The sequence below is a fragment of the Tamandua tetradactyla genome, chromosome 26, assembly GCF_023851605.1.
Source record: "Tamandua tetradactyla isolate mTamTet1 chromosome 26, mTamTet1.pri, whole genome shotgun sequence".
Classification (NCBI taxonomy): domain Eukaryota; kingdom Metazoa; phylum Chordata; class Mammalia; order Pilosa; family Myrmecophagidae; genus Tamandua; species Tamandua tetradactyla.
In genome coordinates this window covers 16103214-16247392 of record NC_135352.1, presented here as the reverse complement: position 1 = coordinate 16247392, position 144179 = coordinate 16103214, and the positions used below count along the sequence as shown (strand labels likewise).

General features: G+C 42.7%; 1 protein-coding gene and 1 non-coding gene across 2 annotated transcripts; both read right to left on the bottom strand.

Annotated features, from left to right (window-relative positions):
• Positions 1-2518: 2518 nt before the first annotated feature.
• Positions 2519-2625, bottom strand: LOC143670088 (U6 spliceosomal RNA). The gene has a single exon (XR_013169269.1). It is a non-coding gene; the product is annotated as a U6 spliceosomal RNA (small nuclear RNA).
• Positions 2626-79545: 76920 nt separating this feature from the next.
• On the bottom strand, positions 79546-140748 carry PRAG1 (PEAK1 related, kinase-activating pseudokinase 1). The gene is made up of 6 exons (XM_077144730.1): positions 140690-140748; positions 135960-136370; positions 132320-134157; positions 106478-106635; positions 88209-88963; positions 79546-80871 (listed from the first exon to the last, which is right to left on the bottom strand). The coding sequence occupies exons 2-6, from the start codon at positions 136287-136289 to the stop codon at positions 79675-79677; spliced, it is 4278 nt and encodes a 1425-aa protein (XP_077000845.1). The 5' UTR covers positions 136290-136370; positions 140690-140748; the 3' UTR covers positions 79546-79674.
• Between the last annotated feature and the right edge of the window lie 3431 nt (positions 140749-144179).

Genomic DNA, 144179 nt, shown 5'->3' with positions numbered 1-144179 from the left:
GGTTTCCGATCCAATTCTCTCAGTTGGTCCGGGGGCTGCGCGTGGTGTGGGCGCCAGTCGCCCCGGTTTCAGGGGACCACCTCTCCAATTCTCCCAGCCGGCCCGGGAAGGGGGAAGGGAGTAACTCCGGCCGCTTGCCACCCCGCCCGGTAAGGCCCGCGCGCTTCGGCGATCTCACCCGAGCTGCTTCTCTCAGCCAGCCAGCCATTCCAGGATGGGGTACGCTGTCTTTTTTATCTCTGTTGTGGCTTTGGGCGCTTTCTGTATCGTTTCTACTCCCCTAGTAGGTGTCCTGGAGAAGAAACTAAGATCCGCGCGTCTTACTAAGCCGCCATCATCCAGGAAGTCCTAGTCTCACAAATTTATTTTTCACTGTTCTGGTAAAAGTTGCCTCCTCTGGACATTCCTGGAGTGTAAGAACAGGCTTTCCATGATAAATACACTCTAGCATTCCAGTCTCTCTAAGCCTTTGGATCCCTTCATCTACATTATACCGGGGCAGTTCTGGCATTTCAACCTCAGGTAATGTTAGCCACCTTTTGATCCATGTTTCAACCCACCATTCAAACAAACTGTTAATATCTTTTCTAACCCCTTGAGCTCTAACATTGGATGCAGAATCTCTAACTAGTGGGCCCATATCAATAAATTCAGCCTGATTCAGCCTTATATGCCTCCCACCATTATCCCACACCCTTAAAATCCATTGCCACACACATTCCCCTGATTTCTGTCTATATAAATTGGAAAACTCTCACAGTTCTTTTGGAGTATAACATACCTCCTCATGAGTGATACTTTGTATCTCACCTTTAGGGGCCTGTTGGGACTTTAGTTTAGTTATTGGTCTGAAAGAAATGAGGGGTGGTGGGGGTGGGTCATGAAAGGAATTAAAAGTCTCTTCCAAACCATTTGCTTCAGGGCATTCATGATTGCCACTGACATCATTATCCATCCATATGTCACCATCCCATTTTTCAAGGTTCCACTCCTTTTCAATCAATGCCCTCACTTTAAAGGCAGACACCATCCAAGATTGAAATTTCAATTTACATTGTAAAGTTGCTACTCTAACAATAACATCCTGAGTTTGATTTTCAGAGATCTCAAGTCTATGGCTACAGGAAATAAGGTTTTCCTTCAGGACACTCAGAGAAATGTCTACATCAGTCAGATGGCACTTAAGCTTCTCATTTGAAGCCTTAAGTGCATCCCTTTCGCTCAATAATGTATACAGTGTATCGTATCTACCAACAACCAGCCAACATCTCTATACTTCCTATTCCACAAAAGTCCTTAAAGGTGTCAAAAACATTATCCCCCAGAGCCTGGTTTTGTACAAGCGAAACATAAGAAGAATCAAATGGTGATATTTTGACTATCTCTTTTGCCAACTCACTCCATGGATTGGCAATGTCATTCTGATTGTGGGAATCAGAGTCCTTAGTGCCTTTGAGTCCAGTCAGAGTAGAAAACCATTCATAAAAACCCATTTTTAAGATTCTGTTTCTTAAGAACCACTCCACATACCAAGTTGTATTAATTAGGGTTCTCTAGAGAAACAAAATCAACAGGAAATATTCGTAAATATAAAATTTATAAAAGTGTCTCATGTAACTGTGGAAACATAGAATCCAAAATCTGTAGGACAGGCTGTGAAACTGATGATTCCAATGGAGGATCTGGACGAACTTCACAGGAGAGGCTCACTGGCTGAAGCAGGAAGAAAGCCTGTCTCTTCTGAATCCTCCTTAAAAGGCTTCCAGTGATTAGATTAAGCATCACTCATTAAAGAAGACACTTCCCTTGGCTGATTACAAATAGAATCAGCTGTGGATGTAGCCAACGCGATCATGACTTAATTCTGTGAAATGTCCTAATAGCAAAAGACAGGCCAGCACTTGCCCCACCAGACAAACAGGTACAACCACTTGACCAAGTTGACACATGAACCCGGCCATGACAGTTTGTTAATGTGGCATGTTTATATTAATTGATTTTCTTGTGTTGAACCACTCTTGCATACTTGAGGTAAAACCCACTAGATCATGGTGTATAATTCTTTTAATGTGTTGTTATATTCAGTTTGCTAGTATTTTATTGAGGATTTTTGCCTCTAGATTAATTAGAGAAATTGATCTGTAATTTTCTTTTTTTGTAGTATCTTTTTCTGGCTTTGGTATTAGGGTGATGTTGGCTTCATAGAATGAATTAGAAAGTGTTCCCTCCTCTTCAATTTTTTGGTTGATTTTGGGCGGGATTAGTATTAATTTTTCTTGGAATGATTGGTAAAAATCACCTGTGAAACCTTCAGGTCCTGAGCTTTTCTTTGTTGCGAGATTTTTGATCACTGATTCAATTTCTTTACTTGTAATTGGTCTGTTGAAGACTTCTATTTGTTCTAGGGTTAGTGTAGGTTTTTCCTTCATTTCTAGGAATTTTTCCATTTCATCTAAGTCGTCTAATTTGTTGGCATACAGTTGTTCATAATATCCTCTTATAATCCCTTTTCCTTCTGAAAAATATGGAACACTTCACAAATTTGCATGCCATTCTTCCACAGGGACCATGCTAATCTTCTCTGAATCATTCTGATTTTGGTATATATGCTGCCAAAGCAAGCATGCCATCATGCATATAACAGGTTTTTTTCTATTTTAGAAAAAAAAATCACCAAATTAGAAGGGGACACGTTTTAGAACCTCAAAGATGAATGAATACTCTTACCAATATTGTTAGTTGTGAAATCTCAGACTGGTTATCTTTTCCAAATCTCAGTTCTCTCAATTAAAATACGGTGAAAATATCACTGTATCTCACATTTTGTTGGAGTTAAGTATTTAGGACATATCTCACAGGGGCATTTATTTGGTGCACCAAAAAAATAAAATAAAATAAAAAGAGAGAGAATAAGTTGTTAACAATTGTCATGGGTAGGGACAGGTGTCAACTTGGCCAAGTTGTGGTACCTGTTCATCTGATTGGGCAAGTGCTGGCCTGTCTGTTGCAATGAGGACATTTCATAGGATTAGGTCATGATCTACAGCTATGTACAGCTATGTCAGCTACATCCACAGCTGATTCCATTTGTAATCAGCCAAAGGGGAGTGTCTTCTGCAATTAGTGATGCTAAATGAAATCATGGGAGGCCTTTTAAGGAGGACTCAGAGGAGACAGGTTCCATTCCTGCTTTGGCTGGTGAGCCTCTCCTGTGGAGTTCATCCAGGCCATCCATCGGAGTCATCGGCTTCACAGACTGCCCTGTGGATTTTGGACTCTGCGTTCTTACGGTCATGTGAGACACTTTCATAAATTTTATATTTGCAAGTGTTCCCTATTGATTCTGTTTCTCTAGAGAACCCTAACTAATACATCTTGGTACCAGGAGTGGTTCTTAAGGAACAGAATCTTAAAAATGGGTTTTTATGAATGGTTTTCTACTCTGACTGGGCTCAGAGACACTAAGGACTCTGATTCCCGTAATCAGAATGACACTCCCAATCCATGGACTGAGTTGGCAAAGGAGATAGTCAAAATATCATCATTCGATTCTCCTAATGCTTCGCTTGTACGAAGCCAGACCCTGGGGGATAATGTTTTTGACACCTTTACAGAGTTTTGTAGGAATAAGAGTTATAGAGATGTTGGTTGGTTGTTGTTAGATACACTGTCTACATTAAAGGGTGAAAGGGATGGGCTTAAGGCTTCAAACGAGAAGCTTAAGCGCTGTCTGAAAGATGTAGAGGTTTCTATGAGTATCCTGAAGGAAAATCTTATTTCCTGTAGCCGTAGACTTGAGATCTCTGAAAATCAGACTCAGAATCTTATTGTTAGAGTAGCAACTTTACAATGTAAACTGAAATCTCAGTCTTGCATGGTGTCTGCCGTTAAAGTGAGGGCATTGATTGGAAAGGAGTGGGACACTGAAAAATGGGATGGTGACATATGGATTGATAATGATGTTGGGGGTGAGGTTGAAACCCTAGACCACGCTGAGCCTTCTTTAGATAACCCTGTAATAGTCTGCCCTGAGAACATAGCCGCCCCACCTCCAGCCTGCCTTGAGGAATTGGCCACCCAACCTCCTCCTGAAGGGATTAGCCCTAGAGTTATTAATTCTGTTTCACCAGATGAAACTGCAAATGAAAGCCCTGAAGCAAATGGCTTGGATGATATTTCTAATTCTTTTCATGACCCACCCCCACCACCCCTCATTTCTTCTAGACCTATAACTAGACTAAAGTCCCAACAGGCCCCTAAAGGTGAGGTACAAAGTATCACACATGAGGAGGTACATTATACTCCAAAAGAACTGTGTGAGTTTTCCAATTTATATAGACAGAAATCAGGGGAATATGTGTGGCAATGGATTTTTTTTTTTTTTTTTTTTTTTAAAGGAAAGACAGAGAGAAGGAAGGAAGGATAGAAGGAAGGAAGGAAGGAAGAAAGGGAAACATTTTTAAACATTTTCTTGTTTTATTGTATTCTGTTTCTCCGTTTTTGTTACATGGGCTGGGGCCGGGAATCGAACCGAGGTCCTCCGGCATAGCAGGCAAGCACTTTGCCCGCTGAGCCACCGCGGCCCGCCATGGCAATGGATTTTAAGAGTGTGGGATAATGGTGGGAGGAATATAAGGCTGGATCAGGCTGAATTTATTGATATGGGCCCACTAAGCAGAGATTCTGCATTCAATGTTATAGCTAGAGCAGTTAGAAAAGGTGTTAACAGCTTGTTTGGGTGGTTGGTTGAAACATGGATCAAAAGGTGACCAACATTACCTGAGGTTGAAATGCCAGAACTGCCCTGGTATAACATAGATGACGGGATCTAGAGGCTTAGAGAGATTGGGATGTTAGAGTGGATTTATCATGCAAAGCCTGCTCTTACACCCCAGGAATGTCCAGAGGATGCACCTTTTACCAGAACAGTGAGAAATAAATTTGTGAGACTAGCACCATCATCCCTCAAGAGCTCTGTGGTTGCACTTCTCTGTAGGTCAGATATTACTGTAGGAACTGCTGTCACTGAGCTGGAATCCTTAAACACAATGGGGATGACAGGATCTCGAGTTGGCAGAAGCCAGGTGGCAGCACTTAATCACCAAAGACAGGGTAGACGCGGCTATTATAATAGACAACAAACTTAAAGGAGGCATCAAAATTATATGACACGCAGAGATTTGTGGCATTGGCTAGTAAATCATGGGGTGCCTAGAAATACAATAGAAGGGCAGTCTACTAAATTCTTGTTGGAGCTGTATAAACAAAAGAGTTCTAGGTCAAGGGAACAGAAGTCGAACCTGAATTACAAAACACAGAGTCACGGCCCCTTAATCAATTTCCAGACTTGAAACAGTTTACAGACCCTGAGCCCCTTGAATGAAGGGAGGCCAGGTCCCTATGGGGGAGAAACCTGTTACACTGCCACAAATTTATACTGTTAACCTTTCTCTAAGTCTTCCCCAAGGAGACCGACAACCTTTTACCAGGGTAACTGTGCATTGGGGAAAAGGAAATGATCAGATATTTCGGGGATTATTAGACACTGGTTCAGAAGTGACATTAATTCCAGGGGACCCAAAACGTCACTCTGGACCACCAGTCAGAGTGGGGGCTTATGGAGGCCAGGTGATCAATGGAGTTTTTTTTTTTTTTTTTTTTTTTTTTTTTTTTTTTTTTTTTTAAAGGAAAGACAGAGAGAAGGAAGGAAGGAAGGAAGAAAGGGAAACATTTTTAAACATTTTCTTGTTTTATTGTATTCTGTTTCTCCGTTTTTGTTACATGGGCTGGGGCCGGGAATCGAACCGAGGTCCTCCGGCATAGCAGGCAAGCACTTTGCCCGCTGAGCCACCGCGGCCCGCCCGATCAATGGAGTTTTAACACAGGTCCGTCTCACAGTGGGTCCAGTGGGTCCACAGTGGCCCCTGGACCCATCCTGTAGTTATTTCCCCAGTTCTGGAATGTATAATTGGCATAGACATACTGAGCAACTGGCAGAATCCCCACATTGGTTCTCTAACTCGTGCAGTGAGGGCTATTATGGTGGGAAAGGCCAAGTGGAAGCCACTAGAACTGCCCCTCCAAGCAAAATAGTAAATCAAAAGCAATACCATATTCTTGGAGGGATTGCAGAGATTACTGCCACTCTTAAGGACTTGAAAGATGCAGGGGTGGTGATTCTCACTACTTCCCCATTCAGTTCTCCTATTTGGCCTGTGCAGAAAACAGATGGGTCTTGGAGAATGACAGTGGATTACTGTAAACTCAACCAGGTGGTAACTCCAATTGCAGTTGCTGTTCCAGATGTAGTATCATTGCTTGAGCAAATCAATACATCCCCTGGTACCTGGTATGCAGCTATTGATCTGGCAAATGCTTTTTTCTCAATAGCTATTAGTAAGGACCAACAGAAACAGTTTGCTTTCAGCTGGCAAGGCCAGCAATATACTTTCACTGTCCTACCTCAGGGGTATATCAACTCTCCAGCCCTATGTCATAATCTTGTTTGCAGAGAACTTGATCGTCACTCCCTACCACAAGACATCGCACTGGTCCATTATATTGATGATATCATGTTGATTGGACCTAGTGAGCAAGAAGTAGCAACTACTCTAGATTTACTGGTAAGGCATTTGCGTGTCAGAGGATGGGAGATAAATCCAACAAAAATACAGGGGCCTTCCACCTAAGTAAAATTTCTAGGTGTCCAATGGTGTGGGACATGTTGAGATATCCTTTCTAAGGTGAAGGATAAATTGCTGCATCTGGCCCCTCCCACAACCAAAAAAGAGGCACAACGCCTAGTTGGTCTTTTTGGATTTTGGCGACAACATATTCCTCATTTGGGTGTGTTACTCTGGCCCATTTATCGAGTGACCAGAAAAGCTGCTAATTTTGAGTAGGGACCTGAACAAGAGGAGGCTCTACGACAGGTCCAGGCTGCTGTGCAAGCTGCTCTGCCACTTGGGCCGTATGATCCAGCAGATCCAATGGTGCTGGAAATGTCAGTGGCAAATAGAGATGCTGTCTGGAGCCTTTGGCAGGCCCCTATAGGAGAATCACAACACAGACCCTTAGGATTTTGGAGCAAAGCCTTACCATCTGCTGCAGATAACTACTCTCCTTTTGAGAAACAGCTTTTGGCCTGCTACTGGGCCTTAGTAGACACTAAATGCTTAACCTTGGGCCACCAAGTTACCATGAGACATGAGTGGCCTATCATGGGCTGGGTGTTGTCTGACCCACCAAGCCATAAAGTCGGGCGTGCACAGCAGCACTCTATTGTAAAGTGGAAATGGTATATACGAGATAGAGCCAGAGCAGGTCCTGAAGGCACAAGTAAGTTCCATGAAGAAGTGGCACAAATGCCCATGGTTTCCACTCCTGCTGCCACATTACCTTCTCTTTCCCAGACCAGAGCTATGGCCTCTTGGGGAGTTCCTTACAGTGAATTGACTGAGGAAGAGAAAACTCGGGCCTGGTTTATAGATGGTTCAGCATGATATGCAGGTACCACCCGAAAGTGGACAGCTGCAGCATTACAACCCCTTTCTGGGGTGTCCTTGAAGGACAGTGGTGAGGGGAAATCCTCCCAGTGGGCAGAACTTCGAGCAGTGCACCTGGTTGTTCATTTTGCTTGGAAGGAAAACTGGCCAGAGGTGCATTTGTATACTGACTCATGGGCTGTTGCTAATGGTTTGGCTGGATGGTCAGGGACTTGGAAAGACCATAATTGGAAAATTGGCGACAAAGAGGTCTGGGGAAGAAGTATGTGGATAGACCTTTCTGAGTGGGCTAAAAACATGAAGATATTTGTGTCCCATGTGAATGCACATCAGAGGGTGACTTCAGCAGAGGAAGATTTTAATAATCAAGTGGATAAGATGACCCGTTCTATGGATACCAGTCAGCCTCTTTCCCCAAGAACTCCTGTCATTGCCCAATGGGCTCATGAACAAAGTGGTCATGGTGGTAGGAATGGAGGTTATGCATGGGCTCAGCAACATGGACTTCCACTCACCAAGGCTGACCTGGCTACAGTCACTGCTGAGTGCCCAATCTGCCAGCAGCAGAGACCCACACTCAGCCCCCGATATGGCACCATTCCCTGAGGTGACCAGCCAACTACATGGTGGCAGGTTGATTACATTGGACCACTCCCTGCATGGAAGGGGCAGCGATTTGTTCTAACTGGAATAGACACATACTCTGGATATGGGTTTGCTTTCCCTGCACGCAATGCTTCTGCCAAAACTACTATCCATGGGCTTACAGAATGCCTTATCCATCGTCATGGTATTCCACATAGCATTGCTTCAGATCAAGGAACACACTTCACAGCAAATGAAGTGTGGGAATGGGCACATGCTCATGGAATTCTCTGGTCTTACCATGTTCCCCATCATCCAGAAGCAGCTGGATTGATAGAACGGTGGAATGGCCTTTTGAAAACTCAATTACGGTGCCAACTAGGTGGCAAAAACTTGAAAGGCTGGGGTAATGTTCTCCAGGAAGCTGTGTATGCTCTGAATCAACGTCCGCTGTATGGTGCTGTTTCTCCCATAGCCAGGATCCATGGGTCCAGGAACCAAAGGGTGGAAATGGGTGTGGTGCCACTCACTATTACTCCTAGTGATCCACTAGGAAAATTTTTGCTTTCTGTCCCTGCTACCCTGAGTTCTGCTGGTCTACAGGTTTTAGTTCCAAAACGGGGTGTGCTTTCTCCAGGAGAAACAACAGTGATACCACTGAACTGGAAGTTAAGTTTGCCACCTGGTCACTTTGGGCTACTTATGCCTCTGGATCAACACACCGAGAAGGGGATTACATTATTGTCTGGGGTAATTGGCCCTGACTATCAGAAGGAAGTAGGACTGCAACTACATAATGGAGGTAAAGAAGAGTTTTCTTGGAATATAGGAGATCCCCTGGGGCGTCTGTTAGTACTACCATGCCCTGTGATTAAAATCAATGGAAAACTGCAACAACACAATCCAGGCAGGACCACTAATGGCTCTGAGACTTCAGGAATGAAGGTTTGGGTCACCCCACCAGGCAAAAAACCACGGCCAGCTGAAGTGCTTGCTGAAGGGAAAGGGAACATGGAATGGGTAGTGGAAGAAGGTAGTGATAAATATGAACTTCGACCATGTGATCAGTTACAGAAACGAGGACTGTAATGCTGTTTTGTTTGTGTTATACTATTTAAATTGTAAGACAGCAAGTTTAAGAATGAATGTTGCCCAAGGATTTGCACCCTATTCTGGAGAGATTAATGTGTTTCCAGTTATATGCAGGACAGTTGAGGTATTGTCAGGTAAAAGAAAAAATGTGTGCTTATTTGTTTTCATTTGGAAATTAAGTATGGTCTAAGGTTTTATATATATATAGGTGCCAAGTTGACAAGGGGTGGACTGTCATGGTTAGGGACAGGTGTCAACTTGGCCAAGTTGTGGTGCCTGTTCATCTGATTGGGCAAGCGCTGGCCTGTCTGTTGCAGTGAGGACATTTCATAAGATTAGGTCATGATCACGTCAGCTACATCCACAGCTGATTCCATTTGTAATCAGCCAAAGGGGAGTGTCTTCTGCAATCAGTGATGCTAAATGCAATCATGGGAAGCCTTTTAAGGAGGACTCAGAGGAGACAGGTTCCATTCCTGCTTTGGCTGGTGAGCCTCTCCTGTGGAGAGCCTCTCCTGTGGAGTTCATCCAGGCCATCCATAGGAGTCGTCAGCTTTGCAGCCTGCCCTGTGGATTTTGGACTCTGCGTTCTTACGGTCACATGAGACACTTTCATAAATTTTATATTTGCAAGTGTTCCTTGTTGATTCTGTTTCTCTAGAGAACCCTAACTAATACAACAATTGTTAGAATAAATATTAGACTTTTGAGATGGTTGCCTTAAAAGTCAGTATAACTTCTGGCATCATTAGTTTAAAAATTAAGTATTTCTTCTTAGTCACATCCACATTCCACTCCAGAATTTTTCAAGTGGAACAATGACTGTGTTTTTTAAAAATCTGAAAATGGTTGTATGTAAAAGGGCTCTGTATGCTGTGAAGCATTCTGTAGTCAACAACGCAGCTGAACTTTCATGTCTTTGTGGAATGGGACCAGATCTTGTTCTCTCAGCAGTTCACACCATTTCTGGAGGTTTCCTGGCCAGTTCACACTGATTTCCTCTTCTGTGGAAACTGTCTGTGATTCTCAGGAATTATGCACCCAGAAACTGCAGTTTTTACTCCGACACAGTACCCCATGGCCTGGCTATCAAATTTTCTTGAGTTCCATAAGAAACCACAGTATCCTTGCAGTAAATCCTTCAACCTGCCTACCTCAGTTTGATTTAGATTCTATTCCTTAAGACCAAAGGAACCTTAACCAATGCATGAGATGAAATAATAAATTATTTTAAGAAGACCAGAATTTCTTTATGGGAGGGAACTGTTTTCACCTGAGCTAAATGCTTTGAAATGTTGCTTAGGACTTTTTGGCAAAAATCCCTAAAGCCTAACTTGGCAGGAGTTGGCTGAATGACTACAAAGGAAATGAGTAGGAATTTCAAGGTGGGAAGGAGCAGTGCAGTTTGTGTGTTTGTGTAGCTGGTTTGCAAATCAGCATCAGGGTGAGGCTAAGGGTAGTATGTGGGATGCAGATAATACAGAGGAACAGAAGGTGACGAAACTTCTGTAAACCAGGCTTTTTTGCCCAAATCTTGTGAGAATAGAAGGGACTCAGAGCTATTAATACCAGTGACACAGATTTAAACGAGTTTCAATTTGATTTCAAAGGCAAGGCAAGCTTAGCTGACAATGGAATTGCACTACTAGGGTAAATGTTATGAATTATTTTTTGCTTAAAATCACTTTACATTATTGTCACTTGTACAATAATGTACATTATTGTCACTTCTTATACAAGGAATAACAACTTCATCACAATTACTATTTTTCTCAAAACATGCTACTCTGATTGGCTTCTCTTAAAATAAAAAACAAATTTTTTTTCAAGAACTTGCTATTGATTTTAGAATGAATGAGACTTTCCTTGTAAAACTTTCCATTTTGCCCAATTTCCCTCCAAATGTCTCACTTCAATTTACTTCCTTAGCGATTATCTCAATGATCCATCGAATTGATCAAACCAAATACATTCATTCAACACGTGTTGAATTCTAGGCACTGAATTTGCCGAGTTGAACATTGCCTGTGTTCGTGGGTCTTTATGTCTAGCTGCAGAGACAGACCATCCACTGTAATAGCAGTAAGTAATTATAAGTTGTAACAACTACTATAAAATAATCAAATAGGATGTGGATATAAAGTGTAACAGGGCTGGGTGGCTTATTTAGTTAGGATGGCCGAAGGAAAACATTTTTAAAAAACTCTTTTTATTGTGATAACATAAATGCAACTCAAAATTTCCCATTTAACTACTTCTAAGGGTACAGTTCTGTGGTGTAAATTACATTTGCTATGGTGTGCTACAAACACCATCATCTATTACCCAAACTTTTTCATCACTTCAAACAAAACTCTTCCCTTCCCCCTGCCCCCCGCCCCAGTGTGGGCCATGGTGGCTCAGTGACACAGTTCTCGTCTGCCATGCTGGAGACTCGGGTTCGATTCCCAGTGCCTGCCCATGCAAAAACAAAAAAATAAACAAGCCAACAAAAACCCAACTCTGCACCCTTTAAGAAGCAGCCAGACATAGGGGGAGTGTTTCAGGTGAAAAGATGGTATGGATGAAAGTTCTGAGGTGGGACCTTCTAGTCTCTCCGAGAGGTTGCCTTTGGGAAATGCAGTTCTGTTGAGTGAGAGGGAGCATGTGTTCTGGTGAGCAGTTGGAAAGGAAGCCCTTTCCAGTTCAATGAGTCATTAGATCACCCCTCCAGCTATGAGGATGGACATATTTCCTATTTCAAACACCGTCTGTACGAGTCATCAATGCTTGCTCTAGACATTATGTACTCCCTAGGCTTCCTATAATATGGCAAGGGTATAGCTTAAAAAGTTAACTTCACACAGAATTTGATATTTATGCTTTGCATCAAGTGGGCTTATATTAGAATCTGTAGTGAAATGCATAGGAAGCTGCTACCACAAAACTGCACGTGCTTATCGTACTGAGGCTACTAGAGATAAAATAAAATGTGTTACAACACGTCTTCTCTGATTAAGAAGCCAGATGTGAAAACTGACCTCATTGTGTTTGAGGCATACCTCATAGCTAATGGAAGCCCTAAACATAAGAATAACCACAGCGTGGGCAGAACAGCTACCACGGAACTCTTTTCATTTCCCATGAGAAAGGGAAGGACTATAGGAGACAAAGGCCAAGTGAAGGCAACACAGGAGAAGTTAAAGGGAAACTCTGAGTAAGACAATAGCTCATTGATGGAAAGGATATTATTTGCCTTTTAGAGCAATTCCATAACAGTTGGCTTGCAGAAAACTAATGATATTAAAATTCTCAAGTTACTAAAAGGGAATCTTATTCTTCATGTGGGAATGTAATCACACTTCCTCAATGCTTTACTGGGATTTTGATTATATGATATATGGTAGGGGAAAAAGAGTTTTAGTTGGTAATCAAGAAATATGGATCTTATCCAAGAAATGTGATCTTGAGCAAATTTTCATTTTTTCTGAGCCTCATTTTCCCCATCCATAAAATTAAGGGCTCAAGTTAAATGTTTTCTAATGTCTTCAACAGTTCTGAGTTCAATGATATTGTAGAAAAGATGAGTGAAGTAGTAAATAGATGGTCGAGATTCAACTCATCAGAGCTGAATGTAAGTTTGGCTTTATCACTTAATAGTTTGCCTTTGAGAAAAATTCTTAACCTTTCTAGTTGCAGTTTCCCTGTAAATAAAGGTATATTAAAAATAATATACAACTTAATTATATCTAGTTGATGTTCAATGAGATGACATATATGAGAACTTTGTAAACTTTATATAGCTCAGCATAACTAAATACTGTAATTATAGTTATGACAATATAAGTTCACATACCAAAGAACAGGTGTGTATTATTCTAAAGACTGTGTATGTGTGGTAACTCAGTCTTCATAGCAACCCTATGGGACTGTACAATAACTGTCACCATTTCCTAGACCAGGAAACAGAGCCAGAGATTAAATGACACATGCAAAGGTCCACACAACTGGTCCGTGGCAGAGCCGGGCAGTGTAAACCAGGCCATGATTTCTTGATTGAGTCAAATCTTAAAACACCTGATACGAAGGGACATCATAGACTGAGTTTGACCACAAATGGTGTTTAGTTCTACTCCTATACCTTTTTCAATTCTATCCTAAATCGAAAAGCATATTTTTGGGGGTCAAATTATTCCAAATGACTCATGTTTTCATAATCTTGCAACAAAATGTATGGTTTTTAAAATTTCCTTTAAACAATACATGCTAAAAGAAATCAGGATAACTACCAAATAGAGTTCCTGTGGGAAGAGACATTCTGGAAGGGAAATGTAGCTGGCTCCAAAATTTAGGGAAACCAAGAAAAATGCAAACCTAGTGTCTCTGTTTCAGCTTCTGTAGGTGCACCCTTAAGAACTCTGTGATGGGTCCCTCTTCCATCAAGTTCTCCCTGGGGAAGCATTTATGAAAAACACCTGTGTTGTGTCCTTCACTCCAGGCCCCCAGCACAAAGGCTGTACTGATGACTGCCATGATTGGATGGCAGAATTTCAAAAGCAGCAGGCAACACTTTAATTAGCTCTAAGTCAATAAATCTCTATGAACCTCAGCACGTCAGTAAACCATAAGCCTCACTAGCAATTATCAGCAAAGATGATTCATGTAGAACTTTTGATGCCTAACATTTGGCAATACCGACAGTGGAATACAGATAATTTTCTGTGCATGACTAACAGTCATGAATGGCATTAACATATACCAGAATTAATTCTGTTAAATTTTTGGATTGAGAGAGAGCTTGCGCAATTGAATAAAAAGCACAGGAAAAGTTCAATTGATAAACGGTCCGAGGATAGACAATTGACTATTTCCACAGGTACTTTGTGAAGTTTTTCTCAAACAGGCGACTGCATGAATATTTTATGTAGAAAAATGTTAATTCTGGTAGGAGTAGGTCACACTGGTGTTACCCATATATGTATTATGTATAAGGACTCATCTTTTGATTCCCTCACTTGAATAATTCTTTGCATTAAGCTACCCTTGGAATCTAAACCCAAATCCCATGTATGATACTAGACCATGCTTCGGGTTAAGAGGTGATTTTAAGCTGATGGGAGAGGTCTGACTTGAAAGTTTGTGAAAATTTGGGTGAAGAACCTGGAATACTGAATCTTATTGGATAGTCATTTTATTCTGCTCTATTATCCTATATGATTCTGAAAAAGAAAACAATAGACATAAAGGAAACTCCTTTCTATTTTCTGATGGACTGAATTTTTGATATTCATTTCTTCACGTTAAAGTATACATTTATATTATACTTAATTTGCATTATATTACTATAGTTCATATATATTAATATGCATCTTTAAAGATGTGATCATAAGTCTACTTAACTGTACATTTGATTTTCATTTGCAATTTTCCCTTCTGTGTTATAAATGTGAGAACTAGCAATATTACAGGCAGGTGAATAAATCCCATTTATAATTCCATAATTAATTTATGAAATGGTATGCTGCTCCTCTGGCAGGAGCTGGGAAGAGAGAAAGAAATCAAGGCAGAAACACCCGCCTCATCCCACGGAGTCTCAGGGTCCCACACCCTACCTGGGAGGGTGAAGCCTCTGGCCTGAATTCCAACATGTGAGCCCAAGAAGGAACGCTGAGGTGAAACCTGGAAAAGTAAGTCCAGCAAGTTGCTTATGAAGGTGACCAGGAGGAAAACAGGAGCTGGGGTTCAAAATAAGTCTTAGGAGATGGTGAGGAGACTACTGGGGCCAAGAATGAGGAGCAGTGGGCATGGATGGTGAAGACAAGACCTATTCTAGAGACGTCAATGCACCAGTGCATTATGGGTCCATTTTCAAGTATAGTAGACTAGTAGAATGTTGTAATAGAATTATAGTAACTGCTAAAACGTCTCTACTAGTTATATCATCTGTATCATTTTTGGTTTGGTTTTTTGTTGAATTGCGTTTTCTCCTCATTGTGGGTCCGTGGGATGAGGCGGGTGCTTCTGTCTTGATTTCTTTCTCTCTTTCCAGCTCTTGTCAGAGGAGTGGCATACTAATTCGCAAGTTAATTTGGGAATTATAAATGATATTTAATCACTTGCCTGTAATATTGCTAGTTCTCACATTTATAACACAGAAGGGAAAATTACAAATCGAAATCAAATGTATAGTTAAGTAGACTTATGATCATATCTTTAAATACGCATATCAATATATTTGAAATATAATAATATAATACAAATTAAATATAATGCAAATTAATGTAGATATGCACTTTAACGTGAAGTAATGAATACCAAAAATACAGTCCAGTAGAAAACAAAAAGAATCTCCTTTATGTCTATTGTTTTCTTTTTCATAATCATATAGGATAATATGGCAGAATAAAGTGAATATCCAATAAGATTCTATATTCCAGATTCTTGACTTTTAATATATGATTTATGTACAAATGTATATCCCGGAGACTGAGGAATATAGACAAAACTATGTTTTATAACGCCACAAGAAAGACTAAGCAAAACGAAGCCACATTAGAGTAAATTGCTCTTATGAAATAGCCACACAAAAAGAGAGTCAGGACTTAGCAGCACAGTCCATTGTTCTAAATCCAAAGACAAATGATTACAAGCTGTTTCCCACATTACAAACAGTGCGCTCTGACGGTATGTCCTTAAATCAGTTTTCTGGGACTCAGAACACATTTCTCATAGAAACAATATTACAACAATTTACACGTTTGTCTTCAAATCCTTTAGTCCACTATGTAGCTGAAAGGCACGATATTGACAAAGAATGTAGTATGAAAACTATTACTGTGTGACCAGGAATTCTTAAAAAACTAAAATGAAAGAAATCATTGAGGAAGCAACTTTTTAAAAATTATTGTTATAAACAACAAGCAAACATACAAACATTCTTGACATACAAACGTTCTTGACATGGTTACAATCAGTGGCTCACAATATCATCACATAGCTGCGTATTCATCACCATGATCATTTTTTGAACATTTGCATCACTCCAGCAAAGGGAAGAAAGAAGAAAAGACTCATACATTTTTAAATATGGAACTGTCGTGATTGAAGCAGGGCGGTTTCCTCTCTGAACACTGAGGAGATAGATGAAGGCTCTTATGAGACTCTAAAAGGCATTTTGTGTTCGAAAGATATTTTTTGACATATAATTTCATGTGAAAATACATGGAGTTTTCTTATCATAGTTGCTATTCTTTTATTCTCCATATGATTCAAGGCTTTTTGTTTGTTTGTTTGTTCGTTTTTACCTCAGAAGTGTAATGAGAAAAGTAAGGGTGAAAATGGAGGGAGGTTTTTTGTACTGAAGAGAGTGGAATAAAACAAAGTAAGGCTAAGAACTAGGGACAGGAACGTCTTAAAGAGAATTGACAGGGCCAAGTCAGTAAAACTAAGGAAGATGTGAGCTTCTGAAGGAAATAGGAAGAAGGAAGGGTTTGGCTGAACAGATTTGTGCTGACGGTACCTCAAGCCCAGGAAAGTGGTGGTTACCAGAAGTGTGGGGAGGGGGAGAGAGGAGCCTCAGAGTGCATAACTAAGGGTCATGGCTTATAACCTAAAGAGAGGGGCCCTAGAGTTTTATGAATATCTAGCTTTTAGTAACTGCATCAAACAGAAAAATAATGTGCAAGTGTATGTGTTTTCAAAGACAAAAAAGAAGCCAGCAAGGAAACATCACAAAACTTCAAAAGAAAAAAGCATGTAATGAGTCACAGCTAAACATTAATATATACAACTTTTAGGAGCTCTTCTCTTACCTTTAGGGTTTAAAATGCATCAGTATTAAGGATGCATTCCTACTTTCACTCTGAAGACTCACTGTTTTTAAAAAACGAACAAATATGGATCAAAGTGCAATCTAAAGAGCTCTGTTGGCAGATACTTTTAGCAAACGTCTCTTTTCTATCCACCAATCTAGGGACAGGGTTAAAAACACATGCCCGTTTGAAAGTTTTATGTACCCCAGAAAAGTCATGTTTTAGTCCTAATCTAATCTTGTGGGAACAATCATTTCTTTGATTCTTGATTCAATACTGTAGGATGGAATCTTGATTAGATCATATCCATGGATATGTGACACATCCAATTGTGAGTATTAAGTTTTGATTAGATGGAGATGTGACTCTACCCATTCCAGGTAAGTCTTGATTAGTTTACTGGGATCGTTTAAAAGAGGAAACATTTTGGAGAGAGACAGAAATGACAGAAGCCACAGAGCTAACAGGCAGAGAACAGAGACGGGAATGTTTAGAGATGCTTGGAACCTAGCAGACATTGCCATGAGATGTTAAGCAAGCCAGAACCCGGAGAGAGTTAAGGGAAGCCAAGAGGTGAAAGCCAGCTCTGGAGAAGCAAAGTGAGGAACCCCCACAGGAGAAAAGGCTGAAATCAATGGATCCCAGAAGCAAAGGACCAGCAAATGCCGGCCACATGACTACCCAACTGACAGAGGTGTTCCTGACTCATCTGCCTTTCTTGGGCGAAGGTAACCTCTTGGTGCCTTAATTTGGATGCTTTCAAACTCCCTTAGAACTGTAAACTTATAACTTATTAAATTCTTCTCTTTAAAAGCCATTCCAGTTCTGGTGTATTGCATTATGGCAGCTAGCAAACTAACACAACATCCAATATAGAGTTCCCTTTCTCAAAGAGCTCACTGTGTATTTGAGAACACAGACACATAACCTTATGGTTACCACACAGAATGAGAAATGGCATTAAAAAAGCAATGTAGGGGTGGTGTGACTGTGGTTCAGTGGCTGAATTCTTGCCTGCCATGCTGGAGACCTGGGTTTGATTCCTGGTGCCTGCCCATGTGAAAAAAAAAAAGCAATGTAGGCCTTGCTATGAGAACAGAGGAGAACAGAACAGCTGACAAAGCAGATGATTCCAGAAAACCTCCATGATAATTGAAATTTTGACTTGACTCAAAAGTACCTCCTCTTAGCAATCCCCTGAGAGTCATCATGCTCTGGGTCTCTAACTCTTTCAATTTCTTCAGTCCCTTTACCCAATGACTACTTCTGCCACCTTAGCTGTGGCAAGTGGCAGGGAAAAGGGGTGAAAACATTTCCATCAGTGGAGCCATTTTATATCACAAGTTCCTGCAGATGTAGACAGGACAACCTTGGCAAAAATAGCTTAAGAAGCTCAAAATATCAAGCCAGCTAAAGTGGCCCCAACCTAATGTAATACCCACACCTGTTTCAGTTAAAACCTGAAACCAAGTACAACATATGAAATCTGCAACCTCCATTTGTGAACCACACTGCTTTCCTTCCACAAAATAGGTGCTCGATAATCATTTGCTGCTTGGAATTAATATTGTCAGCGGAGGTTAATAAAACAGAATCACTCTTCAGAGATTTTTAGCACAAGTGACTATAAAGTAAAGCCATTGATTTGTTGTTTAATGCCTAAGCATCCACAATTGAAATTAATGAGATCTCCTTTGGGAAAATTAACCCAACATAAACTGCAATTTGGGAGATAAAATGGCAAAGATACCAAAAACAGCTCTGTTGGTTATATTCAAACAAGAAGAGAAATAAAGAAGGAATAGATTGAATATAAGGGGAAACAATGCTGATCTTACTACTAGCTAGAGGGTGCTCTCCCTGGTGAAAAGACAGGGGAGAGAGGCAGAGAACTCCTTATGCTGTAGTGGAAGGAAATTTGTGTCCTTAAATGGCTCCAGAATTAAACAATGAGAAGAAGGGGCTCAGATTGGGACCAATTCCAGTTGGAGGCAACTTCATCAGTGAGAGCTGTCATGGAAGTTTCTGGAAAAAGTCATCTGACCAGGAACGCTTTTTCTGCAGCCTACTTATCTTTCTCGCACTCAGGAAGCATTACCATTGTGTAACTGAGAAATCAGGATTTAAGGGATGATTTTGATTACTGAATCATTATATAGATATTCGTTTTTGCATTCTGGTATATTGGAGTAGACAGAGAGAAATACTGGAAATCTCTAAATTGTAACTGAGCTGACAATGGTTGTATAACCCTTATCTTTTGCCCCCTGATTGCAAAAACCTTGGGACTAACTTTCATTTGTACCCAGTTATCCAGTTTTTCGACTTTAGAGTCTTGTAATCACTAAAGACAGTCTCTAATGTTTGTTAATGAAAAGTCTTGGGTAAACGCAGAACTAACACACCCCAAGTCCAAAGTTATCTTGATAACTGAGACTGGATCCAAATGTGTTCATCTGACAATGCTCAGTGGCTTAGACTTTAACCTACAAGTCACTTATACCTCATTAAACAATGAGGAGAAGGGGCTCAGATTGAGATCCGTTTTCTTATAAGTTCTGTAACTAAGTATGTAATCAATCTGCACATGCTCAATAATTAGATCACTTCTAATTACACCACCTGGGGCCACAGTACTCATAATTCTAAACCGTGCCTATCTTTTCTCTAATTAAACTAGCAGAATTATTGTAGTTCCAGGAGACAAATTGTGGGCCACTAGGCCATCTGCTCTCCTACTATGCACCTAGTAATAAACTTTCTTTGAAACCTTGTTATCTTAGGAATGGACTATTGAGCACCTCAGGCAAAAGAATCCACAGCCCTTGTCCGGTAAGAATAGCACTAATATAATATCCTGGGCATTTTGCTTTGTCTTGGGAAATCAGACCCTGAGCTTGAGATTCTCTCAGCCTAATTTTGGGTTAGTTTTTATTTTCTGGATATGGTGTCCCCAAGGCAAAATATAGAAATGAAGTAGATAGTGAGGATATGGCTATAGATTCTATTATCTTCAATTTGTTTTAAGTACAGTGAATTTGTTGATTGCATGGATGATTTTTTTAATAAGTGAAAGTAATACTTTAAATTTAAAAATAGTTTACAAATAAAATAGTATTTTATCTATTTTGTATGTTGAGATCCCATGCTAAAATAGTTTGAAAATCACTGAACGGTTCTAGTCTGCCTCATATTGGAATCCCCTTCTAAAAGCTTGTGTCAATGACTGTCTGTCTTATTCCTCCAGTGATAATGCAGTCTGTTCCATTTTCAGAAGTTCTATGATAGAGTTTTCCTTTTAACCTCTGTTACTACACATTTGGATTAGTACTGCCTTGCCACTCACTCAGTTTCCATGAAATTTCATGGAGGCAGCCATTTTTCTTGGTCATCTATTTTGGTTTCCTACCCCTGTTATTACAGAATAACATGACTTTTATGACCTGGTTATGCTCTCCATAACAATACACCCAAAGCCTTAGTGGCTTCAAACAAAAGCATTTTATTGTACCTTACCATCCTATGGGTTAATTGGGTAATTTTCCTCATGGTCTCTCTGGGACCATCTGAGTTTCTGCATTCAGCAGGCTGATGGGCTGGGGCTGTGAGCATGAATGCCTTCCATGTGGCTAGTTGGGTTTCTTCACAGCATCGTGGGGTCAGGGTGGTTGGACTTTTTATATGGCAGCTGGCTTCTAAGAGGGAGAAAGCAGAAACTGTCACTCTTTTAAATCCTGGGCTCAGAGGTCCCAGAACATCACCTCTGTTGCATTCTCTTAATGATAGAAATGAACAAGTTAATCAAGTTACAAGATCAGGCTGGATTCAAATCAGGCCAGAAATGGACTCCACTCCTTATTGGAAGGAGCAGCGCATACAAATCGCAATGGGAGGAGTTGCAGTTGCCATATTCGTGTGCTGCTAACCATATCCCAAAGAGTTCATAAGCCACTTTCCTCCCCATAGGTTCTAATAACTAACAGCAGTTTATGGTTGTGATCCTCCAATTCCATCGAATAGGAGAGTGAATTGTTCTTCTAAAAACTTCAAAATCAGATAGGGTCTTTTCCTTCTTCTTATGTAAATTCTATTTGTTATATGCTTCCAAAACAAATCTGTTTTAGCTGTTATGAAAATCTGTTGTGCTGATACCCCCTTTCCATCTTGCTCAGTACAAGCATTGGGGGGAATTCCTTAGCAGCCAATTTATTACTAAAGCTTGGTCATCCGAGTTTGGCCACCCCTTAAAGTAGGCTAGTAGGAGCTTAATTCTAGCCCTTGCTTTATTCATTAAGCCTTGTTCCCTGCATGGGACTGAGTTTACCTGCAGGAATTAACATTGGATACCTCACCTCTGAGTTTCTCATTATGCACATCTGAAAATGGCTGGGCATCCACAGCTTGCCAATAAGTGCTAGTGGCTTATGACTCTTGCCCTGCTTAAACTTTTGGATAATCTTACAGCTTCTTCTTAAACTTACCGCACCCATTTTATTTTCCATGTTGGTGGTTTTTCTCCCTTATCTTTTGCTAAATATTATTGATTGACTAGAGAAGCTCTTTTTTACACATTTCTTTATCATTCTTAATTGTTCTTATCAGTCAATGAATAATGTCTTATGCATATATCATTTTCTTAGTTTTCTGTTCTCTGTACTTTTACTTCAATTGTAATTGTGTGCCTCTACAAACTAGCACTTTTTAACAGCCTCATCTCTTTTGCATTTTTGGAGATAATGGAATCAAAAAGCCTCATAAAATACCTCAATACTAAAATGCAAATCCACACTACACTAATGGCTAAAGCCTCAGGCAAGACCATATTCAAACTAAAATGATGGTACATAACTGCTATTGCCATCTGTTGGTGAAAGACAGAGCGGGAATGTTTTGTTCTGGAAAATAGCTTTGCTTCTATCTGGGACAGCTTGTAAATCAAAAGTTTCTTCTAAGAATGAGAGTTTCCATATATAACTATTAAACTTTATAGGACAGTCGGATTTTAGGAGATACGGTGGAGTATGATTCATTGCTTTAAAAGCACTAATTATCTGTGTTTAGATTCTTTAAGTAATTACACAATTTTCAAAGTATTTCTGTTTTTATAAAAATAACATTTTAGGTGTTGAATGAGTCTTTAAAATTTTGGGACTAAGGTTAAACCATCCCAGGTAGATGATATTCTATCTTGTTTTCTGAGAAAGACAATCCCACAACTTCCATAGCAAATAATTTCTGGTTTAATTTTTGTCATAGAGATGTTCTCCTAATTATTTTCTACTCCTTTTGATGCCACATGTAAGCTCCTTCTTTTGCTTCATTTTGAGTGTAGCTAGGTGACAATTGCTCTAGCAGAGCCTCTCCTCTGCAACACACATTTCTGGTTTGAGAGTAACTGTTCCTGGGTGGTGCAACGGTGGCTTGGTGGCAGAATTCTCACCTGCCATGCTGGAGACCTGGGTGTGATTCCCGGAGCCTACCCATGCCAAAAAAAAAAAAAAGGAGTAACTCTTCCTTAGCTTATCCTTCATGGGAAACTGCCCTTTCTTTTTCAGTATGATTCATAACCATACTGGGCCCTGAACATAATTTGCCACACCACTTAAGTCACGTTACTTTCCTCCTTTTACTAGATTTTAAGTTCCATCAGGTGGAACAGTGTCCATTATTTTTAAATTCCCAGCACCTAAATAAATATTCACTAAATGTCCCTAACTATTCCTCGTAACTTTATATTCTGTCCCTTCTGTCTGCCTCAGTTTTCTGGCTCTCCTTTGGGTTTTCTTATAGCCTTCCAATAGCTCTTTAGAAATGGAATAGATCAAATTGTTTATTTTAATAATAATAGCAATTCCTAATTCTATCTATGTTGCTTTACAAATGAGGATTGCTCATGGCTACTCTTTTTAAACAATACTTTCACTATAATTGCATATTTAAAGGTTTATTTCTAAACAGTATCTCTTTTTCGTTTCTCAATAAGCCTGTGAGATGGACAGACATGCCTGGTTCCCTTTCTCTCTGTGACTGTGTAAATTTGGCGAGTGTATTCATTGTGGGCTCAGGTTCTTGCCTGTCAATGAGAAGTTTGGATGGGGTGATGTCTAAGCTTGCTCCGAAGTCCACCGGTCTCTGATTCTATTCAGGCTTCACATGGAAGAGCCAGAAATTGAATCTCTGTCTTCAGATCTCAGGGATCTTTCCCCAGAACCAAGCAGTTTCTTCGTAGTGCATTTAGTGTTTATACAATTAGAAGCAAATTAGCATTGCAAGTGTGCTATCACAATGCTAATGTAAAGGCATTTTCAACTAAGGCTTGGTTTTCTTTTCCTTGATGTTTGATAGCCACTCTTGCTTATAGTAAATGTTCTTTCTCCTTTCTTAAGCTTCTTGCCTTATTGCAGTACCTTGCCTTTCCTTTTATTTAATTGTGTTTCTGTTATTTTTCCAATTCACTAAGTGTTCTTTCAATTAAAAGCTTATGGATATTATCTATAAACCTCATGAATATGGTTATTTCATCATCCAGATCATTTGTGGAAAGATAATATTTAACATCCCAGAATACATGAAATAAAATCTCCCAGAAATACTTTCCTCATGTTACTCTCATACAAATAAAGCCTACATTACGTTTCCCCAATGCTAAAGCATATAAGATAAAGAAAAAATGTCATTACATTTTCTTTCCATCTTTTGTTCTTACTATTTCTCTACATATGTTTGAACACAGCTATGAAAAGGTCCATTGGCAAAGGAGAGAGGGCTACACAATGCAGTTGTTCAAAAAAACTGGGAGAAGAGTGGAAAATGAGGTTACAGAAGTAACCAGACAAGACTGTTACTGAGGGCAGGCATCAAAGAGAAGGAGCTGAAGTGTGGGTATGTGTGTGAGATTGACATGATTATGTCTGGGAGGCAGTTGTTCTGAGGGTAGGAGATTCTGGAGAGAAATCTTGACAGGAGATAGAAATGGGGAGGTCATGAATATGAGGATGTTCATTTCTCTGCGTGTGAATTTAGAGAGTCCCTTCATTGTGGGCTTAGTTTTCTCATCCATAAATAAGGGGTCACGCACACGAAGCCCTGGAATCGACAGGAAGCCTAATTAAAGGGAGAAAATGTAAAGACTTAGGACAAAGACTTAAGCAACTCTGACATTTATGGTATGTACAGAGTATGGGAAGCCTGCACCAAAACTTCAGTGAGAGAGAATATAGAAGGAGAGAGTGTAGCAGACTGAGTTATGTACCCAAGAAAAACAAAACGAAACTGTTTTTAATCTTAACCCACGTTCCTGTGGGTGGAAGCCCATTGTAATGAGATCTTTAGAAGATGTTATCTTTTTGTTAAGGTGCAACCGACCGAATCAGCATGAGTCTTGATCCTATTCCTGGATGCCTTATAAAAGAGAAAGCCACAGAAAGAAGCAAGAAGTCAGCAGAAATCCAGAAGAGAAAGGAGAAGACGTAACTGTGTGATGAGAAAGCCAAGGAACCCAAGGATTGCCAGCCAGCCAGAAAGCTGCTGACCTGGGAGGAAGCAAGCCTTCCAATCAATGCTTTGATTTGAACTTCTGATCTCTCAAATTGTGAGCTAACAAATTCCTGCTGGTAAGCCAACCCATTGTATGATCATTGTTGTAAGCAACCGAGAATATAACACAGAGTATGAAGGAATAAATATATTTAGCCTTCATTCATTTATTCAACTGAAATGTACAAAGACCTTGGGGATTCAACAAGACTAAGACAATTGTGCCTACTTTCTTCAAGTTTGAATTCTAAAGAGAAGATGACATTAAACATCTAATTGCCCTTTACACAGTTACTGTTTGGATAAGTGCTTTTAAAGAGACAGAGAGCTGGTATGAGAGCCAGACCTCACCTAGAGGATTTGGGAAGGCCTTCCTGAAGAAATGCACTTCAGGCTGACCTCAGATGGATGAGTAGACATTAATTAGATAAGAAGTTATGTCAGACAGAAAAAACTGCATGTGGGAAGAATTGAGCATTTATAGGATTGAAAGGACAACAGGGTTGTAGGCCAAAAGTGGGGTGAGATGGTGTTTTGGTATGCTAAAGCTGTTGGAATGCAATATACCAGAAATGGATTAGCTTTTACACAGGAATTTGTTAAGGTACAAGTTTACAGTTCTAAGGCCATAAAATTGTCCAAATTAGGGTATCAACAAGAGGATACCTTCACTCAAGAAAGGCTGATCATGCCTGGGGTTTCTCTGTCAGCTGGAAAGTCACGTAACTGGTATCTCCTGGTCCTTTGTTCCTGGGTTGCGTTGCTTTCAGCTTCTGATTCCAGTGGCTTTCTATGTCAGCTCTCCAAGCATCTCCAAACATTTGTGTCTCCAAAATGTTCTCGTCTTGAAGTACTCCAGTAAACTAATTAAGACCCACCTTGAATGGGTGGGGTCACATCTCCATGGGAATAATCTAATCAAAAGATCCTACCCACAACTGGGTGGGTCACAACTTGATGGAAACAACCTATAGAAGATTCCACCCTACAATAGGTTTGCTCCCACAAGATTGGATTAGGATTAAAAGAACATGGCTTTCCTGGAGCACCTAACAGTATCAGATCAGCACAGATGGCTTGAGAAAAGGCTAGTGAGTTAGGTGGAACATATACGTTGAAGGGTTATCCTGAGGACAATGGGATGTCATTGAACATCTTCATTCAGGACAATAGCATGGTCTTATCTGGACTTTCAAAGGGCAGATGTTTGATGTTCTTACCTACAGAAACCATATGGGATATCACGTAAAACAGACTTTGTAATGCCCAGCACAGCACTATGAATATTGTGCTGAATAGAGACACATTAGCAATGAAGGAAGGAAGACGCAAAAGGCTCAGAACTGACTTGTGCATACACTGTTCCTTATACCTTTTTTGCTTCTAACAACCTTGATGGCTCTCCGGGTATTTTCTTTCTTCTGCTACAGCTTATATTGGTTGAAAGGAATTCCATTTACAGCAATATCCTTAGTAACATGAGGCATTATTAAAGTAAACTCATTGTTTTTTATTTGCTTTCTGCTCGGGAATAAAGTATAGTCAGTGATCAAATGTTCCCTCTATTCTATAGCTATTTGAGCACCTACTAAGTTCCAAGCATTGCACTGAGCTTTAGAAGGAGCCCAAATCACACACACAGAAAACACTTTAATACAATGCAATAATTGCATCTTACTAAGGTCTGTTTGTAATGCTTATATTTAGAAACTCTCAGTGTATTTTCAGTGTATTTTCCAACAGGAACTAAATTGCAAATGACAAGTTTTTTAACCAGTCCAGATACCATATGTAACTTGATGGTAGGAATGAAACAATTCTCTCAAGTTCCTTTCCTTTTATGTGTTTGTGTGTGTTTATAGAAAACCTCTCCATTGTTCCTACATACGAAATTTCCAATCAAAATTTTGAAATAGATGAGATTTGTCTTTAGTTTCTTCCTATTTTCCTTTTAGGCTATGTCCTAGTGGTGGTCTTTCGCTAGATAGTCAGGTCACCAGTCCTCTCCTGCTGCCTGATTTCCCACTCTCCACTCCCCTGCCCTCACGCAAAACTGCACTCAGGCTTGCCCCACGCCACAAAGACATCCTTTCTTCTCTGACCTCTTCAAATGTATCAGATGGACCTATGTCACCTGGTGAAGAAACCAGGTAAATGGCAGAGGCGAAGGTGGGCTTAGAGGAAGGTGCTCACAGAAGGGCAAGAAGTCAATGGTCTACAGGGAAGACAGGGATTACATAATCATACAGTTACAGCTGGGATAAGTTCAAGAAGTTTAGGGTGTTATGAGAGCACATAATGGAAGGAGCAACCAAGTCTGGGGTCTAGGAAGACAGCTTCCTGTGAAAGAGGGACTCAAGGTGACTCTGTTAGATTTTCTTTCCTATTCAAACATATGAACTTCTGTTTTGTGCACAGGTAAATCCCTGCTTCCATTTGTGCTTCCAAAAGCATCATCTTCACCTGGCCAACCCCAGGTTGAATACACGGCAAGGTATCAGCTGCCCTGGAATGGGGGCCCCAAGGATCATGAAAGCCCTCTACACACGTGTCCATAACCCTCAACCTCTGACCAGCAGTCAGATTATCCATACCCAATAGAGACTCAGAATTATGTGCGCTGAGAAAACAGGCTCAACAATTGGAACACTTTGGGGTCAAAGCCTGGCCCTACTTAAGGAGTTGTATAATCTTTGAAACGTTGCTTAACCTCTCTAAGCCTCAATTTCCCCATCTGTGAAATAGGGAGAAAACATAACTGCCTTATAGTATTGTATCATTTAAGATAATTTAACTACAATAAGCAGAAAGCCTCTGGTTAAACTGACTTATACAACAGGGAGATGTGTTACTCAAAGAAAAAGCAGTCTGCTCCAGGGACGATGTGAGAACTCTGGTTGTATTTCTCTGTTCTTCTTTTGGCTCACTCTCCTCTTCAGATGGGCTTCAACCTTGGGCAGGTACTGAGACATCAGTTCCAGGAATCAGATACAGGTACAACATGGAGCAGGGAAAGAAGAAAACTCCTCTTGTCCCTCTCTTAGGCATGAGGAAACACTTCCCAGAACTTGGTCATATGCCTAGTACTGAAACAGGCAAAAGGAATGAGAGGGCCCTCAGACAAATCAGGGCCACCCTAGAGCTAAGCATGAGGTGAGCTGCTTCTGAGGCTCATGGCATGGTGGGGGATGGAGAAGTGAGTTGTAGAACTGTGAAACAGAAGAAAGGGGCCTTGGGTGCTGGGGAGGGTTTGCTATAGAGTGTTGGGTGGATTTGGTGAGAATAGCCTATAGAGTGATTATCACTATTCTTGACCAATACAATTAATTAATGGGTGTTATCTTATTAAAAGGGCAACTGGGAAAGCTTCTGCTGCTCTACAGAGACCAAAGTAGCTAGTTCATTCACCTCAACTCGGTAGAGTTTTCTGTAGCTGCACAGTATTGCTTCCCCTAGAACATCCCATTCTATAGCACTCAATGACTAGACAACTGGTTGTCCCTAGGGGAAGCTATGAAGCATAGAAAGACCTTTAGAAACCTCTGTGGTGTGCTGGGGGCCAAAATATGTCATAGACTGGCAAGCATGAGTCCTAGAGGGGGACATCTTAAAAGAAGTTGCCTGGGTCTCCTTCAGACTTTTACAGACTTACCACTTCAGATATCAGAGGACCACTTGGGCCTTTTATGATATTAGGAGCAACAAGTCAGTGGCTTTCTGCATTCAGCTTCCCTCTTCTGAAAATGCTCACTTGTGAGTGGACTGCTACACCTAGTCCATCCTCCAACAACTGACCCTGAGCTGATAGGTTCCCAACAACAGCTCCAGCAATTTATCCACTGTGACAGGACAGGCTGCAGTAGCCAAAGGAACCTCCTTCCACCTTAGAAATGCAAGCCCCAGACTTCTTTAAGGTTCTGCCAGGCAAGTCTAGGGTAACCCTAAAGGAGGAAGCCCAGTGGCAGAGCCAGGTCTGGTTTAATTCTTCTCAACGGAGTCCGTGTGCCCTCAAAAAGCTGCCTCCTTGGGCATCCAGACTGTGTTACTTCAATTAAAAATCTCAAATTTAATTTTGATTTTGGGCCAGCAGAGGAAAGAGTCTCAGTAACTAAAAAAGTAATGTGTGTATGTATATGTGTGTGTGTGTGTGCTTCTGGTTCACAACAGCACAAATTATCTATTTAACTTTTATTGTCAGTTTTCTCTTAAGACCCTTATGAAATCAGCTAATAATTTTCTAATATATCTCATACTCCCAATGTGCATATATTAAGGATGTGCCATGGATTGCCTGGTAAAATACTAAGGATGGGTTGTTTTTACACAGGCTGTATGTAAGTCTGACATATACTGGAGAAAATGTGGTCGCTATAAATGTTTATTATAATTTGGATGATGGATATGAAAAATCATTACCTATAGTATTGGGGTAAGCCATTTCAATAGTGCAGTCTGATTTTATGGACCACTATGTACCTTCTCTTACGTCCTGTAGAATAACGGTTACCTATATACCCTTGGGTCAAAATTAGGCTGGGGAAATAACTTTCCCATGATTATCATTTTTGAGCACCTAACACTTAAAATTTAGTGTTTAATATGTATGCCATTTTGTACCATTTTTCATTAGAAAAGGAATTGGTTGTTCTGCCACTTAATTCACTTGCCTTTCTAAATCAATGTTGTTTTAATGCAGTATTCTGCATACTGTAAAAAGCACAATCTTAGTTTATAGTTTGCATTTTATAATGTTCTTGAATGACAGTTTGATAGTGAAGGCAATGTTTTGTTTTACATGGCAAGCTCTGAGACGTCAAACGGGAACAAACAAAATGTGAAGCAACTAAGTAAAATGTATCTTTGCGATCAAAATAAAGATGATTTCAAAGGGGGGAAAAGTTGCCTCCTTGGAATCTTCCTGCTACTTTTCCTGAGTGGTTCTTTTTATTTTGTTTTTCTAATCCATTTGGCACCTTACCTTGGTTTCTACTAATTATTTGGCCCTGGGATTGCTGACCCAGTTTAGAATGTTTACTTTGGCTTTGAATATGCAATCCTTTGTGGACTTGAATTTCAGAATTTACCTGTCTGCACAATGGACCACAACAGCCAGCAAAGGATGGATGCCTACTCCTCTGCCCCATCCAACTCAAAGACCTTGTCACTTTACTGGCCCTGCCTGGCCCAGAAGGGAAATTGCAAAGACAGTTTTGTCCTGGAGAACCACACCTCCTTCCCTCTGCCCTGTGAAAACCATCGTTCTTTCAATCTGCAGAGGTACAAGGAAAGCAATCTGATTGAACTGATTTCGTCCCACATGTGAATTCCTGGTACTGACTTAATCCTTAAGGTTGAATCTTAAATATATTTTTGGTTTTCAGAAGTAAGGAAACGTAACAACATAAAGCAAAAATATTCTACATTTGGGATGCAGGAAGTCCTATGAGATAGAATCTCCCCAAGTCTACCCTCAACCTCCCAGGATTGCTCCATAGTTTTACCTCTTTCCCTCTGTCTACTTCTGAACAAACAGATCACATCAATGTTTAAATCATTCAAATGACTCTCTGCCACAGTGGTGACAATAGGTCTGGTAGGACATAGATATTCAATTTCTTTGTGTGATTCTACTACCCAGTAGAATATACATTTTCTCTTTAACTTGTGTTGGTTCTTTATGGTTTCTCCTTAGTTGACACAAAGGGCTAGCTTACGGAACTATTTGCTTCCACTTCCAGCTGGAAAATTCCCTGCAATTATGACCTTTGTGTTCTATATGCCTCACTCCATTGACATTCTCCACGGCACAAAAGAAAAGCAGGGGGACCATTAGACTTGCCTTCAGAAAGGAATAAATTAGATTTTAAAAAGTAAAATACCCAGGGTCTTCAACTTCATCAGTATCATTCGATTTCCTTCCTTATACTTTGTTGCCCTGAAATGTTATGAACTTCAGATAAGCAGAACCTGTTGTGAGTCGTGTGGTTAGTATTCACCTCCTTAACCTCTATGACAAACATTTTAATAATGTAATGAAACTATTAAGGTTGGTAAGCTGATGATTATCAGGGCCATTACCAGGTGATATCAGATTATATGCACGAATCACATCCTGATCCTGAGTCAGAGATGCTTGCAGAATTTTGTGGGCTTTTAGACTCTAAGGATAGAGAAATATCTGTAATTAGCCAATTATCTGGACTTCCCACCAAGCCTTGATTGAGAAAGTCTCTCTTATCCCCAAATACCAGCAAAGGAGCCTTAAAATGATCTGTGCAGCCAACCCCCTAGATAACTTCTAAGTCCAGATCCACCACGACTGGTCGTTTTTATAAGCTGATATAGGTTGAATAAACACAAATAACTTTCTACATTATACAAGACCTCTTTATCTGTTGTAACATAAATGGATATGATGCCACTGCGGAAGAGAGCAGAGGAAATGGAGTTGCTTTGAGGTCCCATTCCTTGTACCCTTGCAGGGTCACTGGAACATGACTGAGCTCAGGAAAATTTCCATGAGCCAAAGGACTATTTTCCACCCAGACTATGTCTAGGGCATGAGGCAGAGGTTAATATCAATATCAAACTGATACTGATATCAATGTGAAAGTTTGTTTAAATTAAGCTCCAAACTTTGAGATCATGAACATTCTTAAATAGGATGTTTAGCTTCCTTCCTAGAGTGATAATAATTTTGTTGTTATCTCAAAAGCACTGGATGATTTCTCGGACATTTATTTACATACCCATGGCCAAGCTAGGAAATATGTCTGTTGACATTCCAAATAAAAAGCCTTTGTAGCTGGGGCTGGGGGTGGGGTGGGGAGGATAACAGTAGGAAAAGTAGAGCTTCCAAAAATGAATGCCCTTTTCTTATATTTGAGCTACTGAACAGTTAAATGGTATAGACCTTTCTGTTTTCTGATTAAAAAGCACAGACTGAAGGGAGCCAAAACACAGAGATATTTGAAATGACTACAAAACTGCCCTCATTATTCCTCTTGTAAAGAACAGGCCTGAATGAGAGAATACGTTATAGGGAATGCAATTAGTGGCAGTCCTTGGCAGGGAATAGAAGAATAAAAGTAAAAACCTCTGAGAATTTTAATTTAATTTCTATAAAATAAAAACTCATCATTTGTAACTTATTTGAATCTAAAGACGACTATGAGGTTGGTTTCCAATTTGTATTTTCAATTTGCCTTAGCACTTAAGTAGACTAAACATGCCCCTTTGATTATCACTGGCAGACTGGTCTATCTGGAATGATGACAGATTCCAAATTAATGGGGTCTGAATTCATAAACTGTGTTGGTTTTGCCAATATCATAGTTAGGGATATATCAGTGGCTGACTTTTTTCTTTTTTGGTAGGGATGGGGGTGGGGTGAGGGTATAGATTTTTTCAACATTCCCAGAAAAAGAATGTACAGCTGCACGGCAAAATGATTGCACAGTTCCACAATGACCACCAGAGGCCTACTAACTACTACAGATGCTCCAGGCATTGCACCCTCTGACGTGTTCTGCAGACAGGTAGCAAGGGCATCCCCACTTCAGGGAAGCAGAACCTCCACCCCAGCCCAGATAGAGTGAATCACAATCTGCACTCAAACATCCCTAGTTGATTAGTGCGCCCTTTGAAGTTTGAGAACCGCTGCTCCATGTGTCTGGAAGAAAACCTTCATGTTCTATGTATGATAAGAATCAAGAGATTAAAAAATTCACAGGAACTTGCCATCCAATTCAAAACTCAATCCCGGTCTCCAGGTCACTTGGCTTTTCCCAAGAGAATTACAACAGGAAGCTCTTCTCAAGAACACCTACCCAAAGCATTCTTTTTCATGGCATGTTTCTCATCCCATAAATTATCTCGGTTATGAGTGTGCTTTTTATTTAATCTGTTGGTGGTGGACTCTGGAGATTTAAAGAGCCTTGAGTATTACCCAGGACCAGTCTGAATGTTCTCATTTTATAGGAAAAACAGTTGGGCAAGGGACTTGCAGAACCTGGGGTTCTGAATGAGATTCCATACCTTTCCTCTCCCAATTCCAAGCTAGCTTCCTACACAGGACATACAGTGGGGGTAGATGAGGCTTTGGGATGTTGGTCCCTTCCTCTGCAGAAAGAGCTGGTGCTGGGCTTCTGAACTTCCTTCCAGGGTCTGGGTGAGCTTGTAGAGAAAAGCACAGAGCCTGACATCAAAAGATCTGTACATACCTGGGGCACTCCTACTGGAGTGTGTCACAATTCTTGCGCTGGTTTGAAAGGATGTCTGGACCCTAGAAAAGCCATGTTTTAATCAAAATCCCATTTCATAAAGGTAGAATAATCCCTATTCAATACTGAATGTTTGAAACTGTAATCAGATCATCTCCCTGGAGATGTGATTTAATCAAGAATGGTTGTTAAACTGGATTAGGTGACGATATGTCTCCACCCATTTTTCCTGTCCTATAGAAGAGGAAACATTTTGGAGAATGAAGGAGATTCAGAGAGAGCAGAGAATGCTGCAGCACCATGAAGCAGAGAGTCCATCAGCCAGAGCTTTGGAGATGAAGAAGGAAAACACCTCCTGGGGAGATTCATGAAGCAGGAAGCCGGGAGAGAAAGCTAGCAGATGACGCTGTGTCCGCCAGGTGCCCTTCCAGCTGAGGGAGAAACCTTGACTGTGTTCACCATGTGCCTTCTCGGATGAGAAAGAGACCCTGAACTTCATCGGCCTTCTTGAATCAAGGTATCTTTTCCTGTATACCTTTGATTGGACATTTCTATAGACTTGTTTTAATTGGGACATTTTGTCAGCCTTAGAACAGTAAACCAGCAACTCATTAAATTCCCCTTTTTAAAAGCTGTTCCATTTCTGGTGTATTGCATTCTGGCAGCTAGCAAACTAGAACAATTCTCTTAAGGAAAATGAAGGTTTGGGCAAGCCTCCCCTGCCCTTGGAGCTGGGCAAGCCCAGAGTGACTTGGGAGCAGTATGCTTTCTTTAGGTGCCTGAGTCTATACCCTAGGCTAAATTCAGTTTCTAGGACTCAGGCTCACACGGAGGGGATCTCCCTTTGCCTGAGAGTTTTCTGATTTTTAAAACTGCAAAAAAAAAAAAAAAAAAACACCTTGAATCTCAATAGGCGAACAGAAAAGTAATAGAGTATCTAAAGGTATCCAGAAGCCAAAGAGAGGATAAATAGATACAGGAATCAGATCACATACCCAACAGAATAACCCTGATGGAATACACAATTGAGTTCCTAAATAAAACATTAAAATAAGCACTTAAGAACAAAACTAAGCATGCTTTTTCTGTAAACATGCAAGTTCTCGGACCAAAAAAAAAAAAAAAAGAAAAAGAAAAGAGCAAAACTACAGAACAACAAATAAAATTCAAAGGCTTTTTGGAGTTTTTGTTTTTAACTTAAAGTCAGTAGAAGATTGTTCTAGTTTGCTAGCTGCCAGAATGCAATATACCAGAAACAGAATGGCTTTTAAAAAGGGGAATTTAATGAGTTGCTAGTTCACAGTTCTAAGGCCGAGAAAATGTCCCAATTAAAACAAGTCTATAGACATGTTCAATCAAAGGCATCCAGGGAAAGATACCTTGGTTCAAGAAGGCCGATGATGCTCAGAGTTTCTCTCTCAAGTGAGAAGGCACATGGCGAACACAGTCAGGGCCCCTCTCTCGGCTGGAAGGGCACATGGCGAACACGGCGTCATCTGCTAGCTTTCTCTCCTGGCTTCCGGTTTCATGAAGCTCCCCGGGAGGCATTTTCCTTTTTCATCTCCAAAGGTCACTGGCTGGTGGACTCTCTGCTTCGTGGTGGTGCAGCATTCTCTGCTCTCTCTGAGTCTCTCATTCTCCAAAATATTTCCTCTTTTATAGGACTCCAATAAACCAATCAAGATCCACCCACATGGGTGGAGACATGTCGTCCCTTAATCCAGTTTAACAGCCACTCTTGACTAAATCACATCATCCAGGAGATGATCTCATTACAGTTTCAAGCATACAGTATTGAATAGAGATTATTCTACCTTTACAAAATGATATTTTGATTAAAACATGACTTTTCTAGGGGGCATATTTCCTTTCAAACCAGCACAGCTGGCTTAAAAAAATTCTAGTCTGACAATCTCTACTTTTGAACTGGAGATTATAGCCCATTTATTTATTATGATTATTATTTTATTTTTATTTCTTATTTGCCCCTCCCCCCTTTCCTTAAGTTTCTTTTCCTCTTAGTCTTTTCTTGCCCGTCTTTTGGATTAAATTTGTGTTCTACTCCTTAATCTTTTCTTTCTAGAGCCTTATATATGATGAACTGTTTCCATTTTCAGTCGTGATCCAGAAAATATCAGTTGCATTTTTAATTTAATGAAATGGAAAGTTAATCAATAGCTTACCCCTTCCAAGAAACTAGAGGAGCCTTAGATGGCTTTCTTCCATTTGCCTCCCATCCTGAATTTTATGTTATTTTTGTACAGGAATTCAGATCATTCTTAATTTTTGTATCCCTATGCAAGAATACATTCTTTTTTTTTTTTTAACTTTTTAAATTGTATAGTATCACATATATACAGAGCAAAGGAATAAAAAAAGCAATGGTTTTCAAAGCACTAATCAAAAAGTGGTTATAGGATAGATCCCAGAGTTTATCATGGCCTACCATATGATCCTCTCACATTTTTCCTTCTAGCTCCAGAATATAGGAGGCTAGAGGGCTTAAATACTTTTTTATCATCTCCATCGACTTCGTTTTCCTTTTTTTCTGGTGAACAATAGCGTATATACAAAAAAGCTATAAATTTCTAACCACAGCACCACAATTAGTCATAGAACATATTTCAGACTTTGACAGTTTACAAATTCACAATTTTAGCTTTTTACTTGAAGCTGCTCTAAAATACTGGAGACTAAAAGAGATATCAATTTAATGATTCCGCACTCATATTCATTTGTTAAATCCTGTCTTTTATGTATAACTCCACCATCACCTTTGATATTTCCATACCTCTCTTTAGGGTTGTTTGGGCTATGGCAATTACGAATTTTTGATATTGGAAGGGTCTGTCACTAATATGGGGTAGGGAGATGGAACTATCTGATGTCCTGGAGAGGCTGGGCTAGGTGTCAGGACTTATCTGGACCAGGACCCATCTGGAGATTGTAGGTTTCTGGCAAGTTACTCTAGTGCATGGAACCCTTGTGGAATCTTATATATTGCCCTAGGTGTTCTTTAGGATTGGCTGGAATGGTCCTGGTTGGGGGTCGGCAGGTTATAATAGGTAGCAAGGTCTACCTGAAGATTGCATGAGAGCAACCTCCAGAGTGGCCTCTCGACTCTATTTGTACTCTCTCTGCTACTGATACTTTATTAATTCCATTTCTTTTCCCCCATTTGGTCAGGATGGAATTGTTCATCTCATGGTGCTCATTCTGGATTCATCCCTGGGAGTCCTCTCCCATGTCGCCAGGGAGACTTTCATCCCTGGATGTCATATCCCATGTAGAGGGGGAGGGCAATGATTTCACTTGCAGAGTTGGGCTTAGAGAGACTGAGGCCACATCTGAGCAACAACAGAGGTCCTCCAGAAGTAACTCTTAGGCATGTCTATAGGTAGGCTAAGCTTCTCTGCTACCTACATAAGCTCCACAAGAGTAAGCCTTATGATCGAGGGCATGGCCTATGGATTTGGGTGTCCCTAAAGTTTGACACAGTATCAGGGGACTCCCTGATGGTACGGTTTAATAGTTTCATAGTCTTTCTCCCCTCCCTTATATTATCTGGCTAATATAATCAATAGGATAATATATATATATATATATAATATAATAAGATGTTTCTAGGCATTACAATAATCTATACAGGATTAAAGGACCTCTTTCTCATTCTGTGCTCTCTGTGTTTCAGTTGTTCAAATGAGCTATGCAGATAGGTTGAATTAGATTATGCAAAGAATATATGTGGTTCTAAAATATAGACTCTGTCTTCCTTACCCCTATGTTAATACATTCTTTTTATAATTGCTTTGTCAGTCAATGCTAACTTAAAATTTCTTTGCTGAGCTTCTTGCATCTCAGGGTCTTTCTGGGATCACTTTCCTCCTCCTACAAAGAAGTTATTTTAATGGGATCTGTTGATCATGACCTCTTTGATTTTGCTTATTTGAAAATGTCCTTTGTTCCTTGTTATTGAAAGTTTTGCTGAATATGAAATTCTAGTTTAACATATGCTTTTTTAGCCCTTTGAAGTCATTAAGCACTATCTTCTAGCTTTTGTCATCCTTGTTGTTGACACAATATTATTTGAATAGATCTGGTGACCCTTAGTTTCCCTCAGTTTCCCAGGGAAGCCCCAGTTTATGCCTATTGTCTGGTATCCTGCTTGGTTAGCAGCCCCTTCTATTCTCTAAGGTATCCTGGTTTGGATGATGAGTTGTATGGTCACCCACTGTATGGGCAATCTCTCTTTTCTCTTTGGCTACTTTTAAGATACTTTCTTTTGTCATTGGTGTTCTGAAGATCATGTGTCTTGGTGTTGATTATTTTTTATTTGTCTACTTAGGATTGCTTAGGTTTTCAGAATCTAAGTCACAATCTTTCCTGAAAGTTCTAGAAAAATATTAATCATTTCTTTTCAAATGCTTGCCATTCTTCCTTTCTCTCCATTCTTTCCTTTAAGAGGCATTAGTTATATGGCGGACCTTTTGACTCTGTTCTACGTATCTCTTAATCTTCCAGATTTGTCATTTCCCTGTTTGTCTGAGCAATCATCTGGTAATTGCATCAATTCTGTTCTCCTACTCATTAAGTCTTTTTTTACCTGTATAATCTATTATGTTTCCATCACTGAGTTTCCATCGTCCAATTTTAGATGTTAATTTGGTTGTTTTCCAGTCCATATGGCAAACTTTTATACTGTCATTCTTTCAATTTGCCTTTTTTGTTTCTTTAAATATACTAACTATACTTATTTTATTATTCTTTGTTTGACAATTCTAACACTATAATATTTGCAAATCTGATTCTATAATTTCCTCTTTATGATGGCTCTTACTCATAGTGACTTGTGTCCTCCTATCTCATTTGTGGAAGGTCCGGTTTTAAAGCATGAACATTCCTCCAGTGGTATGGGAACACCACCACCTTAGAGGCACTACTCAGTTGGTTTTACATTATTATTATCATTACTATTATTTTAGGTGCATGGTCTGGAATTGCACCCAGGTCTCCCACATAGAAGGCAAACATTCTACCGCTGAACCAACCGTGCACCCAAGTTTTGCATTTAAATTTATGGGTTTTCAGGTCACACAGATAGCAGAAATTCTGGCCCCAAACACTTGCTAATATGGTCCTATGGCTAGAAGTTTTTACAGGAGTGTGTTTCTTTACCTTCTCCTAGTCCTAACATAGTCAAAACCAATGCAGGCACATCTGTTCATCTGCCTCTCCAAAGCAAGTGTTTTCTTGGTTTATCCACTAAGCATGCCGCCCCTAGGGATACAGCTTCATGAAGGGGATTTCATATCTGATCTCTCACAACAAAGCCCCAGGCTTTGTCTCTTGATCCCCACATATGGTATGTTAAATCCCAGGCTCTAGGCCACCAAGCAACCAAGATATCCTCAGGGAAAACACCAGCGCCAGGGCCTGCCTCTTGGATTCAAGCTGTCTGGTCCTTTCTGAACACTAAGGAATTCCCTTAACTTTCCTCTGAGTCCTGTGTATACAGTTGTCTATCTACCTAATCTATTTCTATCTTCATAAGTCTATTATCTTCCTATTTACACATTCACATATGTATATGTTTATGTAAATATAAATGTAGCATTTTTAGGTGAGTTCTACCAAAAATCTGAATATCTTGTCTGCCATGTTGTCAGAAATGGAACTTGTCTTTAGTATGTGTATGTATGTTTGCAAAGTCTGTTGACTTGCTTGTGGAAATCCCTCTAATCTCTCAGGAGGCTACATATCAGCAGGAATGATCTCAGTGGCTCAGATGGGTAGGCTTACTTCCATATCCCCTTTTCTCCCTATTTTGATATACTAAAAAAAGCATTCTAAGATGAATTTTTGCTTTGACTTATTTTTTTTTTTGGCATACCCAGTAACAAGAATCCAGACTGTTATCCAGTAGAAACATTCAATCAGAATCATAAGACGTCAGTGGATTTATGGGCTGTAGATTGATTTACTCTTTTTATTAACTAAGGAGAGCCTGCAAAATAAAGAGCAAAAAATGTAGAGAGAAAAGAAAAAGTAAGTTCATGTCACTATCCTAAAGAAATAGGACTTAGGAATATGATATTGATGATTGGTTGTGATGAGTGTTAGATGACTTTGAAATTATGATCAGTGCATTAATTGGATATATAATTTAAGAAAGAGAAACATCCTTTGTCCAGTTGTGCCACCCTTGATTAAGGAAGCATTCTCAGCTTCCATAGGCCCATGGGCAATAGAAATTCCAGCATAATATTTCTGTAAGAAAGTTATGGTTTGAGTTATATTTAAGGTCTTCATTCTTTTATCTGAATTAACTTTACTATTTGGTCTTTATAGTCTAATTCCCACAGTCACTAAGTAAGCTTTCTGTCTGAGGATATTTTAGAGACTTTTCTTTATAAAGCTAATCATGTCACCTACTTTTCAAGACAATATTTATTCCTTATATTTCCTCTGCCTTCTTGAATTATGTGCTATACAGTGCTTGCTTTTGGATGACTTTATTGAGAAGAAACTGATGGCTCTTCAGGTGTTATTCAATGTCATTTTACAGATTTATTTATGCTCTATCACTGTATCACATGCTTTCTGTAATTAATATTCAAATCTAGGGAATTAAAGGAAGAGTTTTCAGGAATTAAATAGTCTCAGAATGAATAATTATTTGTGAGTAGGCTTTGGTTTTCTATCTGATGCATTGAATGCATAGCATTATAATTTACTGAAGCATTATTAATGTGTTTTTGCGTCCTCTTTCTCCCTTGGTTTTCATGACTACTGGAGCCTGAGCCCTTTAGGCACTTTTGGAAGGGCAGAAAGAAGAAGCTAATGGAAGGTAACGTCTCTACTTGTCTTTTTCAAAAGTTGGCGCTCAATGAGGGCTCAATGGCGCTCTATGTTCCAGAGGGAGAAGAGACCAACTCTTTTGGATTTTTGTCTTTCCTTCTTCCCTCTCTCCTTCTCTCCCTCACTCCTTCCTTCCTTTCTCCTTCCCTCTGTCCCTGGAGGTCAGAAGGTCCAAGAGTACTGAGGACCCATACCCCACTCTTTGGCAGCAGTTCAGGGTTGTGAGAGTCATGTCTGTATTGTATAACCAGAAGCTTGGGCTCCTTGTCCAAGTCCCAGAGCCCTTCTTGGGCTGAGAATAAAGAGCAGCTCACATCTAGAGGCCCATGGGCTCCGAGAATTAGGTGATTCAGGAAGACAGCTACGACAGACTGAAGAGTGGATATGGGCCTTTTTCGTTTTTGAGCATCAGGCAGACCCCATGGCCTCTGTATGCAGAGAACAGGGGAAAAACACCCTTGGAATAAATTTTCTGCTTGTCACTCAGGATGGAGATCCCAAATCAGAATTAAAATTAAACACTGCCTTTTTGCATAGATGAATTTAGATTTGTAAATGCATATCCTCTACAAATATCTGTAAAAGAATAGCAGCACTCATTCCCAGATGGGCCACATGGTGTACTGGCTCCACTGCCACAGGAAGTTGTAAAGTTCTCAAGAGAAAGTTAACTGCAGACTGCCTTCGAGATAATGTACGTGAAAATCTGTGTAAACTGCAAAGTACTAGAAGCAACATTAAAATAAAATATGAGTCAGCTATTACTGAAAGGACAGAGGTGAGAATCTCTACAGAACAGTGCTAGGGTGTCATAGTTCAAAAATTACTTTACCAATTTACATAACACATTTTCCCAAATGGAATTTTATATCATAATAAAGATTTCAAGTAACTTCAGGGTTGCCACAACAATGCATTCTGAATCTCAAATTTGGTTATTTCCCTGCACGCTATCCATTTTTGTATGTCTGCCTGGATTTAGGTGAACCTATTGTATTAGTTAGGGTTCTCTTGAGAAACAGAATCAACAAGGAACACTCGCAAATATAAATTTATGAAAGTGTCTCACATGACCGCAGGAACGCAGAGTCGAAAATCCGCAGGGCAGGCTGTGAAGCCCATGATTTCGATAGAGGGTCTGGATGAACTCCACAGGAGAGGCATGCCAGCCAAAGCAGGAAGAGAGCCTATCTCTTCTGAATCCTTCTTAAAGGTTTCCAGTGATTAGACTGAGCATCGCTCATTGCAGAAGACACTCCCCTTGGCTAATTACAAATGGAATCAGCTGTTGATGCAGCTGACATGATCATGATTTAAGTCTATGAAATGTCCTCATTGCAACAGACAGGCCAGCACTTGCTCAAACAGACAAACAGATACTACCACTTGGCCAAGTTGACATATGAACCTGACCATGACACCTATGAAGGTTCCATTTAGTTGGTCAAAAACTGTAGACTCTTGGCCATTTCATACAGTTCCCCTATATACATGAGAGGAATGGGCAGTTAAGAAGCACACACGATCTTCAAGATGGTGGGGAAACCATGGATCCTTTCTCCAACATTTATATACAAGTTACACACAGGCCATAGCAGTTTTCACAGGCAGCACTGCAAAGAATTGTAGAGACATGAACCACCTTTAAGGCTGAGCTGGAGAACCACAGGAGGTCAGTACTGGAAGGAATCATCTAGAGCTAACCCTGTCCTGTCTTTGCAGAGGGAAAACTAAGTCTCAGAAAAGATGGACATTGCTCTGTGTGACATAAATATTGAGAGAATCACATAAGGAACCCATGTTCTTTTCCAAAGAACTTTACGTGACGCCAGCATGTTGAATAAGCAGGATTCTTGGGATGTTCTCTTCAAGAGCAAGCTCATTTTTTGTTTTCCACTCCTTATATTTGCTCAGTGGTGAGATTTCTTTCCTTTCCTCTGACGGAAAAATTAATCTGCTTCTAATCAGCAAAGTCTCAACTTAGTAATTTATAGTGTCCAGTTTTATGTAATAATCAAAACTTTGAATTTGACTTAGATTTAAAATCTCACAGGGTGCATGGATGTTCAATGGTAGAATGCTTGCCTTCCATGCAGGAGATCCGGGCTCAATTCCTGGACCATGCACCTTGTGTTAGTTAGATTCAGTGGTCAACTTGGCCAGGTGAGCATACCTAGTCTTGTTGCTGCGGACATAAGCCAGCGGTACGTGAACCTCATCTGTTGCCAATTACATTTGCAGTCAGCTAGGAGGCATGTCTGCTGCAGTGAGTGATGTTTGACTTAATTGGCTGGTGCTTAAATGAGAGATTGCAACGTAGCACTGCTAAGCAGCTCGGCATTCCTCATCTCAGCACTTGCAGCTCAGCCCAGGCCTTTGGAGATACAGAAAGAAGTCACCCCGGGGAAAGTTGTTGGAACCCAGGGGCCTGGAGAGAAGACCAGTAGAGACCATCTTGTGCCTTCCACGTAAGAAAGAACCTCAGTGGAAAGTTAGCTGCCTTTCCTCTGAAGAACCAACAAAATAAATCCCCTTTTATTAAAAGCCAATCCGTCTCTGGTGTGTTGCATTCCGGCAGCTAGCAAACTAGAACTCACCCTAAAAAACAAAACCGAACAAAAAATCTCACACTGCCTTTCCTTTCACTCATCCACGCAAGCTGGGGCCTGCTGAGGGCTCACTCCCTGAAATGGGAAAGAAAGGTGGAGTCATTTTCTCTCTTTTCTCCTCTTCCCACAGTAGTTTTTGACCCATTAAATGGATGCAAGGAAAGAGAGAAAAAGTAAGGAGATTCAGCTTTCTATTATTATTACATATGATATATTTTTGCATGGGCAGGCACTGGGAATCGAACCCCGGTCTCCAGCATGGCAGGCAAAAACTCTGCCTGCTGAGCCACCATGGCCCACCCTGAATGGTCATGTTTTAAGATGGTTTCATTGTCTCTGAATCTAAAAGCTGTTCATTTTGACTCTTTCTTTCTTGAAGCATTTCTGAGGATTTCTCCCAAGGGGTCAGCAAAATTCCAATAAAAGGAGACAGTAAATATTTTAGGTTTTGCAGGCCATACAGTTTCTCTTATAATGATTCAACTTTGTAGTTGTAGCACTGTGCTGGCTTGAAATCGTTATGTACCTCACAAAAGCCAGGTGCTTTTCATCCTAATCCAAGCTTGCGGGGGCTGACCTATTGTGGGGTGAGACCTTTTGATTAGATTGTTTCCATGGAGACATGACCTGTGGATGGAGCTTTTGATTAGATGGTGATGTGACCCCACCCATTTAAAGTGGATCTCAATTAGTTTACTGGAGTCCTTAAAAGAGCCAATACAGAGAGCAGAGGCCTAGGCATGGATGTTTGGAGATGCAGAAGGAAAGTGCCCCCCTTAGAAGCCAGAAGGACCCGCAGGAGCTGAGAGAGCCATTTTTAAACCAACCCAGGAGAGAAGGGCCAGCAGAGGTCACCATGGGCCTTGCGTGTGACTGAGGATACTTTCCTCTGAGAAGGTATCCTCTGGTTGGTGCCTTCATTGTGGACATTTTCACTGCCTTAGAACTGTAAACTTGCACCTTAATAAATCCCCTTTTGTAAAAGCCAATCCATTTCTGGTGTATTGCATTTTGGCAGCTTTAGAAAACCAAAACAAGTACCATAGATGATTCATCAATGAATAGGCCTGGCTATGTTCCAATAAACTGTATTTACAGAAATAGGCAACTGTTCTGCCTTCCAGAGTTTGCCAACACCTGAGCCATCCAACATTGGACAGCTCCCATGATGGTTTGCTTGGCCTGGACCCGTGGAATCTGTTTGGTGCCTGTTCACTGCCTCCTCAGCCCTTCGGTAAAAAACAGAGCAATTCCAGCTTCAGTGCTGGAGCCTGATGTGTTTCCAGGAGGACTGCTAGGACAGTTTTTAAGATGACACTTCATTGCTTCTCTTTGACACTGCATCAGAAACACAAATTATTCACCCTCCTTCCCCTCAACACTAGGTATTTAGATTAATCCTCAAACTGGCAATCTGCTTCACTCTACCATCAAAACTCAAGCAGGAGTCAAATCCAAGTTCAGTGAAATCTTTCCTGAGGCAGGGAACACTAGTTCTCTGAGCGGGGCAGAAGTCCCTGTCTGTGCTTGAGGTGAGAGGTAGTGGGTGGGGCTCATAATATACCAGCAAATAAATCTCCACATAAATAATCTCCACAAATCCCCTTCAACTTCCAACAACCCAAATATTTATTTATTTATTTATTTATTTATTTTTGCCCTTGGTGTAGGTTGTCTAATGTACTTTAAGAGCTCCAAGGAGCAGCCAGTTTCAAACCCACATGCAATATGGCACCTATTTTAGTTTGTTAAAATTGCCGAAATGCAATATACCAGAAATGGGTTGGCTTTTACAATGGGGATTTATTGACTTACCATGTTACAGTTCTGAAGCCATGAAAATGTCCAAATCAAGGCATCAGTAGGTGATGCTTTCTCCCGAGAGACTGGCTACCAGTGACATTCAGGTCCTCTGTGACGTGACAAGGTGCATGGTGAAGTCTGCTTGTCCTTCTGTCTCTGGTTTCGTTGCTTTCAGCTTTTGGCTGCTTCATCTGTGGCTTTCTTTCTGAGCTTCTGTGTGAGTCTTTCCCTCTCGGCTACTCTTCTTTCTCTCCTAGTTCCTCTATCTGCATCTCTGAATTTTATCTCTTATATCGGACTCCAGTAAGGGCATGAAGACTCACTTGGGGCATGCCTCAACTGAAATGACCAATCAAAAGGTCCCATCCGTTTAGGTCTACATCCGCAGGAACAGATTAGCTTTAAGAACATGATCTTTTCTGGGCTCCACAAAACCTCCAAACCATCACAGCCTCTATGACTTTAATGCCTCATACAAACTAGACTGAAAATGCCCTTTTCAGCATCGCAAAAGTAAAGCACCCATCCCGTGGCAGGGCTCAATAATTGCCACTTCTCTCGTTTCCCTTCCCTCCACTGGAATTCCAGTCTCCCAGTGGACTCGCTCGCTAACAAATTATTTTAGTATTTTCATTGTAATGAGAACCTTAAAAGAATGACAAGCATGCACAATAAATTAATGCAGCAAATTCAAAGACAGTGCCTCTCTCTCCCCCACCATGTATTTTAGATGACAGAGACTGGCAGGAGGAAAGAACAGATTTAAGGGAAGGAGGGGAGAACAAGAAAGGGAAGAAGGGAACAACCTGGCCATGGGAGAGTTGTGGGAAGGGGGACCAGGCTTGGAGCAAAGACCGGGAAGCTGGTGCCATGGAGACTTTGGGGAGCTTGATGGGGAAAGAAGGATTTCAGAATGTTTGGCTGTGTGCATGATATACGCATTTGAAGACTGCACCCTCCTTTCCAGAAAACCCATATGAAATATCAACATTACTCTTCAAGGTTTTTGAAATAATCTGGGTTGGGATTTTTTCTCCCCCCTCCTTTCTTTGTTGTTTTTGTTGGTGAGGATGATTGGCATCTACAGGCAAAGGCTGGCTTCCAGATAGCCCAGCTCTATTCAGGGTATATTCCAAGACGCCTGGATAAATACAGGTATGGCCACTTGATTTCAGTACCAATATGCCTTACCAATCACAAATCAGCTTTACGGAGGGTACTGGATCCCATTTGCCCAGGGCAGTCCCTCTTATTTTTTTCTTGTCCCAGCCTAATAACTAATAACATCCCTTTCACACTCCAAGGAGCCCTAGTTCAGATGATAAGTTATACAATCACTCTTCCTTTAAGCTACAGCTTTTAATCTTATTGTAGTGCTTCTCACTGCATCATACTATGTTTTATGTTATGACAAATAAGTAAAAATCATCGGTTATTTCTATTGACAAAAGCAATTTAATGACTTCAAATTAAAAAACAAAAGATATTTAGGGAGTAACACATTTGATCCTCACAATCCCAGGAAATGAGGAATAATTTAATCAGCCTCTGCTGCAGAGGAAGCAACCATGGTTCTGCATAAATGTAGCCCAAATGTTGCTTTGCCTTACCAGCTTGGATAGATCTGATCATCAGGAACTCAGAGTCCCTGTTCTGCCCACAGTTTTACACAGAAGCTATTCTCTGCACAAAGTCTCCTCTCTGTCCCTCTCCTTCAAAGCCAAAATATTTCAGGGAATTTCCAAATATCCACATTTGGTAACAAACCAGTCTGTCCATATCAGTCCCCCAAGACAGCTGCCGCATTCTTCATTTCCTGCTGTCTCCCTCTTTTCCATGTCAGCTGCTGGCAAAAATGTTTGGAGTCTCGTTCTTGCTACAGCTTAGCACTCTGTGCAAAGGTGCTGTGCAGTGCTCCCAGAGCTGCCCATCCTCAAGGGGCTGCCGTGGGACCAAGATTCCCAGACAACTGCAGTGAAAGGCTCTCCATTGGCCACCCTTAGTCACTGGGTCTCACAGAAGCATGCTTGGACTCAGTTCTTTGTTTTCTAGCTCATAATCCTGTTTGCACTGGGGCCCCAACCAGGCTCAAGAGCTAGATAGGGAGCTGTGTCTGTGTCTTTCCTTTCTACCTTGACCTTTTCGTTAGAACAAAGCTCCCACGCATATCCCTTCATGCACAAATACTTGGAGAAGGAGATGTAAGCTTTTAGAAGTCGCCGAAACCCAGCCTGTCCTACCACAAAAGGACTTTCTAATAAGTAGAACTTTCTGAAAGGAAAGTGATGTGCCTGGTTAGGGAATGATTTACCCATAATACTGGTGGCATGCAAGCAAAGGCTGGATTTGAGTTACTCTCCAGCTATGCTAGAGGGAATATCTTCACTGGATGAGAACAGAGATGTAAACACCACAAGGGGACTAGAATTGTGGGACTGCTATCCTAAGATGTGACAAAAACAACTGATTTTCTTTTTCTTTGGTATATTGAGTAGGTCATGTTATTTAGAACCTGGAAAAAGAGCAGCTGAGGGAGGAATCTTTTTTTTTTCCTATCAAAAATTCTTAACAAAGGATGCATCTCCTAGCAAATGTACACTTTTTGCTTGCATAATTATTCTTCTCTCACACTTAATATTTGGCTCAGGAGAAATAAATTCCTTCAGGACTTTGTACTCTTGGCTTCCTTCTTAGACATGAGTGCCAAACCCTTTGAGGCCCTCAGTTGGTATAAAAGAGGGAGGCTGTCACAGAGGTGCACCGTGATAAATGAACCCAACCCCTGCCTGGGTGGCAGGGTGCCCAGTCTGGGATCACTCAGCGGCTCCACCTTCCTCTCCAAGGAGATGGGCCTGTTAGGTGTTTATCACTTCCTGGTTTCTGGTCACAAACTATTCATCAGAATAGGATAATTGACAGGATGTACAATGAGTTCTGAGTAATCCTCTTTCCCCAACAGCATCTGATCTTCTGTTTGGTTGCTGTTGCCATATCGTTAGCATTTTCTTACCAGGGCAAGAGTTCCCAGCTTCCTGCAGAAGAGTTGACACATTTCTGAGGAAATGGAATTGCAACAAAGGCTACCACTTTGATTCCATTTGGAGAATCAAAGAAAGCCAAGAAGGGCCGTGTTCTAGTTTGCTAGCTGCCAGAATGCAATATACCAGAAACAGAATGGCTTTTAAAAGGGGGAATTTAATAAGTTACTACTTTACAGTTCTAAGGTTGAGTAAATGGCCCAGTTAAAGCAAGTCTATAGAAATGTCCAATCGAAGGCATCCAGGGAAAGATGAAGTTCAGGGTTTCACTCTCAAGTGGAAGGGCACATGGTGAACACTGTCAGGGCTCCTCTCTCATCTGGAAGGGCACATGGTGAGCACAGCATCATCTGCTAACTTCTTCTCCTGGCTTCCTGTTTCATGAAGCTCCCCAGGAGGCATGTTTCTTCTTCATCTCCAAAGGTTGCTGGTTGGTGGATTTTTCTTCTCGTGGCTGTGTCATTCTCTGCTCTTTCAGAAATCTCTCATTCTCCAAAATGTTTCCTCTCTCATTGGACTTCAGAAACTAATCAAGACCCACCTGAAAGGGTGGAGACATGTCGTCACCTAATCCAGCTTAACAACCACTCTTGATTAAATCACATGCCCAGGGAGATGCTCTAATTACAGTTTCAAACATACAGTATTAAATGGGGATTATTCTGCCTTTATGAAATAGGATTTTGATTAAAACATAGCTTTTCTAGGGGACATACATCCTTTCAAACCAGCACAGGCTGACTAGTTTTTGAATGTTTAGTTACATCCTCAGACATTTAAAAAATATAACCTCACATAAGCTATGCGTATGCAAACCATATGTGATCTCCATATCCTTTCCCTCCTCTGTAAAGGAAAGAATTGTGTACATTTCCCCAAGAAATGGTCCCCAATCTCTCTCTCTAGCCAGCAATTTGATCTGCACTCAAGCATCAGGAACATGGAAATAATTAATTCTTGAAAATGTACTTATCAAGTCTCAGCCATTTGAAATGTTTATGAATACGTGTATATTTGCATTAATCCTGGAAAAGCAATACAGGCAGATATTTAAAAATATACTTCCTGTCATTAGCAAGTAAACTAGGAGAGGGAGGCATGTGAAAACATCTCCAAAGGAGCCCTGTCTGGCCAGGTTGCTTGAACGTCCTATGCCTTCCTGAGACTCCCATGTCACAGTCCTTCATTCCTCATCCTGTTTCTAAACCTGTTTTTCAAATTTTAACTTCAAACAGTGTTACAGTTTTGGTATTTGGAGTTCTTTATATTGTTTTATGAGTTTACTGGAGGAAAGAGAAGAAGAGAGGGAGAGCGCGGGAGTCTGTCTTTGTGATTTCCTTTAGCTTTGTTGCCATCTCTCTTTCCCCTTCCATCGTTCTCAACCCTTACCATCTCCTTAAAACTATGAAAGTTGCTTTATTAAGTCTAAATATGCAAGAAAGAAAAGTGCACACCGGTTCACCACTGAAGCAAAAATCTTTAATCATCAGCCAAATTCTGGGATTGAGAAATGTTATCTTGCATTTTTTTCTCTTTGTCATGCCAGTTTCCATCCCCATTTGGGGTACAGCGTGGAGTAGCACAGGGAGCATCTGAGTTATCGTAGAAGACCAAGTCTATAACCCCTTGGGACCTGTTTCTCTGTTTGACAAGTCATTTAGTCTCCTGAGGGTTCCTTCCATGCTTACCTATTTAATTTGTGCTCATTAAATGTAAGATAAATGCATGTATACACTATATGCACATCTACACATACAGATACATAGATGAACAAACATTGTGTAAGGGATCATCTAGTCACTGTAACCTTCATTTGCTTCTTTTTCCTTTGTTCACTGTGAATTGACAGATCTTTGCCTTGCCCCAAAAGTCACACAACTGAAATGGATTTTTCAAGGGTATGGTAATATTGTTGTTATTCTGATTTCAAATAAACAATCAACATCTGCAAAAGGAGCTTTATTATATGTGCAAACATATTTTCCCTGTGCAGGAGATGTCAGATGTATGCTAACTCTCTTATGTTTAAAGAGATCATCTTTAAATCCCTTGAGTGGTTGTTCAGCTAAAGTCTAGAGTCTCTTAATCCTGTATTTGATGCTAAAACAAATAGACCCTTAGGGAAGAATTTAGGACAAGCTAGACAGTATAAAATCTTCATTGTGTTGAATCAAATAGTATTTGTTGCATTAGGTATAGCCAGGGTATTTACTATGAGGGTTAGCTGAGCACAACTTCATACAAAGACCCTCTAAAATAAAGTTCTCTTGGTATACAGATGGACTAAAGAGATTACATGTTCTCAACTTAGTATTTGCCATTCGGAGTATTACCCTTTAAATAAGCCAAATGTCATTCAGATGAATAGATAAAGTCAGGTCTTCAAGACCAAAATGAATCAAGGTAAGGGAAATGAAAATGAGTTGAGCTGCAAGTTTTGACCTAAATGCCATGAAATTTCCTTGCGTTATTCTGAGTCTTAGATTTTGTCCACCAAAAATACTCTCATATTGTCCAAATTATGGGAAATAGAAAGCATTCATCAGTAAATAACAAAACCCTAAGGAAACAAGAAAAATGAATATGGAATCTTAAAGAAATGCATTGATTTTTAACTCTCCCTTGGGTTGATACTATTATAACCTAAAATATGTTCTTTCTTCTTGGAAAAATAATTATTTACGAGCCTGTTTATCTATTAAAATACCAATTTGACCCAGAGTTTAAGTCAAAGCGAACACAGCTTGAGCATTTCTCCACAGGGTTAGCTGAGATTAAATATATAAATACACGTTCAGGCTTACATTCACAGTAATTACCTATGTTTGCTGGCTCACGCATGAATTGGTTTTTAGGGATTCCTCGGGGTTTCTTATTACATTTGCGTGTATCCCCCTTTCTTCTGTGTGGACATCACTCTGCTAACTACTTCTGCAACTTCTGGTCCCCATCACGTTGCTTCCAGATAATAGGGCAGCTTTTATCTGGCACCGTGGTTGGAACTCCACTGCCTCTCCTGCATACAGTGCTCTTTGCACTGGGTACCAGCCTCATGCCTGCTGAGCACTGCCAGGCTGCTGGGCCAGTCTCCATTAGGTGCTACAGCCAACCATCTCCATCCTTCCAGGTGCCACTGGCTCCCACTCGTTGCCATCACCCTAGGCGCCATAGGGGTTCACGCTAGTAGATACCTCGGGTTGGGGAATGAGCAGGGTGGCTGGCTTGGGGACGCTGCATTTAACTGGTGCAGAAGCTGTGCAGCAGGCACCCAGATGTCTTGTGAAAGTTATTTTTCCTCTTATTTATACTCTTGCTCTATTTATACTCTATTCAAAATAGGGTTCAGGCATGAGTCCAGGGCGCCAGATTGGAAGACAGATCAATGATAAACCCAACCATCCTTGCTCTGGATCTCTGAATCTTTAGTTTCCTAGGACGTGTGCCTGCCTGCCCCTCTTTCCCCTGAGAAGCAGTCTTGTGTGTGTGAGAGAGTTTCTTCTCTGGGAGTCACTTTGGTTTTCATGTGACTAGACTGCTCTCTGCCCAACTTGTACCTGAGCCCAAGAGTTGGATGCCCCTTAGGCTTAAGTTGACATGACACCGACGACCACAGTACAGTCACACTGGAAGGGAATGAGGGGAGAAGTTTCCCAAATGCCTTCCCTACACTCAATCATGGTAGATATGTGCTGTAATGCATGCAAATTATGAGTTCTTATCAGGAGACTTTAGGGTCTTTTCTTCTCTGTGCCTCAGTCTCTCCATCTGTAAAGTGGAGGATAATATAACCATCCAATTTAGAGGGCTGCTGTGAGCCTGTACTGAGTTCATAAGTATTCAATGCTTAGGAAAGCACTTATTGACTACTGTTTAAGTGCTAGCTGCGATGACCACTTGCCTTCCTTTTTTAGATTCATTTTGTTACCCATCATCCTTTATTTTGTTAGGTTACTTAGTGGTTTCCACAGGTGACCTGTGGAAGTTTGTTCTTTCTCTTTTTTATTTTTGTCTTCTTACTGCCTGTGGGAAGATTTTCCTTGGAGACATCCTTCCTGCTTTTGTGTAACACTTCTGCCAGGATTCCTGATAGGGTTGGCCTCAGTTCATTAAGTTGCTAATGTCATTTACAGGCTCACAGCAGCCCTCTAAGTTGGATGGTAAGTTATCCTCCACTTTACAGATGGAGAGACTGAGGCACAGAGAAGAAAAGACCCTAAAGTCTCATGATAAGAACTCATAATTTGCATGCATTACAGCACATATCTACCATGATTGAGTGTAGGGAAGGCATTTGGGAAACTTCTCCCCTCATTCCCTTCCAGTGTGACTGTACTGTGGTCGCCGGTGTCATGTCAGCTTAAGCCTAAGGGGCATCCAACTCTTGGGCTCAGGCTCAGTTTTTCCTTTCACCCTAGGCAAAATGGGAGGCTCCGTGGTACTTAAGAGTCAAACCAGTGACCTGTTGGAAGAGAGGCAAGTGAGAGGGATTACAAATAAATTATCCCAGGAGAGGAGAAGAGGAGAGGGGCTGGGAGGAGAGCGTTCAATGCTTACCCCAGTCTCCTCCAAATAAGTGGCTATAGGAGCCTTTCAGTCCCCTGGTGGAGGATCAGGAAATTTAAGTCCTGAAACCAAAAAATTAAAATTTAAGGGATGATTATGATTACTGAATTACTATATAGATATTCCTTTTTGCTTTCTGGTATATTTGAGTAGGTAGAGGGAAATACTTGAAATCTTTGGATTGTAATGCAGCTGCCTTGATCTTTGATAGTGATTGTAAAACACTTTATTTTATGCCCTTGTGATGGTAAAACCTTGTGACTAAACTTTATTTGTACCCATATATCCAGTTTTTCAACTTTAGAGTCTTCTGATCACTAAAGACAGCTCCTAATATTTATTAATGAAGGGTCTTGGGTCAGCCCGGAACTAACCCACCCCAAGTCCAAAGCTATCTTGACGACCTAGACTAGATCTAAATAAAATAGACCTGCCTGACATGTGCAGTGGCTTAGATTTTAATCTACAAGTCACCTATACCTCATTATAATCACGCCCATCAGCAGTGAGCCCTGACCACAGGCCCAGCCTGCTAAGGCTCTCGGAAGCCCATTGGTGAGAACTGTAGAGCACTGCACACCTCTCACACCCACTTTCCGGGGAACTCAGCTGGTAATACTTTCTGGGAGGCATCATACTAAGGCCACCATTTTCTTACATACATTCTGTGACTAAGCATGTAATTAATCTGTGCATGCTCAGTGATGAGATCACCTCTAATTATGGCATTTAGAACCATTGTGCTCAGTATCCTAAACCTGCCCATCTTTTGATACTAGAAAACTATCAGAGTTACTGCAGTTCGAGGAGACAGATTTGGGGGTCAGTAGGCCATCTGCTCTCCTGCTTCAGGTCTAGCAAAAAACTCTTTTTGTCTTTGAGAGAAGAATTAGTCATTTGAGTGCATCAGGCAGAAGAATCTACTGCCATTATCCAGTAGTAGTCTCAGCCCTGCCCTCAGGGGATTCCAGGCACTCTCAGCTGCTGTTGCTCTCCAAAACCATCATGCTTTGTTCATTGGTTCCTTCTTCCTGGAATGAGCACCATTTCCCTCTTTGGGAGAATCTCATTTTCAAGACCCAGCTCAAAGTGTGGGTCCAACTAGCCTCTGGGAAACCATCCCACCCTCCACCCCATTTCCATGAGATGTCCCTATTCTTTGTTCCCATTATTTTTCCTCTCATCACCAGCCCAGAACCCACCCTGTGTCCTAGAGGTGCTGTGGGCTCACTTCTTTAATTATACTGTGAGCCCTTTGCAGGCTGGAACTCTGCATCTCCACGTCTGTGAAACAGTTTGGCAAACAGCAGTTGCTCAATGAAAGGCTAAATGAAAGAAGAGGGATGACAAAATACAGAAGAGTTGATAAGAGGTGAGATGATTGACGTGAAAATAGTGCAGGGCTGATGGAGGCAAAACTCTTAGTCTAGTATAGTAGGGTATCTCTATTCATGACACGTGTCAATTGAGGGTATAAAAAGGAAATTGTACGGAAGAATTCTGGGCTCCTACACCTACCTCCATGGCTTGAATGTGCCTGAGGTCAATTTCTCTTCCTCCCTTTAGCTTCCTGCCAATGAATTGGCTGCTCCTTGGAGGTAAGGGAGGCTGAGGGTAGAGCTGGGTCCCAAGTGTGTGAAGCATACACTGTGAGCCACCAAAACCAGCTGATGTCCCCACCTGTCTCCTGTCTAGGGCTGCTTTCGCTGCCTCTGGACACCACCTGTAATCCTTAGTCCTGTTCACAGCTGTGACTTTTTGAGTACCTCAGATCCTGGGCCACCAAACTCAGTGTTCCCAGCAGCCTACAAGCCCCAGCAACAGGTTTTGGCTCTGCTCGGCCTCACCCTGGCCTGGGGGTGAGATGGGGAAGGGATTGTCTTAATTCTTGGTGGTAGTCCCTGCTCAGTAAGGCTGGTGACACCTCTGTGGAAATTTCTTGTATTTTTTTGGTTAAAGGCTGTGTTCCACTGTGATGGCTGTTGCAATTCTCCCAGCTGCCAGAAGCTCACCTTTGGGGATACTGAGTCCCCCAGTGCCATTTCTGAGTCAGCATGCTTTCCTGAGTGCCAATGCACTCGGTTGAAAAGATGACTCCTCTGCAAGATCTCTTGCAGGAAAGATCTCTGGAAAGGGATGTGTGTGCAGTCCTCCCATCTCTCATCTCTGTAAATAATTTTTCACTGATTGTCAACTATGTGCCAAGGGCAAGACACTGCCTCACCTTGTCCTCAACTGGAGGGAGTTTCCCTTCCTTCTGGGGGCAGGGGCTTCCTCCCCCTCACACCCATGGACCCTGGAACGAGCACAGCCACCCAATGGAGCGACACAAAGGTTACATTTGTTCAAAAAAGAGAATGCAGTGAACTCACAGGGTGGATATTTGTGCCATGAGTCCTGCCCTTTGTCCTAGACCACCAGTGTGACTTGCCTCTTGTTTTTCGATGTGACTTTCCTCTTTGTTCCCCTGGTTTGCAGCTTTGCCCATGTCTACACAACACTCTTCATATGTGCTCTGTCTCATCTGACCTTCATAGGAGGGGAGTTTTCCTAGAAGCATCCCATCGGGCTGACCCCAGCAGTGAGCCCTGACCACAGGCCCAGCCTGCTAAGGCTCTCGGAAGCCCGTTGGTGAGAACTGTAGAGCACTGCACACCTCTCACACCCTCTTTCCGGGGAACTCAGCTGGTAATACTTTCTGGGAGGCCTTGGTACTTTCACACTGAGGGGAGTGTGAAAAGAAATAAACCAAGAGTTGTTATGGCTAAGAGATTTAAAATGGAGCCAGGAGGTTAACCTGGAGGCTACCCTTATGCAAGTCTCAACCAAGAGGTTTCAAACTGCCGAAGTATTCAGAGCTTCAAGCAATTAGGTTCCTCAAAACCCTAAGGACATCTGGACAAACCACAAAATAAACGATCTAAACTGAGAGATATTTGGAGCATCCTGAATATCCACCAATTACAAACAACTTACATAATCTTTTTCTTTTTCCTTAAAAACCTTTGCCTGGAAGCCCTTGTGAAGGGACCTGATTTTGGTTGCTACCTGTGCCGGTCTGAATCTGTGGTGGACCCCAGAAAAGCCAGGCCCTTTGATCCTCATTCAATATTGCTGGGTGGGAGCATTTTGATTGTTTCCATGAAGATGCGACTCACCCAATTATGGGTGGTAACTTTTGATTAGACGATTTCCATGGAGGTGTGTCTCCACCCACTGAAGGTGGAGTTGCTTGCTGGAATCCTTTAAAAGAGGAAACATTTTGGAGAGAGTCCCTTTTGGTAGAGCCACGAGAAAGCCAGCAGACGCCGCCATGTTCACCATGTGCCCTTCCAGCTGAGAGAGAAACGTTGAACGTCGTTGGCCTTCCTGAACCAAGGTATCTTTCCCCGGATGCTTTAAATTGGACATTTCTATAGACTTGTTTTAATTGGGACATTTTCTCGGCCTTAGAACTGTAAACTAGCAACTTATTAAATTCCTTTTTTTAAAAGCCATTCTGTTTCTGGTATGTTGCATCCCGGCAGCTAGCAAACTAGAACACTATCTGAAGCTGTGCACTCTGAATTGCAATTCTAAGATCCAAATAAATGCTTTTGTCACCTTGCAGCTTAATTTGTTACTAACACAGCAAAGCGTCGCTCAGAAGAAGGGAAAGTGACCGCAGAGCAGGGTTTGGGGGATTCTGTTCCACTGTTATGATCATATTCTTGGTCACGGGCACTCTGAACCACCTTGAGAAAGCCTCAACTTCTTGGAGAAATGCTTTAGCCAAACATAAAAAGTATCAATAGCTATTTCAAAGGAATGGTGGTGGGAAAAAGAACAGGATGGAGACTCATCTTCAGAGACCTTGATTGCTGATGTTGGCCGTAGGGGATCTTAAACAGCCATATATTTAAATAGCTTTATTCATAATTTTATCAGAATTGGCTACATCAACTTATTAAAGGTTCACCCTGTACCTCTTAGACACCCCAAGATAAAGCCCTCAGAGTACCTGCAAAACAAGGCAGGACACACTCGGACGCCACCCAATGACCAGTGACTTTCTACAGGCCCTAGTGAGAACAGAGGGGCAGTGTCCACTTCCAGCCTGCATGGGGTCCCACGGAGCCCGTGAGCCAGGCAGGCTGCGGAGGCTTGTCCTTTGGGCACTGTCCTCAGCTAGGTTTGGCAAGTGTTTAAAAATAATCATCATGTCCAGTCCCTTTATATATTGAGGTGAGCCAGTTGGCTAAGGAGATATCACTTCTGGACTGTCCATATGAAGACTCTAAGTGGATTAGAGCTTGATAGGAAAAACAAATCCCTGAATTCCCAAGCTATGTTTCAAGGGAAGATGATGGCATTGCATTAACAATAAAGTTCTCTAACATCTGTGAAAAAGCAGACCTCCTAACTGCTAGAAAGACGGAAGCAGTAGTCATTTGGTTTTTCATAAAGGGAAACAATCTTTGGAGGCCCATGAAACTGTAAAAGGCATTAGAGATTATCCTCTAAATCTAACCCATGGGTTCAATTTTTCAAAAATACATTTTAGATGGACCTGCTATAAAAGAATAAACGAATTGCTAAGTGATTACAAATTGCGGAGTGGTGCTCAAGAGGCAGAGAAATAAAAGCTGTAGCTGCCATCAGGCTCTATGGAACACCAAGTCATTTCTACGCTTTGGCCAACGAACACCAAATAGTCTGGAAGTCAGCCTTGGATGCTCATAACTGTACCTTCCCTTTCCCACCACAGTCTGCATTTCTGGGTTCTCTGCCTCACCAACTCCCCTGGACCTGGCTCGGTGGAGTTTTTACCCCTGGGGGCATGCAGGGAAGGGCAGAAGGACACCAGGGAGTCAAAGGTGACACCAAGAACACTCCAAAGACCGTTCTCCACATACCACCCTCTCTCCTAACCAAAGGATGGTACTGAACCCTTTCAGTACAGGAATTCGGAAGGAAAAGAAGGATTTTAAGATGTCTTGGCCAGTAAGACAAGAGCTCTGCGAAAAGGAAGGGTGAATGAGTGCAGAATTTTATGAGAAACAAATTGCAAACTGAAACAAGAGATGTAAAAAGTTCATATCATCTTGACTGTCCTCTCCCAAAGGGATCATCAGAAATGCCCCCAAAATGTATACAAGAAGATGTTCATTATAGGATATTTATAATGGCAAGAATAAAAACAACTTTCATATATAACAATGGGGGAAATGTTAGACTTTTATATATTTCATGAGACAAAGTTGTACAAACAGCAATGAGCTATGATAAAATATCCATATTTTATATAACAGATGATTACTATATAAAATCAGTAAGAAAATTTCTTATAATGCTAACTAAAGAAGACAAAGCATCTAACAGAAAAATAAACAAAGGAAAGGAATAGAAAATTTATAAAGAAAGACACAAGTGTGTGCGATGACATATATAAGAAGGATTAAGCTATAGCACACATTCATTCAATAAGTATTTATTGAGTGCCTAATATGTGCCTGGTACTGTGCTAGGTAATAGACATAAAGCAGAAGACAAAAAGATAGAAATCCTTGTTTTTGCACATTTGTCAAAGTATTTTCAGTGAGTATGATGCTCAAAGATGTGCACACTTTAAATTTTGATAAGTATTTCCAAATTGCCCTCCAAAAGACTGTACAATTTATTGGCCATATTTTCTCTCATATGCACGTGTACAGCACTGAATATTATCAATCTTTTAAATTTTTGTTAAATTATCTTGTATATAATGTTACCTTGTTTTAATTTGCATTTGCTTAATTAGCAATCTCTCTATATTTATGAATATTTGTGTTTTTGCTAGGAATCTGGTCTTGCTCCCCCACCTCCCACACCCAACTGTGGTGGTTTTGCTTTGTCAATTTAGCGAAGCTGTCACTGCTGTTTCAGTTTGCTAAGGCTGCCAGAATGCAATATACCGGAAATGTGATGACTTTTTCAATGGGGACTTAGTTTACAAATTTGTAGTTCTAAGGCCATGAAAATGTCTAAATTAAGGTCTTGAGAAGAAGCTACCTTCTCTGAGGAAAGACTGCTAGCATCCAGGGTACCTCTGTTACATGGGAAGGCCCATAGTGAAATTCACTGGTCCTTCTCTCCTGGGTTTTGATTTCAGTGGTTTTCTCTCTAAGCTCCTGTGGGTCCTTGTTTGATTCTCTTGGAATGTTTCTCTCTGAGCTCTCTGGGCTTTTACTGTCTTTTATCCTCTTTACAAAGGACTCCAGTAAAGGAAAAAGATCCACCTTGAATGAGCTGGGTCACCTCTCAATTGAAATAACCTAATCAAAAGATCCCACCCACAATAGGTCTATAACTCACGGGAATGGAGTAAAACAGCATGAAGTTTTCAGGGGCACATAACAGGTTCAAACAAGCACAAATACATTTCCAAGAATTCTCTTCCCTGCATGGTTTTGGGTTATTGCTGGTCACATAAGAAATTTGTGTGAGATCTGGAAGTCACAGGTGAAGCAGCAGCCATTATGCTTGAAAGATTGGTTCTGGGCCCTGGATATCATTGTAACTCACACATGTTGTCACTGCTCTGCTGGAGTCTCCAGTTGCTCTGGACAACAGTTGGGCTCATAGCTCCTCCAGCAATCACCAGACCTCCTCCTTCAACTTCTCCTACTCCTGGACCTGGTGCATGTGTAGTTCCAGCTTCTAGATGGTTCTGTCGTTGTGGTTGCCAGTTGTCCTCATTTTCTCCTACTTCACATCCAGCTTTTCATCCCAACTGCTGATGCTTCAGACCAGCAGTGACTTCAGGCTACCACCTGACACAGAGGCAAAGACTTCTTCCTCAACTCTCCTTTGTAGTTCCTAGTTAGTGATCTTTTTTCCTAATCTTCCCGCCATCCTCTTCCAGATCATTAGTTCCCCCCATTCTTCCACTATTTTGTAGGTCAAAAATCCTTACAGTAAACCCCTTTTTCCAGATCACTCATGGTGGTTATGCTTCCCTGATAGAATTCAAACACCAGAGTTAAGTTTATAAAACATATAAGAACAGAGCTAATTTCCTTTGAAAATACAGAAATACATCAATGGCTCTCCATTTCTACAGTGGAAATATAGGAAACATATTGTGCTTGTTGCCATATCCACCCTGCCGTGTCCCATCATCTCACACACCTACACACAAAGACAGGCTCACTTCTACTGAATACAGATGCTGTTTTAGGATTCCTTAGCAAGTGGTCCAGCCGATCCCTACAAGTTGATGTGAGTCACATACAAGTTAAAACCTATTTGTTATGCTAGTCTACCAGCTAAAGTCCAACCCCTTTAGTGCCATATTAAACCTCATGACATGTTTCCATCACGTCTCCTCTGACTCCCCTCCCAGCCACACACCTGGTGCATTTTAGTCATGCTGATCTAGTTATAGTTCTCCAAATGTGCCATGTAATTTCCCTCCTTAGTACTGTGGTACAGGCTATTTTTCCTACCTACAATGCCATTCCAGACTTCTGTTTCTAACAAAGATGGAAAAATAAAGACTGGATTTACCCTCCCACCAGAAAAAGTAAAAAAAAAAAAGGAAAAAGAAATATATGTATATATAAAATGGTTTTAAGACATTAAATATCAGGTAAGAAAGGATAGTGATGTTAGAGAGATGGAAAATAAGGTAATGCCAATGATCACCTCTGCATTATTGTCTTGCGAGAGCTGTCAGGCCATAGTACAGGAAGAGGAACTCAGTTGGAATCCAAAGGACTCCCTAAGTTTAGGAGACAAAGGCGAGAGTTTGGGAATACCAAGGTGGTTAGCATTTTCAAGGCAGTGTACCAGGGAAATAGCTCTATAGAGAGAGAGTTCAAGAGTGTAGAGGGCCTCTCTTGAACATTTGGCAAAGTACCCATCAGTATGTGTGTGCTGGTTTGAAAGGATATATGTCCCCTAGAAAAGCCATGTTTTAATCTAAATCCCATTTCGTAAAGGCAGAATAATCCCTATTCAATACTGTACGTTTGAAAGTGTAATCAGATCATCTCCCTGGACATGTGATTTAATCAAGAGTTGTTAAACTGGATTAGGTGACGACGTGTTTCCACCTATTTGGGTGGGTCTTGGTAAGTTTCTGGAGTCCTATAAAAGAGGAAACATTTTGGAGAATAGGAGATTCAGAGAGCACAGAGAATGCTGCAGCACCCCCCGACCCCCATTATGAAGCAGAGAGTCCATCAGCCAGTGCTTTGGAGATGAAGAAGAAAAATTCTTCCTGGGGATCTTCATGAAATAGGAAGCCAGGAGAGAAAGCTAGCAGATGATGCCTTGCTTGTCATGTGCCCTTCAAGCTGAGAGAAACACTGTGACTGTGTTCACCGTGTGCCTTCTCACTTGAGAGAGACTCTGAACTTCGTCAGCCTTCTTGAACCAAGGTATTTTTCCCTGGATGCCTTAGATTGGACATTTCTATAGATTTGTTTCAATTGGGACATTTTCTTGGCCTTAGAACTGTAAACTAGCAACTTATTAAATTCCCCTTTTTAAAAGTCATTCCGTTTCGGGTGTGTTGCATTCTGGCAGCCAGCAAACTAGAGCAATGTACATCTGAAGAAATCACGTGAGGCCAAGGAAAGTTATCTGAAATGACTGGAAAGAAGGGTACTTATAATTCACACAGTGCTGGGAATACTGCCTGGATTCAGGCACCAGATAAGAGAGCCATGTATCAAGGAGTGTGAGGCAGAGGAAAGGGGAAGGTCTTGCCTCAGTAGTGGGGAATAATTAGCCCTAGATCAAATACCGCTTGTGTTACCCCTAACAAATCTGAAAAGAATCAAGCTGCTTCCAAGTAACTTAATTCATCCCAGAACAAAGCTCACAAAGAAAATGATATATAGGAATACAAAAATATATGTACTCAACAAAGTAAAATTGACAATGTCTGGTATCCAATCAAAACTTCCCAGGCATACAAAGTAGCAGAAATATACGACCCAGAATGAGGTGAAAAATCAATGGAAAGCAATGCAGAACTGGCACAGGTTAGCAGAGAAGGACGCTAAAACAGTTATTACTACTGCATTTCCTATATTCAAAATGCCAGAAGAGAAAGTGACGTGTTAAATATAGATATGGAAGAGGCCATCCCTACAAAGGTCCAAATTGAACAGTGTAGAGATGAAAAATAAAAGGCTTTGAAAAAAATGTACTTTGGATGGGATTAATGACAGATTAGACAATGCAGAAAAAAATTAATAAACTTGAAGACATACCAATAAAAACTACTGAAAATGAAACAAAGTAAAAAGACTTCAGCAATGAACAGAGCATCAAGGAACTGTGGGACAGCTTTCGAAGTCTGATATACATGTAATTGGCGTCTTCATAGGGGAAAGGAGGAAGGAGAGAACAGCAAATTTGTTTGGAAAAACCTGGCAGGATTTGTTTTCGAATTTTAGGAAAATGATAAAACCACAGATCCGAGCAGCTCAATGAACAAATACAAGATAGATGAAGAAAGCGACACCAAGTCACATTGTAATCAAAAGTGTTCAGACCAGTGATAAAAGGAAAACATGGAATGCACCCAGAAGAAAAAAGATGTTACATGCGGGAGAACAGCAAAAAACAAAAAATGCTAATAGCTAATTTCTCCTTGGGAACATGCAAGTAAGAAGACTGGAGCAATAACTTTAAAACACTGAGAAAAAAATTCTGTCAACCAGGAATTCGATACCCAGTGAAAACACCTTCTAAAAAAATGGAGATGAAACAAAAACTTTTTCAGCTGTACAAAAGGTAGAAGGATGCATAACCAGCAGTCTTGCACCTCAAAAAATGTTGAAGGAAAAAATACCGTATGGAATTTGGATCCAGAAAAAAAATGAAAAGAACTGAAAATAAGTATATGGATAAATATTTAAGGTTTTATTTTATTTTTATGTAAATCTCCTTAAAGATAATTGACTTTAAACAAAGACAATAACAATGTAGTTTGAAGTTTATAACATTTGTAGAAGTATAATAAATTACAACAGTACACAAAGGCCAGAAGGAAAGTTGTGGAATTATACTATATAATAAAGTTCTTATTGTATATAAGCAGTGGTATAATATCACTTGAAGGTAAGCAAACTTTGATAAGTTAAAAATGTAATTACAAATTCCAATGCAACTACTAAATAACAAAAAACAAAAGAGTAGTAGATGATAGCCAAAAAAGGAAGAATAATGGATTTGTAAAAAAACACTCGATACAAAAAATGGTAGCAAAAAAGGAAAAAAGGAACAAAGAACAAATGAGCCAAATAGAAAACAATAGCAAGACGTTAAATTTAAACAGTAATAGCATACTAACATTTAATGTAAATGACCTAACATTCCAGTTCAAAGATACAGAGTTCCAAATTGGGTTCAAAAACCAAAACCCAACTATATGATTTCTATGAAAAACTCATTTTTAAAATAAAGATACAAGTAAGTTAAAAGTAAAAGAATGGGGTGGTGTGACAGTGGTTCAGTGGCAGAGTTCTCACCTGCCATGCCGGAGAAACCGGGTTCAATTCCTGGTGCCTGCCCATGTGAAAAAAAAAAAGAAAAAAAAAGTAAAAGGATGAGAAAAGATAGACCATGCTATACTAATCGAAGAAAAGTTAGAGTGGTTATAGAAATGTCAGAAAAAATAGATTTCAGAACAAAGTATATTATTAGGGGTAAAAAAAAATTTTTTTGTAATGATAAAGAGGTCAATTTGTCAAAAGGACATAAAAAAGTTTATGTACCGAGTAACAAGGGTTCAAAACCACAAAGCAAAAACAGATAGACCTGCAAGTAGAAAAAGCCAAATCCTCAGTTGTAGTCAGATAAGGCAATACCTTTTCTCAATGCCTTGATGGAACAAGTAGATGGAAACAAATATGAATATAAAAGATTTGAACAACTCAGTGAGCCAAATTTACCTGGTTGATGTTTATGGAACACTACACAACAACAGCAAATACACTTTCTTCTCAAGGATGTACAGAACACTTACCAAGATATATAATATTCTGGACCCTAAAACAAGTCTCAGTAAAGTTTAAATTATTATAATCATACAGAGAATGTTCTCTCCCATCTAATTATTTAAAATGGTAATCATTATAATTGATTGGATCAGAATATGAAACCAGAAATGTATCTCAAAAATCCCCAAATATTTTAAAAATGAATGTCATACTTTTAAACAATTCATGAGTCAAATAGAAATCAAAAGTAATATTAGGAAGTATTTTGAACTGAATGAAAACTAACATACAGCATTCCAAACTTTGTGGGATGACATTAAAAAAGTATTTAGAGGGAAATGTATTGTTCCAAACACCTATTTTAGAAAAGAGGAAAGTTCTCAAATGAAATTCTTTCACCTTGATAAGCTAGAAAAAGAAGAGCAAATTAGACACAAAGCAAGCATAAAGAAGAAAACAATAGAGATCACAGCTGAAATCAGTGAAATAGAAAAGAGAAAAATAATGGAGAAAACGATGAAACAAAAAGCTGTGTGTGTGTGTTTTTGTTTTTTTTTTTGAGAAGAAAAAAGAAGTGATCCAGTACAGCCAAACTGATAGCAATGAAAAGAGAAGACACAAATTACTAATATCAGGAATGAAAAAGGTGACATCATTATAGATTCTATAGATATTGTAATTATAAGAAGAGAATAGCATGAGCAATTGTATACCAATAAATTCCACAACCTAAATGAAGCACCCACTTCCTTAAAAGGTGCAAATTACCAAAATTCACTCCAAAGAAACATATAACTTGATTAGTCCTCTATTAAAGAAATTGGATTTGCGTTAGAAATTTTTCCACAAAAGAAACTCCAAGCTCAGGTGGCTTCACTGGTTAATTCTACTAAACATTTAAGGAAAAAATAATACCATATCTACATGAACATTTCTTTAAAATTGAAAAGGAGGAATACTTCTTTGAGGACACCTTTACCCTTATCTCAAAAGCAGGAAAACTCATTACAAGAAAGGAAATTGTAGACCAATATTCCTCATGAGCAAGGATGCAAATATTTTAAACAAAATTTTAGTAAATTGAATCCAACAATATGTAAAAAGAATAATATATCATGACGAAATCCTGGATAAATGCCCAGGAAGTCAAGGTTGATTTAGCATTTGAAAATCAATGAATGTAAATCACCATATTAACAATCCAGAAAAGAAAAACCATATGATCATCTCAGTAGACATGGGAAAAGCATTTATTAAAATGGCTTCTATTCCTGTAATAGCACTTGCAAATTAAGAATAGAATGGAAGTGAGTCACTTGATAAAGAGTATCTACAAATAATCCTATAAAATCATACATAATAACAAAAGATTGATTGACTTTCCCCTAAGATCAGAAATAAAGTGAAAATTCTAGCTCTCACCACTTCTATTAAACATTGGTACTAGATCAAAACAAGACAAAGAAATAAAAGGCAAAACAAATAAACAAAAAAAAATAAACAAACAAAAGAACAAGTGTAACTGTCTCTATTCTCTAATGACATGATGACTTTTGTAGGAATTTACAAAACCTGTTAGGGCTTATAAATGAGTTTAGCAAGGTTGCAGGATAAAATATCAATATACAAAAATCAATTGTATTTTTCTCTCTTCTAACAATGAAAATTGAAAATTGAAATTTTAAAAAGTACTACCTATAATAACAAAAAAACACATCAAGTTATGAATAAATCTGTCGGACCTAAAAACCACAAAACATTGCTGAGAGAAATTAAAGATCTTTCTAAATAAATGGAAAGGTATAATCTATTATGGGTGAAAGTATTCAGTATTGCTAATACATCAATTCCCCCAAATTAAGCAATTATCTAAAGTCAATCCCAATCAAAAGCCAGCAGGCCTTTTTTTTTTGAAGAAACTGCAAGCTGATATTAAAATTTATGTAAAAATGCAAAGGTTCTAAACAGATAAAACCAACCTTGAAAAAGAACAGCAAATTTTGAGGTCAAACATTATCTATAAAATATCTAGGAAAAAACATAGGGATAAGTCTTTATGACCTTTTTTTTAGACACAACACCAAAAGCAAGGTCTTTACAAGGAAAAATTGGAAAAATGGACTTGATAAAATTAAAAAAAAATTCTGTTCTTTGGTACTGTAAAGAGGATGAATTTATAAATTTTATAAAATTTTATAATTTTATAAATTTATATTTATATAAATTTATAAAATTTATAAAAAAGAGAACTATTTATAAATCCTGTATCTGTAGAGGATTTGTGCCAGAACATATAAAAAACTCTCAAAATTCAATAATAAGAAATCAACCCCTAATTTAAACCAAAATAGCTAAATAATCTGAAATGACACATAACCAAAGAAGATAAATGGATGGTACAAAGAACATGAAATTATACTCATCATCATTAGTCATTAGGGAAGTGCAAAATAAAATCATAAATACCACATATCTATTCTAATAATGGCTAAAATTAAAGAGATCGACTATGCCAAGTGATGTGGAGGGACTAGAATTCTCATATAGTACAGTGGAATGCTTAATGGCACAACCACTTTGGAGAGACTTAAGCAGGTTCTTCAAAAGTTAAGAATAGCTGGAGACCTGGGTTCCATTCCTAGTGCCTGTCCATGCAAAAAAAAAAAAAAAAAAAGTTAAAAATATACCTACCCTATGATTCAGTCATTCCACTCCCAAATACTTGGGTATTTTCCCAAGCAGAAAAAAAAAGCATATGTCCATATGAATACTTGTACATGAATATTCCTAGCAGTTTTATTTATAATAGCTCAAAACTGGGAACACTCCAAATATCCCTCAAAAGATGAAAGGATAAACAAATTGTAGCATATTCATTCAATGGAATACTGCTCATCAATCTCAAGGAATAACCTATGATATATATTACGACATGGATTAATTCCAAAATGATTAATCCTAAGTGAAAGAAACCAGATGTACAAAAAAAAAAAAAAAGGTTACACTCCATGAGTTCATTTACATCAAATTCTTGAAAAGTGAAAATTGAAGTATAGCAACAGAGAGCAGATAAGTAGTTGTTTGGGAACAGCATGGAAGTTGGAGGGGTGAGGAGAGGTTGGAAGGCAAAATTACAAAGGGCCTCAAGGAAACATCTTTAGGATAATGAATATTTCTATTATATGGATTGTGGTTATGATTTCATGGGTGTATGCATATGTCAAAACTTAAATAAATTTTGTACTTAAATATTATTTATTGTTTATCAATTATATTGTAATACATGCTAAAAAATAAAACGTACTCCCTGCTGTTGTCTATCTCTTTGATTTCTAATTATCCTTCAAAATTCACCTATAATACCGCTTCGTTTGTGACTACTCCTCCCCCATATTATAAGGCAAAATCAGCCTTTTCTGTACTCTCATTGCATATTAAATCATATATTCATTATAGTTCAAATTTATGTTGCTTTGATAATTTATCACCTTTTCTCTTTAGCTGCATTGTGAATCATACCTGTTGATATTCCAATCAACATTTAGATGCTTAGAAATGTTTATGATCAAAATGATCCAAAGATTACATGTCTAGCACCTGGAGCTCCTAAATCAAATTATTACCTAGTAAATAAATAATTGAAAATGCATAAATCTGTTGTTTAACCAAAGACAAGCAACTCCTCAAGACATAAATTCATAGTGCCTGGCAGAAAGCAGAGGGAAACATACAGTGCAAAAGGCATAATAGTAAAGGGAAAGCTGGGAACAAAAAGAATTTGTCCTGGATTTGCTTTTGTGTGATTACTTTTAAAACTGTCTCTCCTTTAGACTGCCATGCACAATTAAAACATTGATTAGAAATGGAAAGTTATGGTATACTTCGTTTTCTGACATAAGTCCACTCTAAAATCTAGAGATGCTGTATAGACTCCTAATTATTCGTATTCTCTTGGGCTTGAAAAAGGAATATTTTAAATCCAAGAATACTTATTTTGATGGTGATGATGAATACACAGCTATAAGATGATACTGAAAGCCAATTGATTGTACACTTTGGATGATTACACGGTATGTGAATATATAAAATTTATTAATAAAATTGCATTTTAAAAAGATCTCTTCCTTTTCTTCATTCTACTAAAATTTTTGGGTTGCCTCGGAAAAAACCAATTAACCTACTCTCTAGACAGAACTGGGCCAGTCTACCCTTCCATGACAAGTCCATCTCTTGCTCTCAGTTTTCTCATCTTTTAAATGGGAGTAGCTGGACCCATCCTCTGTGACTCACAACATGAAGATACTTTAAAAGCATAAGTATGTTCAGCATTACCCCTCCTAGGTATTTACCCAAGAGAAATGAAAACATGTCCACACAAACACTTGCACCCAAATGTTCATAGCAGCACTATTCATAATAGCCAAATGGTGGAAACAACCCAAATTTCCAACGTCTGATGAATGGATTGACAAAATGTGATATTGCCATACAATGAAACATAATTTGGCAATAAAAAGAAATTAAGCACCAATACATGCTGCAACATAGATAAACCTTGAAAACATGCTAAATTAAAGAAGCCAGTTGCAAAAGACCACATATTATATGATTCCATTTATATGAAATGTCCATGATAGGCAGGTCCATAGAGACAGGAAATGAAGCAGTGGCTGGGCTGGGGTGGGGGTTGTGAGGCGAGAAGGGAATGATAGCTAAGGGGTGACGGTTTCTTTTGGAGATAATGAAAATCTTCTAAAATTGTGCTGATGGCTGGATAACTCTGTGAATTTATCAAAAGCCATTGAATTATATAATTTAAATGGATGAATTGTATGCTATGTGACTGATACCCCAATAAAGTTACTTTAAAATGTCATCTACATGATTAATCTGCACACCTAAATTGAGAATTATGCCTAGCAATCGAATATTAAGCTTAAAAAAATGATGATTTAGAGATGTACAACTGCACACATCAAACTCCAACGTGCATAAAAATTACCTGGAGAGTTTGTCAAATTGCAGGCTCTGATTCAGCATATCCTGGGCAGAACCTGAAATTCTGCATTTCTAACAGATTCTAGGTGATGCTGCATCATGGAGCATATTTTGAAGCATGAAAAGGATTATATCTTTTTCCTTGAAAATTTGAAAAAAAAATTGTAAAAAACACCCAGAAATTATCTGTTGAAGAAGATGTTTTTGAGAGGGGTATGGGAGCAGATTTTAAGTGCTATACAATTTTGTAAGGATTAGTTAAATTCCGGCACTTAGAACTCTCAAAGAAAATGACTATTACTTTTCTCAAGAATTTATTTTGATAAAGAATTTATTTTGGTAGTCATTTCCTACCTTATGGCTACCCTAAGCCAATATCCATTTCTTTACTTCTATCCAGTGTTATGTATGAAAATTACAGAACATAGCCACATCTTTATTTTCTAGTTTTCTCCCACATGGCTAGCTCCCTGTTTCTGACTAAGGATGTTGGGCAGGGGCTTCACAATTGAGAGGGAATATGTGATTTGTGTGTAAACGTGTCTTAGGGAAATTTCTGAGATTCCCTTAGGTTTTGGAGCTGAATGATGCTATGTATTTCTATCCATCAAGAAGGCAATGACTAAGGAAATCACCTAGAGCTCAAGATCACATTTCAGCTCAGATTGAAAGAGAACATATGAATTCTAAGCGCAGATTTTGGCATGATACAGGTTTCATTTATTTTTGAAAGCAGACAAATTTCCTTAGGAGGTGTCTGGATGCTAGAGCAAGTAAATAGGAAGATTTGCATATTTCAACCTGTTATGTGTTAATTAAAAAAAAAATCTAATTTTAGCATCCTTCAAGGTCCCAGATTTTACCAAGAGCTAGATATTACTAACTTAGATAGAAGCCTTGGAAGAGATCGTGTGACTTCTATGCCAAACCAGTTGCCTCTGCACATTGGGAGATTTTCAGTTCTTGTCTGGGGCTCTGAAATGATTGCTGTCTTTTCTTCCTCTGAACTTTCTAGATGATGGGAGTTGGGGGGAAGGGCATGGCAACCACGATCCACCCTGTATATCCAGACAGAGGCGGCCACAGTCAGCCCCCAGCTCTGGATGTCATTCTCAGCCAAAGCAAACACACCCCCACCTGGGAAGCCCACTGAGCAGCAAGCAGTTCCTTGATGTTAACATCACTCCCCCGGAGAGCTATTTGTTTGGCGTCTGGGAATAAGGGGCAGGAACTTGTCCTCCAAGACGCCGTGCTATCATATTTTTGCTTCCTGTAACTTGATCCTCATGAGTTTGGGCAGAAGTGATTACCCTGGCACTTTAAAAGGAATGTGGCTTCTGAAACCAGATTTTTCCTGGCAGAACTGTGACATGCCTTTATTAGGGCTGATGATATAATTTGCTTAGGGTTTCACTCGCTTTCACAGACTTTGTGACCAGAAATGGAACAGAAACCCGCAGAAGTCTGAGCTCCACCAACTGTAGTTGTTGGGTACTGGGATGGACTCATGAGGTATCTGGATTCTTTATCCTAGAAGATTTTTGAGACATTATTTTTAGGATACTGAATTCCCACTGTAAAAACATAGCACTGGAGGCATCTGCAAAAGAAGGCACTTTTGAGCCATTCCCAAGGAACAAAAGTATGTTTTAAAGTGGATCCAAATTCAAGGAAGCTCAAAGGGCACGACCCTATATAAACACAATTTTTCACTCAGGGAACTGTGTTGGTATTCCTTTGGAACCTATGTCAAGCATTTAAATGATTTGTAAACAGTTTAAACTTACCAAATCAGGTGGTTCTCATTAAATTTCTTCCTGAATTTACCTAAGGATTAAAGAAAAATGTGCCTCCCGTATGAAAGTCAGATGAGATTCTTCTATTGCAAGATAAGAAGAACTTAGCAAATATGCTAAAATGACAATTTCCCAGCATGCTTTTCAGCACTGTGTCTCATTATCCTGAGCCCTGTTTAAAAGAGTGTTGCTGGGAGTATTAGAACAGCCTAATTATAAACCTGAGGTATCCCTAGCAGCTGGCATCTTAATAACATTCAGTCTCACCCTGGTAGAGAGAAACATAATATTAGAGTGAGAGTGAATAATAAACAGCTTAATTGAACACCATAAATACATGCAACCTTGAGTAGGGCATAAGATTTTGTATGTTTGTCCAGAGTGATGACCCAATAAATCCCAGAGTGATTTAAACAGTGAATAAAAAAGTATTTGCAAAGTCCCCTTGGGGGAATGATGAGAAAGGGGGAAAATTCAACTCCCCAAGTGGAGAATTATTGATATTCTCACAAGCAGTGGGGGCAACAAAAGCAATAGGCTGAGCCCTCAATCTTGGGGTTTGTTCATATGAAACTTAACCCCACAAAGGATAGATCAAGTCTACTTTAAATTAGGCCCAAGAGTAACCCCCAAGAAAATTTCTTTTGTTGCTCGGATGTGGCCTCTCTCTCCAGCCAACCCAACAAGCAAACTCACCATCCTCCCCTTGTCTACGTGGGACATGACTCTCAGGGGTATTGACCTTCCTGGCAACGTGGGACAGAAATCCTAGAATGAGCTGGAACTCAACATCAAGGGATTGAGAAAACCTTCTTGACCAAAAGGGGGAAGATGAAATGAGACAAAATAAAGTGTCAATGGCTGAGAGATTCTAAACAGAGTCGAGAGGTTATCCTGGAAGTTATTCTTACGCATTAAAAAGATATCACCTTGTTAGTCAAGATGTAATGGAGAGGCTGGAGGGAACTGCCTGAAAATGTAGAGCTGTGTTCCAGTAGCTGTGTTTTGTGAAAATGATTGCATAATGATATGGCTTTCACAATGTGACTGTGTGATTGTGAAAACCTTGTGTCTGACACTCCTTTTATCTACCATATCAACAGATGAGTAAAACATATGGAATAAAGATAAAAATAAAAAATAAAAAGAAAAAGAAAGAGGCAAACCAAAAGCGCTGCCTCTCCACCTCCTCTACTTCATGAGTGTATACTTCGTGTTCTCTGCAACTCTGACGACGACTCATGGACTCTTATTTATAAGGGTTGTATGTTGGGTCTTCCTTGCCCCAGATTGCATTTCCAAACCACCAGCGATTGCTGGTTAAAGCTTTATTTTTTCTTAAAAAATAAAATCTAATTAGTACATCTAAAAGAATTTTTTTTAAAATGGAGCGCTAGGCAGCTACTGTTGCCATCACTCAATGTAGGAAAAATCAATAACAGCTTTAGTGTAGGAAACAGAGGGTTTGTCACTCCCTGTATTATGCCAGTGTTCCGTTCTTCAGAAAGAATGGCAGTGACTGTGGAGAGAAAGTTGAGTTTGAGTACAGAAGACCTTAGTTCCAATCTGAGCCCTGTCACTTACCAGTCATAAGGACTCTGGCCAGTCCCTTGCCTCTTGGAGTCTCATTATCATTCTCTGTACATGGGGTTGTTGTACAGCCTTAGGAGGTTCTTGTGAAATAAGGGATGTGAAAATATTTTGCCAACCGTAAAGCCCTATATGATTTGTGGGGCGTCATGTTTTCTAAGCATTGGCCATGATCATCAACGATGAATCATCTACACATGTACTGAGGGCCTCTTTCATATAAAACAAGTTACAAGGGATTGGGGAGATGAGGTGGTTTCAGATGTAGTCACTGTCCTCAAGGAGCTTACAATCTACCTAAGGAGAAAGAAGTTGCTTACAATAAGAGAAGAAACTGTACTGCCTCCCATGGTGTGCCAGTTTGAAAAGATGCCTAGAAAGGCCATATTTTAATCCTAATCCAATTTTGCAGAGCAAGATCTAAGCCCTATTCAGTACTGTATGTTGGGAAGTTAATTAGATTATCACCTCAGAAATGTGACTCACCCAATTGTGGGTATTAATTTTTAAATAGAGAGATATGTTACTCCACCCATTCAGGTGGGGCTTGATTATTTTACTGGAATCCTTTAAAGGAGGAAACATTTTGGAGAGAGTCACTTTTAGAATGATGAGATAGGCACGTGAACTACCAGAGTCCACACAGTCAGAGATCTTTGGGGATGAAGAAGAAAAATGTCCTCAGGGAAGCTTCATGAAATAAGAAGCCTGGAACAAAAGCTAGCAGACATTGCTATGTTGGCTATATGCCTTTCCAGTTGAGAGAGAACCTTGAACTTCAACTGGGTAAAGTTCTTTTTTGAGTGAAGGTAACCTCTTTTTGGTTCCTTAATTTGGACATTTTTATAGGCTTGCTTTAATTGGACATTTTCATGGCCTTAGAACTGCAAATTAGAAACTTAACTACATTTCCCTTCTTAAAAAGCCATTCTGTTTCTGGTATATTGCATTCCGACAGCTAGCAAACTAGAACACATGGCAAGAATGGTCCATTGATAAGGGAGAACAGAGAAGGAAGGAATACTAGCTTTCATGAGCAGAGTAGGACTTGAGCTGAATATCAAAGGACAGACAGCCAGGTTGTTGTCAGGGGCCCAATGCCCATTTGGTCACAGAGGGGACAGGAGGGCTGAGTAGAAAAAGGAAGGCATGCAAGCTAAACAAATCCTGGGTTTACACTTTGCCAGTCAATTCACCTTTCCATTAAATTTTTCTTAAAATGTGCATCATCTCATTTGATTCCTACATATATCAGAGAAATGTTATAGGAAGGTCAAATATTGCATTTTGTGTACCTGGATTTTAAGTCTTTGAGAATGGATAAATCAAGCGAACAAAGAGACTACTAATATGTCATTCATAGTTTTCATCATTTTCCATATTTTCATCAGCCATCAAACTAAAAGCTTTGTGTTCATGCAACCCAGGAAGTCTCTGAATAACAGGTTGTCTGTATTAAGGAATTCCTTTCTTGGTGCTCAGACCACAGGGGTATGCTAATGAAACAAAGCAAAGGACCCGGATGTAATGGCCAGTTTCTGTTCCCTAAACTGCCTGGTGTCTGCTTACGGACACACAGAAACCAAGCAGTGCCAAGCTACAGCCATTCTCAGAGCTTCTGGCATGCACATAAGAATATCACTCCAGGAATATTAAGCCTCTCTCTCTCTCTTACGTCCTTTCTTTTCATTCATGGTAACTTTAGAGATACTATGAGGGAGAAATTCCAGACCTCAAAGTCCTACCCCTAGAAAGGAATAATCCAGTTCAATCCTCTAGCAAACTGCTCCCTGAGGCCAGTGCCCTAGCAAAAGGCTCTTTTATAGGAGCACTTCTGAGTGGCGTGTTGTTTAGAAATGCTTATTCTACCAAAAGAACGGAATGGCTGCAATCCACATTTAAAGGCTGCCCTTGGTTGCCTTCATTCCAGTGCTTTCTCCAATGGGCTATTGCCTTTTCAGTGCTGAAACAAAGGGGACTGTCCTGTGATAAGCCAGGGCAGGGAGCTGGCCCAGGCTAGGCCTGTCTATGGGATGAGGGTGATGATCAAATGTGTGATTCATTGCTGGGAGCAGCTGCCAACTCCAGCTGGAGGGATGCAATAGGCCCTGGCAGGGAAGGAGCTCTCAGCTCTGTGCCCTGTGTGTCTTCTGCAAAGCAGAGCACAGCCCCTGCCCTGGCTGCCCTCCCCCAACCCTTTCCTCCACAGCAAACCATTCCACAGGCCAACACCCAGCGAGCTCCCGTATTTTCTCTTCTTTCAATCAGGTGCTTCAAACAGCACATGACTGTTGTTGGACTCAGCCAAAACCCACAGCACCAGGATTCTTTTGTTTAAGAGTTAACCCCGAGTTCCATAAGTGAGTGCAGTGAGAGGAGTCCTTGTTGTTTCACTGCAGCTCTCTAAGTCACGGAAAAAACGACCACTCTGGAGCCACAGTAAGGGCCAGTCACAGAGGGCCACAACCTCTCATTTTCCTTAGACGCTATCTCTGGGAGATCAACCCCCAAGTCTTTTTCTCTGAGAACTGGCTGTGGTCACGAGGTTGCATTTGCTGCTAGGGATCAACGCAGAATTTGTCAAAGAAGTGTTGGGTTTCAAGTGCAAGGACTGGCAGTGTCACTCCAGGGACTAGTGAGGGCCTGAGAATAAATTCCATCATTTAGCTCAGGGTTCTTCTGCCAAAGCCAATTGGGGTTTGGCAAGCCTCAGAATTTCCATCTGGGAAGAAAAACCATCTCAGTCTCTCAACAAAACTAAAATGGCTAGTTCTAAGGCCTAAACCATGGAGCAACATTCAGCAAGGGGTCATTTAAAGTTTGATGAGTGAGTATTATCCATGCAGTGCAAAAAGTGATGTCTTTGATGCCTGTGGGTAGATGGGAAGGAAGACTTGTCAACTCTCTGAATCCAGTGAGAGATCAAGTCACTTCCTCTCTTTCATGAAGTCCGTTGACATACTGCCACGTGACAAAAGCAAAGTGCAGTTGTGTCTCTAGTGGACAAGCTTCTATGTAAGAAAGAAAAGGAAATAAGAAATATACCTGTATCAGCTCAATGTGCAAATGAAACACTGAAAGAATAATGCTAAACTAATGAGCCTGGTTAGTAGAAAGGGTGAGTAGGTGGAAACAGGGTAGAAGGCATGGGGGAAGTGCTATGTCTCTGAGTATACCTGTGCCAGTTTGAAAGTGTTGTGTACGCAGGAAAGCCATGTCCAATCCCGATTCAATATTGTAGGGTGGAAATCTTTGTTTACGTAGTGTCCATGGAGATTGACTCACTCAATTGTGGGTATGGTCTTTTGATTAGCTAGAGATGTGGCTCTGCCCATTTAAGGTCGGTCTTGATTAGTTTACTGGAGTCCTTTAAAAGAGGAAACATTTTGGAAGAAGTTGAACTCTTGGAGACTAGTTGCTTCAGAGTTGACATAGACATATACGTTTGAAGATGCTTGGAGTGCCGATAGAGAGAGCAGATGCTTAGACAGGGAGTTGGGAGATGCAGAGCACAGCAGATGTCACCATTTGCCTTCCCATGATATGCTAAGCAAGCCAAAACCCAGAGTTGTGTCCCAGAGGAGCTAAGTAAAGGCCCACAGATGCTTAGAGAGCAAACCACTGGCATCAGGAGCAGGAAGCAATAAAAATAGGAACAAAAACCAGCAGATGCCAGCTATGTGCGTCCATGTGACAGACATCAGCTTTCCTTGAGTCAAGGTATCTTTCTCTGGATGCCTACGTGTGGACATTTTTATGGCTTTAAAACTGTAAACTGGTAACTTAACAAATTCCCTTTTTAAAAATCATCCCATTTCTAGTATATTGCATTCTGGAAGTATTAGCAAACCAAAAAAATACCTTTTTGAATAATTTTGACTTGTAGAGCCATGTTTTTTATTGTTCTGGTTTGCTAAAGCTGCCAGAATGCAATAAAGCAGAAATGGGTTGCCTTTTACAATGGGGATTTATTAGATTACAAAGGTACAGTTCTAAGGTCATGAAAATGTCCAAAGCAAGGCAACAACAGAATGATATCGTCTCTGAAGAAAAGCCTCGGCATCCAGCATTCCTCTGTCAGATAGCAAGGCAAATGACTGGCATCTGCAGGTCCTTTGCTCTCGGGTTTCACTGCTTTCATCTCCTGGTTCCAGTGGCCTCCTCTCTGAGCTTCTGTGGATCCTCTCATAGCATTTCCAGGGCTTTTCTCTCTAAGCTCCCTTGCCTTTTTCTGTCTTTCGTCTTCTCATAAAGGACTCCAGGAAAGGACTAAGACCCACCTTGGGTTGTGTGGGTCACATCTCAATTGAAACATCCTAATCAAAAGGTCCCACCTACAACAGGTCTGCACCCACAGGAATGGATTAAAATAACATGGCCTTTTCTGGGGTACATAACAGCTTCAAACCAGCATAGCTAAACATACTCAAATAAACAAAACCAACATGGAAGTGGGGCAGAAAATTCCTGTTACTCCTTTTGGAAAACTGAAATTTGTCTACATCATGATGTGAATAAAAGATATAATGGGTACAGTTCTTAAAAATCTTTCTCAAATATTTATGGAAATCTGTTGTAAACTCTGAAATTAAACTCTACACAATCTAGGAACAGGGAAATGGGCATAGCTGCCTTAGCCCTAGAGATCTTTGAGAATAGACAGACAAGTGCCTGCATAATTGAAGAAAAGGGCTAATGGGTCTGAGCACCCTTCCCTTATGGAAAGCCATCAATGTTGGATGCAGGCAAGTGGTAAAGCATGCATTTGTCTCTCAATCTTACTTTCTCATTTCTTGTTTTTCTTCCTTGCTTAGAGCACCATGCTCAACTCAACCCACTCCATGTCTGATTGCCTCTGATAAGGCAGTGAGGCAGGGGTCTACCTAATAACCTTTAAGTCCTATTACAGTCTCTGAAAATCTTGAAGACGTCTTTTAAACACATCCAGTTTTTTGAGGACAGTCTCTTTTGGGAAACAGCTGTAATCACCTCTGGTAAAGGAGCTGGAAAGAATCGCATCTAGCATTCAGAATATGTGATAAACGTATATGTTCAAGTCCTTTAAAACTTGCACCCACAGGGATAGTCCAATACCAGGGCTGTTGACTAGCAAAAAATATTCTTAAGTATACTTTACTTTGCCTACCCCACTCCAGAGAGAGTGGATCTAGTTAGGTCCCAGGAGGAAAGATCCACATTGGAGAAGACTCAGAATCCAGGATCCATGAGGCTCCAAACTGGTCGTGGAAGTTCTGGTCTACCTAAGTTCCCCCTAAATCAATGATAACCTTTTCTGGGGTCCCTAGAACCCATGGATCTACCTTGTTACCACTTTTCTGGTGAAAAAGATCTCCTAGGAAATCTTTTTGCTGGAGTAGAGCTCCTCAGCTGTCCCTTAGCCAGTATGAATTCAGAAAGCGAAGGAAAGAGTCATTTGTCAAGACATTTCGTCCCAAAACATTTGACCCCAAGCATTTTATTTCTGTCTTATTTTTAGTGATACATCAGCTGGGTTAAATATTGATTTCTAATGAATCAATTCCATTCACATCACCTTCTATTAAATATGTCAAGCAGATTTTACATTTACCACTTTTAGCTAAATTTAGTAAGCTTAAGTTCTCAAAGATTTTTGGGTTTTCAGCAGAGATGGAAAGGGCTGCCTCATTTATGAACTCTAAATTCATTTGAGCTTCACCAATGCTTTATTAAAAGTCATATAGAATCTAGTTAAAAATTTCAGTGATTACAACTTTGAAAGTAAATAGGATTTTGTTTATGTTTAATGAGAGAATTTCAGGGAAGTCATTAAAGTAACACGTTTTTCTCCCAGTGTCAAAGTCTTCCTAATTGTTTTGTGGACACAGACCTTTTCCCTAGCCCTAATCTTTTGCAAACCAGGAAATGTTACATAGTGCTGAATCTACAGCTACCTGAACCCTGTCTTTTATTGATACAGCCATGTGGTATGATAAGTAAATAATCCCCTGAAGTGCTTATTTTGATTCTGGCAAGGATAGAACAATTTAGAAGTGTGGCTTTATAACGCCTACAAGCAATAATTTAGGCACAGAATCAGGAGAAGAAAAAGATTCTGTCTTGGCATGAAAAAAGGAAAGGCCCATTAATGACAAAAATTATAAATGCAGAAAGCATATGGGGAGTGACTTGACTCAGAGCTTGAGAGAAGAAAAATTGGAGATTTAAATACCAGTAACGGATCTAAAGCCAAGATAAAAAAGGAGATGAGCTCACATCTATCAGGAGCATGTAATAGCCAGGTGTTCTGAAACTGTCATCATACAAAGGTCCCCGATTATTTCTGAACCTTGGTCTTGCAATTTAAGAGATGGCACTATTGTTGAACATATTTAGTGCTTGATCTTTCTGTGAGCTAAAGCCATGCATTCCAGGTGTATTTCAAAATAACAAAAAAAACCAGTTTGATTGAACCCCTGACTTTAGTATGTCTGACGCTATCGAACCTAAAATTTGTAGCCGTAGAACTTATTTATGGAAAAGGCAAGCCCATGATGATTAATGGGCACTGATTACTTTGTAGAAGTGCTTGATGGAGCTGTACTGGAAATATGTTTGGGTTTCACTAATGGTGGGTATAAGAAATTGTTCTACCTAGGAAAATGCCTTGCTTTTTTTTTTTTTTTTTGTAAATGGGAACATTATTCATTGACATTAAGCAAGGAAATTCTTGACAAATTTACCTTCAGACCAAGTACTGGGAAAAAGGTTTGCTTTTTCTGATGACCTGCACTGTTAACTAAAATACACACAAAAAAGAATCCTGTAGCCAGTTGTTTTCTATTTTTTCCTAAAATGATGGGAAGCTCTGAAGGAAGTTTTATATTCAATCTCTCTCGTTCTTCCCAATCAGAATTTATTGCTACAGTTTCTTCTCTTCCCACCCTCACCTTTGGTTCCTTTTGATTTTTAAAACTGTTTTTACAACCACGGTTTTATTTTTCCAAAGCAGGTGGCATATAAAAAACTATGCAATTAATTCAGAGATTAAAAATGGGCCTCCTGAGAAGACACGTGTTTCCAAATGGCACCGCATTCCCCCCAGCAGGCTGTTTGTTTCCTCCCTCTCTATTGTTTATTTACTTGAAGTGAGAAAGGACAAGAAAGCAAAAGACAGCAAGTTGAGGGCAGAGGGCTGGCCTGGAAAAGTCCCAGGAGCAAACAACTGCCAAAATACAACCTTCGAAAACAGACATGCCCTATGGAGAATTATGATTTCCATGTTCAAAGACTCTCTCTCCCACAAGCATATTTGGAGGCTGGTTTTAGCCAGATCTTTCAATAACTAAGCAACAATTGAAATTATAAATGTGTGCTAGGTGCTTTTTGCCAGGGATCTGTGGGAATGAGTGTGCGTATGGGCAGATGGGAGGCTGCAAAAGGAGTGCAATTAACAGGCATAAGGGGATTTGGGAAGAGTTACGCATCCTGGTTGCTAACCACATTCCCAGATTTCCAGAACACCCTTTAGCTCTTTGCAGTAACTTTACATTGTCTATGGTTGTTAACAAGGTTTTAAAAATGGACGAGTTCCCTAATTGGAAGATTGACCTTTAGGTAGAAATACAAGGGTCTGGTGGCTTATTCCCTACAAAGGACTATTGACATTTTGTGTGTGTTTAGTCTTGAGGAAAAAATATTAAGCGCTTTTTAATACTTTCTGTGCACTTTTAAAAGCATGGCAATAAATGTCGACAACAGTGCCTGGATAGTAAACGCCAAGAAATGTGTTAAATGAATGAATTTTTTTAAAAATGGAAATCTGAAGTCATTTAGAACGGCAGAGAGGGTACAGGCCTGAGCAGTCGGGACACTGCAGCTCTATCCTTGCCCTGCCACACTCTAGCTCATTGCCACCGGCGCCCATACAGTCTCTGCCTTCTCCCTACCCCAGGACGCTGAGCTTTCCCCAGGCTCCCTCTAGCCTTGAGCCCCACTGGCCTTAGTCTGGAGATGAGGGGTCTGAAACAGAGACAGCTAGGTAATTCTCTCCCTCTCTTCATCTCAGCCAGTGGCAACCTCACCCATCCCCTGTGGGTGGCCGTGCTCTGGACCCAGATCTTGTATTGCCTCACCATCCTTTGTTTGCTCTCACAACCCTGCCCACCCCTCTCTAAGTGGTCCCTTGTTAAGGTCTTTTCATGAGAACCTTCTGGGGTGGATTCTGTTTTCATCCTTGTCGCTGACCCATACAAATGGTGACCAGCTTGGGTATACTGGAAATGGGTCTGGGGCAGTCAAGTTACATTCAAACCACTGGGTTTTCTTTTTCCCTTCTTCTTCTTCTTTTTTTTTAAAGAAAAAAAAACAAAACAATTTAACAAGAGGGTAAAGAGACCCCACAATGCATGGGGTTGTGTAAGGCCAGAGTTAAGCCTCATTCTGTTCCAGAACTTTCCTTCAGGACCTGGCGCTGTGCTAGAAACGTGCATAATTCCAGGTGAAAACTGGGGAGAGCTGGGGAGGGGAGGAGGGGAGGCCAGAGTGGACAAGAACATCCGTAGTCTTTCGTATTTATAAATTTTATACATATATTATATCCAAGTATGACAGTCATTTGTACCATTTCCCAGGGAGACGCTGATGTTTCCAAGGCAAGGAAAGGGCAAGGCTGGGCTGGGGGCGGGGCAGGTATGGAAGGGGGGCAGCTAAAGTGCAGGGCTAGGGGCCAGGCTCACAGAAGCTGCAGGAGCTTCAGCGTCTGCAAGAGGGTTCCGGGCTCTGCAGGCGCCAGGTACTGGCAGCAAAGCCAGTCCTCCAGCTCCACCCCCCGCCTGCGGTCCACGGCCTTCTCAGCAAACTTCATCATCATCACCGCCCGCTTCACGTCGATCCAGTTCTGCAGGGTGCCGCACAGCGCCTCCTCAGGCGTGCCCAGTTGCTCCACCAGCTCCCGCCGCGGCCCCCACAGCAGGCACTGCAGCACGCGCTTGGCCTCGCTGATGCAGATGCGCTTGATGGGGTCGGCCTCCAGCAGCAGGTGGGCGAGCTGCTGCAGGCCCGGCGAGTAGAGGGACAGGGCCGGCAGCGGGGGCAGGTCCTCCTGCCGGTAGTCCCGCTCCCGCAGCTGCGCCCGCACTTCAAACGGGTTGGGCTGGTGGAGCAGCTCGTAGATGAGGATGCCCGTCTGGAACTCATCAAACTTGCGGTACTGGGAGGCGGACACAATCTCAGGTGCCAGCCGGGCCTGGCTCTTCTTCTGCTGAGGGTTGGCAGTGCCGCCGGGCTTCTGCTTGGCCTTTAGGAAGTTGCTGATGATGAGCCGGGGCAAGTGCTTCTCCCCTGGCGCTCCCCGACAGGCGGCAGCCGCTGGGAGGCCAGGGGTGATGTGGGCTGGAAGGGAGGCAGAGGGGCCGGCGGAGGGAGCAGCAGCCGGAGTAGCTGCTGTGGCGGTGAGAGGGGCACCGGAGGTAGCAGAGGGGGCAAGGGGGGCAGAGGGGGCGGTGGAGGGGCTGGGGGAGGCTGCCTGGGGGGCCTGGGGTGTGCAGTGCACCAGCAGCAGGTTCTCCAGGCACAGATCCCGATGGATGATGCTGTGCTCCTTCAGATGCTCCAGCCCATTGCAGAGCTGCAAAAGCAGGAAGCACACACGCCGCTCGTACACCTCGGGCTCAGCCCGATGGCTGGCGGCCGAGTCCCGCACAAAGTCCGCGGCCGTCTGGTGGGGCACCTCGCGGGTGATGACCACCACGCAGTCCTGCTCCTGGGCGGGTGGGTGGGCAGGCAGCGGGTCCCTGGGCACATCGGGAGAGCCGAGCATGCTGGAGGGCACTGAGGCGACAAAGTGGCCACAGTCCTGCTGGATGTTGAAGTGCACGGGTACGGACGGGCTGCAGCACGAGGCTGCTTTGGGCTCAGGGGTTTTGCAGATCTGTGGGGAAAAGGAGAAGAGAGATCAGGTATGGGGTCGACCGGTCTCTTCTACATGGGGTGCCAGGACACTTGGAGACACCAATGCAAAATGGCGAACCTAAAACTTATCTTAACCATGCACGAAAATTATTAACTCAACATGGACCATACAGATTAAAGTGTCAGAGCTAAAACATTACAAACGATAAGAAACCAAAGGAGAGAATCTTTGAGATCTTGACTCGGGCAAAGATTTCTTAGCCATGCACTAAAAGCATGGTCCATAAAAGAAAAAAAGTGTTAGGCTGGGCTTCATCAAAATTCAAAACTTTTGGGCTTCAGAAGGTACCATGAAGAAAAAGAAATGCAATAGATTAGGAGAAAATATTTGCAGAACACATATCCAATAAAGGGCTTGTATCCAGAATTGACCAAAAACTCTTAGCACTCAACAATAAAACACAATGAAAAAACAGGCAATGGTGTTTGTATGGATCTACTTCTATTTTGTTCTGTTCCACTGATCTATATATTTCTCTCTGACAATATTCCACTGTCTTAGTTAACTTACCTTTATTGTAAGTCTTTAAATTGGGTAGATTGCAATACTAGGGGTCAATAAAGGAGGGAATAAGAAGTATGGGATGTTTGGGCTTTTCTTTTCTCTTATTATTTCTTTTTCTGGAGTAATGCAAAGGTTGTAAGATTGATCATAACGATGAATGCACAGACATGATTGTATACTTTGGATGGATTGTATGGTATATGAATATATCTCAATAAAATTATGTTTGAAAATAAAAACAGGCAAAATGTATGTGTAGACATTTCACCAAAGAAATGATACAAGTGGCCCATAAGTACATGAGAAATGTTTAACATCATTAGTCATTAGGGAAATGCAAACCAAAACTGCAGTGAGATACCAGGTCATACCCACTAGCATGAATTTGGTTTTTTAGCATGGGCAGGCACCGGGAATCGAATCCGGGTCTCTGGCAGGGCAGGTGAGAACTCTGCCTGCTGAGCCACCATGGCCCACCTTGGAATGATTTTCATTGAAAAAAAAAAAAGAAAGGCAGATGATAAGAATTGATGAGGCTGTGAAGAAATGGGGACCCGCATCCATTGCAGGTGGGAACGTACCACGATGTCACTTTGGAGCATGGTTTGGAAGTTTCCTAAAATGTTCAAATGTTCAACACGGAGTGACCATGTGACCCAGCAAATGCAGGGTCTCTGCAGAGCAGCAGGCAGAGTGGTCCACTGGGATGGCAGGAACATACCCGTCATCCACAGTGTGGGATGGACAAAGCTCCAGGAGGCCAGAGAGAACTGACATGGGCCTCCCCGCCCCCGACCTGCAAGGGCAGATGTCTTTGACCTCTGGATGGTCCATTCCTGGGGACTCTTAGATGCAGGCGAAGGCCCTGAATCTTTAGGACTTGGACAAGTGTCTAGATTCAGGTTAAACGTACAATACCTACTAATCTAGAATGAACTGAAGGGTTGTTTTCAGTGGAGCTTCTGTGTGGAAGCTGCACGTTTTTTCTCCAAGTGTGTGTGTGCACAAGTGTGCAGCAGTGGGGGGGGGGCAGGGGCACGGACACAGCAGGGGCACGGTCACACTTCTGAAAGAAAGCAGAAATCTCCCCATGGAATTAGGAACCTGAGGTCCAAAGACATCCTCTGAACGGAAGGTGGGAATAACTGACACAGACATCTCAAGTCTGTGTCCCCAGGGTCCCTGAGTTCCCTGTGGAAGCCACACAACCATCTCTTTCCCTCAACTTCAGTCTCTTTTGTTTATTCTGAAGACAGAACAACTGAACCCCTTCCAGCCACCCCTCAACTGGACTCTTGAGCCAGCCAGTGTGGTCCTCCATCAGGTCTCGACTTCCCCATAAGTGGGATGAGAAAGTGTCTGAAGATGGTCAGGCCTCCAGTCTCAAAGGGACATTGTGCAATCTCAGGCATGCTCCACAAAAAAAGGCAGGGACCGTAAGGGCACCCTAAGAACAGACACCAAACATCTGACTACGAGATACCTTCCTTCCAACAACCCCAAACAACCACACTCGATCAATTATGGTGGTGTTTACGGAGAGCCCCAGTGCTATGAGGATTGTTTGATAAGCTCTACTACACTCACTTTTTCACAGGGATTTATTTATATTGCAGCTATGCAAACCTCCTCAGCAGGAAACCTGGCCAAAAGAGTTCAGTGGCCGAGGAAATTTTTTAATAGCTAAGGCAGGAGGAGAACACAGTGATTTAATAACGTCCCGATCACAGAGGTAGAATGGAAATAAAGGAGTTCATTTTATCCCCGACGTAGCTGCCTATTACCATAACAAAAATGATTTGGAAGACATGTCTGAAGGGTATCGTTTCAGGCTTTAACTAGTCTAGTTCACTAGTTAAATGGCAGCCTTCTAAACACTATTAAACCAAAGGAATCCATGGGAGCCTCCATAAAACAGTCTTGCAAATAAAATGAATCAAAGCGACTGGTCAGCCACTGGGTAGGCACCTGCCTGCTGGACCGTCAGTCAATCTGCAACAAAAAACATTCTTGGTGTCAGGGCTGTTCCCCTGCAGTGAAGCTTCACACCCACAGCAGAACTCCTGAATTCTTGCATGCGTGAGATGCTTGCCAGCCAAGCAGTGTTCATGCAGCGTCTCATTAAAAAATCTTCCAACAACTCTGCAGTGACTGCTGCTGCAGATGCGCAAACGGAGGTTTCTAGAGGTTAAATGTGCCCAAGGTCAAAGGCAGGGGCTTCAGTTCTTAAAAAAAGAACCTGGTTTAAATATCAACCCTGCCATTCAACTGGCTGTGTCACCTTTGGCCAGGTACTTGGCACAAAGTGGATTTTCTCAGGGGCGGAGCTGGCTGCTCCCTCTTGGGGCTGCTAGGGGGACGAAAGGAGATAAGTGCAGGTGTGGGGTTTGGCAGGGTGCCTGCCCCACGGCCAGCCCTAAGTGTGAAAGGTCGCTAGGGTCACTGCTCCTGCCGGTTTTGCTGTACCCAGACTGTACCGAACGGGATGGCGCAGCTGCTGCAAAGCCTGTGCGGTGTTTCCCAGGACTCCTTTTCTCCACGGTGTCAAAGGCCTGGGCCCAGCAAACATTTGCAGCTCAGAGCTCAGGTCCAGCCTGCTGACATTTTGCACAGAGATGTAAATGAAGGCGCTGGGAAATGGGAACTGGGTTGGATATGTTTCAAAATCAGGGAGCTGGGTCCTCTGGCAAGACCCGCAGTTTCCTTGGGCCACGGCACAGCAGGGTGGAGAGGGGCCATGGGGAGGGCATGTTAAAGAGCCCTGAGCAGGCCCAGGGCGGGGCAAGGTCATTCAAGAGAGCTGTTCCGGGGTTGGGGCAGAGACAGACACTTTTGCTCTGTCCCGCGCCCCCAGCGCCCCCACCCCCCCACCCCTGACACCTTACATTCCCATCTTCTCTTCTCTCACACACATTTTGTTTCAGTGTGTCTGAGTTCGAGTTTTCACTCAAGACATTCACACCCACCTTTGGTTCTGCTCAATTTCAAACATTTTTGCCTCGGCCAAGTCAGGCCTTAAAACTTGAAGCCTCGGTTTCATTTGTGGTTGAAAGTCTGGGCTAAGTCACATCTGTTTTAAAAAACAATACTAGAAATGGCCCAGCCAGCTGAACGCAGGTCCCTAATCATCCGCCTGGAGTTCTAGATAACTGAGAAATGAAGCAGCTTGGAAAACTCACACACAGCTAATGAACTACCCCCTCCTCCCGCCTCACCCCGCCCCCGGCACATATTCAAGAACTAGGACTACAAGAGCTGGCTTTCTCTCCTCAGTGCTGCTTGTCTCCAAGCCCAGAAATGCAGACTCCAGCATTTGGGGGAGCAGGTGTGAGCCTGCTTTTGTTCACTGGGACGTCACCACCGGGGTTTACATACTGATTCCAGCGCCTGCTCCCTGTTTAACATGCACTGATTTTCATCTCAGCAACCAGCCTGCACAGAAGGCACTGGGAGGTAACCACGCCCCCCTCCACGCGGATTCCCAGATGATTGTTATTTGTGTCCCGTCTAGACTGGGGCACTAATGAGGTTGAACAGCTGCAGGTGCAAAACGCTGCTCCGCAGACAACCCCCTCCCTGTACTTAGCAGGCCAGGCACACTTGCAAACTGATATTGTTATTCCTGGGAATTTTGTTGCATTACCATAGTCTGAATAGTTGAAGCTCTTCTCCAAATCTCCTTTTTGCGTGGTCAGGGATGGTTTGAGCTACCATGGGTCTGGGAAAGTCTTGCAGGAGACCTCTGAATGAAAGCCTACCTTCTGATTTCCTTATGGCTTAGATGGCTAATGAAATGAGGAGCAATGCTTGTCTTTAACACCCTCTGGGAAAACTGAATTTTCTGCACTATTCATTGGAGAATATAGCTAATCCCATGATATAATCCAGGGCCCTAGAATCTAAACTGCACATCACAGTCACTTACAGATATAAAAAAGCAAACCGTTTGCCCTGTGGTTCCGATTTGGTGGCAGATTCGGGTGTTCTGTGCCAGGTGGCCCCTTATTCTTGCAGTGGAGTCAAACCCCTTTCTACTGTAAGCCTCTCCATGAAGCTTTATCCTCCTCAAAATGGAGAAGTAAGCTGCTTTTGACGCTGAATGAGTACCCCAGGTTCAGCCCCAAGAGACAAGGTGAGAGAGACCAATTTAGTTGAACATGGGAAGAGATCTCAGTGGAAGGTAACCCACAGATGATTTTCTCAGGTTTGCTGGAGCTAGCAAGAGTGAAGAACTTCCTTGGCTGCATCCTCTTTACTGCAAGGAGCTCAAATTTATGTCCCTTTTATTGAATGAGAACAGAACTGTGGCTCTGAACCGATAGTGATTCCCAGGCTACAAGTGTTCAGTTCAATGGAGGGTTCAATCCCTTTTTTCCTGTACTGAATGCAGAAACCATTCTTAGAGGGAGGAAGGGAAAGACTGACATTTACTTTTTACTTTTAATTTTAGTTGGGGAGTGGCAGAGAAGTATAGCACATAAAGAGCTATGGGTTTAGATATTGTAGAAGCAGTACTGTTTGGGAAATAAAACCATCCAGTTGCATCCAGTACGTTGGAGTTTCCATCCATCTAGCTCCCACCATCTTGGCCAAATGCCTCTACTCTTTGGGGGCCTTGATTTCTGCACAATAAACTGGACCCCTCTTATAGTAAGCAGCCTGTGGTGGTTTGAAGCTGCATGTACCCCAGAAATAGATGTTGTTAAATTTAATCCATTCCTGTGGATGTGGACCCATTTTATGTAGGGCCTTTTGGTGAGGTTACTTCCAGTTAAGGAGTGGCTCAATCAGGATGGATCTTAATGCTCTTACTGGAGTCCTTTACAAGCAGAATGAAGTTTAGACAGGAAGAGAGAAAGCCACAGAAGCAAGAAGCTGAAATTGAATGGAACCCAGAAACAGAAGGTGCAGCCAGGAGAGGCCTCCAAGTGACAAACTAAGAACCAAAAATTTTCAGCAGCCAGCCCCAGATAACAGAGTCTTTGGGAAGTGTCATGGTCAGGTTCATGTGTCAACTTGGCCAGGTGGTGGTACCTGTTTGTCTGGTTGGGCAAGTGCTGGCCTGTCTGTTGCTATGAGGACTTTTCACAGAATTAAATCATGATCACATCGGCTACATCCACAGCTGATTCCATTTGTAATCAGCCAAGGGAAGTGTCTTCTGCAATGAGTGATACTTAATCTAATCATTGGAAGTCTTTTAAGGAGGATTCAGAAGAGACAGGCTTCCTTCCTGTTTCAGTTGGTGAGCCTCTCCTGTAGAGTTCGTCCAGACCCTCCATCGGAATCGTCAGGTTCACAGTCTGCCCTACAGATTTTGGACTCTACATTCCCACGGTTAGGTGAGACACTTTTATAAATTTTATATTTATGAATATTTCCTGTTGATTCTCTTACTCTAGAGAACCCTAACTGATACAGGAAGAAAGCATCACCTTGATGATGCCCTGATCTGGACTTTCTCCCAGTCTCAAATTCTGTGTGAATAAATTCCCTTTGTTTAACTGGACCCATTTCATGGTATTTGCTTGGGCAGCCTGGGAAACTAAAACACTTAGCCCCCTCATTTTTTTCACAGGAAGGCAACAAGCAGTTATATATTGATACAGCCCCTTGAACATATTTTATGGTAGTGTTACAAATTTCTTAAAAGAAAAAAAATCTCAAAGTAAAATTCACTGCAATTTTGTTTGGCTAATAACCATAATATTAAGAAATTTTTTCTGTAACCAGAAGGTTACCCCACCAAGGCTACTTTACTTTAGTTCACTGTTTTTATTGTTCTAAACGGGGGAAAAAAACAGAATGTCTTGGGATAATTGATGGCAAAAGAGACCCAGACTGCCCATCCTCATTGCCTCCCCTCGCCCACACAGCCTGCATCTGTAGAAGATGCATGGACCCATCAGATATTTAAGGACCACCAAAAGAAGATAAGAAAGGGGGCCACGAGGAAGGACCAAAGTCTGTGGGAGAGAACACAGTGGCCCACATGGGTGTAGATGACTCAACGAGCTCGCTCAGCTGTGCCCTTAGAAAGCCAAGTAGGTGTAGTGGCAATAGGCCTGATCCAGTGACAAAGAGTAAAGAGCTGTGTTACCTTGGACTACCTTGAGCTTTTTCTTAACTGAGCAGATTGGAGCATAGGATTTGGTTCAAATCCACCTTGGCTGCCAATGAGCTGTGGACAAATTACTGAATCTTAAAAAGCCTTCAATTCTCCATGTAAAACCTACCTGCCCTGCAGAATTACTGTGAGGTTTAGAGGTAATGAAGTCAGTACACCGAGCTGAGGGTCTGGTTGTACATTGAGTGCTTGATAAATGTATTAGTATGCTTTTTGTTCTAGAAAATGCCTAGGTCTCATACTCCTGCTGACTCTAACATCTGAAGCGCAATATCTGAATTGTCCATGTCCCTCGCTAAATTATAAGCTCCATAAGGAACCGTATGTCCATTTCTATATACCCAGAGCTTTGCAAAGTGCCTGCATATAGTAAGCACTCAGCAAAAACCTGCTGAACAAATGAAGAAACTGTCCATTGCATTCAAAGCCAACTATTTTCTGACTCCAACTAGTGCACATAAGATTCAATCTTGGAAGCCCAAAGTGCATCTTATATTTCTACTACAAATCTCACTGCACCATGCCCTAGGCAGGTCAAGTGTGAAATCTTTGAGCATGAAGTAGTCCAAGGAACACTAGTAATCTACCCTTCTCATGAAACCTAGAGATGTGAAATGACTTGCTCAAGTCACACGGAATGGGAGGAGGAGGGAGTTGTACCTACTTTCACAGCATAGGTGCTGCCGGGGTCCTCGGAGCAGGTGGCACAATAGTAAATGGCATCCCCCGAGTCGCAGCAGGGCTTGTTACAGGTCAGCTTGAAGAGCGACCAGTTATTCTCGTTGAAGTGGAGCTCCTTTTTCTGGCCACCCATGAAGAGGTCCTCGCACTTGGCCACGAGGCGGCGCAGGGACTGGGTGTAGAGCTCCCCCAGCTTGGCGTAGGTGCCCTCTTTGCTGCTGATGCTACTCAGGAGGCGGTGGAGCTGAAGCTGGGAGCTGGCACTGGAGGCCTGACTGGACACGCTCAGCTGGGAGGACGAGGCGGAGGGGACGGCCGCACACTGGAGGTTGGCGCTCCCACAGCCGCTCTGGCTGCCCACTGGCCCCAGTGCTGGGGCCCAGTGGCCATTGCCTTTGAAAGTTTTCTCCAGAGGCTCAGAGGAGGAGAAGACACGATGGTGGCGGCTCCCAGGGCTTGAGGAGCAGAAGAGAGATTCTTCGTGGATACTGATGTTGGTCTCAGAGTGGCTGAGGTTTAGCTTGGGACTCGCTGTCCTTAGCTTGGGGGAACCTTGGGTCCAGAAGAAGCCATCTGGTGAAGAGGCTGTCCGGCTCACTGCTTTTTTCTGGGGGAGTGGAGGGGGCTGCAGGGGGCCAGTGGGGGAGATATCCTCAGTGGAGCCCGAAGGGAATGGAACAGGAGCAAAGAGCTTCTTTCCACTGCTGGTGGGTGAGTGAGTTGGCTCACACGATGGTCCTGAAAGAGAGAAACAGAAACAATCTGGCTAGAGGCCAATGCCACTCTGGGCTTCTTTTGCTTTTTTTGTCAAGGCAATTTGTTTTGACTTTGAACTTTATGTCGTGAATAGACGATACATGCACAAATTTTCAAATTGCAAAAAAAAAAAAAGACACGCTGTGACAACTGCGTCTTCCTCCTACCCCTGCCCCGCAGCACCAGTCCCTATCCTTGGGGGAAACCAATGTTGGCTGTTTGCCACGCATCCTTCTGGAGCTATTCCAAACAAACGCACATGCATACATTGAAACAAAGGGGGAGAAAACAGAACCCACTGTTTGAAGCACTGTCTTTCTTTTCACTTGACACTCTCTCTTTGGGGTATTTTCAAATCAGATCTGGAGATCTTTCTCATTCTTTTTAAACCATATCATACTATATGCAAATAACCCTAATTTATTGAACCAATCCCCTATTGATGGACACGTAGGTTGCTGCCAACGTTTTGCAAACAATGATGCAGACAACAATGAACTTGAACATGTGTGGTTTGCCTGGTGGTTTTTTTTTTAAGTCAGCTTTATTGATGGTGCAATTTATGTACAGTAAAACTCCCTCCTTCTAGTGTACAGTTCTATGAGTTCTGACAAGACCCTGCTGGCTCGTGGAGGTGGGAGCAAACCCACAGACATTTTAGAAGCTGGAGGAATGTATTTTACAAAGGAGGAAACAGTTCTGAAGGGAAAGTGAGTCTTTCTAAGGCTTTAGCATTTCCCACAGGGAGTGGGTTTGGGCCACAGGGCTCGGCAGAGCAGGAGACATTTGGAAAATCTGCCAAGAGAGCTCATAAAATGGGGAGACAGAGAGCTGGCTTGGACAGGACCAAGACAGGACTTTATTTTTTGAACCAATGTATAAAATGAAACATTGTTTCACAACACAACAAGATTCTAGGTAAAATACATATTTATATAGAAAAGAGGTAAGGATATCGGAGAGAGAAAAGTGAAAAACTACTCATTCCTTCCTTCTAAGAACCAACTATGAGATGTATCAGCGATTTTAATAACAGCTTTTAGGGGGATCAAAGAAACATCTGTATTCATGGGTTGTTGTGGAGAGCCGCCTCCCGGGTCGGGCCTAGTGGACACGCCGCAGCCTGCTCTAGAGTTCCCCCCGCCCATCGAGTGAGCCAAGATGGCGCCCGCATCCTGCCTCCGCGTATGACGTACGCGCCCGCCAACCCTGTCTACCAATCACCCTTGTATACGTGGCGTTAGCCCATTGGGTTTGGATTTTGTATATAAAGGCGTTACCCGGACGGGGAAAGCGAGACGACCCGCAGGGAGCCGTACCTGACGGCCGCATAGAGGTTGCTCCCCCGTGGGGTATTTTAGCCCGCGCGGAACCTGTTACAAAGAATGCAAGCTTAGCTCCAGTAAAAGTCTGTGCTCACAACCGCCGCGTGCTACGGATTCGTGTCTGCCATTCAAGTCGGTTTGTCTGCGTCTGTCTCTCTCTCCTCTGTCCCCTTCGCCGGCCGGGGGCTTGACGCTGAGCGAGAAGTCCCGGACAAGTGGTGGCCCATACGGGGAACCTTCTTCTGCTGCCTCTCCCCGAGCTGGTGAGGACGTGCTTCTCGGGTTCACGGCGGAACCTCCGCGCCTGATCAACGTGAGAGGGTAAGTGCTTTCTGCTACGTGAGAGTTAAGGACTGTGGGCGTTCAGGTAGCCCCAGTGAGTCGGGAGAGCTCCCCGATTGGTTAAGGTCCAGTGCCGACTGCAAGCATGGGGCAGTCAGGAAGTTCACCTTTGTTAGCTCCCTTAAAGACCCTTTTAGCGGACGGCTCCTGTGAAAGTGAGCCGCCCACTTGTAAGCCGCCAGAGTCAAGCACTAGTTCAGACACCTCTGACTCAGAGTCAGATGGTGATGAGACCGAGGGTGCAGACGCGCCTCCGCTGATCGATTGGGGGAGGCCCCCTGTCTCACCCACGCAGCCTTCCGCCCCGCCAGCGCCTGCTGCAGGGGCGCGGCGGTTTCCGGTGAATGGTTTTGGTGATCTCGCCAAAAACCCTCACCACGGGCTCCCTCTGGTGGCCGAATCAGGTAATTACAGTGGCCCTCCTTTGCGAGACCCGGAACCCCCTACAGGCTGGTCTAGGGAGGGGCAGTTACAGCTGTGCCCCCCGCCTGCGTACGCAGGCCCTCAGGGTCCCACGTCATCAAACAATAGAGGGAGGCATTTCTGGAATTGGATTCCTTTTTCAACCTTTAGACCTTTCGGTGTGCTGGGCGGTTACCAACCGCTTAAGCCAGAACCAGCTTCAGAAATGTACCCGGTTATTATCAATCCCCAAGGTAATAATCAGTATGAGTCATATGATTACAAAGTCTTAAAGGAGTTGAGGCAGGCCATCCATCAGTATGGCCCCAATGCCCCTTTTACATTGAATATGGTTGAAAACCTTTCCGCCCTGAATCACACACCCGCAGATATATATCAGTTGGCCCGTGCTTCTTTGCCACCAGGCCGATACATAGATTGGAAAGCATGGTTTGAGGAATTGGCTGAGGAACAAGCCGCAAAAAACGCAGCGGGGAGACGTGGCGGGTGGAATGCAGATATGCTATTGGGGAAAGGTGCCCATTCCCAGAATCAAACAGGGTTCCCTCAAGAAGTCTATGGACAGATTTTCCGCTGTTTCATAGGCGCCTGGAAAAAGTTGGCAGGCCAGGGAGAGGCTCAAGCTTCACTCAGTAGCATACACCAGGGCCCCACTGAACCATTCGTGGATTTTGTAGCCAGAATGCAAACTGCGGCTGAGAGAATTTTCTCAGACCCAGGAGTAGCAGAGACCGTAGTCAAACAAATGATATTTGAACAATGCAATAAAGAGTGTAAAGCTATCCTGGTACAAAACAAGGGAAAGAGCATGACGGAGTGGGTTCGTCTCTGTAGAGACGCTGGCAGCCCGTTAACTGCTGCAGGTCTAGCTGCCATGCTAGCCAGCTCCTTACAAGTAAATACAAAGAAAACCAAAGACTTAGGAATAAGACCTAAGGGATGTTATCACTGTGGCCGGTCGGGACACATTAAGAGAAACTGTCCCAATAAAGACCAACCACCCACCACTCAACAATATGATAGGCCGCATGCGATGACCAGACTATGTGGCCGTTGCCGCAAGGGACCCCATCGCGCAGAAGACTGTAGATCAGCCTTCGATGCGCAGGGCAAGCGTATTTCTGGCCGTCCTGAGCAGGTTCCAAAAAACGGGCAGAGGGGGTCCGCCCTTCCGGTGGGCCCCCTTGCTTGCCATACGACGACACAACACCCGTCCACGTTCGTGCATCCCCCGGATCAGCAGGACTGGACCTCTGTGCCACCTCCAGGCTTGTACTGACCCCCTCCATGGGAGTCCAATTGGTGGGGACCTCCTTTAAAGGGCCCTTACCAACAGGTACTGTGGGGCTCCTATTAGGGAGAGCATCCACAGCCTTGAAAGGATTAACAGTTATACCAGGTATTGTAGACTCAGATTTCACAGGTTATGTCCAGATTATGGTACAATCTCAGCAAGGTACTCTGGTCATTGCAGAGGGTGATAAGCTGGCACAGCTCCTGCTCTTGCCCAGCTTACATCCGCTCTTTCCGAGTAAAGCCAGACAAAGAGGAGATAAGGGATTTGGGTCTACTGGAGAAGTTTTTGAGGGCCTCCATATGTCTCTGGAGTCTCGACCCATGTTGACTATTAAGGTACAAGGCAGACCCTTCCTGGGCCTGCTAGATACCGGGGCCGATCGGTCGATTATAAGACAACAAGAATGGCCCTCCGCCTGGCCGACGTGCAAGGCGGAGGACACCATTAGAGGAATAGGCCAGGTCTCAGCACCCATGCTGAGTGCAACTGCCCTTCATTGGGCAGATGAAGAAGGACATCAAGGTAGCTTTCAGCCTTATGTGTTAGCCCTGCCCGTGTCCTTATGGGGAAGAGACATTCTAGCCCAGATGGACGTTACTTTGACCAGTAACTGTTCTCCAACTTCTAAGCATCTGTTAAAAGGAATGGGATATGTCCCTGGCAAAGGCTTAGGAGCCTCATTGCAGGGGCACACAACACCTATACAGGCTGTCTCCAATTCTGATAAACGAGGCCTGGGTTTTTCCTAGGGGCCACTGAGGGGAGATTCCCATCCACACCTATAAGACTAAGGTGGAAAACCGAAACCCCGGTTTGGGTGCCTCAGTGGCCCTTACCAAAGGAAAAACTCTCAGCGTTACACACTCTTGTGTCAGCACAACTAAAAAAGGGCCACATCATTCCTTCCACATCACCTTGGAACACCCCCGTATTTGTCATAAAAAAGAAATCAGGTAAATGGAGACTGTTACATGACTTAAGGGCTATTAATAACTGCATGGAGCCCTTAGGACCTGTTCAGATTGGGCTGCCCCTCCTCTCAGCTCTACCAAAACATTGGCCTATTGTCATCTTGGATCTCAAGGACTGCTTCTTTTCCATTCCACTTCACCCTGAAGATACCCCAAAATTTGCTTTTACTGTGCCCTCTCTTAACCAAGAGAAGCCCTGTCACCGCTTCGAGTGGACAGTCCTGCCCCAGGGCATGACTAACAGCCCTACCATGTGCCAGTTGTATGTTGCTGCAAAACTGGCCGATACCCGGCAGCACTTCCCCCAAGTAAAAATCCTTCATTATATGGATGACATTTTGCTGACTCATAAAGACACAGATCTCCTTAAGACAGCGCTGTCACATTTAGTCCTTACACTTAGAAAAGCCAACCTAGAAGTAGCCCCTGAAAAAGTCCAGATAGCAGAGATTACCACCTTCCTGGGGGCAAAAATTACACCTACTCATGTATCCCCCCAAAAGGTGTCTCTTAGGCTAGACAACATACATACCCTCAATGACTTGCAAAAACTCATGGGAGATATCAATTGGATTCGCCCGTACCTGAAATTACCTAATGCCAAATTAGCGCCTTTATTTGACTTGCTAAAAGGGGATTCGAACATAACTTCGCCCCGGCACCTCACTCCCGAAGCGAGGCAAGCACTATATCAAGTAGAACAGGCACTCAGTAGCGCTGCTTTAAAAAGAATAAACCCCCATGAGCCCTTTGAGGCCTGCTTACTGCCAACAGAGCTACAGCCCACGGCGGTGCTGTGGCAACAGGGACCATTACTCTGGGTCCACCCCGGAGCTTCTCCTAAGAAGAGTTTAGAGCATTATCCTACGGCGATTGCAGAGTTGGCCTTAGAAGCCATAAAAAGGGCCGTACAACATTTTGGCCAACAACCTAAAAACCTCAGAGTACCTTACTCTTCCCAGCAACTTGAGACACTTACTGGATGTATAGATCAATGGGCCATTCTCCGGTGTACCTTTTTAGGAAGTATTGACAACCAATACCCAAAAGATCCCCTCTTGCAATTCGTTACCCGACACCCAGTAATCTTTCCTAGAGTGACTTCACCCAAGCCACTAGTGAACGCCCTCACCGTGTACACGGACGGTTCCAGCTCCGGTTCAGGAGCATACTGTGTGGAAGGGAGTACTCCCAAAACAGTGTTCTTCCAACCACAGAGACCTCAATGGGTAGAATTACAGGTCATTATTACAGTCCTGAAAGAAATTACCGATCCCCTAAATATTATATCTGATTCGATTTATGTCGTAAATTCTGTAAATATTTTAGAGACGGTGGGCATTATAAAATATTCCTCCTCAGTAAGACCATTCTTTATCAAACTTCAAGAGACAATATGTGCCAGACAACATCCTTTCTACATAACTCACATTAGAGCGCATACAGGCCTGCCTGGCCCCATGGCACAAGGAAATCACATAGTAGATGTAGCCACTCGACAGCCACACATCTTCCCTGCGCTGACACCATATCAGCAAGCCCGAGAATTCCATGACAGATTTCACATCAATGCAGGTACCCTAGCTAGGCGGTTTAATATACCACGTGCGACAGCTAGAGATATAGTCCGAGCGTGCGGAAATTGTGTAGAACAAAGAGCAGTCCCTTCAGTTGGGGTTAACCCTAAAGGTCTCATCCCGGGAGACATTTGGCAAATGGATGTCACCCATCACTCAGAGTATGGTAAAGTTAAATACCTGCATGTGTCAGTGGATACTTGTTCTCAAGTTTTATTTGCCTCTGCCGAATCAGGAGAAAGAGTCCACCAAGTAATTGCACACTGCCTTGCCGCTTGGGCAGCTTGGGGTAAGCCGAAAATATTAAAAACAGACAACGGACCCGCTTACACCAGCAAAGCCTTCCAAAGATTTTGTGCAAATATGGAAGTGCAATTAAAACATGGTATCCCCTACAACCCTCAAGGGCAAGGAATCATTGAAAGAGCACACAGGTCTCTTAAAGACTTGCTCAAAAAACAGAAAGGGGGAATAGGCCACGGCCTGTCCCCGAAGGCTCAACTGTCTGTAGCCTTATTTACATATAATTTTTTAAATGAAAATTCACTAGGAATGACACCTGCTCTTCAGCACACTACTCCGAGTCCTCCACATAGAGGTCTAGTCCGTTGGAAGGATGTCCTGTCAGGACAATGGCAAGGCCCTGACCCAGTGCTCAGCTGGGCCAGAGGCTCTGTTTGTGTTTTTCCCCAGGAACCAGGACGTCAACCTGTGTGGGTTCCGGAAAGACTGGTGAGAACCGTGACGTCGCCCGAGGACGCCAAGGAACTGTTGCCCAGAAAATTGATAAGCCTCCAACCAGAGCCACCAGATCCGGTCTCCAACTCTGCTGATGATGGCGACGAACGACAAGATGACAACAGGAGCGCTAGTCACCCTTCTATCGTATAGAAAGGGGACCAGCTTTAAAACCTCCCTACCTTTACTAACCTCTCCCAACAGGTGGATTCAGACCTTCGAGTGCTTGGGGATATCAAGTTGACCCCCGTTGATTTCGACCTTTCCAAACTGGGCGAGACTGTACAAAGTCTGTGGAACCGAGTCACCTCATGGTTCTCTTGGCCCAATTTGACTACTTGGATCCTCGTGGCGGTGGGACTATTAGTGGGTTTAGTCACTGTTAAATGTTTGTTAGAACGCTTGCTCCAGACACAGCAGCAATTACGTGTCACTACCATGTTGGCTATGTCACTCGCCCCTGATGCTCCTGGCAACGACCGTCCCGCTACCCAGTCCTTCCCCTCACTGTATGACCCGTCCCGGCCACTCAGGGCGGGGCGCTCGAAAACAGGATCTGCTGCAAAGCCCATGGCCGTGTCCCGGGTGTAAAAGGCGGCACCAGAAGTCATAATTTTTGTCTAAAGGATGATCTCTACGGCGGAGTCACGGTCCTGGCCAGACTAGACTCCGGCCATTGCACAGAGACACCTAATGACGCTCTCGGCTCTGGTTGCCGCTCTCCTGCCCCCCTACATAACCCAGTTGCGAGGCGAAGCACTGCAGGGAGAGTCACGTTGTTTCCAGTTCACGGGCTCTCCGGTCTCTATATGAGGAGGCATTCTGGTTGGTGCCTAGCAAGCCTAGTCCAGACTCCCCAAAGCACCAAAACATGTAGTGGGCCTGAGTGGCCCACGGGAGCTCACTCATCAATGGAGACACTGGGTCAAAATGAATAAAAAAGGGGGAGATGTGGAGAGCCGCCTCCCGGGTCGGGCCTAGTGGACACGCCGCAGCCTGCCCTAGAGTTCCCCCCGCCCATCGAGTGAGCCAAGATGGCGCCCGCATCCTGCCTCCGCGTATGACGTACGCGCCCGCCAACCCTGTCTACCAATCACCCTTGTATACGTGGCGTTAGCCCATTGGGTTTGGATTTTGTATATAAAGGCGTTACCCGGACGGGGAAAGCGAGACGACCCGCAGGGAGCCGTACCTGACGGCCGCATAGAGGTTGCTCCCCCGTGGGGTATTTTAGCCCGCGCGGAACCTGTTACAAAGAATGCAAGCTTAGCTCCAGTAAAAGTCTGTGCTCACAACCGCCGCGTGCTACGGATTCGTGTCTGCCATTCAAGTCGGTTTGTCTGCGTCTGTCTCTCTCTCCTCTGTCCCCTTCGCCGGCCGGGGGCTTGACGCTGAGCGAGAAGTCCCGGACAGGTTGTGAAACACATCCTATTATCATGAAGGTTAAAATGAGAAAGACACATGGGTCTTAGATTCTACGGAATATACCTCATTTGTGCCCTGTCACCCTAAGAGCAGGCCTGCCTCCACGTCTCTGTGCCTCTCCCCACATTGGCACTAGGATGAGACTGGAAAAGAAACAACACACACATTGGCCTGAGGCAAGTGGTGAGTGGCTCCAAAGGAAGCAAATGGCTTGTTAGCTTTATCTCACCTTCTTCAGACTCACCTGACCCTTTCAGGGCTTTTCCTGAATAGTTTAACAACCTTCTGTCACTCACCCCGAACCCTCCTCTGCTTTCTCCAACCAAGTTGGGGGCAGAGTGCGACAAAAGGTGGCACCTGAGCACCCTAGCTCAAGACTGGGTGTCCTTACAACAGTGCTCTGTAAGAAGGAGATGGGGGCATCCTTTGGGAGCCTCACAGATTGGGGGTCTGGCCCTTCCCTTTTTCGAGCCTAGGAAGTAGGAAGCAATCCTCGTTCTCCTGTCCCTGCTCCATGTGCTTGAGGGAGGAGAAAGTGGAAGGTGGGCACTGAATTCAGTCCTTACCCCTGCCACACCGACCTGGGCAGAACCCTGGGCTGGAAGCAGTGGCCTCCTGCCCAGTACAACCTGAATAAAAAAATCCTGGGAGGTCAGAGTTGGCGTGAGCAGCCTACTGGAAACAGGAGCTGGGAACCAATGTGTTTGTGGAAAGAGAAAGCCTGTGCTGCAGGGCAAGGCTGATGGCGGGGGTTGGGGGTGTGTCCCCCACCAATACCATTCCTGGCTTCACCCCAAAGGGTGCACGAAGCTTCTTGTGCTCTCCACGTCTGCAGAAGGGGTCACTCTCGCTTCTTAGTGGTTTATCAAGCTCATAGTCAGCCTTCCTTCCTATCCCACCCTGCCTTGTTTACAGGTGAGGCTCCCAGTGAGGCTGAATGAATGATCTGTGTCCCTTCCATAAGGGCCCAGGTTAATAAGAAATCATGCAGTAGTGGCACGGTCAAGACCAGCCAGTTTTGTACCCTCAAAGTATTTCTCCTCTCCATAGCTGGGACAAGGGGAGGGCAAAAAAAAAAAAAAAAAAAAACAGCAGCCAGAGGAGGGGAAGTCCTGATGACAGCTAATCTCAGCAGGTTCTAAAAGCCTAGAGCCCGGTGGTCCCCTACACCCAGACCCCTCAGAAAGGAGCTCTTCTCCAGCCCAGGGCTCAGGCCATCGATGTGGGGTGGACGAAGGCTAAGGCAGGGGACTCACTTTCCCTCTTCCTCTCTCTTGTGGAAGAGGCTGAGAGAGGAGGAAAAAAGGGCCACTCGCTAGCTCTTCAAAAAGGCAAGGAAAAGATCACCTATCTATGAAACTTTCAAAGGACACTATGGCTCAGCGACCACACACCCAGGCATCTAGGTGAGTGAGACAAGGCGTGGATGGGAACATGCCCTTTTCCTGGTCCTTCTGCTTTCTGGGCAGCAGAAACCTGCCAGCACTGAGGTGGCACTGACAACAGATTCCCAACTTACTATCAACAGGCAGAGATGGGGATGGGGGAGTGCAGTGTGATCAGGATCCCTCCCCAATGTCTGATCAGCTCCCCAGTGCTTGATCAGCTCTGGTTGTCAGAAGGTCAACCAGAAAGTTCTCCAGTTGGCCAACTTCCTGCCTAATCTCTCGTGAAGTGCTGTGTTATGTCCCAGCTTTATTCGTTTTCTCTTCCTTGCCTTTAGGGCTTTCCTCGATGCCTCCTTTCTGCCTCTTCTGCAATTTGAGGCTGAACGCACCCTTGCTAGCTATGAACTAGCTGTCAACCAGCCATGTTTCCTCATTTACAAAGTGACCAGACTGCACTGTCTTGAAGGCCCCTTCCACTACCAGAAGCCTATCATCTCAGCCACTTTCTTCATTTTTTGAATATGCATTTTGGCTCATTGCTGCCCCTGAAATAAAATACCTTCTAGGCAGATGACTATATTGCTTCAAAAATCCTCCATCTCTAGTACCCAGAGCTGCCCCAGGTCCACTTTCTAATCCATAAAGACAGCAAAAATCTGTTCTTAAAATAACTTGTAAGACTTTTTCTCTACATTACCGAAGAGAACCAAGAGGTTTTACAATAGACCACGGTAAGGCCAATGCAAAAAAAAAAAAGAACTTGTATGTTAAGGCAGCTAGAAGAGACTAATTTTTCTCCCTTACCCTATTGGCCCCCTATTTTCTTCTGATAATGGTGCCTGCCAGTGACTTTGACCAGGGCCTGTTCTCCAAATAGACTTGGCTAAGGGGTACTGGGTATTAGGAGGAAAATGTGGCTCCAGGGATTAGCGTGTGGGCTAGCTACTTTTTCTTCATTTCTTAGATGCTATTCAATCTCTACCTGCAATCACTCAGAAATGCATGTACTAGAAAACGGCATGTATGAAAGAATGCTGTGATAGTTAGGTTCGGGTATCAACTTGGCAAGGTGAAGGTGCCTAGTTCTGTTGCTGTGGACATGAGCCAATGGCATGTGAAGCTCATCTGTCGCTGATTACATCTGCAGTCGGCTAGGTGGTGTGCCTGCTGCAACGAATGATGTTTGATTTAACTGGCTGGATGCTTAAATGAGAGAGCTCAACACAGGACAGCCCAAGCAGCTAAGCATAACTCATCTCAGCACTCGCAGCTCATCCCAGGCATTTGGAGACGCAGAAAAGAATCACCCTGGGGAAAGTTGTTGGAACCCAGAGGCCCGGAGAGAAGGCCAGCAGAGATTGCCCTGTGCCTTCCCATGTTAAGAAAGAACCTCAGTTGAAAGCTAGCTGCCTTTCCTCTGAAGAACTATATGTTTTAACTAAACAAATCCCCTTTTATTAAAAGCCAATGCATCTCTGGTGTGTTGCATTCTGGCAGCGTTGGCAGACTAAAACAAATACTTTCCAACCATGTGCTATCCCAGCAGCTTACCAGTAATGTGGACATCTTGCCTAGAACTAACTGAACATTGCAGAAGCATATCATGACTTTTGCACTTGAAAAAGGAATTGCATTAGTTTAGTGACAGCCACACCACCTTCCAAACCAATGCATCCTTCCAAATTTAGGATTCCTTAAACCTCTTCTTCAGATGTAGGCCCACAGCCAGGGAGAAGGCTGTCATTTACTGAGAGCCCCAAACTCCTCAAGTTTAACATCTTTAGGACTACTCTGAAGTAGATGCCAAAATGAGAATGACGAACGTGATTGCTCCGATATTCAGCAAGCAGTGGCTATTTTCTGTGATCTCAGAGATGCTCCTAAAGACAGGCTCTGACTCTGTGATCCTCTTGACTCGGGGGAACTCCTTGCTCAAGACCATGGCCAAAGCAGCTAGATTCTTACTATCTGCAGCAGCTGCCACATTCCAGATTTAGAAAAGCCAGAAAGAAGAGGGAACAAATATATACCCTGACACCTGAAATCGTTCAAAATTTACAGGCAAACCACTGACTCAGAAAAAAATGTGTCCCAGAAATTCTGAGCCACTTTGGCAAGCAGCTCATATGCTCAGGACTCAGATGCAAGAGGGCTGGTTTTAAACTGGCATTAGAGCACCCTGTTTCCAAATTCTGGTTTACAATTAAGGGTCTAATGGGTGAGAATGGAAAAAAACGTTTCTGGGCACTTTGCCTCCTTTATAGTTAAATCACTGTTAAGTTTTTTTTTTTTTCATGAGGGACAGGCACCAGGAATCGAACCCGGGTCCTCGGGCATGGCAGGCAAGCACTCTTGCCTGCTGAGCCACTGTGGCCTGCCCCACTGTTAAGTTTTTAATGATGTTGCATATTAATCGGGCTGGAGGGCTGCAAACCTCAGTTCCTAGGTTTTCCTTCCAGTCCCCAATTCTGCACATAAAGCAAGTACCCTTCTGAAGAGAAGACCCCCCTGCAAATCTTAAGTGTGTGTGTTCAAAGGGGAGAAAGAGTTTTAGTGGGAAACCCTACATATGGGACACTGGTAAAAGGCCTGAGGGGAAGGTATACCAGTTGGTATCATTATCTTTATTTATTTATTTTGCACCGGGAATCGAACCCGGGTCTCAGGCATGGCAGGCGAGAATTCTGCCACTGAGCCATTGTCGCACTGCCCAGTATCATTATATTTAGAAAGCAAAGAAGAAAAGCCAGGATTTCAATGGTCAGGAGAAATAGCTTGACCCCTATGCAGAAATGTGGGCCAAAAGTTTAAATGTGGTACTCTGAGGTTTTCCTAATTACAGCCCTGTCTTCTTGCTGGGTTTCAATAGGTACTTTCATTGTTCTCCACAGCCAAAATGAGAGCTGGGCTTACGGAGGAAGTGGTCAATCCTATTTTGAGATGTATGAACGAGCCCCGTTGGTCTCCCTTCGTGCATGGCTCTGCCCTCTGAGTGCAGTAGGGACCTGGCAGTCCATGGAGGCAAAGGCAGAGACCCCAGGCTCAAGGCTTTTAGCTGTTGTATTTGACCATTCTCCAACTTCGAGGAAGGGAAAGTGAAACGAATTTCCTCCTGTTTGGGAAATCTGGAGGAACTATGGATTGAATTTTAAAGGAGGATAATATATTTTGTACTTGGAAATGGCTCTATAGATTTGTCCATTCATTCTGTCAATATTTCCTGAACATCTTCTACTAAGTACAAAGTAGAGGGAACAAAGCAGATGGAGAAAATCCAGGCTGTGCCCTCATGCTGGGGGTGAAAAAATTAAAGTTATCTGGAAAGTCACCCTTACAATGCCACACGGTAAGCATGGGTCACTCAGGTTTCTGCCAGACTCATAGAGGATGTGAAGGGTGGCTGGGAAGGGGATGTCTGGACTCACAACATGGCAACTGTGAGAAGCCCCTCTGGAAACAATAACCAAGACATGAATGTGATTTACGTGCAAAAGAATAGCAGCATGGTCCCAACCTGGAAAATAGGCTCAAGGTAACTTGTATTCCAGGCCTGCAGCCCAAGCACGATTCAGGAATCATCAGCTTTCAATCTTTTATAACACAAGTTATTAAAGCTTTTCTTCCAAGTTAACAGTAAAATTAAAAGTTAGTTTAAAAGAGGGAGAAAGCACTCTTCTGTGCTGTTGATGGAGGCCAACTGGTATTTTTGAAGATAAAGTGGTACCATCTATTTAAAATCACATACATTTTTTTTTTTAACATGGGCAGACACCGGGAATCGAACCCGGGTCCTTGGGCATGGCAGGCAAGCATTCTTACCTACTGAGCCACCGTGGCCCGCCCTAAAATCATATACATTTTGACACATCAATTACATGCCTTCTAAGAAATCACCCTATGGGTATGCTCACCAAATCATGCCAGATTAGGTCTGAGGATCCTACTGGCTAGCCTTGTCAGGAAAGTTACCTAAACATATTGATGAGAGAAGGGTTAAACCAATTCATACAATGGAAAAATATGTAGCAATTTTAAAAAATGAGGCAGATCTAGAGATTCTGATTTGAAGCTCAAGATAGATTGAATATAAAAATGTATCTCCTTGAATTTTCGCATGTGCAATATGGCTAAAAATTGGAGCACAGTATAGAAAAAACTTGATAAAGTACTGGCGGTGGGAGTTGGGAGGTGAGTCTCAGGAGACTCTGACTTTCCATTTCATGCCTTTTTTCATTGTTGGGATTTTTATTATAGGCAGGTATTAACTTTATTGAGTTAATAATACATATTTAAAAATTTAGTTTAAAGGGAGTAGGTTTAAACTAAGATGAAGCCTCATTTTAATACCATTGTAAGGTTTCAGGCCACAGATGAATACATGAATGTATATCTTTTCCTTTGGGATAAGATCCTTCAGTAATAGATCTTCTAATACAGAATCCTTGACTCAATTACTCTCTGTAGGAGAGGCATACTGCCTGAGAGCAAAATATTAATGCAACATATTAAATGAACCCATGCTCCTAAGAGCTAGTAGTGCCACAAGTCTGTTTAATAGTCGCAAAAATACACTATTTGAAGGTAGAGGGTTTTAGATGCCTTTTACAGTGCAACCAACTTTTAAAAAATATTATTTGTTTTTACAAAGTCTTGGGGAGCAGCAGGAGTGGGGGAGCAAATCCTTGGGGAAGGTCAGGCTGTCGCTCATTCTGACCGATGTCTGATCATTGCAGTTTTACTGTCATTCCCCTCAAGTGGCCGCCCCCAGCCCTCTCCAACCCCTTCCTGGCTTGAGTTTTCCCCATAGAACTTACTGCTCTCTGACACATGATTTACTTTACTACTTTATCTTCCTCATTGCCCATCTCTCCCTGTTAGGCTGTGAGCTCCATGAAGGAAGGGACTGGATGTTTTCTTCTAATACTGTATCTTCAGCATCTAGAGTTGTACCCACACACAGTTAGTGTTCAATAAATATCTATGGAACGAGTGATTGAATCAAGGAACACATTTTGCAAGGCCATTTGGCATTAATGTCAAGAAAAACAAGTGGATGACTGTTAAGATATGTAATCAAATTTCTGTAGCTCTGGTTTGCTAGCTCTAAAAGTAATAATTAACAAAAGTGACCTGTGTGTACACTCAGATGAGTTTATACCTAGCCTCACCATACGGTTGGACTTCATATTTAGTGCTGATGCCAATAGTGTCAATTCAACAGAGCATTCTCTAAGTCACTCTACTATAGGAGCCTGGCACTCATAGATGTTTGTTGAATGGCTGAACTGAATTTTAATTGCTATCCTATATCAAAGAGGAAAATGATCTTAATGTAACATTGAAAAGGAACCACTTCAAAGCACAAGAATCCTCTTTAGCCCGTCATTTTCTTCTCACATCCATTCATCCATTCACAGCAGATAAGCTAGTCCTTTTGGCAGCCTTCATGGATCTGTCCTGACACATGCAATTTGTCCCTCCCCAATCAAGTATAAACCAAACAACTGCTTCAATGGGTTTTTCCTTCACTGAGTTGATACACTGTTCAACTGAACAAAGACAAATGGGATAACAGATGTGCCTTGAAGACTAAGACATGTGATGTAATTATGAAGAGGTAAAATTAATGTTGATACAATAATGATATTTTGTAAACATAAAATCAAGATAAACTCCTGCTTAAAAATGCAATGAAGTTATACATTTCAATTGTTTTCTCATAAAATTAAATTTTTTTTTTGCCAAGCAACTTGAATAAGTAACTTGATAAGTAATCATGTATTTAACCAGTATTAAAGTTACTTGATAAGTAACTTTAACCATGAACTCTGGTGAGTTTCCAACCTTCTTGGAGATTCTCAGAGGTCAACAAAAATTACATTATGATATGCCTGGAATGACTCTATCCTCAACTCATTCAGGCCAGCCTACACTGTAGATACAAAAGAACCAATGAAAGGTATAGTTTTAATCAGCAAATTCTTACTAACAAAATAAACGTATAGTCTGATGGTATCTTTTGATTTAACATATAATACTAGAGAGGGAGACATTACAGTCAAGGAATTTCAGCTTTAACTAATTCTTTCTCTCCCCTTCTGGTCCCTTCACTCAGCTTCATTACCAGCTCCCAAATATTAGCAAAAGTTATGATGAATAACCGGTTTGTGACAAAGGAATAAACCATGAAATTGTATTTTATTTGGTTTATATTTCCTAGCCAGAAACTATCATGGGGAAACGTCTGAGTTAAGTGTCACTCTTGTCCTCAAAATCTTCCAGGGGCTCCCTATTTTCTACCTCAACAAATCGAGGCTCCGCTGTGTGCCTTTGAGAGCCTCATACAATCCTTCTCCTTTTTCTATCCAACTAAGGTCCCATTTTCTGCCTCTTCACTTCCAGTGAAGCACATGGGCTGGTCTTAATCTCTCCCAAATAAGCATGACTATTTCCATGCCTTTACTACTCTTTCGTTGTCTCCTTAACCTAAGGAGAGCATCTTCTCCTCCTTTTACCTCCCCAATTCTAACCACACTTCAGACATGAACTGAAGTCCTACCTTCTTGCTAAAGCCTTCCTGAACCTTCCATCAGCCCTCACTGGTTTCTCTCTTAAACCTAGAAATTTATAAGTATCCATATTCTGGGCAGTTTTCCATTCACCCCATTCACCCATTGGGCCATGTGCTTTAATCCTATCTTCCCAATGAGATCAGAAGAGACCTGAGGGCGGATATTAGGATTTACTCATTCTGAGAAGCAAACTGTTGAGATAATGAAGTTCAGTTCTCATCAATAACTGCTGGCTGGGGGTGAGGTGGGGTTCCACTGTAATGTGATTCCTCAGAATTAGCGACAGTCCCTAAGCAAGCAGGTTGGGGCTGACCAAGGTTGGGGCTGACCAGCTCAGGGGCTCATGGTTCACATGCCAAGCCCCCTTTGGAATAATCAGCTTTGTGGAAGTTTTGCACAATGGGATGGGAAAAAGAAGATAGGAGCCCACGAACATTTTTAGAAAAAAAGAAAATCCTCTTTTGCCACCTCCCGGCCAAAATCAAGAGTAAGATATTTCCTGTTTTTAAGGCAGAGTTATCAGAGGTTCCCAAGGAAGCATTGCATGGACTGACTTATAACAGATGCTTCTGTCTTGTCCAGTATCTTTTAGGTAGAAAAATGCTGGGACAATAAATTTACAATGGAAACCTCTACTTCAGAATCGCCTAGTAAGAAGAAAGACTTCCAAAGACACAAGAAGGGAAGTCATGCTAGCACATGTCTAAACCTGACATTCGAAAGCATGTCTGGGAGAAACACAGGAGAAGACACATATGTGCAAAAAGAATTGAAAGGCTGAGAGGTTGTAAATATTACCCATCCACACTACAAACTCCAGAAAAACAAGAATTCTTTTTAGGACTTTGTCCAATCAGGACATAGCCACACATTATACTTTAATCCAGAAAGTGGGTGGATGGCATCCTAACAAAGCCTCTGGTCTTCAATTCACAAACATTCATGTAACATCTACTGCATCCAAATGAGTGTATGCATATGTGTGCACCCACGCGTGTGCATGTTTGTGCAATATAGGAGAAAGAACACAGAGTGGTAACTTTTGGTGGGTGTGCACCTAATCCCTTTAGAATTAATCTCGAGAAAGAAAAGAGAGCCTACAGATAACCTGGATGTCTCCTTACTCGAGGAAGCAGGAGCTTTCCAATTTGTTTTCAATCTCATCGTCCTCCCACCTTGTTGCCATGGGAACACACTTATAATTGGAGAGGGCAATATGGGGGCAGGTGGCTTGTCATATACTCAATAGGGAATTGACTTCAACTGTGCCTGGATAGCGGCCAGTTGATGAGAAAAGCAGGACCACAAACCTAGACCTGGCTCAGCCCTTCCAAATCCTTGCAATTAACCCCGGGGCTGGCCTTGCAGACCTGGGGGGGAGGAGGGGGCTGAGGGGAGGTGGTGGGAATCTGAGCCCACCCCCGGGCAAGTCCGTTACCTCCATCACTGCAGGTCTTGGAGTCTGAGGCCAGGCTGTCGGTGGAGCCGGCAGTGAAGCTGACGTGGACGCCCCTGAAAGACGGGCTGAGGCTCTCTGCAGAGCCCTGGCTCACTTTTTCCAAATCAGAGCTGCTCTTATTCATTTTTAAAAGGTGCCTGGAAAAACACAGAAACAAGCGATAAAAATACTTCATTTGGTTTTTATTCGAAAGCCAGGCAGAACCAAAAGGGGGAAAAGGCTGACAGGCCACTCTTCTGCAAGCTTCACTTGGACATTGCTCCCTATCACAGCTTGCCAAACCCCAACCAAAACCATGCCAGCTAATCCTAAAGAATACCTAAGGTGTTATATAAGATTCTACAAAGGTTCTTTGCACTAGGGTATCTTTCCAGAAACCTACAACCTCCAGATGGGTCCCCTGGACCAGGTAAGTCCTGAGATGCAGAGGGCCCAGCCCTTCCAGATCATCAGCTAGTCCTATCCCCCATCCCATATTATTGACAGCCCCTTCCAATATGAAAAAGTTAGAATGGGCATAGCCCAAATACTCCTAAAGAGTGGGAGAAAGATCAAAAGAGATGGTGGAGTTATACAGGGGTCGGGTTTATGTATGAGTGCTGAATCATTATATGGATATTTCTTTTAAGTTTCCAGTGTCTTAGAGCAGCTAGAAGGAAAACTTAAGTGGAATTGTAACCCAAACCAAACTCTGAAATATGTTCTACAACTAATTGTTGTGATGTGCTTTGAAATTTATTGCTTTTTGTACATGTTATTTTTCACAAAAAAGAAAAAAAATCGACTGTGATAATAAAATACATATATTCCTTCTAGCCTCCAGTGTTCTGCAGCAGCTAGAAGGAAAAAAACTGAGATGATGGAATGGTAGCCCATGACAAATTCTGGGATCTGTCCTGCAACTACTTGTAGAAGAGTGCTTTGATAATTACTTCTTTGCTTTGTATATATATTATATTATACAATTCAAAAGTTAAAAAAAAAGCCAGGCTGATTGATCATAAACCTATTACGCTCTTGAAGTCTACCCAGCGTTAGCAAGTTTCAAAAAGCTGGGTTCTGGGGAGGAAGAAAAGGGGTCATCTTTTGAAACCTGAACCTGGTGGCAAGAGACTTTCCGAGTGCAGTTAGGAGAAGTGAGTCTATGAATCGAGGCAAGCACTGAAATCATGACTTGGGACAAACTGCCTTCATATTCCAACCCTATCTAACATTTGTGTCATCTATTGTAACCCGTGCAACATTTCAAAAAAGAAAATCGAATATTTCCATACAAGCAAATATACAAAAATACTGGGTAATTTTGGCAAGGTCACACAGGATAAATGAATTGCAAACTAGGACTAAAAAAGCGGGATTTCTTTTTAACCTAATACTCTCTTGCCCTAAAAGCTACAAAAGATCTGGGTTGTTCCTTGGCATTAGGGAAAACTTTATTTAAATTTTAACTTGACTTCAGTGCAATATTTTGAAGGTACCATTTACCCATTTACCCCAGCCCTTACTCCAGACCTCTGGAATCGGTCCTTAGGTTTCCTATGAAATCTTTTGTTGCGTCAATAAGATGACACTACTAACATATTGGGGGCAGGAATATCAAATTCAAGAAAAGAGAACTCACCCTGGAGGAAACAGTTCTTAGTGTCTCACTTATTGATTTTTCATTTCTCCTTTCCAAGGGCACAACACAGTATCGATTTGACAACACAGCTGCCTTATTTAGTACACATGATCTTACAGTTGAGAACGTATTGATTGTTATCTGTGTTCAACATTGCTTTGTATTGGACTGATTTTCAGTCCGCGGAATCCCTTCTTTATTGACAGTTGTGGACAGAAAAGTTTGTTTGCTACCATGAAAAGCGCTATCTAGAAATGTGTCCCTCTTTCCACCCCATTAAAACAGGTTTTTAAGTTGTCAAATGTAAGCCTGACAGGGATGGTGCTGTTAAAATAGTAGCAATCTCTATATTTTTAGTGCCACCATAGGATTTTGAAAATATCAAATCTTTAGAAGTGCTATTGGCATAGATTATCTTTATTTTATTACCCTCTGGCAAAATGGAATCACAGAACGTCTCATAAAATATTTTTGTTGTTATCAGATCCATAAATAATGGTTTTCTCCAAAGAAGCCAGGAAATGAAGCTGTGAGTAACAAGAACTATTCAGTCCAGGAGGAGAAACCAGCCCCATGATGATCGAATCACTTTGCACCCTCCAAAGTGGTATCTGGATTCTACTGGTCTTCAGGTCCAGAAAATCGCTGAGGGAGAACCTCTGGCGTAGCTCGCCCCTCCACAGTCTCAGAAAAGCACTCGATGAAATGTATACAAATAGATAAAATATAAAATTAAAAATGGCATTCATGCCTTAGTTGGTAGCTGTCAACTGCAATGTACCAGAACCGGAACAGCTTTTACAAAAGGGAAATTTAGTAAGTTACAAGTTTTCAGTTCTAAGGAAGTGAAAGTGTCCAAATTAAGGCACCAATAAGAGGTTATCTTCACTCAAGAAAGGCTGATATTGTCCGGAACAGCTTTGTCAGCACGTGGCCAGCATCTGCTGGTCCCTTGCTCCTGGGCTCTGCTGCTTTCAGCCTCTGCTCCTGTATAGGTTTCTCACTTTGCTTCTCTGGGGCTGGGTTCCATCTCTTGGCTTCCCTTGGCTCTTTCCAGGTTCTGATTTGCTTAACATCTCATGGTGACATCTACAGGGCTCCAAGCATCTCCAGTCATCCATGTCTCTGTTCTCCAACTGTCAGCATCTGTGTCAGCTCCTCTCTGAAGTTTCTGTTGGCTCTCTTTCTCTGTCAACTCTGTCATTTCTAACTCTCTCCAAAATGTTTCCTCTTTTAAAGGATTCCAGTGATCTAATCAAGACTCACCTGGAATGGGTGGAGTCACAGCTCCAAGTAATCAAAGGTCACACACACAATTGGGTGCATCACATCTCCATGGAGATAATCTAACCAGAAGTGTCCAAATTACAGTGTTGAATCAGGACTAAAAGAAACAGCTGCCCTTAATAAGACTGAATCAGGATTAAAACATGGCTTTTCCGGGGTACATATTATTTTCAAACCAGCACACGTGTTTGTTTGAATATATATATGGATATATATGCAAATATATCCTGTATACACATGCATAAATATGCACATACACGTAATTATTTAAACTGGTAGCCAAGCCTAAAAGAAAGCAAAATTCTCGTGGCCAGATGCTAGAGGGAACCCAATACCACAGCAGTACAAAGGATGCTTCAATAGCAATCACATGCTTGTTGCAGGTTTGCGTAGCTGGTAGATGCTCTTTTTCAGGTTAAGGAAGCTTGTTTCTATTCCAAGTTTTCTAACAATTTTATATTTTGTAATGTTTACGGTTATTGAATTTTATCACTTTTCCTACACTTAAAGAAAAAATCAATAGTTTCCCTCATTTATTTTGTGAAAGTGATGAGTTATAGTAATAACCTCTCTTAAATTAACCCACTCTTGCATACTGTGCATAAACTTATTTCACTACATATTTCTGGATTCATTTTAATAAAATGTAATTTAAGATTTTTAAAATCTACACTCAAAAGTGAGGTTAGCCCATAATTTTTCTTTCTTCTGTCCTTGTCCAGTTTGGGCATAAAGGTTACAATAGGATTATAAAATGAACTGGATAACTTTTTCTGCTTTTCAGTTATCTTACGCAGTTGGTATAAGATAGATATTACATGTTCCCTGAATAGTGCCTAGAACATGTTCCTCTAAAACCAAATAGGCCCGGTTGGGTAGACGTCATAAGATCAGTAGAGAATTGGTTCCCATAATGCCGGGGCTAATACTTTGAGAACCGAGATCTAAGAAACAGACCTTGCTATACACAGGTACTTGTTCTGTGACAAAGGAGGTGTGCATAGTGGTGGGGGGATGGACAGACAAGTCCTGAGATAGTAGCTATTTTTTTTGGCACGGGCAGACTCCGGGAATCAAACCTGGGTCTCAGGCACAGCCGACAAGAACTCTGCCACTGAGCCACCAGTGCACTGACCTAGCTATTTACCACAGAAATAAAAAAAAGAAAGAAAGGCGAACTATATCTCACGCTGTGTACAAACATGAATTTTAAATGGAATTAAAGATATATTCTAAATGTAAACCATTTAGAAGAAAATATTGGAGAAAATCTTTATGATCTTGGGGTAAAGAAGGATCTAGTAAATAAGAGTTTTAAAAAGATAGAGCTTTGACAGAAAAGATGGAAAAATTTGACGACTTTAAAATTAAAAACTTCTGTCTGGTAAAAGATACCATAAATAAAGTGAAAAAACAAATCTCGGAGTGGGAAGAAATATTTGCAACACATGTAACTGATAAAATATTCATATCAGAATAGAAAAAGACATCCTAAGGAACTGATAGACAAATGCACCATTAGAATAAGGGAATGGATATCATCAGGCAAGACAAAAGAAGAAACAAGAAAGGTCAATCAACACATGAGAAGATGCTCAAACTTACTAGTAATCAGATAAAGAGAAATAAAAGGAGATTCCATTTCATACCCATTAGTTCAGTCTGGCAGTAGCAAGTGTTTTTGAGCATGGGGGGATTTGTTTGGATTGTAGATTGGTACACATAGAACAAAATTGGCACATATAGAATAAAAATGCTTCGGATAACAAATTGACAAATCCTGTAGAAATTGAACAATGCACATGCCTATAACCCAGTCACTTCATTTTTTAGTTATATAGCCTTTGAGCAATGCTAGTCAAATCACCAGTAGTGAATGAACATGTAAGTCAATTTACTGGGTCATGATCTGCAGTGTTTTTTGTTCGTTTGTCTTTTTAGGAGCATGGCTCAGGAATCAAACCCAGGTCTCTGGGATGGAAGGCAGGCATTCTACCACTGAACCACCTGAGCACCCTGCAGTTTCTTTTAACAAAAAAGAAATAGACCATAAAATATCAATATATCCCCCATAGTAAGGATTCACAGAACTTTGTTTCATAAAACTTTTGCTTCAGGTGTGTGTGTGCATGTGCGTTTATATGTATGCATAATGGACCATGTTAGTAAATATATTTCTTAACATGGATCATATTTTTTGAGGGTTAAAAATCATTGCTCTAGAACAGAGGTTAGTAAACTTTTACTTAAAGGGTCAGACAGTAAATAGTTTGGACTCCTGGGCAATACAGACTGCTGCAAATACTCAACTCGTTGCTGAAGCAGGAAAGCAGTATCAGATAAAAAGTACATGGAAGGGCACATGTTGCAATAAAGCTTTCTTTGCAAAACAGGTGGCCTGAGGTCTATTTTCCAGAGCTTAATAGTCAGCTTTATTATTTTTTTATTTTTTATTTTTTTGCATGGGCAGGCACCAGGAATCGAATCCAGGTCTCCGGCATGGCAGGTGAGAACTCTGCCTGCTAAGCCACCATGGCCTGACCTCAGCTTTACTTTTGAGATTGTAACTTTAGGATATTATAAAAACAAGGAGATTTGTTAACCTCCAATGGAAAAAGCAAATACAAGAGCAAAAATTGCAGTGACAAATCTAGGCCTCTTCCTACTTTTATGATGACTTTCGCACCAACTACAATTTTATTCTACTTGGGTATATTCTCCCTAAATTTATATAAATTGATCGATAAAATAAGCTAGCATTAAATCTAAGTAGATCTTCAAGATGGTAAAAAATGGAAGTTTTTGTTTAATGAAATTGTTATAATTCAATAACTTTATTTTGCAATAATTATGTTTTGTAAGACATTTAAAGACATCTTCTTGGAAACTTAAGATATGAAAGTATGTATACAGGATGTGCTTTGTAAAGGAAAAGCATAATTTTGTCCTCAAGAAGGTGTAGGACAGATATGGAAAGTTGTTGAGGGTTTACAGAAGTGAACTTTCTTTGTCATAATAGATGCTGACTAAAATTTGATAAGATTGTTTATGGGTGTGTGGTTTTGTCCCAAGGTAAAATGGCTCCGTTTAATGTGTAAGGCAACACTCGAGTGGATATGTAAAGTTGTAAAGTGAACTTTACTTGCTGTAGTCAATGCCAACTAAAATTTTACAGGCTTGTTTATACTACTTTTAAAGAGCTTCTGCATCAAACTGTGTAGTCATACAAAACTGAAGTTTAGTTTTCTTCATGATAAAATAATGTGGATTGTTGCTCTACCTTTAACAATACGTCATAAAAAGTTTTTCTTCACCGAAAAAAAAAAAACAAAACAAAACAGGTGGCCTGCCTGTGGGCAGGTTGCTGATGCCTGCTCTGGAACAATGGTGTCCAATAGAAATCTATTTTTAAATTTTCTAATAGCTACATTAAAAAAAAAGTTAAAAGGAGTGGGTGAAATTAATTTTAAAATATTTTTACCCAAAATATTATCATCTCAACATAAAATCAATATAAAAATTACAAACCAGATATTTTAAAAGTCTTTTTCTAATACTGTCTTCAAAATCTCTTGTTTTTTATTTGCAGCACATCACAGACTAGCCACATGTCAAGCTGGGAACTACATACTATACAGGGCAGGTCTAGAGAAACTCTCATGCATGACACCACAGGGGTTCACAGTATGTGTATATGTATATATATATATATATGTAATAACAAATTATATATATATACATATGTGTGTGTATGTATATATATATATACATAGTAAACAATCCAAATGAAAAAAATCTAAAAAACAAAATGTCATTAAAAGGAGTTCGCCAAAGTCTCCAGGACAGTGTGATATCACTTATATATTTTAAATCACGTACAACACTATAAACTTTTTAGACCCATATGTATTTAGTAAGACAGAAGTAATACTTATCACCTCCAAGACAGTGACTGCTCTGAGAAGAACGGGAATTGGAAAGGAGGTGTGCACTGCGTTTGCAATATTTTATTTAAAAAATTCTAAAGTAAGAGTATTAAAAATGTTAATATTTGAAAAATCTCAAAAAAGACATGAATGTCAAGTTCATGATATGCTTGAAGTATTTTATAAATTGAAAATGAACATTTCTGATAGGAAAGAAAATGACCTGGGGGCCTGAGTGAGCCCAGGAATGTCCGCCTTGACTGACGGTTAGTGATTCTTGGAAGGCACGGAACACATGAGGCAATTTCCATCAGGCCCCATGGTGGGGACAGGCAGGCTTGAGGAGGGTTGAGGGCTGAGGGTTGGTTCTACCCCAAAATAGCCCCGTGGAGGGAAAAAGGAGCTACTCAGACCCAAGAACTCTTTGGATACCCTGGGAGTTAAGACTTCTGAATCTAGTCATTAGAGAAGTCAGCTGAAGGCAACTGGATGCAAACAAAAACTGGAGTACTCCTGTGTTTGCAGGACAAACTCTCCACAAAGGTGTGTGTGGGGGGGTAGGGTGGGCAGGGAAGCCCTCCAAAAGCAGACCTTGGTTAAGTCTTAGTACCCAGCCCCAAGAGGAATTTTCATGGCTTCTGGGGATATTACTGCTGCTTCTTATCTACTGGGAAAGTTCAAGAAGCCCAAGTCCCTTGCAGCTTAGGTGTGAGAAGAAACACACATTCTAATATGCAATTGGGCGACCCTTTCTCTTAGGAGCAAAATCTTGGGTGTGATGAGCTTTTGATTCGAACCACATCCAAAAGCTTCCATCCTGAAACCTGTGTAATTGGCACTCTTAGAAAATCACCGCTTTAATGAGAAAAACGACCATATCACATTGTAAAGCAAAGGGGAACTTGCTGTTAGAACAGAGACGCACGATGAGGTGGTTTTTGTATTTTTAGTTTGTGTGTGCAATAAACCTTTGATGGATCCCTGGAAATTCCTTAATATTCCAAAGATGACTTTTCCTGAGCCCTAACAGCTTGTCCTTTCAGAGGTAAAGCTAAGCGACAATTACTCCAACAACTCAGCACACCCCAAGCAAGGCTATTCTTACGATTTTTAGTAAGAATGGCACTTTTCCATCATTAACAATATGTTGTTTAATGAAACTGGTGCAAGTCATCTATAAAATGAAACCTGACGTCACATAACCTAAGGATGTGGCTTCAATGGGTTTTCTTCCTTGGGTGAGCAACCTTCTTATCAGCTAGAGCGAGAGCACGGCTCCCACAGATGTCCTCTCTCACGCGATGTGATAAATGACCTGCGGTTGCTCAGACTTCCTTCCCTGCCTCCCATCGTCGGGCAGACACAGTCACAGGGGCCGGGGCTGCAGCCCTCACGCCGGTCCCACAGCGCTGACACTCAGCCCCGCAGCTGCTGCCCCGAGCTTTTCAGAATGGCTTTTCCCCCCATTGTCCTCTGAGACAGAAGGCTTGCCAGCGCTTTCCCCAAACTACGTTGGCAGAAAGCTGGAAAAAAAATAAATAAATAATAATCCAGCCGGAAGAGCCATCTGCCAGACTTCCTCATTCGTAGGGACAAGCCTCATCTAAAAATATCCGCAGAGCTTTCAGAATGTCCGCAATTCTTAACGGAAGCCCGTCCCCAGAGTGCTGCAGAGCCCCTATCTCCAACTTCACATGGCCGCTGGAATTCTCATACCATAGCCCAATTTACAGAGCGACCGAGGCAAATGTCCATTCTCGCTGCCCTGACTCGTCTTCAGTTTGCGTACATTTATTTGGGCGAGAGCTTTGTGCCACTGGAACAACGAAAGGATGCCACCAATAGTGCTAGCTTGCGGTTTTCGACTAGCTCCCTAGACCCCGGCACACATTTACGCCAAGCAAATCCCTGGAATGATCAAATTCGCCTCTCCTCTAGTGAAGGTTTGGAGAAGACCTCCGGGAAAGTTTCAAGAGTAAACTTGCGGTGGCTCTGAAAGCACAAAAGATAAAGCATTCCAGATACCTTTTCTAATTACCAAGAGGAAAGGAAATCAAACTGGTTTTAGAGTCAAACAGTCAAACTATTGCCAGAAATCAAAGAATTAGAAACTCTTACCATCCTGAACTCTGGCCTGTGGTGCGGTCAGCATGGCCCCCCTCCCCAGAGCCCCGCGGCAGGCTGGGCCAGCGGCTTCAGGTCCTGGGGGAGCGAGGTGGCCCGAGTCCCCTCGTCAGCCTGCCGTGATTTCATCAGCTCAGAGCTCTGTTTCCCCAGTTCCTCTCTGACTTTTCTGTAAAATGCACTTCCTGTAAAAGCACAGGAAAAATAGGGATGGCCCTGCTTTTGTGACCTGTAGCTTTCAATCTTCAATTGTCTTATTGTGCCGCACGATGATAAGCCATTCAAACATGCCCTAAAAATTCTCAATTTCACATCATCTATTTTTTTTTCTTCTGTTTAGCCACATTCTCAAGTCAAAGGGAATAATGATTCAAGATGAAACACCATATTTGCTTGTTGGATAAGAACACCCCATTTTTATCCTTTTGTCCCTGTATGACCTTCAGTACACACCATTCCCAGGTTGTTCTGACAAATGAATATTGCTTGCCTGCTTTGTGCCAAGCACTCTGTCAGGTGCTGCGGATGCAGAGGTGAGCAGAACTGATGCAATCCCTGCTTTCAACAAACCTATCACCTGGTAGATAAACATATAACACGCTCCTTTGAAAAATTACATCAAGAGTTTCAATGCACACTTCAGAAAAGATCTGCAGCTTGGGGGAGAGCATGTGGACTCAAAGCCTCTCTAAAATACTGCTCTCATTTCGACAGGTCCCCTAAAGAGTCTCACACAGAGCTGTGTAATTAGCCGTGCACCGTCCACCACGCTGGAAAAACTTAGGTCCTCTCTAGTGACTCAAACATGCCTCTCAGAATTTCTTTGACAATTTCAGTTTCAATTATTTTCCCCCATTTCCTACACATTCAAACACATGTTTAGATTTCTGGCTTGAGAGGAAAAAAAAAAAAGCAATCACCATTTTATTTAATATACCACTATTTTCCCTTACAAATCCATTGTTCCAACCGTTGAGTTTCTTTGTCCCCAAAGCACCCTGTCTCTTTGCTCAGCCCTGGCTCAGAATGCACGCTTCTCTCTGTCCTGCAAACTCTTACAATTCTCAAAGCCCAGCATTGGTTTCACTTACCTACAATTTCTTTCCGAACTATTTCAGTCTTCCCTGACAGTTCTCTCCCCTCCAAACTAAGTCTGAATCATTGTATTGAGCATTGGCTTATAATCCTTTTAAGATTATTCTAACTGTTTCATGTGGAACCAGCCAAAATTATAAACTGTGTTATACTCAGGACACGGTGGAACACAGAGTAATTATTAAATACTTCTTGATTAAGTTTATCTGCCTTTGTTTCAATACCTCTGCACCATGTGGGAGTGTAAAATGCTTCCTTTTAGAAAAAATGTACACTCTCCCCGCTGAACTTGCAAAAGGCAGGAACACTGAGTAACTTACCACAATCAGGAATATGGGATTCAATAGCTGAACCTTCTCACCTATCTACAAAATATGACAGTCCCAAAATATCCTGAACTTGCACAAATCTTGCCATTAAAAAAAAAATGTTTTTCCCCAGGAGATGGGGTGAGAAAGGCAGACATCTCAACTGGAAAGGCTTTTACATTTTTTATCTTTTATGTTCTTTGATGGAGATGCTAAGGGGTTATTGTGAGAGACCCACCTGGAGGATTGACAAGTTCAGTCTGCCCTGGGGGCATGTTTTTCCCGTTACTTTATTTACATGTATAGAAACGGGAAATCATTTTCATTTTCAGCCAGATGATCTCCGTGGTCCCCAAGGTGCAGGCCTGTTAATTTGCATTTGTAGTTAATGCACTAGTGACTCAGCTGGAGCCCTGCCCTACTAGCTTAAAAGTCCTTTAGTTTCTAACTGAAGTTGAATGCAATTTACATTCACTGGAAACTATTTAAAAAACAAGAATAAGGCCATAATTATTTTAAAAGATAGGGGAAAACACATGCAAACATGTAGGTTACCAGTTGGTTTTAGTCCGGGATAAAAATGCTGAAATCAGTCAAAGAGAAATTTGCAGGCATTTGTCCGGACTTTAGTCTGATATGCGTTGGCATTGAGAGACTAAAAATATTTTTCAAAGATGATCTTTTAGGTCTCAGGAAATCAAAATCTTTTGATTGTGCCACCAGTCTGCATGGTTGTATACCTTCCTAGAGAAGCACAGGGCTGCCGGTGCAGAAAGGAATACAGTAAATGTCTGGAGTTACCCAGGGTGGGGTGGGGGTAGGTTCAGCCAAAACTGAAAGACAGGGAGGTGGACTGCTGAAGCCCAGGGAAGAGGCAAGTGAAGAATTCTGAGGCTTGACTCCATGGCCAAGTCCACTCCTTTCAGCTCAAGAACATCAGAGATCATCTAAGCACACACGACTCTAATCCATGGACTGGAGAGCCAAGGAGGAAGCTCTGGGATCTGCTCACGCAAGGAGGCGGAGGCAGAGGCAGATCGGAAGATAAGGAGATGAAAATTAGAAGCAGGTGCAGAATGAGCAGCTGCATGCACAGAAGGGCACCTCCCACTTGCCAGAACACAAGAGTGGAGGAGGGTCCTCCTGAGATCTTTGGTTCAACAGCCATGCAGGTACAGGAGTAACCGCCCAGGTGGATTTCACAGTCACTTAGGAGGGCCACTCATGTGACAGTTAAGAGCATGGGCCGTGAGGGTTTGAGTCCTGGCTCCACCGCCAACTGGCTGTGTGCCTTGGAAAAGGCACTTCATCTCTCGGTGCTTCAGTCTCCCCATCCATACAGTGGAGACAACAATACTTCTCTTGTGGGGTTGTTAGGAAGACTCAATGAGTTAACGTTTATAAAGCTCTAAAAGTGGCACCAGGTACATAGAAAGTGCTAGTTAAAACAGGAAGGAAGAAGAGAGGGAGGGAAAGAGGGAGAAAGGGAGGGAGGGAAGGAAAGGAGGAAAAGAAGAAAGGAAGGGATGGAGAGAGGTAATAGATTAGATAAGCAGGGAGGTAGATTGTGACAGATGGATAATGATTCAGCAGCCTCCAGTAAATGAAGGAATTCTTTTTGCTGCCTGGACAGAAGCAGAAGACAGCAGACGAGCTAGTGATGTCCCTCTACCGTGATGTCTCTGCTACTTTATTTATTATTTGGTATGCTGTTCAGTGGGGGTCATGTTTCATTCATTTTCCATGTGAACATCCCATTATCGCAGAACCATTTGTTGAGTTTTCTTTTTTTCAGAGTGCATGGGCGGGTAATCGAACCCAGGTCTTCTGCATGGCAGGCAAGAATTCCATCACTGATGCACCCCTATTTCTACTACTTTTATTACAGGAGATATATTATTCTAAGATAACTAGGAAGAGTTGACCTGCTCATCAACCAGACCTCCTTTTGACTTCAAGCACTGGACAGTTTGGTCATTTGGGGTGTAGCCCCAGATCCAGGGACTGGCATACTCCTCAGCTGGCCAGACTGCTTAGCTCCCCACCTGCTTGCTTTTATTATGTAAAAATTGAGAGAAAGAACCCCTTTTGTCATATTAGCCTGCCTTCCCCCTGCAAAAAAAAAAAAATCTCATGAAGATCTTTTGGCTCCTAGATTCCTTTCTCCTCCTCAACCCTTCTGGTGATTAACTCAACCAAAATAGTGGTGAGTTACTCATCACCTTGAAAGTTACCGCTGTCTGGTCTCTGATCTATTCTTGTTGGAATCCATCCACCAAGATAACCTATGCCTGGCTGAAATCTTTTTGCTTTTAGACTTGGGACATCCCACTTTCACAATTCTCTGTTGGTCTTTCTCTTGATCCTGCAAATGTTTCAACTCCACTTTGTTGGACCAGCTTCTAAAAGGAATCTGTGCATGTAAAACTAGATTTCAGTCCTTCCCTCTTCGCTTGGGGGTCTCGAGGCCTAGGACCAAAGTTGCTGGGATAATCTACTTTCTTGGTCCCCAAGCACATGCAGCCCCTTGCCTGATAAGGCTCACACTTGTGGGTTCCTCCCCATCCCCAGGTGAGGGCTCCCCGACTCTCTTACCTGCACCAGGAAATCGCAAGGATATCATCTCCCCATCTTTCGGCCTTAGCTGAAGTATCTCATCCTAAGAAATTCCAACTCACTGCCCTCTTCACTCTGCCTCAGGCAACCCAGTGCTTCTCTAAGGAAGTATACAACCATGTGGACCTGGCTGCGATTCACTCCTGCTTCTTGGTTTCAGGTAGCTCTCAGGCTCCCCTCCCATTCCCCAAAGCAGCTCTTCCGGACTCATCGACCTCCTGGTCATCTTCAACTCCATCCTCATTGCCTTCATCTACCTTTCAAGGAAACACAGGCCACAGGGAGGAGCTCCTTGGATCCTTTGCTTCTCCAACCTCTCAATTTATCCATATAACTTCTTCACCATCCTTACCTTTTTATTGTGGTTTCAGGTGCCTAAGCTAGACACCTCTGTCTCTTAGCTCCTTATGTTCCCTCACACTTGACATCCAAAACATGCTAAATCTTCATAATTTTTTTTTTTTCCAAATGAGTAGTTCTCTACTCATGTATGGGTAGGCAACAGGTGAAGATGGAGCCAGCACTATTCTGGAAAAGGAGCCTAAACTTGCAGCTACGTTTCCCTAGGGCTGCTGCAATCCATCCCAAACCTCCTCCTCAGAGTCAGAGCCCAGCATCACCTCACGTGCTCCCTCCGCTGCATTCTCCCAGAGCCTCTGGCTGCTCCTCAAATCCATGCCATGGCTCACAGGCAGAGGTGAGGAGTCTGAAGAAAAGATGTCAATTCGCTATTCTTTAACCTGAAATTCTCTCTTCCTTCCGTGCCTTCCTGTAAAACTCCTATTCACCCTTCAAGTTTTGGCTCCTGCCTTGCTGTTCTATGAAACTTTCCCAGACACCCATGGTGGTTGGTGAGTGGCACCTTCCTTAAATCACTCTGAACAAACAGTACATATGGACCTCTAGAATTAGTTTTTGCACTGCTTGAAATTATTCACTCTCATGTTGAACTTCATCCCATCCAGTAAATTCCTAAGATGGTTCAATTCAGTCTCTCTTTATGTCTGTACTTACTTCAAGTGCAGCAGAGGTGAGAAAATCATATGCCTTGATTAATGATACACCTTCGCGTCCATCTGTGCTAAGGCACACTCTTGTTTCATTTCAGTTTTCCTCTCATCCTCATCTCTACTGCAATTCTCCACTTTCCCAGTTTTCCTCTTCCAGGCGCTCAATCGTATATATTTGGTATCTATCCTTGGATTTAGTGTTTTAAAAAATTATATTACTCTGTGGGTGTTTTCAATTTATATTAATTATATTGTGCTACAGACCTTGCTCTGTTTCTTGTTTTTTCACCCACTATTAGTGTAAGGTCCATCCATACTTCTGTATATACTTCTAGTTCATCACTTCTGACTGCCATTAAGTATTTCATTTCAGATTCACAACATTTTACTTATCTAGTCCTCTAAAGAGGACTACCTGCGTTTGCTCCAACTTCCTGCTCCTATAAACCTAGTGTTGTAATGAATTTTCTTATATCTGTGCCCTTATGGGCTTGTGAGTATGTTTCTCCAAGGCATATAATCCAGAATAAAGATCCAGGGGGCATACGGTATTCCACATTCGACACTTAGTTTTACTGGATGATGACAGATTATTCTCAGAACAACCTCCCCAGTCTACACTCCCACCAGCAGACCTGTTTTCCTGTATCTTGCCAACATTTGGTATTATCAGACTTTGTAATTTTCATCAAGCTGATGGATATAAAATGACATCTTACTTAATTTCACATTTTTTCTGATTCCTAATGAGGTAAAGCAGCTCTTCATATTCTAATCAGGCATTTTGGTTCTCCTTGGGGTTATTTGCTCATCCATGGCTTTTGTCCATTTTGCTACTGCTTCCCCCATATTGTTCTAGTTGATTTGCCAGAGTTCCTTACATATTCTATGTATTAATCCCTTGTCAGTCTTTTATACACACCTTCTTAAAACTGATCACCCATCTGTTACCTGAGGCATCCGTAGTGAAACAGAAATCCTTAGTTTGACCATCTTATGGTTCATACTTTTAGCGTCTTAAACATCTTCTGAATTTAAAAAAATTAGCTTTTGGGTTTTATCTTTCACCTTGGATCTTTTTTCACCTGTAACCCACCTTTGTGTATGGGATGAATTAGGGTTTCCGCTTTTTTTTCTCTTTATGGTAAACCAGTTTCCCAAAGTCATCTAATACACAACCTATTTTTCCCCAACAGTTTAACATAATTGTCCCACCCACACGAAGTCATTTAGTAATTAAATGAATGTCAAGATCAAGGACTTGAACTCTAAGTTATGTTCATTCTACCTAGAAGGCACCTGTTATCTTCCTGAAATTTCTGCTTCTGAAGGAAGCATGGACAAGTCTCGAGAATAGGATGAGCTTAGGATGCACTATATAGCAACATCTCTGTTTCATGGTCTAGAGAGAGCATGAATATACAGAAGGCACTTTGAGAGATTTGAAGGAAGGTTGCTGAGTAAATATGATAGACTGGCAAGTATCACTGACAGGGTTTTCTTCTATTTTCCTGGAAGGTCATGCCCTGTCTCCTGGTTGAGCATCTCTATAAAAAAGACAGTCTATCTTCTTATCACCAGTCAAGAAAACTCAGAAAAACAACAATGGTTTTTTTTCTTTTCCCAAAAAAAAATTTATATTCTAAGACTTACTTTCCATTTTCAAACTATCTGTCCAAAAGATTCTGACATGCCTGCTAGACTGACTACTACCCACCACCCCAGTGCTGGGACAGAAAGTTAGTTCTACAAGCCAAGAAAGATATAGCTAAGTGAACACGTGTTGTTTAAGAAGACTCAAGGACTGGAAAACTAAATTTAAAGTTTATAAAGGGAAATAATACTGCTAAGGAACAGATAATAGACTTAACGGTAATGGTAAATGTTACATACCAAAGCAGAGTTCCGAGAAAGGTTAAAAACTCGTGGAATATTCATAATCACTCAGTAAGAGAAAACAAGACATTTTGGAACTATGGTCTGAACTTTGAGGCCATCATCAAAGAAGACAAATATCTTTTGTGTTGTGTCAAAAGAAAACACTTTGCGTTGTGTCACCTGCGCTGGAGAGATCAAATATCCCCACCAGGAATGGACATCTTAAAAACTTAAATTAGTTGGGGAAAGTTTATTGATCACCAAAGATTTTGCACTATAGAAGGTAAATTTTAGATTCTAAGGTGGGACTGGCAAGTAGTACATGGGTCTTTGCTTTCCACTCTGGCAAATGCTGCAGACAGGTTCTGTCATGGCAAGCTTTCCTGTGTACGAGACAGAGGTCCTCATGCTTTTCCAGATGGAGCTCTAGATTGCTACTCCAATTGACTGGAACTGGCATGTTGGGCATTCTGGAACCTCACAATTCCAGAATATGTGGTCCCCAAATCCCATCTACCTGCTGACCGCATGCATTAATAAGAATTATTTCAAGTGATGCTGCCACTTTGACTGGTTCTGAAACGCTGAAGCCTCTCACTTGCTTTCTCCCTTCAAGGGTCTTTTGGTTATTTACTAATAAGTCAATTGATCTCAACCACTCTTGTATTTGTCCATTATTTGTGTTTCCATTAATTCTGACTGCCATATGGAACCCTCAAAGAGCAGGAGCTGCCTACAACTCTGTCAATCATTTGCCTAGATCTTTACACTTCAGAAGAGCTTTTATAGCACAGGCATAAAGAGATATGAAATAGCTGAGCAACAAAATACCAAGAAGTCATGGTGATTGACAGTGACAGAAATTAAAATTTACTGGAAAGCAAAATATTGGAGTAACACGGGGGTATTTTTTAAAGTAGTCTTCAGTTTGCAAGTTTGCCTGGCCCCTCAACAAATAAAAGTTGTTTATAGAAGTCTGTTAGAGAAACACAGATGAATATACAGAGTTGTACAGGGATATCATGAGCATCCTTAATGCCCAGAAGTTTTAGTGATCTGTTTAAAAGTCAATAGAAAGAAATAATGAGCAATTTATTCACAGAGAGTGAGGATACTGATCTTTCAACTCCGCATCTTATCTGTTGCAGAAGGAAGGCTGAGAGCGCTTTGTGTTGGTTTATCAACCCTGATGGAAGGAAATGCAAATCCTTAAATGAGGATATTAACAACCCCCAAACAACGACAACATTCCTTTCATTACAAACAGAGAAATTTTTCCAGCAATTGGTGGGTTTCACATCCCCAAAACAGGCTGGCCTCTGACCCCTAGAAAGACCGGGGGGGGGGGGGGTGCTTGATCACACAGCCCTTGCTTGTGTTTTCCAACCTATCTCAGAAAGCATGAAATATCTATTCTCAGAGAAGTAAAACTACACCCTAGAATTCCTTGCAACTCCGTGATGGAAAAAAAAAGGCCCTTACATGATTATTACTTGAAAAGGAAATTATCGTGGCAAGAGAGGGAGGGCACTACACACCTGCTCAGCTTACAAAAAAAAAAGCCAAGTAAGAGAGCCCTGTTGCAAAAGTGGAAATGTATAACCATCGGGGAGTAATTAATCCATGAAAGGATGCATTGTGCCCACATGGTGTTTGCCCACCTTGAAGGAGAAATAATTATTAACCTCAGCTCCTTTAACTCAAGGTGACAAGGTTCTACAGAGGAAAGGATAGCCACAGAACTACAATACAAAACCTCATGGAATATTAGGACAAGAACTGTTTAATCTATAGTTCATTCTGGCCTTTGCAAAAAAAAAAAAAAAAAAAACCATTCAATAACCCTTTATTGAATACCTACCATGTACCAGGCTCCATGCTAAGCTCGTCATGGACTTTGTAACCCTAGGAACTGGCAATTTCTTGAAAAGTTATAAACATGGAATCAATTTAATGCAATGCAAGACACACTGTGTTAAGTAGCCAAAACAGAGGTGTGAACAGATTATGAGGCCAATGGACATCTGTGTTTCAGAAAGATGCTTGGATGTGAGTACTCTAAAGCTACTTGTTCTCCTCTTCAACCTTTCTAAGCATCTATTATGTGCAAAGCTTGAAGTTAGGTGCTCTTGGGAAAACTGAAATAAACAGGGCATGGTCCCTGCCTACAACTGTCCATTCATCTAATACTTCTTGAGCAGCCACTGCATGCTAGGCACCAAACCAGACATTAAGGCATAATAGATACCTAAGCATACTCTGTACCTTTAAGGAGCATCTGGCCGATTTCTTATAAATGGTTATTTATAAGTCTATAGAAAGCATTGTATCTTGGATCAGGTCAAAAGGCCATTAAAGGAGGGGGCTCTAAGCACTCCTGGACATGAGCTGAGCTCTTCTTTTGCACTACTGAACAGAACACGGAATGTGGTGAGACTCCAGATCCTATGAGAACCAGTCTCGTCAAAGCGAATCAAATCAGGGCTGAGCCTTGGATGGTCAGGTCACACATTTGCTGATTTAATTCCTAACAACTCAACCCTCAGGATTTTAAGGCACAGATCCCAATAATTGGCTTTTTAGCACCTTGCACAGATCCTGGTACGGAGTAGGCAATTACTAGATATCTGTTAAATCCAAGAACAAATCTCTGTTATAATCCAAAAAGGAGAGAGAAGATCTTAACTATTTTTTACATACTGCTTTTAACTCAGTGAAGTGGTTTTTTATTTCAGAAAAAGAAGCTAGGGATCAAGTTCAATACTCTCTGATTACTACACCAATAGATGCCCAATGTTTCCAGTTCTATCCACAAATTCACGGGTAGAGACCAACTAATAATTTTCCCCTGGCATGGGGCAGAATACCAACCTGCATTGCTGGTAGGCGTGCTTTTGTCAAACCGCTGTGTGCATGTCTGTAGGGCAATGCCTCTCACTGAAATTTGCTCTGCATTTATGCTCCCCTGGACCAATTTGACCCCCAGCCCACAAATTTAAGTTCTGTCCAAAAAACAAACATCATCAGAGAAGATTCTCTAAGCATATCAGTCCTTCCGAACACTAACTGTGATTTTCAAACTGTCACCCAGAAAAGTCCATTACACATTGAAACTATGGAGTTTTCAGGCAAATTGTTGGCCATCCCACTGTAATTCACTCCAGTAGAAAGTGCCTCAAGAATGAAGCGTTCGGAAATCTAATTAGATTGGGCATGGAATCTGGAAACAAATATTCAAGTTCTGGGGATTCTGGAGAATCTCACTCATTTTACTACCATCCTCGAGTCTCAGGCTAAGAAACCAGGTTACAAGAGAGACAACACATGAAAGACATCTTCGTTCCTCTGGCCAACAAAAAAAGTGCCCTTCAGTGGACAGAAAAGAGCTTCATCGATGACACAGGAATTCCCTCATCTTCTGAGAAGCAGAGTTGGAAGGGAGAAGGGAGCAGAAGTAAGAGTGAGCAAAGCTGAAAGGCAGACTTGGGCTTAGCTCCCAAGAATCCCTATGGAAAAAGGGGAGAACTTAAATAGCGGGTAATACAATTAATATGCATGATAAACGTAAAACAACATCTTTTACTTTCTTGGGGAAACTTTGCCTTCTTTTGATTAGTCTCTCTTGGGGGCCGGAAACTGAAATCACCTACACCTGTCTTATTTCTTATTCCCCTGCTGTCCTCTAATTGCACATCTGAATTGATGCCTATCATTCTGATTTGGAGTTTCTTTGTGAAACCCTTCTCAGCCCTCACCAACTGATTCTTTCTCAACTGACCTTGTCACTCAAAAATCCTAAGTCATTGAAAACCAGGTTTGCATTGGCAAAGAAATAAAAGGCAGAAATAAATGCGGTTCTTTTGCATCTTAATTGTTTCCCCAGGCACTACTGCAGTCATTAAACGGCCTATGTCTTGCATATGGCATTTAAACTAAGAAGTTCACACTTCCTTCCGGTAATTTTTTAGTTTCCTGACCAGTACTTGTCGACCCTTACCTTATAATTGTGCCCACAGTTGGGGCAGACTCCCCCACCCAGAGACTGGATGGGATCCGGCATTCTCAGGAGGTGGGAGCTGGGGTGTGGATGTAGGAGGTTGCCTCAGCAGCAGGTAGGAGGAAGCCCTACCTGCCCAAGCAGAGAACTGGCCACCACCTAAATACCTGTAGAGAAGGGCACCTTTAATGAGCAGTGAGAGCCATCTGTTCTACTCTGTAAGGGGTTCCTCCAAAAACACCCATGGGAGAATACAGAGGACAATGTTTCACAGACAGATAAGCTACTGCCAAACATTCAAAACAGGACCACAGGAAAGCATAGTCATTCTGAACATTGATTACTTTTTCCCCTCCAGGTCAGAGTGAGTTTCGTAAAACAAGGCAATCTTCAACCCAGAAAATTGTTCTCCGTTCTTCCATAAAGGTCCACGAAAGCAGCTGAACCCGTCTCTATCTCCACCATGTGTCAGTGGAAAATAACACTGCCCTGAATTAAGCAACCCTTCTCTTTTAGAGTGCTGAATGCACAAAAAACATAATGAGAGTGATTCTCTTTGCTCACCGGAGAGGCTAATCAGAAATGGGATCCATCTAACAAATGAGCCCACAGGTTAAGCCTGCATGTCCTGGAAAACCATGCAATATTTTTTTCCATCTTGGAAAGATGACACCAACCGTGCCATAAATGACCAGGCAGGTCCTGGTTTGGGCACTGGATCAGCTAAGGGCCACATTCTCTTTAACATTTGGATCTGCCAACACTCTGACCTGGTGGATTTGAAAACTGGGCTCCCTGGTGCCACCCACTGAGGAACTCAGGAAGTTCCAGAACTAAATCAGTTTATGATCCCACCCAGACCTCTTATCTTATGTGAAGATTCAAGAGATAAATGTCAGCAATGCTTGGAAATCTTCCCAAACTGAAAATACACACTAATTTGATTTACTTAAAATAGTCCTAGAGATGCTCTTTTTCTTATGTTCCCTTAAGGTAGTTAATTTTATTTCCTAGCCTCTTCACCCAAGTCATGGAAATCAGAACTTTCTTGTCTTTTTGTTTTGCTTTTGTGCTTTGAAGAGCCAGGACCCAGAACCTCTGAGATTTCCACCTGATTTGAGCTGTATACATTCCAATGGTTTCAGCATCACAAAGTAGGCCAAAAAAACTCCGATTTCAGCTCAGATGCTAATTAAAACCTTGCCTGGCTCAAAGCCACAATGAGATACCATTCACACCCATTAAAATGGCTGCTATTTAAAAAAAAAACAAAGTAACAAGAGTTCGGGTGGATACAGAGAAATAGAAACACAGCCACTGTGGAAGACAGTTTGGCGGTTCCTTAGGAAGCTACTACCTATAGAACTACCATATGAGCCAGCAACCCCATTACTAGGTATGCACCCAAAAGAATTGAAAAGAACTCGAATAGACATATGCACACTGATGTTCACAGTGGTATTATTCACAACTGCCCAGAGATGGAAGCAACCCAAGTGTCTATCAACCAATGAATGGATAAAAAAATGTGATATATACATATGATGGAATGTTATTCAGCTGTAAAAAGGAATGAAATCCTGATACATGAGACAGCATGGATGAATCTTGAGGACATTATATTGAGTGCAATAAGCCAAACACAAAAGGACAAAAATCGGATGATGTCTCTGATTTGAAGCAATTAGAATAAGCAAATTCATAAAGTTAGAATCTAGAATATAGTTTACCAGGAGATGGGGTAGGAATAGGGAATGGGAATTTAAGGCTTAAACTTAACTTCCCTTAAGTTAAACTTAATGTACAGGGTTCTATTTGGAATGATGGAAATGTTTAGGTAATGGACGGTGGAGATGGTAGCACAACATTGTGAATGAAATTAACAGAGCTGAAATACATATCTGAATGTGATTAAAAGGGGAAATGTTAGATCGTATATACTGTAAAAGAAAAAAAAATTCTTGGAACTACACTATACACACAGTGAACCCTGGGTTAAACCATGGACTTTAATTAACAGAATAATCATAAAAGTGTGCTTATCATCAATTATAACAAACATCCCACACCAATGCAAAGTGTTGGTGGTGAAATAGCGTACGGGAAGTCCATATTTTATGGTTGGTTATTCTGTAAACACACAGCTTTTCTAGTAAAGAAATGACCACAGCAAAAACAACCCTACCTGGCTAAGGGGATTTGTCCAAGCCCTGTGAGTCTTAAACAAGAAAGGCTGAGTTACTTCTCCAAGGCTCAGATGGTGCTTCTCGGATTGGGTCACGTTTTATCAGATGTGGGTGGAACTGCCCTAGTCAGTAGCTCAGAGTAGTTTGTGCCAACCCTAAAACTAACCTCTGCACTGGATCCTGCTGTTCTCCCATTTGACCCTTCCAATGACAGGTGTCATAAAAGTGTTGTTATCCCATCTTAAAGAAGAGTCATCCAGAGGTTCAGTCGTAGCAAGTGGCTGGCTCAAGAACGCTCAGTCTTTCTTGCATCCAAAGGCTTTCCCCTCCCAGATGAGAGCCTTCAGGATTCACACCTCAAGCTATAAAAGGCCGAAATCCTTTAGAAGCAGAAGACATTCAGATATGGAGAAAGAATGTCACAAAGAAAATGCTCTAAGAAATGATTATGATGATGAATATACAACTATGTGATGATACTGTGAGTTATTGATTATATACCAAGAATGGAATGATCATATGGTAAAAATGTTCGTGTTTGTATGTCATTTGGTTTAAAAAAAAGAATGCCACAAAGAAGAAGCGACAATCAGCAAGAACCTGGGAAGAGAAGGGAGCGGACATTTACTTGTGATGGGAAAGTCAAGGAACCTAACTAAGACCTGGCGGCCAGCCAGAATGCTACCCGCCCTGGAAAAAAACAAGCCTTCTGGTCTCTGAAGCCATGAGCCAATAAAGTCCTGTTGTTTAAGCCAAGCGATCGCATGGTATTTGTCTTAGCAGCCAGGAAATTAAGACACTGGACAGTAAATGTTAATTTTGTCACTTAAGTCCTTTTCCCCTTGCTAATTTGAATGAATAAAATATTGGTTAAAATGTCATTAACACATATGTTAAAAATAGTCTAAGTATTCTTAAAGAAAATAGATATTGTTAAAATATCTTCTCATTGGGGCTTAAGTTTCGATGTATATTATTAAAGAATGATTTCTATTTTATTGCGTTTAGTTGAACTTTATGGTATATTTGCAAATGATTTTTCATATATATATAAATCTGTTTTTGGAAAATGAAACACTATAAATAAATTGAAAGAACATACATTTTTATACTTTTTTCCACCTTTCATACTTAAAATGCATAATATCGACAAAATTGGCTAAGACCATTGTGGCTTCATGACAACAGAAAAGCATTCTCATTCTCATATCCAATGATAAAAGTAATTGTGTATTTGCTTGGAAAAAAACAAATGCTCCTATATTTATGTGCCTTGATAATAAGACTGTTCCATAGTATATCTAATGACATTATTTCTCAGTAAATCGTAAGTGCACAAATCTACTCTCTGACTAAAATGGAAATATCCTAGCTTAGGGATATTGATAGCCTATTTGGTAAAGTGCGTGTGCATTTATAGGTTGGAGAAAGGATCTCCTTTTTTGGCTATCATATTTCCACAGGTTGTTACTAACTCTAATTAATATGTGCTTGGGATCATGATTTGACTTCGAGAATAAATAAGAGTATGTTACAAAAAAAAAAAAAAAAGACCACTCAGCCTCTAAATGAGAGCTTGGTTTCCTGATGCCAAACCTGTGCTTTTCACTAAACTACCCAAGAATGAGGCAGACAGATACAAGGGCAGTGCTTTACTCTCACGCCCTGCTCGATGTCCTTTTGTCATTGCTGTGTTTGAGAACAAACTCTGAAGCCTTAGGCAGGTGACTTTGTTTCTATTTCCATTTATTCATCTGTAAAATTGGGATAGTAATTCCTGCCCGCTAGGATTATTCTGCAGATAAAGGTTCCTGGCCCATAGTAAGTGCCATATAAATCAGAGCTCTTCTCAGGCAGGGACTTGAACCTGCAGCCACAGATAGTCTGTGACACCTGGGAATCTGGACAATGTTGATTCTGCAAATGTAGTCAGTGCATAATCAGAGCACAGTAGGGTTATTATGGAAAAACAACAACAACAACAAAAAAACCCACGTCAGAGCACAATACAACCTGAGACAACTGGATATTCAAAGCCAAGTGTCACAGCTGCCTCTCTCTGCATTTGACTCCCTTCCTTGTGACATCCACCTGGAGACATGTCAAGCTGAAACCAAACTGCTGGAAATGACTAGACTAGAGAAGGTCGATTCAGAAATGCTGTCATTTTTGGAAAAACAGCAGGTTTCTCCTTCCCCTGACAGGAATCAGTTTTGCCCTAATCAAGGAATTTCTCCCCCCCCCCCCCCGAGAATTCAAATTCCATGCATAGCTCAATAGCTTTAAAAAAAGACATTTATTTTTTCCTGAGCCTTTTCAAGGTACTTTAAACCGGCAGGAGATACTAGCGAAGCAGTGGAGAAAGCTGTGAGTTTCAGAATGCTAAAATGAAAGTTTCTTTTTTTTCTTTGTAAAACCACATCAGAGGGTTACTAACCACGTGCAGAGCCTCCGCTGTTCTGCCTTTGGCCCCCAGGCCCAATTCCCACTGTGGTAACTGTCAGCACGAACAGGCTTCCTGAGCATATATTTGGTGTCGCTAATTTGCCTCACCACCTCCCTATCCCCCAAAATCGTGGAGCAAAGCTTCCTCTTGCCCTGTTTCATGTGTCAATAAATGGAAAATTTCAGGGTTTCCCTGAGAAAGCCTGCTTAAGACTTACGAGAGATGGGGAAAAGAGTACCAGATTATAAAAGTATGGGCAACCTCCCCCCTACGTGGCAGGTGACACCCAGGGATGTAAATCTCCCTGGCAATATGGGACAGAAATCCCGGGAGGAACAAGGATCCGGCATCACTGGATTGAGAAAAGCTTCTTGTCCAAAGGGGGAAGAGAGAAATGAGATAAAATAAAGTCACAGTGGCTGAGAGATTTCAAAACAGAGTCGAGGGGTTATCCTGGAGGTTATTCTTATGCATTATACAGATATCCCCTTTATATTGAAATGGCTGGAGAGAAGTACCTAAAACTGCTGAGCTGAGTTGACTGTATAATGATATAGCTTTTACAATGTGATCATCTGTTTGTGAAAACTTTGTGCCCGATGCTTCCTTTATCTAGGGTATGGACAGATGAGTAAAAAATAAGGACAAAAATAAATAATAGGGGGGATAAAATTGGGTAGATTGCAATACCAGTGGTCGATGAGAGGGAGGGGTAAGGGGTATGGAGATATGGTTTTCTTCTTTTCACTTTTTATTTCTTTTTCTGGAGTGATGCCAATTTCTAAAAAAATGGTCAAGGTGATGAATACCCAACAATGTGACGATGCTGTGAGCCACGGATTGCCCACTATGTATGGAATGTATGCGTGTGAATACTTCACAATAAAGTAATTAGAAAAAAAAGTCTGTATACTTTGGATGGACTGTATGATGATTGAAGATTTTGCAATATATATATATGTATTTTGCAATATATATATATGTATTAAAAAAGAGTGACGGTTTGACCATATTTCTTTGAAAGATTCATTGTGAACAGCCAGTCCTAACCAGGCCCCCAGGTTGCAGGTTTGCCTGCTGTGCACAAACAGGAGTGGCTGCCCGGCTTCCTCATGCCTGCACTGGGCTCTGGGAATTTCAATGAAGGCACGAGGGCTTCTGGAGCAGACAGGAGCCCTTGGGACACAGGACAGAATCTGGCTAGGGGAGGCAAAGGAAGATCACTACTGACCAGGTTTGGGGAGAAGCCCTTTGTCCTGCCGGACCCACCTTTTCTTCCGAACCCAGGGTGGGGGTGGGAGTGGTGAGACACGCCAATCACACTCACCTGGACTTTGGGGGCGGGGGCGGGGGCGAAAACGTCTCCATTCCACTTCGGTCCTTGGGGAACTCGAAGGCGAAGGAGGCCGACTTGCTCATACCAGCCCCGACCTTGGCGCTCTGCGCGCCGGGGGCTTCGGCGGGGCGGAACCGGTGCCACGTGGAGGAGGCCTGGGAGTCGGGGAGGCCGTTTCCCATTCGCCTTCCCCAGCCTCGACTGGCCAGCTCCTGTTCCACCACCTCCTCCTCCTCCTCCTCGATCCGGCATTGCCGGCTCCAGGTCCCGGTCTGGAACCTGGGCCGCCTCGGGTCCGCGGCGGAGGTGGCGGCGGCCGCGGGCGGCGGGTTCCCGCCGGGCTCGCTGGCGGTGGCGGCGCCGGGGGCGCGGCAGGGAGCAGCCGGCTCGGCGGGGCCTCGGGGCGCGGGCTGGGGCCCACTGGCGCTGCTGGAGCTGCCCTCGCTGGGGTCGGCCACGGGGGAGGCGGAGGATGACACCGGGGATCCCCCGGGGCTGCTCCGGGACAGCTTGGGGGGGATGGCGGGCCTCGCGGCGGGCACGCTGTCACCTGCACCGTGCGGACGGCTGTCCCTGGGGCTCAGCCCTGGCCCGGCAGGGGTCCCCTCCTCGGCCGCCTCGCAGTCCTGGCTCACTGGCCCGCGGGGCCATTGCACCCCCACAGCAGAGTCAGGGCTGCTCAGATAGATAGTCCGGTGATCCTCTTCTGGGTGGGCTGCCATGACCGTGATGGTGGCTGCCACCTGGGCGGCCCTCTCGGTGCCTTCCCTGTCCCGGCCCCAGCCGGATGCTGTTTTCTCAGCCCACGAGTTACCTGTCCGTACCTGGCCCTGGGCAACTGCTGCCTGCTCTGCCTTGGCCTGGGGCCTGGAAAGCAGGGGCATGGCCTTTTTCCTTTTGGTGCTCTCTGCATAGATAGGTTCGGGCTGCCCAGCCCCCCTGGGGTGGGCTGGGGGCTGGAGCTCCCCAGCCAGTCCAGGGCATCTGCCCGAGACCCCTGTGTGGCATGCAGATTCCAGCTGCTTCTCGGGTGCAGGTTCCCTGACCAGGGAACAATAGTCACTGTCGAGATGGGGGGCAAAGGGGCTGCTGGTGCCACTGCTGCCGCTCCCACAGGACACACCGTCGGAAGAGCTGGCAGCCTCTGAGGCAAGCGATGGCTTCTGGGACCCAGGGCGGGACACCTTCTCGTTCAGTTCCTGGTTGCAGCATTCCCTCGGGAAGCTCAAAACCCGCTTCTCCTCCGTGGGCGTCCCAGCCCGCGTGCCCTGGTCCCAGGGCATTGGCGAGCGGTCCCCTCTGCCGTGTCTGAGTCTCGAGCCCTCAGCCTGTGACATGTCCTTGGCGTCGGGACTCCTGGGGCAGCAGTCCAAGATGGAGCAGTATTCTCCCCCCTCGCTGTCCCCTGAGGGCGAGCACCTCTGGTCACTGTCCACCTCAGAGGGCGGGGAGTCCCTGAAGAGCTGCGGAGGGCAGCAGGGGCCAGGGCCCTTGCTACAGCCAGATGCCATCCCTGCAAAGGCCGCCAGCTTCTGGCGGAAGCTCTCCTGAGCAGATGGCGACTCCTGGTAGGAAAACGTGGTTTTATCCTCTCGCCCACCTTTCTCATCCGGAAAACTCACAGGGTGAAAGGCCAGATTCCTTTCACCCCGGATCTCTAGGCTGGGCCCGGCGACCATGGCGTAAGTAGGGGGGCAGCGAGGGCTGCCGTCAGCAGGGGCCAAGGGAACCCCGGGCTTCTGTGCGCCCCGGAAGCTGCTTGGGTAAGCTCTGGGTCCGTCTTCCTGCCTCTGGAGGGGAAGCTTGCTGGGTGCTGGTCTCCAGAGGACCTGGATGGACCCAAGATAAAAAGACTTACATTAGGCCTTGTCAGATAAAAAAGGGAGCGAGGAAAAGAAGTGCCGGGACACTGTAAATGGTCTTCTCAATGGCAGCGAAGGGTATGGCAGCTGCCCACTCAGTTCTAGTTCTAAAGCACCCCAAGCTTCTGGTGTCCCCACACAACTCTTATCATCATTGATGGGGTCCCCATTGGGTCACTGTCCTAAAACCTGAGCTGCGCTTCACAGCCAGAGTTGGTCATTCTTGTGGCTTGGCTCTCTGAGTGAGGGGTAGGGTGGAGTGGGGGGAAACCTCTAAAAAAAGAACATTTCGCCTTCTCCTTCACAACTGTCGGGCGAGGTGAATCCTACAGATTTTGGGATAGGGTTTTGGGTTTTCTTTTCAGTTTGCTTTTTGTGTGTTGGTTTTGGCATAACCCCGTTACAGTGTCTTTGCAAAGACACCAAAGTCAGAAGCAATTTTAAAGCACCTGACATGGGGGCTGGGGGCAGGAGACGATAACGGACGGTTGCTGAGCTGGCCACGACCATTCCGTGTCTTTCTGGACTTTGCTTCAGACCATGCCAAAGAGCTGCTCTTTCTCCCGGTTACAGGCAGTGATCTCAGCCGAAGCAATGCCCGCCTAAGTGGCTGGACTAGTTGAACGATGAGCTAGAGAGGTGAACTGGCCATAACCATCAATGACGCCCCAGTCCCCACCCCATTCCTGCAGAAGCAGCCTCGAGGGAGGACATGAACCTGGTTCATTTCCAAGATGACGAGGAATTTAGAGTCCGGGAAAGCTGGAGGTAGCCAGGAGGGCCAGGTGAATGGGTGTGACCAGCTGAGGAAAAGTGGGGCAGCCCTGAAGGCGGCATTGAGTTCATCTCTACCACAGCACCTTGCCTGGCTTAAAATTGACCATAGCCTCCCTAATCCACTCACCCTAGTGGTGCAGGAGAACCGAGAACAGGCAAAGAGGTCAAACGAGTAGCAAGCAGTTCTCAGACTATGTCCTACATGAACAGACTCTGAAAAGTGTCCGGAGGCTGCAGATTCCAGCAGCCCTGCTCCCTGCTCCACACGTCCTCGAAATAAATGCAGATGTTTAAGGGTGACCTGAGAGAGGAGCAGAACGGGCTGGGCTCTAGGGATGCAACTATCTGTAGCGATTCTGGGCGAATGCTGGTAAAAATCAAGCATCGAAACTGAAAACATATGAACACTGCTGGGCAGCAGATAATGTTAAGGAATCGCAGTTCATTGTTGTACGTGTGAGAATGGTATTGTGTTTCTATCTTTTTAAAAAGAATGTTTCTTTTCAAGATATGTTAAGAAATGAAGTCTGGGGTTTGCATCATAATCATAGGGGACGGGGGAGTGGACAAGGGCGTGGACAGGGGCAGAGACAAAAATGAGATTGGTCATTATACTTGTGATGGGTATGTGGGGTTCATTATACAGTGATTGCTACTTATGTTTATATTTGAAATTATCAACTAGAAAGTTTTTTGTTTGTTTTTTTTAACTTTTTAAAAGAAGCTTCGTTTTTACGTGCCCTTATACTATCTCCCAATGACAGGATGAAATTTTGAAGGAGTGGGTTACTGATTCTTAGCCTGAAGGGACAGTTAGGACGTGCAATAGCAAAATACTCGGCAGTCAGGCAAGAGCAATCCTGGGGTGACCTGACGGGAAGCCATCCTGGAGGATACTTGCTCCAACAGCCCTCCCTGGCTGCCAGCCAGCCACCGAATGTTAAAACAGGAACAACCCCTGTAAAAATTCCACCGGGGTGAGTCAGTCTCACCTGCGGGACCTCGGCACCCAGGCTGGCCTCCGGCCACATATCCGGGGCCTCGGAGCTCATCATGGTGGGCTTCACGGCAATCGTGGGCTTTGAGTAGGGTGAGCTGTTCACGCCTTCATCTTCCAGGCGCCCGTTCTCAGGCCTGGGGGGCAGGCGAGGAGGCGGGGGCAGGCTGCCTGCTCGCGGCTGGGGATGGCCTGCCGCCAGCTGGTGGTCACTCCGCAGGCAGAAGCAGTTTTTGCAGGACCCGGGCTTCCAGATGTGCTCCACAAACTCACTGCACGCGGACATTTTGGGGCTCTCGGGGTTCAGGCAGATGGTCTGGTGCATCTGGAGAGGACCGTGCACTGGTTCATCTTGTGTCCGGCTCTCGGGCGTGAGGTTGGCGGATGCTGGTCACAGGATAGCTTCCTGGAAAGGCAAAACCATGGCCTGATTAGAGAGCCCCTTCATTATCAATTAGAACGTGATTATTTATTGGAGTAGAGGGGGAGGAACGCAAAAAGGAGAAGGAGAAATTAAGTAGAGATTATTATTCTATTGATTAGGATGTCCTCACCCATTTTTCTCAAGCCTGTTCATTAGTCATCATTTAATGACTTAGCCTTATCAGAAGCTATAAATATCAAACAGCTCTGCCAACTGAGTAGAGAGTAGAAGGGTCATTCAGTCCTCTAAAGTCCTGAATGCGTGGACATCTTGGGAAGAACTCACACTGGGTTTGAGATGAGAAGCCTGTTCTTCATGCATGTATTCCATGCTGTAGTATATACAGAGCCGGGACATTGCTCCAGAGAAACAAGAGCTAAACCAAGACAGCAACTAAAACGGTGGCTTCCAGAAGATGTCCTACAGTTCAACCCAGAAACTATGGGAGAAGGGAGACAGGCTTGGCCCCGAAATTAGCATTGTAATCTATACTTTTGAGCAAACAGAGATTGGAATGGGTTGAGAAAGGAGGAAGATGTGATGCTGGCTTGCAGCCCCCACTTCCCCCAACCCTGGGGAACAATAGCTAGAGGTCTGGCATCTTGAGAATTTTGCCCTCCCTTGCTTAATATAAGTTATTCAGCCCTTTGCTGGGTGAGGTCAGCAAAGCTCGGGCTGCAGTCTCGGGTTGGAGGGGAGGTGGGGGTGGAGAAGGAAAGGAATTGATCACTATAGTCCTGTGCTCTAAGGGTGGCTGGATAGAATATAAGAGAGAGGAGAGATTATTCTTATTATTAAATAGTTATTTTTCCTAAATCTGGAAACATGACAGCTTGCTGAAAGAGTTCATCACCTCTGAGCAATGAGTAAAACTGAAAGCGGACAGTTTACACCAAAATACCTTGTAAATTCACCCTGGAAGAGGAGCTCAATGAGTTGTAGACATTTATCAATTATTCCGAATAACACCCCCTGTCACGCAGTTGTCATCCCCATTTTACAGGTGGGGAAAGAATGGCAAAGACATAAAATTAAATCCCAGAGAGTGCTGGTTCTGGAAAGCGATGCCAACTCTGGCTCCTTACTTCGCTACATCACCCATCAAACACAACCGCTTGCCATTTTCTGTTTGCTTGCTTAGCGTTCTTCTTTACCTATGACTTCCCATAAAGAGAGCATTCACAAGAAAATCATCTTTAAGAATCTCAGGTGAACCACTTTCTTCTCATGAGAATTTGCTTGAGGCTGATGCTCCCTAAACTATCAACAGGACTAACCAGGTGGGATGAGCCAGAAGCCCCAAAGATCATTCCAGAATCTTTGTGGGAAGGACTCTCTCCTTCTTGTCTCCCACACTCACAGACAGCGGCGCTTAGTCAACAAGGGCTGATGCTAAATTTGCTGCTTTTCCTTCCAAAATCAACAGTGAAGCCCACTGCATCTTTGTGCTAAATGAACGCTATGGGATAAAGGACAACTATTTGTGTTTCAGCAAGTATTGTGAAGGTCTTTTAGGTCCCTCTCTTTAAGGTGATTGCTGGCTAGGTTCTTCTTATTCACCCCCAAATAAACCCAAGTAGCAAGTCCATCCCTCCCCAAGGTCCCCGGAAAGAGGACACTAGGCTTCCACAAGGAAGGGAGGCACAGCACATTTTCTTCTTTCTCCAACAATCTCAAGCCACAGAGAGATTTGGTGGAGGGGAAAAGTAGAGGAAGCATTTTGCTCTTCAATAATGCAATTACTCTCCACACCCCTGCCCGCCCCCCCTCCCCCAGGGCACAGAGAAGGTCTGTCCTGTAGAGCTGATGGGTAAAGTCTGCTTTGGCCTCTCTGCCCCTAACTGACTGCCCGCCCCCCCCCCCCCCCCAAATGACACTCACACCCGCCTCTAACTGCAGGCAAAGGCTCCCAAGCCTCCTCAGAGGGGTGGAGGGAGAGAGTCTGGAAACCAGTTCCATGTGGTCTCCTCAATTTCCTGCTGGTTCATCATATGGCTGGGCTACCTGAGGAGGTCGGTGTCCAATCACTTCCTCAGGGGCCACCACAGATTCACAAGCGACCGTTTAGGGTGGCAACGTCTCATTTCCTCTTTAAGAGGCTACTGAAAGCACCAACCGGTCAGAGCAGTGCCAGAGACCCTACTTTCTAAGCTCTGACAGCCCCTGAGGACTTTTGCAGGCTCTGAATTACTAACGGGTGGGTTTTCTTCAGGACCCACTCATCGGTTTATGAGCGCTCTCCTCACTCCCATGTCTGGCTCTGAAATTCTCTGACATTTGGGTGGGTACTACTTCTACCACACAACTATGTAGAGATGCAAAGGTTTTTAGGGAGAAGTCATTGAAGAAGAGAATAGAATGAAGCCCTTGTTAAAACTGGTTCTCAGTATCGGGCAGCTAACAGAATTTACTCCCATGTCAAGCCAGAAAAGGCTCCTTTCTAGTGCTGTCTGTCTACAGGGGTTCTGTGCCAGAATTATCTCCCATTTGCTTTAAATAAAAAGATGGTGAAAAATGCAAGTGGGGTTCAAGGAACAGGAGAGCCTTGCCTACCCAGCGCCAGCTTGCCTTAGCCTGGGAATGAAATCTTCCCAGCCCACATTCCTTACCTCTGAGTGAGGCGGGCCCTCAGAATTATGCAAATTCCCCCATTTCAGTGGGAGGCTGCGGGGTGAGATGAGAAAAAAAACCTCAGCATTCTTTTTTGATCCCAAGTCATGATAACAGCTCTTTGCCTCAGCAAACTTCTGCACTACAATTCGTGGATACAGTTTGCAAAGCTGAGGCTGTCAAACAGGCTCACACCCCATTTCAAGAAGAAATCTGAAGAATCAGAGTGACCAGATCCATAAAGTTTAAATGCTTTGGCTCAAAAAGCCTCTTATAATTGCATCAAAATTGCTTATGCCCTACGCTGGAATGACAGAATTCTAGGGAAAAAAAAAATCATCTAAAGATTAGCACAATTAAATTAATTCAACACTGGGCGGGGGTGGGGTGGGTGGGGGTGCGTGGAGAAATATGTAGAGAAGCTGTTTGCTTAGATTTCAACACATTCCGTTGGCCTGGGGTTGCCCAGAGAGAAAGGAGAAAGTGACAAGTTGAAGGCACCCCACCCCCTCCACACACACGGAGGTTAAGTCATGCTTTCACGTACTTTTTATTCTTTTTTTTTCAGTGCTGTGTAACCTAATCTCAGTGGAAGGAAAATGATTTTGCAGCTACTAAAGTCGAAACCAATAAGAAGGATACTGGAGTTCCACAGGATCCTTTGATAAAATAACTGCAGAATCCTCCAAGGTTTCCTGTCAAATTTCCTTCTCAAAAAGGAGAGGGGAGAGGTGAAAGGAGTTCTTAATGAATGCTCAGGCCAATGATCAATAAGGCCTTCCGGACACCTGACTCCTGGCTCTAGACTGGGTGCAAAAGCCTCACCCCCTAGACCTTTAGGCTTTGCGGTGTATGGGCTCTGCAAAGTCATGTGCTGGTTGAGCTTTACCTGAGAGCAATAAACACACACACGGTGATTCGGCTCTGCCTGCTGCGAACAGCCGGCCGTCTCCAGACCCATTCATTGGACTGGAAAGTAGAGGTTCTGTTTTCTAAGTGTGTGCGTGTGTGTGTGTGTGTGTGTGTGTGCACGCGTCCGGTGGAGGAGGAGGGACAGCACAAGCAAAGGTTAAGAACTTGCTCACAGTACGCTCAGCCATCGCTCGGGAAAAAGGCATCACCTCGTTTCTTCTTAAGGCTCCGAGGCTGACAAGCAACGCGGTGCTGCATAAGAGACAGCCACCTTGAGGTCCCCAATCTATCACCCCCGGGGTCCCGGCGGCCTCCCTCTCTTTCTCTGTCTGCAACTTTGATAATACTCCCGCCCTGGAAAAGAAGTCTCCGACCCAAGCAATCTCCAAACCGCTTCGGTCTCTTGCCCAGACAAGACCAGCAAAACCATCAGAACAATCGGATTCGCTTGCCGGAACTCGAAGGAAAGTTTCCCGGTTTTAAAGAGCGCGATCGGCGAATGAATTGAAAAGACCCCCTCGGGCACCACTCACTCGCTTCCAGGCTCGGCGCCTCCCGGCCCCCCCCCCCCCCCCACCTCCCAAACCGCACAAACCCCGGCGCACGCGGTCCGGACGCTCCACCCTCCCCAAGCGGCTGCCTGTCACCCCGGGGGCACGCCGACGGGGGATCGCCCCGTTCGGTCCCCGCGGCTGCAGCGCCCCATCCAGACCTCCCCTCTGCGGCTCCGTGTGGCAGACAAAAAGAGGCGGAAACTGGAGGAAGCGGCGCGGGCTCACCTCGGGGCTGCGCTCCCCCGGCCTCGCCGTCCGTCGCCCAGCCGCCCGCGGCCCCGCCGGGCGCCCGGGAGCATTGTTTGGAGAGTGGCTGCGCGCCGTGCGTGCCCGGCGGCGGGCGGGTGAGGTCTGCCTCGGCCCGGCGGCCCGGGTGGCAGCTGCGAGCGCGGCTCCGCCCCCTCCGCCTCCGGTGACGCCGCCCGCCCGGGCTCCCGCCGCACCTCCGCCGTCCGCGCCGCCGCCCCGCGCCCCCCCACCCCCACCCCGCCCCGGGTTCCAGCGCACCAGGCTGCCTCCCCGGCGGGCTCCGGGCTCGCCGGCCCTCGGTGGCTCCAAACTCCTCACGCCCCTTTCCTCCCCACCCTACCCCCGCCCTCCGGACAGTGAGGCTCCGCCCCTCGCCTAGGCTTGGAGCTGTCTGACCCCCTCGCGGAGACCCCATTTGCACCCCCTCTCCCAACGGGATCCCCGCGGGGATCTGCACGGGGCGGCCCTCTGTGTTTGCAGTCTTCCTTTTGGCACGATAAATGTCTGGGTAGAGGTGCCCTGCATCACTTCATCCAGCTGGCCCTGAGAAAAGCGTGTGGGGTGAGAGGGGACAAGACAAGGAAGAAAGCCGGGGACGGGAGGGGGGTGGTATGCTTGGGGGCGGGGGGTAGGGCATGGTAACCCGACAGCGGTGCTGGGGAAATTGAGGAAGTGACGGGTCGGGCAGGATCTCAGACACACAGGTCGGGCATCGCGATTATCTTATGATAACTGGATGGGGAGGGGGACGGGGACGGGGAGGGGGAGGGGGAGGGGGAGGGAGAGGGAGCAGGGCTGGGAATCCGGACCTAGGGTTCCAGGTCCAGCTCCTCCCCGGACACCGGGCCTCCGGCAAATTGTTAACCTCCTGGAGCTTTAGTTTTCTGGCTGTGGAATGCAAGGGTTGCACTGGAGAGAGCTGATCTCCCACCGGCCTGGGACACCTGGGTCTTCCACAGGCCAATATCACACCTGGGTTTACACCCTTTCCACTGAAGTGACTCATTCACTGGATAGAAGGAGTCGGAGATAGTCCTGGGGCTAAAAACCTTTAAACTCAGAAAGACACCGCCTAAGGTCCAGTGAGTTCCCTTTCTCCAGCGGCCTTTGGCTGGTTGCACCTTGACCTGGGTGTTTCCTCAGGGAAGCCTCTCTAAAGGAGGGAATGCAGTGAAATGAAACAGGGAGAACACCCGGGAAAGACACCTGTGCGTGGCTCTCTGCCCCTACAGGATGCCCCTCCCCAGAGAGACATTACATGGCAACTCTACTTGGGGCTCTCTGCCACCTCCCTACCTACCAGCTGGGAGGAGAAAGGGTGGTTCCCCCTTTGAAGCCTGACCTTCTTACTTGTGATGTGAAGGCAATATCATGGCAGGACTGAAAGAGTGAAGAAGTAGGAGGAGGGGGCAGCAAAGAGGGAGGTAAAAGGAGGAGATATGAGTTTGAGGGTTGGCTTCTGTTAGAGAAAAGGAAGAAGGTGGAAGGGATATAAGGAAGAATTTCTCGTGCTCAGATGTCACCAGTTTCTCATAGAGGGCAGTTAGAATTTGGGGCAAGTGTAGAGAGAGGTAGTGGCATCAACATTCCTTAACTCCCCACCATGTACCAAGCAACCCCATGAGGGAGGCATCATGATCCCCATTTTACAGAGAAGAAAACTGAAGCCTGGACAGCAAAATAACTTTCCAGGGCCCCTCAGCTAAAAACTGGTAGTGCCCAGATTGGAACCGGCAGCTGTCTGGCTTTACCAATGGACAGTTCCACTTTGCCCCCCACCAAGTAATGACAGTCTAGCCCTGTTTTCCTTTCTCCCCGAAGTGAAAGAAAGAGACCATCTGGGAAAACAGGAAAGGAACTGTTTAAGCTCCACCAGCATCCAACAGAACTCAAGGGTCCACCCCACTCTCATTTACCAAGATCCAAGCGTGAAATAGGGGCAGATGTTGATAAGTATGTAGGAGTAAAGAGGTGTGTGCTAGAGAAATCCAGAAGTGACATCAGGAAGTGTAAGCAATTCATTTGCACCAGAAGAGAGCAAAGGAGGGTATATGAGAAGTTCCTTGTTTTCCGGGAATCAGGCTAGGTGTTTCAATTCTTTGGCTTTAAGGTTGCAATGAACACCCACCTCACAGAATAAAGGCCATGCCAAGCATGCAGGAGGTCCTCACTGTCCCACTTTTCCTTCTTTTTCTTACTTCATCCTTAACACATTAGTAAGCTAAAGAAAGTAATTATAAGAACTGAAGGCCATAATGCATGCGCCAACAATTGAAGGGCTAACTTAGTGTTTCCACGAGATAAACTTGAGTTCTCAAGTTGTTTTGCTGTGGTCACACAAACTAAGTGCATTATGTTGTAGTTGCTGACATACAGTGTGCATCTTTTTGTGCCAGCAACATAGCCTTGAAGATGGCTTCATCTTGCCTAATGAAAAGAATAAAAAATATGTGTCTTAAAGAGTCACTTCGATGCACATAAAACACCCAAGCAGTGTTTTCACTGGTGACTGATACATATGTTACATCCTCAGCAAAGCTACGCTAAGCTCATGCATTTTAATAAACAATTCTTGCTTGAACTTCCAAACTGCACTCTGCAATGCAGTGCAAATTGTGTATACACAGCATTCTGCTTCTAGCTACTTAGTTCATTTTCATGACACTTTTAAATGCAGGGTCTCTGATGCAGACCAGATCATGCGGAAGAGTGATTTCCTTTAACCCTTTAGTCCATGTGCACCATTTTGTGCAAGACTGCAGTTAAATTTTATGAAATTAGGTATTGAGGTTGAGATAGGTAGTGCTTTGCGGTTGGTCAGGTAGAGTATTTTGGCAACAACAACAAAAAGATGGGATTAGGAAGTGCGTGCCATTAAATTCTCCTGAGAAAGTACAAACTGGGCTATTTGAGATAGGTCAGAGAGTGTAAAGATTGGGACAAATAAATCCTTTGCATATCTCCCAGCTGGAGAATAGACCTCAAAAAATAGAGAGGTATCTGTCACCATAAACTGAAAAAGGTGTTCAATTTTAGTCAATAAATATATATCGAGTGTCTTTTACATATGAGGCGCTGGATGAGGTACTATTGAGGGGAAAAGGTGAGTAAGAAACAAAATATAAGCCCAGGGGAGGAATATAAGTCTTGGGGAGTTGGGCTTTAAAGAAGCAAAAGGTGGAAAAATGAAAGATAGTTTCATGGAAGAAGGGAGCTTTGGAGAATGGGTAGGATTTCAATTTGTGGTCAATGGGACTTTCCAGACTGAAAGGATGGTACTCACAAAGGAATGGATGTGGGGGAGGCAGAACACATTCTCAGGGAATTCTTATTTCAGTCTGACTGGAGCATGGTTATCAGAGACAAGCCTACATACGGAATGTGGCACTGGATGCAAAGGCTTGATTTCCAGGTGAGCCAACAGGAAAACATTGACGTTTCTAAGCAGTTGAATAACGTAATCCAA

Bases quoted from the DNA above. Each gene is read 5' to 3' on its own strand.
- PRAG1 (XM_077144730.1), bottom strand. From the start codon at position 136,289: ATGCACCAGACCATCTGCCTGAACCCCGAGAGCCCCAAAATGTCCGCG. The intron at 88,964-106,477 runs GTAACGGACTTG...TCTCTCTTTCAG, and splicing joins CAAGACCTGCAGTGATGGAG to GACCATCGTGTGAGCCAACT. The intron at 80,872-88,208 runs GTAGGTACAACT...TTTTCCCCACAG, and splicing joins GCAGCACCTATGCTGTGAAA to ATCTGCAAAACCCCTGAGCC.